We start from the raw sequence: 131,496 nt of genomic DNA on the forward strand, positions 1-131,496 counted from the left end.
CATACACATACGCTCGTGACAATGCTATAATATCTAAGGTATATTCAAACAAATATGTGTTTTTTCTTGTTAATGATATGAAAAGTGTCTTAGCTGAAATGAAACACATGTTCCCAGTAGCACACCATTGAGCAACGCGGCTGAGATCACACTGTAGAATGAGGCAATGGTCTTCAAAACGAATAGACTTGTACAAAACGCAATCATAAGCGTACGCTCTCACATGTGACAGGACTCGTTCAGTGATATCATTGATAAATAAAAGAAACAAAAGTGGACCAAGAACATAGCCCTGAGGGACGCGAGAAGTGACGTCTCTTCTTGACGACTCAGCACCATTCGAAACTACGCACTGTTTGCGCAGTCTTAAGTATTCGGCAACCCATCTAAGAACTTCTGTAATAATGTTGTACGTATGAAGTTTCTGAAGAAACAAAGTATGGGATACAGTGTCGAATGCCTTTCTAAAGAATAAACAAGCAATCCATAGCAAATCATTCTTCCGTAGCACTAGCAGTATCAGGTGTAAATTCAATAACCTGCGTTACGCAAGGAAAATTCTTTCTGAAGCCATGTTGAACGGGATAAAATATGAAATACCGATTCATAACTGCTACAATACTCAAATATGAAACGTGCTCTAAAATCTTGCGTGCAACACACGTTAAAAAATAGGACGATTATTACCTACGTCGCTTCGCGGACCAGATTTATGGACCGGAACTACTGCACCAGTCTTCCAATCATTGGCCAGGGAAGCTTCTGCCAGTGATTATTCAAAGAGTATATTCAAAAAAGGAGCTAAAAGTCGGGCACAAATTTTGAAGAAGTTATTAGCCTCCGCCTTTCGCAGAGTTGAATGTCAAAAGCAACAGTTCTATGCCACGAGAGCTGATAACGATGCCATTCATATCAGCCATAGGGGCTATCAGTTCTCGCGGGGGTACCTCTGTGGTCATCGTTGCTTGACATGAAAGTTGAAAACACGGAAGCAAAACACTGATTAAAGCATTCCACTTTAGCTTTGTCACCAGAAACAACGTCCTTTCCAGAGACTAGTAACTCAATCTTAGCCATCACCGGAATCAATAACAGGAATCAGCGTTAGGTATCACCTATGCCCCAGCTATCGTTATTTCCCGAATCCCGCCTTTGTACCGTTTACTATTCAAACAAAGTTTCTTGTTCTGAATTTTGTGCAGAAATTCTTGTCTCACGGCTTTCGGGGCTGTTTCCGCAAACCGCAACCAAGGCCGCTATCTTGCACACGTTCGAAAAGCCGACGTTCAATTTCGCCTCGCGCGATTGTCCAGGCTGCGCCGATATCGCGGCCTGGACAATCGACAAGGCAAAATCGAAAGTCGGCTTTTCGAACGTGTACAAGATAGCGGCCTTGGCGGCCTTTGACCTTACGACTGTTACACTGCACTGGCTGAGTATGCCACTTGACCCTTGGATGCTACGAACGTCCTCAAAATTGGCACTGCTGCAAGTCTTGTTGATTTAGCTGCACCAGGCGAGATGGAGGTTGGCGAACGTTGCTTCCACTAGAGGTCGAAACGCTAGGTGTCGTCCTTTGAGCTACAGCCCCGACTTCCTCTACCGTCGGCGCGGAGGACGTAGTTCCCGTTGTTGTCGCTGAACAGCGTGGTCCAGTCGAACATTCGCCAGCGGTGTTTCTAGAGGAAGACACGAGTCCACTTTGGGGGTGCCCAATGGCGCGGCATCTGGAAAGTTCCACGACAAAGCTCTCCCGGATCAACCGTGTGCGGAATGCAGCAAAACCGCAGCAGTCTGCAAAGATTTCAGCGTGGTTACGAATTCGTCAACCTTATCTTCGGGCTCGTGGTGCCTGCTGCTGAAACAGGCTTATACATACGCCATGTTCTTTCTTGCCACGAAGTGGGCAGAGTAGTTCTTGTAGAGAGCTTCGTAGATTTTTTTTACTCTTCTTTCGAGAGACCAAACGTTCTGAAGATTTTCCTGGCTTTTCTGCCCATGGTATAGAGCAGTTTCCGGACTTGCAATTTTGACCTCTCGTTCGGGCACGTGGCGTATCGGCAGTCGTTGAACTCCTGAGCCCCTTCGGGCGACTCCGACTTGCGGTCGAAGGTGAAGTTTCGCGGTGGTTGAATTGCCAATACGGCGGCCGGATGGGAGAGTGATGATGACGGAGTGTGAATTGGTCAAACCGGTTTCAGTCAAGTGCCCCGATAAACGCCCCCAAAACACTTGGAAGAAGAACACTAACCCATATCCCATTTTTGATACTATGTCGAGTCTAGGGCATGCCGTACCTAAAAGCAGACTCAGGCGCGTCATTTGACAGATGCAGAGCAAGAGACCTCGTTGTTTATTTCTGCCTTGCTTATATATTGACAGCTCCTGATAGGGCACGCACATGTGAGGCGTTACCACGGTTACGCAGAACTGTATGTGCAACGTGAGTTTAAGACCGCACTTTGCAATGTCTGTAGTTAATTCAATTTAAGGATTGTTGGGTTTTAAGTACCAAAACCACGATCTAATAATGAGGTAATGGGGGGCTCCGAAATAAATTTGATCGGCTGGGTATCTTTAATGTACCCCCAGTGCACGGGACATGTGCGTTTTTCCATTGCATGTCTACTGCAAATGGAGACGGTCAGAGTAATGTGTGCCCTGCCTTATACAGCCGTCTCTCCATTTGGCAACAACCTGCTATTTCGCTCCGAAACACACTTTCTCGGCTGCTTTTTTTCTGAGAATGCAGATCAAACAGCCCCTGCATGTAAAGCAAACGAGAGCACAGCAAAATCAGAACAGCATATCCAAAGGCAATCTTAATAAAGCAGCTAAATTTATTGGTGTGGCAGAGATTCCTGACGATAACACGGCGCTTACATGCACCTGCTTATACACAACCATTCGTACTGAAAGAAAATTACAAAAAGCCAGAGTGCTCTTAGTGCCGTTGCTAATGATAAGCGTTCACGTTAGGCTGACACGCGGTTGCGTGAGCTAGATCAGTAGCATCTTTTCGTCAATGCAGGTCAATGTCGGTAATAAGGGTCTCAGATCCAATCAAGGCAACACCAGGCTGATGCGCACATATATACGTACGCTATTGCGATATATATATATATATATATATATATATATATATATATATATATATATATATATATATATATATATACACACACGCGGAAACACGTCATACGTCGCATTTCCAGCCTGACACTAAAAAGAGCTAATATCCCTACTGTTCTCATAGACTACCACCTTCCACGTGACTTGGGGGGAGAGTTCCTCAGGAACCTACTTTCGCATCACATCCCAAATAAGGAACTACCGATTCCACGTAAAAGTGGGAATCGGTGAAGAGGGCAGCTTATTTAAATGATTAGCGAGACGTCTTTATTACTCATTCTTCACTTCTGTGTAGCTAAATGCCATTCATTAAATGCGTGCTCTGCTTCTATCATGTTCCTTTCGCCTACTGTGATAACGGCTTCTTAACTGTCAGCCCCTTGCGCTAGTAGATAAATTTGGGCACATACCGAGAGGCCCACATTCATTCAGGGGGCTCGTTCAACATTGTTCACATGCGGAGTTGCACGTGTACACATGCCTACCACAGAGCCAGCAATCCAAGTATTCTCTTCAGGCGCATAGCTAGTAAATCAAGTCCTTAGACACCAAGAGAGCAATAGACAGATACCGCAAACCGGGCGAAAAGGTGAAGAAAGATAGGCTTTAAAAATGAGTGCATCCCAGCTCCCGCTCATTTGCGGCAGTTGACACGAGATGATTTTATGAACTAGCTTTTGGTGAAACGCGCTGTGTTTGCCTTTTCTGGAGCAGGATTCCACGTACTGGGCTCCATATTACATGTGACGGCTCCATCCAGGGTACAGAAAGACGACACTAAACAGCGAACAAAGATCCACAGTCGGCAAATTTGTGGCCGCTGAATATTATGATCGGTATGGTAAGCAAAGTTAATGCACTTGCATTATTAAGGTACTATATGGCGCCCAGTCTTCTTAGAGAACCGCCAAAGAGGAGTTCCGCTGCAGTACATGTATGATAAATGAGGTGTCAATTCGTTTCCTCACTATACTGATTCAACAGCTTCTGCAGTGCCGCCGACAGTTACCATGAGCTGGGTTCTCTCTTAGATTGTTTTTTTTTCCGAATGTACACGCCATGAATTTGATAAGTAGTTTTCTGTAACTTTCAGCAACGCCGACGCATGTATCCGTTAGTTTTGAAAAACAAAATGAAGTCGAAGCAAACCACAGACAACACACGAGCAATATTATGTAAATAGGCCTTTATTGAAAATTAGAGGCAGGAGACTTCTTGCTGATGTTGCTCACAATTTCCAGACGCCAGATTTTTTAGGCACTTCACAATCTTCCCATAGCCGCAGCCACCGCGTTCGCACGTGCAGCTGAATTTTCTTACCTCCGAAGTGCAGCCAATTGTTTTACCATAAAAGTCGGCTTTCCAGTCAAACTTGCAGCTGCACTTCCCGCATTTTAGAGAAGTTGTGCTGTTCGCTGAGAATTCTGTAGTACCTGAAATTCCAGGCCCTAAGAAGATGAAGCGCACTAAGTATTCAGGATTGTTAGAGTAGGAGTGTATGCTAGCACAAATCTTTCACGCAATCTACTATTCGGCTGCAACGGCCGTTCAATATTTTTGTAAATAGTTGTTTTTTTCATCCGGGCACTTTGTTAGCGCACCGCTTAGTATTATGTGCACTGAACCCACCAGAATAATATAATATTTTGAAGCAGTCGATCAACACGCGACAGTATTATGCATCGCTTGACCGAGACTCGGAAAGTGTCCTTGTAGTACAATCGATGTGTGCAATTGACTTGGAATCATCACTGAACTCCAAATTTTGCCCCGTAAGCAATACTACGAATTGCGTACAAATTTTCATACCTCTCTATCCTGCGTACATCTCTGAGGTTACAACACAATTTAGTGAAACTAAATTTAAGTTTTATCAATATGCTCCCTTGTATTTTGCGTTTTGTGGTCGCATATTAAAAGCATTCCCAAAAGAACAGTGAAACATTCACCAGGCTTACTTCCCGCTTTGACGCGTAGCGTGCCACAAGATTGCAAGACCGACATATCCACTCCCACATCAAAGTTATGCAAAGGTGCAAACTATTTCTTCTTCGATGTCAGCCTCAGAACTCCACCTTTTACAATACATTTTTGCATTGCAGTGTGCTATGTTGACGTAAGGTTCCGGGCCCTAGTGGCACACGAGCATCTATTGATCTATTGCATTCACTCAATGTGAATGAGCACATGTACCGTAACCAGATTAAGGGAATGCGAAACGAAGCTACAACGCTTTGGTAACTGATAGCAAGGCTGTATGACCATGCAAAAGTTCGCCATGACATCGTTGCCGTCTTATGAATGATCGCGAAACGTGTAGCAGCTGCACTCACCAGTATATCCAGTTATATTATTGTTTGGGTTTGGGAGAAGGTCATGGGGTCCTGGAACTAAATATAAAGGAAGCGAATACGTTAGACATGCTGCGTTAAAAAATATTTGATAGTACAATGATTGTTCGAGAGACTGAATAAACAAGAGTAGTTTGGAGTACAGCTGAAATAGCTGAATATTCGAATTACTTCATCGCATCGTACACCAAAGAAGCTTTTATGTTTTTTTCTCTGACAATAAGACTCAGTGAGACATAGTTTCAAGGCCATACTGTCGGGTCTTTGTTTTATGCGTAACACAGAAAACCGAAGGCATTCATGTAATTCGTACAACATGTACTTCGGCAACAGGTACTTCGTACAACCACAATTTGAAGCTGATTCTCCAATTTGCCTTTCGAGGACTAGTTGCTGAGACACTGTTCATTACCAGCTGAAAAAATATTGAGGTCTTAGCTCCAACTATGTCTAAGTATTATGGCTCGTATTTCGGCTGGTTGCCTGCACATTTTGAATTGAAACGCCTTCCTGAGAGACACTGCATGGTGAGTAATCACTTTGTCAGTTCCAGGTTTGGAGCATTTGATCTGGCTTGAGCCCAGCTAGAGTCCTTTGCGACACTCTGCACACACCCAAATGCCATCATAGCTGGTCCAGTTCATATGAAAGTCAAGTATTGAAGCTAATATAAATGAAATTGCTTATTCCCGTTGAGGAGCCACCATTCTATGTGCTAGTGTTGTCGCGATTCTTTAAAAACTAATTTTAGTTTTTTTCAATATTCACGTTAACGTTCAGCATTAGTGCAGAAAGCGGTGCTGATGCATTTAACAAATGTGCTTATTCATAGAAAGAACACCCTTATCTGCGGTAAGCAGGTACCAGTGCTCATGGAGTGCTTAATCGCAACATCACGGTGGCTGCCATCACACATTTCACCAAGACTTGGGTGCCTTGTTACGTTACCGCTGCACTTACCCGGTCCCATTGCGATTGCATATATGTCTTGCAGATCCTCTTCTTGGAGGTCTTCGGGTTCTCTTTCTACGAAAAAAAAATAAAAATAGAAAGATTACGCATGTACAATGAGACACCTACTATCAAGACAGCGTGTTTCTTGGCCAAACGATATATTCACAGTTAGGTAGACGCGCGAGTGGAGCGCTTTAGGCCTGAGTACAGCCGGAACCACGATAACCTGCATCACAACGCCCGTGTCTACGTCACTTCATGTATGTATCAGAGTGCTGCCATCTTGACCGAGTGACTCGTCTACCGTAAGGCCTCGCCCTGCTACCATACTGGTATGTGTGGATGGCTGTATAGCGGCATTTCGCTGTAGTTGAATAGCCCTTAGTCTCGCTGCACAATCGATTCTTCTGCATGTTTCTTAAAATACGTTTCTACATGCAGCTGTGTATGCAGTAGCAGTGGAGGGAAAATTGATAATCACTCTCGAGCTCTGTCCTCATCGCAAGAGGCATTTCGCAAGCGGTTTCGTTTAGGTGCGCATCTGCAACACTACCGCTGCAAGCTGTCGTTGAAAATTATGACAAGCAGGGAGGCTGCAAAATCGCTCGCCATGAATTAGTCGTCGTCGTCCTTCCCCCTCCCCCCCCCCCGGCTTGGGGTGATATTAACGAAGTTCCTCTAAATCACTGTGCGAGTGCAAAAGATTCAGGGCTGCGACCTTTAGCGATGGCTTCCACTCAATTCTACGTGACTCTTAGCGTCCAGTATTCACGGCCGGCTCATCCTACTGGTAACGCAGGAGGAGCCTCTCTTTGGCCACGTACTGAAGCGCGAAAAAGGATACCATCGGAAAAGGTATCGTTACAAAAACGCGGCCCAGATGCATAAGTTGTGGTGGTGCTTCTTGCTCCCCAAGTACTCTCGCAATTTGTTCCTGAAGCTCTACTCGGGTCGTTGTATAGTAACACTGTCAACGACTATGTGCACTTAAAACCACCGTGGCGCCTCAGAGATCGCCGTCTCTGCGTGGCCTTGCCCTTCCCTGTGGGCTATCAGGAGACGTCAGCGTGACGTCGGTAGTCTACGTGGCTTTTGGTTCGAGGTCTGGCTCACAAACCTCGACCGAGTGAGCAATTTTCACTGAAAAGGGAGAGTTTTCTAAACTGCTGAACGTCCACTTATACGTCTCTGATGTTCGTAAAGTTGGTTTGGAGCCGCGAGCCCCATATGCATGACTGGGCGACATTTACGCAAAAGCTTCGTAAAATTTCGGTACACACCTGCACCTACACCATCTACATTAGGACACAATTGCGATGTGCCAAGTGCGTAAGCTCTGTCTTGTCCCAGAGCATAACCATACGCATTTTTATAGAAGGCGTAAAGGGCTCTTGCTAATCACGGCCAACTTACGGTTCAGGAAGCCGCAACTATTTGCCCATGGCTTCACAGCCATCCATTCGTCTGCACGCCGTACGCAGTTACGCAGGACATTCGTCTACCAACGGCCAAGGATTTATGAACACATAACCGTCACGCTGTTTTTGAACAGTTCCACGACCACAGGAGATGCTCTTCCTTTATTCCCATGGCTTGCATTTCTCCTCATTGGACCGACTTAACAGTAACGTTTAGTCAAGCCCAATTCTGACAGGGCCTATTCAAATACACGTAAAACGCAGAAACGCTTTTCTAAGATAACCTTTATACCGATTTTAATTAAATTTGTTGGATTTGAGAGAGCAAGTTCAATTCTAGTGACTGTTAGGCACGGAATTTCGATTTAGGGCCGGAATTTTGTGAGAAAGGATTTTAGAAAAATCGGAAGTTTCAAATACAATAGAAGCACGAAGTTTACAGCTTTATAACTCCACATCGAAACAGATAGTGCGGTTCTGTAAATGCCACCTATTAGGCCATTCAAAGCGGTCCAATTCAGTATGTCATTTTGCGTCTTACGTTAATTTGTTACGTTGTATACAAGGATTCCATTGCCTACAAAGTATTTACTAAGGTAATCGCAAATAGAATCAGGAACACCTTAGACTTCTGTCAACTCAAGCACCTGGCAGGATTCCGTAAAGGCTTATCAACAACAGACCATCTTCGCACTATCAATCAGGTGATAGAGAAATGTGCGGAATATATACAACCTTTATATACAGTTTTCATGGATTACGAGAAGGCGTTTGATTTAGTCGAAACCTCAGCAGTCATGGAGGAATTATAGAATCAAGTAATGTGAAAATACTGAAAGATGTCTATAGCGGCTCCACAGCCACCGTAGTCCTCCATAAAGAAAGCAACAAAATCCCTATAAAGCAAGGCGTTATGCAGGAAGATACGATCTCTCCAATGCTATTCGCAGCATTTTTACAGGAGGTATTCAGTAACCTGGATTGGGAAGAATTTGGGATAAGAGTTAATGGAGAATACCTTAGTAACTTGCGATTCGCTGATGATATTGCCTTGCTTAGTAACTCAGGGGACCGATTGCAATGCATGCTCACTGACCTGGAGAGGCAAAGTAGAAGGGTGGGTCTAAAAATTAATCTGAAGAAAACTAAAGTAATTTTTAACAGTCTCGGGGAGAGCGCAACTGTTTACGATATGTAGCGAGGCACTGGAAGTAGTAAGGGAATACATCTACGTAGGGCAGGTAGTGACCGCGGATCCGGGTCATGAGAGTAAAATAATCAGAAGAATAAGAATGGGCTGGGGTGCCTTCGGCAGGCATTCTCAGATAATGAACACCAGGTTGTCATTATCCCTCAAAACAAAAGTTTATAACACCTGTGTCTTACCAGTGCTCGAGTATGGGGCAGAAAACTGGAGGCTTACGAAGAGGGTTCTACTTAAATTGAGGACGACGCAACGAGCTATGAAAAAAATAATGATGGCTGTAACGTAAAAGCTTAAGAAAAGAGCAGATTGGGTGAGGGAACAAACGAGAGTTAATGACATCGTAGCTGAAATCAAGAAAAGGAAATGGACATGGGCAGGACATGTAATGAGGAGGGAAGATAATCGATGTTTTTTAAGGGTTACGCACTGAATTCCAAGGGAAGGGAAACGTAGCAGGGGGCGGCAGAAAGTCAGGTGGGCGGATAAGATTAAGAACTTTGCAGCGCCCACATGGCCGCAATTAGTACATGCCCGGTGTAGCTGGAGAAGTATGGGAGAGGCCTTTGCCCTGCAGGGGGCGTAACCACGCTGATGATGATGATCATGACACAAGGATTCTACAAAAGCTGTGTTTTCATATTACAAATTTTTTTTTCAAAATCATGTGTAACATATCAATTTGGTCCGCTTTAGATGTACTATCTTATGCAATTCACGGCATTGTGAGGTCACCTTTCATTACTGAGTTACGGAGTTGTAAACATGAGTTTCGCTGTATGAAAATCTGCGATTTTTCCCAATTTTTAATAAACGATTGACGACCTAAATAAAATATACGAAGGCAACAGTGACTAGATTCGTCGATTTTCTTTTAAATGCAACAAATCTGACCAAGTTTGGTGCACTGGTTGCCGAGAAAGGCGATTTGGTCTGTTACAGGTATTTAGACAGTAGCACCCGAACTAAAGGTTCTGTTGAGCAACATCATTGTGAGGAGACTGCATCGGCTTTGTGTTTCGCGGGTTCAGATGATTACGGTGGTGGTCCTGTTTCTATACACATGCTGACGTTGCCGCACTGTCCACATGCGCTATCACGCCTGCACCTACACCAGCCGGTCACACACCTGTGGCTTCACTATCACCAGCAGAACATCCACAGGAGCGTTACTCCGCGCGGAGTACTACTCGCACTGCTTGTTATTACTGTGGCTATAGAAGGCACATCTCCCGGTACTGTCAACTGCACCAGCAGGGTAAGAGGCGCGGGTACGCTCCTAAATAATGTGCCAACATTGGTCACTCAAAAACTATCAGCGGGCATCGTACCCTGGCCTTTGTATAACGCCAGCGATCTCCACGCGTTCTCTTCGCGAAGATGGGTTGACCTTCGTTTCTTCTATTCAAGCCGAAGGTTTGCTCGCCTCATGCACCGTGCATAAGTTGACAGAACGTTCTCATTGCGCACTCTCTCACTGAATTGGAACGCACATTTGTCCAGGCCTCAAGAACCGTGATGCGACTCTGTCGTTTCTTAGTTTCGCATAGAATACGGTTACAGAACGCAGAACCAGATTTTCTCCTCTTTTTTTTAGTCGTCTTTAAGGCCGCTGACCAAGTTTCGTCCTGGACTTATCTTTCTTCTCGGCTCCCGTACCATTACGAAGCTCTGTTCCCCCGAACACCTTGTTGCTCGCCTCGCTCAATTTAACGCCGGCATCTCGAGGGATGGTCGCAAGTGACGCTGAGAAGTGAATTTCACCCCCTGGAGACAAGGTTTTACTATGGATACCTCTGCGCCGCTCCTCGCCTTTGCAACAAATTCCTTAGGCAGTTCTTTCCGCGTTGAGAAGTTTTCCAGGAATCCACGTTTTGTAAATTACCGCTTCGTTGGTTCCTTCTTTGCCGCGGGGCAAAGTTAATGCGCCTTTCACGCTTGAAACCAAATATGCCCCGTCGCGTAAAATTCCCGCGGGGCCAGGCGCGCGATTATTCCACGAGGGAAAGTTCGTATGATACCAATATGTTACTGCCATGTTACAAATTGATGGGCATCGTGATCAGCATGCCTCGCGTCATCGTTTCTTATATATAATATAATATAATATAATATAATATAATATAATATAATATAATATAATATAATATAATATAATATAATATAATATAATATAATATAATGAAGTGAGGCATTGGCAAACCTCGGAGTTCGCTAAAGTCTGTGGTGTCATTTAAGGTATTATAAGTGGTCGTACTTTACGAGGCATATGTTAGCCTGGTGTTTGTGAAAACACAGTTCCCCTATGTATATTTTTTATTCAATTTTGGGTACATGCCAAAATGAATTGAATTCGAGTACCATTTCGTATAAGTGTTGCGTGATCGCACTTTCACGCCTGACGCTCCTCCCGAGAATTCTAATGACGGAATCGTCGTAGCGAAATCTTACGGATATTACTATAAAAGTACATCATGGAAAGGGCGACTAGTCCGTTTAGGTTAAATCGCTTGATTATTTTTTCAGCAGAAATATTTATTAAACAATCAATAAATTATTTATCTGTTTATTCACGCTGTTTCGCAGACTACAGCATCGGAGCATTGTGTGAGGTAGAGAACATGGATAGTGGTAATCTCAGGAGCATGGGTAACGTCATTATACAATGTTTATCGACTGCTTTTTTACTGATCACTGAAATGTAAAAACTTCATTGCGTACTAGTTAATGATTTTGGTAATTTGAAAAAAATATAGCCGTTACTTGGGCCCTAAAACCAGTTTAATCACTGATGCGCATGATGTGGTCCGGAAGACCATTATAGTGAATTATTTCCTGTATCAAAGCGAATGAATTAAATGGGACAGTTCAACCAGAAATTAGGTTGCATAAACGACATACGGGGAGTTAAGGCTGTACAAGAGACTGAATTGAATGATTGACACCGTGACAATCTTGGGTGTTCGTTCTCCGTCGCTGCGACCTAGAAAGAAAGAGCGTTGATTTGATGCTTGTTGCGTTCGAGTAAGGGCTGTAGTTTCCGAAAATAAAACGTGCGGCGGGACTTTGAACCAGTCCAAGGGAATTAATTAGGTAAGCACAAAGCAGGAACTAAATGGTTGACGCGTATTTTAGTTGGCGACGAACGAATGCTTAAGAAATGTGAAACGTGTTGTCTAAGTTGTTTCACATCCACAAATACAAGTCCCTAAATGCGCACAGTTCTTTATTAATGACAGCTTCGGCCGAAGGGCGAAACGATCACATTGGTAGCAAGCATGCGAGGTAAGTGTTGCTGAGTAGCTCAGACACTAACCCGCAGTTTACTAGGCGTAATAGACATAACGGACGCTACGGTGAGGGCATATGTGGCGAAACTGAACCGTCAGAGCTGCGGCGGCATCAAAGCTCGTCAAAATATAACATCATCAAAAGTTAAATTCATTTATTAACGCCAAGCTTTCCGGTCATTCTATGCCTACATTCCTCGCTATTAGGTATGCACTAAAGGACTAAACGGCGTCATTCGAAAATTCAGGCGATGATTATTGCGTGACGCACTTACATGGTACCGATTTTACCTGTAGAATGGCAAAAAGCACTTTCGTTTCCATATGCTGATCTGTATGAGAGTGGGATACGAGTAAGGTGTGCTCCAGGTATGCTTCGGTTAAAAAAAGGCATTATGGGGTTTTACGTGTCAAAATCACGACCTAATTAGGAGGCACGCCATGCCACCTCACGTCATGCCTGCTTTCAAACAGAACGCGGTGCCTCCGCTATAAACCACACAACTTACTGAGTTCGAGCAATTCTCCACCTAGATGGCCGAACAGGTGTGTGAATTCGCCTGCCAAAAAGGAAAAGAAATGAAAGATCATCCACATGCACATAAGCATACATTTTTTGCTACCAGTGACCTAGAGCACTCTGGTGAAATTTTCCTTATAATTGATTAGTTATGTAGTCAAATATCAATGCGCGAACTTTAGATTCACTCACATACCTGCGAAAACATGCACAAATGTCAAATTGCGGGTCGCATTCGCAAACCTGGAAATCAAGTTTTCAACTTGTTAGGTTACCCCAATTATTATTACCGCGTTACAATGTAGCGGCGCGAAAGAAGCATAAAAAAGTAATGACATAGTGACAGCGAGTACTCGCGTCTTGCGCGCGTGACAGCAGCACGCTGAAAAGGGTTTAAAACAACTAATGCTACTAACTTGCTAACTTGGTGACCACGAAAAAGTGACAAGGCGATGGGTAGGTGTTGGCTACGTCTGCTAAAGGCCCATTCATACTAGGCCAACCGGCATCGATTTCGGTCTGCCTACTGTCGGCGCCAGCTTCCTTTACTTTCTCGTCGGCGCCACTGTCACACTATATCGACGCCGAGCTGTTTGCTGACCATTGGCAGGTTGTCCGCATCGGTACAGTGTGTCAGAGGTGCCAACACGAAGGAAAAAAAACGCTGTTGCCCACATTCTGCCGACCGAAGTCGGTGTCGGGTCGGCCTAGCGTGAGTAATCCTTGAGAGAGCAGCCGCGACATGCGTTCTTTTTCATTTCAGTTGCATTTGTCATCGTAGCCATAAGCCGGTGCACAATGCTCTAGTAAACAGCGTGACGCGGCTGCCTGCTTGTAGCAGCGGGCAAGAGCTACGCTGTAGCCTTCTAACTTTTCAGCGGTCACAAAGGTTGCCTTGAAGAGTATCGATTCTTTATGAAAGTCCTTTTGAGAGCTATGCCGTTGCCCTCGCGATACTAGCCAGTAACCCTTCTCTTCACATTCAGTTCTTGGATTGACAGTTGAACATATAATTTTTGTCGCATTTTCTATAACACAAGTACAAACACCACTGATATTGGTGTTTGTCCTGTTTAAAGTTAAACAGTTGGGACTTTAGTGCCTCCGATATGGTACCTTATGGAGATTTACTTGCTAATTTGGGAAGACTTTGCCTCGTTGGTCTTTAGTATCTTGCTGATAAAGGCACAGTCCTTGTCCTTTGTAATCATAATTCTATTCGCGAAGTCAAGTTTGTTTGGAAGATGACTGTAGTCCAGCCATTGATCTGCAGCGATGCAGTCGAATTGTTATGATGTGTTCACACGAATTATTTTGACACTCTGGTCTGTATTTATGAAGAAAACTTTTTGAAAGCATGACTTGGAGAGGTGGAATTCAGAAGAGGATTGCGTTGTGGCGCTTTAGTGGCCTACACAACAGCGGGCCACTGCATTAGAGGTTGGTAAACTTAAACGACGGCTATAGAGAATCCGCAAACGAAGCAGGCGAGTATGGTGAAAGAAATCGACAACTTTGGCCACTGCTGTTGGACCTGCTGTTTTACAGTGTTGTGTTTCCTCTTTACTGCATTTAGCTTAAGGTGGCTGGTACTGTCTCACCCATTAGATAACTAAGGCCTCTGAATATATAAAATGAAGCATCCATTACGTCTTCATTGCACTGTGCAATTGCTGCTGCATCTACTGTTGCTGCGTTGCTGAACATGTATTTTAGATCAGTCGTACTCCTCTCTAAAGCAAAGTGTTATATACGGAAAACCAACAGCCCAGCCCAGATTAGTGATCGCTTTATATCTTAATAATGCGCAATAAAACAAATTATGTGTGCCAGATAGATGAATATGGTAAAAGAAATTGCAGCTAAATATAGCAAATTAGTCCTGGAGAAGTTCGCAATATGGAGGAAAGTCCACGAAACCAAAAATATTGACATATGCATAATGCGTGCTCCTTGTGGACGATGCACGCTGGCGCCACGGCTAAGACAACAAATGCTATGTGGCTATCGAGCTGTCCGCTGAACTGGGCAGCGCTGCAGTTCTCCTTTGTAAATATTCTTTTTAAAACGTCTCCAGTTCTTCATCCTTCGTTCGCCTAACAGTCTGGTGGAGGGTGCCGTCCGCCATCCTCGACACGGAGCTCCGCAGCAGCCGCACCGTCCTGCTTTCCGCCCTGGCTCCCGGTGACGAAACCTGGTCTGCTTCTACTCCTGCGACCCCGACAAGGATGTACGCTACGGTTACCAATCCCCGCGATCCTGGCAAATTCTCCAACGACGATAATGTAAACGTTGAGGAGTGGCTCAGCCTGTATGAGCCTGTTAGCCGAAAGAACCAGTGGGACCGTACCATTATGCTAGCGAATGTCCTATTCTACTTGGGATGAACTCCTTGTGCCTGGTTCTGTATACACGAGGACGAGATCTGTAGGTTGGATGCTTTCAAGGAGAGGCTCAGCGACCTCTTTGGAAATACCACCGCCCGCAGGTGGCTGCTAGAAAAGAGCTTGCTACCTGAGTTCAGTCTTACTGAATCGTATGTCTCGTACATACAAGACGTGCTCGTTCTTTGAGCGAAAGTCGACGACCAAGTTGCCGAGGTTGACAAATTCGGCTACGTACTACGTACTCAAAGGGATCGCGGACGACGTGTTCAACTTGTTGGTCTTCAACAATGTGTCCACCATCGACGCAATTGTCAAGGAATGCCGCCGCTTTGGGCTTGCCTAAAGCGGCCGCATATTCAGCAGTTCTCCCGGCTTCCTAAGACGGCTGCGACATCGTCTTGCGTGGAGCTTAGCGCTTCACCATCCTTAAATGAGCACACGTATTGTTCGCCGCCAGCTAGAGGCTGCAAGTCCTGTGCCGTTCTATCCACGCCCACTTGGCTCCACGATTGACCATCCAGCCACAGCGATCTATCTCATTCAGGCAGTTGTGCGGCAAGAATTTTCAAACCTAGGTTTTTCTGCTGCCTGCTCCGTCTCCCGACCTGACGCCCAGCCAGTGCCGACAGTTATGCCTCACACGATCTATTTTCCCCTCAAAGATGCCGCAACCCTTCCGAGTGGCGGAAGGGTTGTCCACGTCGCCAATGCCTTCCTATTGGCCAGGTGGCTCGCCACTGCCGCACTTCCTGGACATGGCCGTATTCGAGCTCCTTTTCCCCGTCTCCTCGTCCATATGCCTCCTACCTCTGACGTATCCGTCGATGAATGTCGTCCTGCTCGCTCTCTGTCACTTAAGCGCCATCGGTCCCAGTCGCCCAAGCCAAGTCGCTTTTCATCGATGACCAAATATGGACCTTCCCGAACGAAAAACTAGCCATGCAGCTCCTGGGAGTAGTGGAGCATTATCTTCGTCGTGTGGAAATCCTCCATTGACGCTCCCAACGAACGAAAGCTTACTTGATTGTCACGTCGACGGTGTCCCTTTGACGGCGTTAAAGGGTACTGGAGACCAGGTCTCTACAATAAGCTGTAACCTCCATCGTCGACTGAGGAAGGTTCTCACACCTTTTACTACACGAGCCGTACGCGTGGCCGTTGGCAGCACTTTTGACGTCACTGGAATGTGTGCTTCCCTTATAGGTATCGCCGACCGCCACGTTCTTGTTCTTTTTACAATGCTGACCAATTGTCCCCATGACATAATCTTTGGACTCGACTTTCTTACGGCGCATTGAGCTTTGATCGACTGTTGTGCCGGTACCCTTTGACTCGAACTTTCTCTACACACGCATATTCATGCCGCACTGCCGAGCAACTTTAGTACAATCGCCTTCATCCGCATGCCGCCTAAAGTATTGACTTTCGTCAATTTACTATCATGTTTTCCTGTGCGCGGGGGTGATTACGTCGCCACACTTGTTCCTGATATCCTTTCGATGCGTGATATCACTGTGTCCCACTCCGTCGTCACCGCCACTGATAACCGGACATGCCTCTCCGTCGTCACTTGTCAGTTTTTGGCCTCACAGAGGAATTTGTACCCCAAAGCATATCGGTTGCAACGCTGTGTGCTATAGGACATCACCACGTCACGATGTTTGCAGTAGACGTCTGCTCAGATCCTTCACCATGTCCACAGGATGCTATTTGCCCTGCCGCAACATTTCGTCCCCTGATTGCTGCGGACGTATTGCCTGAACAAGCAGCAGCTCAGTATCACCTTTTGGTTTCCTAATACATCTTCGACTTCAACAATCGCCACTTGGGCCAGACTTCTGTTGTTAAGCATCACACCAATACTAGTGATGCCAGTCCTACTCATTGCCGGCCATCTCGAGTTTCTGCTCCCGAGCATAAGGTTATTCAAGATGAAGCGAACAAGATGCTTGCCAAAGCATTGTTGAATCTCCGTCGAGCCCTTTGGCGTAGCCCGTGCTGCTTGTTAAAAAGAAAGATGGCATATGGCGTTTCTGCGTAGATCATCGTCATCTAAACCGCATTACGAAGAAAGACGTCTATCTCTTGCCTCGCATTGACAACAGCCTCGTTGTCTCCAGGGTGCCAACTACTTTTAATCAATAGGCCTTTGGTCTGGTTGTTGGCAAGTTTCTGTGGGTGAAAAAGACCAAGACAAGACCGCGTTCGTCACCCTTGATGGGCTATATCAATTAAATGTTATGCCATTCGGTCAATGCCACGTCCCAGCAACGTTCGAACATATGATGCACTCTTTGCTTCAAGGGTGCATATAGGCAGCATGCCTTTGCTACCCAGACGACGTTCTCGTAGTTTCGCCTACATTTGAAACACACCTTGAGCGCTTATCAGCTGTTTTTCAAGTCTTCCGTGACGCTAGTCCCCAACTAATTTAATCGAAGTGTCCCTTCTGTCGCAGGCAGATTATACTGCAAGGCCACTTCGCCAACGCTTCCGGTAGTGAACCAGACCAGGCGAAAATTCGTTCTGTCACGTATTTTCCCCTACCTAAGTCTGTCAAAGTTGTCGGAAGTTTTGCATGACTCTGCTCCTACTTCCGACACTTCGTTAAAGACTTCGCAACGATTGCCCGACCATTTACTGCTCTTCTGAAGAAGGACGTGACGGTTACGTAGGGCCCCGCACAGAGTGCCGCGTTTGCCCACCTCACGAACATTCTCACGAAGCCACCTATACTAGCCCACTCTGACCCGTCCTCTCATACAGAGATGCGTACCGACGTCAGTGATCACGGTATCGGATCAGTCTTAACCCAGCACCAATATGGTTAACATCGTGTCATCACCTACGCTAGCTGCCTCCTCACCTCAGTGCAGCGCAGCCATTAGATTACAGACCGTGGATGCCTTCCTCTCGTCTGGGCGGTTTCCAAATTCCGCCCGTGCTTTTATGGCACGCACTTCTCGGTAATCATGGACTACGATGCGCTCTGCTGGCTTTCCTCACTCAAGGATGCTACCGGTGGGCTTGGTCGCTGGACTATGCGGCTGCGATAATATTCTTAAGCAGTTCTGTACAAGTCGGGCCGATTAGGTCAAGACGCCGACTGTTTATCACGCTATCAAGGGGACGAACCACCCGCCGCCCCTGGCCGCGATGCCGGCGCTTGCGTCTTCTCCGTTTCTCAGGTGCTACACGTCGCGTACGAGCAACATCGTGATGCCACCTTGCGCGCCACAATTGATGGCTTGGAATCTTCGCCTTCTGATTCGTCCCTTCACCTGTTTGTTTTCCGAGATAGTGCATTATACGGTCACAATGTACGCCCCGACGATCCTGCTTTACTCCTCGTCATTCCCAAGCACCTCCGGTCAGCTGTTCTCGAAGAACTTCAAGATTTACCAACGACAGGTCACTTTAGGGACTCCCGCACCTACGACCGGATTCGCCGATGCTTCGTTTGGCCAGGGATTGCCCGCTCCATCCGGAAATACGTTGCGGCTTGTGAGAAATGCCAGCGCCGAAAAATACCATCGACGCTCCCTGCCAGTGCGTTCAACTGCTCTACATTCCTTCGGGGCCATTCTTTCGCGTTGGCTTGGACTTATTTGGCCCTTTCCCTCCATCCACGTCTTGCGCAAGCCCGCAAAATTGCCCGCGCTCGCACCTTGACCTCCCGAGAGAAACAACTGCATTTGTTCGATGTCCAACACAGAGACGTCCACTTTTCGCCTGTATCTCTGGTACTTCTGTGGTCCCCGACTCATCGCGTTGGCCTGTCAGACAAACTCCTATCTCGGTACACAGGCCCATATCGAGTGCTGTGTACCGTGACGCCAGTTACGTAGGAAATCGCGCCAGTCGGTGCCAGTACCTCACCTGCCTCGAATTCCACTGACGTTGTGTATGTCGCGTGCCTCAAACCATATTACTCTCCTGTTATCACCAATATTTAAATGTACAGTGACGGGGATTCAGCCGTCGGGGATAATGATACATGCATATTGCGTGCTTCTTGAGGAAGATGCACGAGGCCGCCCCATTGAAGACGACGAACGCTCTCTGGCTCTCGACCTGTCGGCTGAACTGGTTGTAAATATCCTTTGTAAATAGTCTCCTGTTCTTAATCCTTTGTTCGCGTGACAATCGTCATCGTCGGAACTTAGATCATGAAGATACAAACGAAATATTGATGGGTTTCTCATAAAAAACCTTGGCAGTTTAAAGAAATAACCTGGGCTGACTATGAACCCAAGGCCAATACCTTTATATAGAGGTACTCATACCGTTCAACCTAACCAGAAGGCAAGCACACTGCCACGCGAAGAAACAATATTGACAGCACGCAGCACACGCGAAACATTCCTCTACAGCGCGGGCTTGCACAGAACTGGATAATCATAATCATTGTGTGTGTAGCTTGAAATTGGTAAAAAGAAGTTTACCGTCAATACTTGTTAGATCAGTAAAGCATTGCTGCTGATATGACGAAACAGTCAAATTACTCAAGCGGGAGCAGGATAAGGTGGAAGGAATAAAAAAAAGCTAATATGACATCGGCCACGTGATCTCGAAGAACTATCCGACCTAAAAACAAAAAGATGAAGGTAGCATAGTGACAATAAATACGACCGTAAGTAGGCTATTCTTTAAGGCCGGCATTTAAGTCGGAGGTACGACGCCAAGGCACCAAATAAGTTTGCTCTCCCAATAACAATACACATAAAAACAATAAAAATCAGCGAGACAATATAGTGCGCCACTCAACAGCCCTAACTGACGGAAGAATTGCTCTGAACTTATCCAGTCCATTTGATCAACGAATGAGGAGATAATATGCTCGAAATGATTATCTATACGCTTTGTTCGTAATGCCTCAAGAATTCAAACATGCGAGAGGATTGGAAGAATAGCAATAATATACTACTCAATCGGAATGCACAAGTTTCCGATTTGAATAGCTTTAGGACAACTTTGATTTCAGAATTGCACAAAATGCAATCGAAAGTAATTTCTAATAAATCAGGGCAATCATTGACCTAAACCCACACATATAATTGGATGGTTTCTGGCAGGCACGTTCTACTATGCATCATATCCATTCTATACTAACACTATTTAGAAATGTGCGTACTAGAACCTGCCTCTTCTTATGACTTTCATTGATTATGACAAGGCACTCAATACAGTGGAGATACGACCATTCAGGGAGACATGGCGTAGCGAAGGGATGCAGCAACAATAAATGAATATCGTATGAAATATTTATGAATAGTCCAAGGATACCTTGATTTTCCATCAAAAAGGGGCCGGGCATGGTGACACAAGGACTCAGGTCTCAGGTTATTCACAGGATGCTTAAAAGTATGCAACAGATAATACAGGGAAATGTTGGGATTGAGGGTCAATGTCATATACTTCCGCGATTTGCGGTTTGGAGACTGCTTTCTTCTGTTCATAAACTCTGGAAATCAGTTGGAAGAATTTTCGACGACCTCAACCCAAAAAGTCCGGACAGGCCGCCATTGGAATCTGAACCTGGAAACGTTTAACGGTAGAACGTTATCTAGTGAGGCGAGTCTAGCAGTGCTCTTGGAGGAATTAGAGGGCAGCAAATAAGATATCATAGGGCTCAGTGAAGTTAGGAGGACAAAAGATGCATATACAGTGCTAAAAAGCGGGTACGTGCTGTGCTACCGGGGCTTAGCGGAGAGACGAGAACTAGGAGTTGGATTCCTGATTAATAAGAATATAGCTGGTAACATACATACATACAACATAACATATTATAGCATCAACGAGAGGGTGGCAGGTGTTGTTGTGAAACTTGATAAGAGGTGCAAATTGAAGGTCCTACCATGATGACCAGGAAGTCGAAAGCTTCTATGAAGACGTGGAATCGGCGACGGGTAGAGTGAAAACTAAATACACTATACTGATGGGCGACTTCAATGCAAAGGTAGGCAAGAAGCAGGCTGGAGACAAGTCAGTGGGGGAATATGGCATAGGCACTAGGAATAGCAGGGGAGAGCTATTAGTAGACTTTGCAGAACAGAATAGCATGCGGATGATGAATACCTTCTTCCGCAAGCGGGATAGGCGAAAGTGGACGTCGGAGAGCCCGAATGGCGAAACTAGAAATGAAATAGACCTTATACTCTGCGCTAACCCTGGCATCATACAAGATGTGGACGTGCCTGGTAACGTGCGCTGCAGTGACCATAGGATGGTAAGAACTCGAATTAGCCTAGACTTGAGAATGGAACGGAAGAAACTGGTACATAAGAAGCCGATCAATGAGTTAGTGGTAAGGGGCAAAATAGAGGAATTCCGGATAAAGCAACGGAAAAGGTTTTCGGCTTTAACTCAGGAAGAGGACCTTAGTGTTGAAGCAATGAACGACAATCTTACGGGCACCATTAAGGAGTGTGCAAAGAAGTCGTTGGTAACTCCGTAAGACAGGATGCCAGTAAGCTATTGCAGGAGACGACAGGTCTGATCAAGAAACACCAATGTATGAAAGCCTCTCTCCCTCCAGCTAGAAAAAAGTGTAAGACTGTGCTTGGAGATTATTACGTAGAAGACGAAGATAATGTTCAGTAGCCTAGCAAGAGAGCCAGAATAGCTAATTGGCATAAATTTCCCAGAAGCTATACAACAGCACGTTTATGTAGGTCATTTCGTCCTCGCAGGGGACACTAGTCACGAGAACATTTACAGAGGGGTAAAAGGAGTTGGAGCGCATCGTCAGGCATTACAAAATCATCGTGGCAACTTACGACTACGCCTGAAATGAACTGTAGAATGAGCGAGTTTCTAAGCTTGCTATTAATGAGGGAGAAGCTTGGAGGTCGAGAAATGAGCTTGAGAAGTATGTAGGGGCTACAAAACCACCCAGGGAACACAGGATATTACTCGTAACGCTAGGAGACAGGAAGGCAGCATGGTGGAATAAAGTTCAAATGGGGGCAATGGCTATTCAAGTTCACTCTATAAGAGAAAAAAATGGAGCTGGGAGGGCCATGTTTTGCGCAGGGCGCATAAACCGCGGTTTCTATGAGTTGTGGCACGGATGCCGAGAGAATGGAAATGCATTCGAAGACAACAGAAAATTATGCGGTTTAATCATATCAGGGAGTTCCCAAGCATATTTTAAGGCCAGCTATACTGCGAAGATAAGTAGCAACCAAGGGCGGAAGAACGCTTTAGGGTAGGAAAAAGCGTTATTTCTTAAGCTCAGCAAGGGTCCTGCCGTGCACATGAATAGGCAGATGTAGATGATGATGTTGGTTGATGTTGATCACTATTTTTTGGACAATCGCACGAAACGTTAACAGAGTCGTTTCCCTGCACGCCTCACGTGGAGATTGTTTTCTCAAATACAGAAAAAACATGTACTCACCAGCCTTGGACAAGGGCCTCAGCATGGCCGGCATTCTTAACACCAACCTTCCTGGAGTATGTAGAGAAAAAAAATGACATCTGTGCTTAACAGTTCTCTTCAAATAGGTGTGACCCTTTTAATGTAAGAACATAGTGCCCTATTTAATCTTCAGAAGACAGGAGGGCTCAGATAGGTTCCTCAATATCGACAAATATGGATGCTCCGATCGAGCTTATTGCTTATTAGAAATGCTCCCCCAAATAATTTAACCTCAGAGAACTTCAAAATATTTGGTGTAATTATGCAGAAAAATATCTTTCCCCACTATTTGTCTCCTCATGCAGCAAAACAATTCTCTTGTTAGCACATGAGTTGGAAAGTGACTCGACAATACTAAACACATGTATGATTAAGCGCAAATGCGTCTGCTGAGCGAAAATTTATCATTTAGCCGACACACAACACACATATTTCTCGTATTCACATTATTTGACTAGCTCGAGTGAGTGAAGTGCGAGCATGGGAGAGTGCTGCAATTTACCTGTCGGACTATATAGAAGATTCTACGATTACTACAGCAAAAATGCAATTTAGGCAAGGTATCTTCTTAAGCGGCTTTAAGAAGTGGAAACCGCATGCGGCCCGAATTACCTTCACTGCCATATACCGAAGCTGTCGCCAGCCACACTGACAGCACATATGAATTCAAAACCACAGTGCTTCGGACGTTCCACAACGTATGATTGTCAAACAAATATAGATATAGCTGCATAGGCAGTTTAGGTGTACTGCCGAGCAATAGGTGGAAGGGTGATCGTATAGGAGGAAACGTTAAGGCCAAACGCTCCTTTGCAAATGTTTAGGGTAACTTTGAGAGCCTGACTTGTAAAATCCTAATTGTAGAACAGAGCCTGTCAGTTGGCTACTATAGGGAGATAAACAAAAATGAGCCATTCCACACTGTGAAGGTGGATGAGCAGCGAAGCTTTGGAAAACCACAACTACAACTGCTGAGGGTGGTTTGCTGTGTTTTATGGCTTAACAGTAATTGCAGTAGTGTTATGTTACAGTAGTGGTAGTATCGGGAATAATCGTTCGTTTAGCAGAACGCCACAGCCCATAGCGGTGCTGCACGGGCGTTGAAATCTGATGCTAGGCTGGTTATTTTATACACGAAATGCTAGGGACGTCATACCCCACGTCGAAAGCTGGCGTCACCGCCGCCACTTGCTCAACAGTAATCTTTAACGGGGCGCATTTGCGGGGAGCGCTACGTGCTTAGCATTGTTAACATGAGCATCTAATCATGAATTACGTGGCTCGGATGCTTCTTTTGAACTTATTCTTCATAGAGACGTATGCTGTTCTGTATGTAGTATGGGTGTTGCCAATGAATGTCTGCACTGTTCGCAGCTCTTTTATGAGTGCTTGTAGCCTCGGCCTTATGGGGGTATAAGCCATCGATGATCATCGTTTTTGTTGACGAAGAAGAAAAATACGCGGAATACTACCACTATATAGCTTCGCTGTAAACCCATAATAATAAATTTAGATATAGATTTCACAAGTTGGTACTTCCAATCATGCTACGGCTGGGAAGTGCATGGGGCTGTTAATCACACATTAGGCAACTGCCGACCTACCGAAACTGAGCACAGAATGGGTAGTTTAAACAGTCAATTCCCTTACCTTGGTAGTAAGGAGAAAAAGAAACGTATACGTTACAAGTGGGAGAACATATTCGAGGGTTATACTTCTCATAAAGTAACGCAGCTTGGTATTCTGATGTGAAGTAACCTAATGCCTCAGTCATTACAAGTTAGTACCACGGATGTGGCCCTAGATACATCTCCAGAATTGAAAAATAAAGAAAGCCGTGTCCGGGCTTTCGCATTACGAAGCTGTCACGCTCTTTGACTCTTTGCCTCATAAAAGAACGCGTCTTAACTTCGCAACCGTCCCTTATACTAAGCCTGAGCAGTCAAGCACAACGTAAACAATAGCGACGCCGATCCGATCCACCGGTTGCCATACCGCGTATCTTAAGCTTAGCACCACGTCTTTCAAATGGAGGTCAGCAGAATGCTAGGCCAAGAACTAATTGAAGCGGCTACTTTTGAGTGCGTGGAGATCTTCATTCACAGATCAGAGGATCCATTGGCCTTTGTTGTCTTGGGACGCTAATGCATTTCAACCGTAGTTTCGCTCTCCATTCCAAGCCACATTAATTGTAAACAAGGATGAAAGAAAATAGGGGAGCCCCTGATGGCACGTTTTTGAAGCTGGATATGCAGCGATGTTGGTGTGCCATCTCCCTTCGCGTTTCCAATCAGCTGGCCGTGGCACATTGCTGAAACCTTGAACTTGTATCGCTAGGAGGTGAAGGAAGTGTGCGCTCTTGAAGCACGTCAGAACAAATCCAATGACACTTCTGAAGAAATCCTCGTGAAGCAGACTCGCCCCTGCTTTTCCGTCGGACGTTGAAGAATGTGACGAAGACCCTAGCCGAGATTACACGAGTGCTTCTGGTGCTCACCGACACTCACACTCACAGACCCAAAGCACAACCCCTACCTTTCAAGCTTACACTCCATCAATAACAATCTAAGTGCAGCTTGTCTCAAGAACGGAATATTCTTTGAGAAAGACTTTGCCGCAAAATCTTTTCTCACTTTTCGGAGACTGACAGCAGCAGGAAATACATGGAGCGGTTGCTATCACAACGGCACTATTTCGAAAACTAGTATTAGGGTCCTACTTCTACAAAATAAATGCTGCTATACATTCCATTTCATCTCATATCATTTCATTTCTTCCACCTTAACTGCCCGAAGGCATTAGATAAGGGGGGGGGGTGCATCAAAGTTTTACAGCTTCATAAGAAAGTGCATAGGTTTAGGTGCGCGTTAAAGACGCCTAGGTAGTCCAAATCCTACCGGAGTCTCTACAGCGTGCCTTGCAACTACAGCGTGCCACATAATCATACCATGGTTTCAGCAGATAACACCCGAGAATTTAAGCAATTCCTTTTTAATTGTGCCACTCGCCAACTGTTCACTGACCACGGCCACTACTCCTTTTCCAGAGTTATCAATGACCCGTGTCGCTCCAGCACTGCAAAAGACTTGTTTATGTGTGTTAGCAGCCGCAATCTTACAGGGCCTCACTGAACGATTCAGCAAATCGCTAATGAAATTATTTCCCTGTATGTTACCGCAGAGACGACCAGGACTGGCACCTTGCGCAATGAAGGCATTTTAACACTTTATCATCTTAGTAACCATGACCTAACACTGCCTTTTGAAAACAAGTTTTGCGCCGCCTTGGATTCGTCGACCGGCTACCTCCGTGATGCCAGTTCAAGAACTGACGAGGCACACCAGATTATTCACCACTGCCATGATTTAGAGCAAAACCACGGAAGGCACCTTAATATCTTCCATAAACAGGTGAAGTCGGCTCAAGAATAGACTTCTAGCCAATAACGGAGGGCTAATGGGAAAAAAATTTGGTATCGGAAATAATTATTTTACTGCGAAGCTGTACATCGGGAGGATTCAGTGTATTTTTCGTGTGCGCCAAGAAAAAATCCTGAGACGACAGAACACCTGTTGTGCGTCTGCCCGCGAATTTATGTACGGAGAAAATCGCTGACTGACATCTTGTCCAAATTTGTCGTTGGACCACTAACTGAAAATATTCTATTGGGACCGTCCTCTGATCCTCGTCATCACCCTGATATTCTAAAGGGTCTCAACAAATTTTTGTATGAGAGCGGACTGGACAAGGGACTTTGAAGAGTCTTGGAGCGTGCAAGGTTTTCCCCACCATCTTTGTCCTCATAATCAACGTATTCTCTATTCTTTCCTTCTACGCCCTTTTCCCTCCCACCAACGCCGAGTAGCAGGTCTGAACATTGATTCAGGCTGACCTCTGAGCTTTTCTATTGTAATAAATACCTCTCCCTCTCGTGTGCGTCGACAAAATATATCATCAATGGCTCATACCCCCGTAGGCACTCATACCTATATAAGTAATTAAAGAATTGAATGTCTGGTAGCCCCTTAATGCAGAGGCTACAAGCGCGTAGCAAAGTGAAGCGAGAAGTGCCTACATTCTTTCTAATCACGCATACAACATACAGAACACCGCGTCGAAAACTTTCATCATGCTCATACCCCCGTAAGCAATGGCTCATGCACCCGTAAGCAATGTATACCTCTGAGCAGTGTATTTCGGTTATGTTCTGAAGTTGCTATGGGAAGGCCACGCATCCTGGCCCCATCACCAGATAATACTCACTGGCTGTGCCAATGTGTGCGCCATTGGAACAACGGATGGACTTATGGTGTGCACTATGTACATAGCTCAGGGTACACCCATCATCATCATCATCATCATCATCATCATCATCATCATCATCATCATCATCAGCCTAGTTACGCCCACTGCAGGGCAAAGGCCTCTCCCATACTTCTCCAACAACCCCGGTCATGTACTAATTGTGGCCATGCCGTCCCTGCAAACTTCTTAATCTCATCCGCCCACCTAACTTTCTGCCGCCCCCTGCTACGCTTCCCTTCCCTTGGGATCCAGTCCGTAACCCTTAATGACCATCGGTTATCTTCCCTCCTCATTACATGTCCTGCCCATGCCCATTGCTTTTTCTTGATTTCAACTAAGATGTCATCAACTCGCGTTTGCTCCCTCACCCAATCTGCTCTTTTCTTATCCCTTAACGTTACACCTATCATTCTCCTTTCCATAGCTCGTTGTGTCGTCCTCAATTTGAGTAGAACCCTTTTCGTAAGCCTCCAGGTTTCTGCCCCGTAGGTGAGTACTGGTAAGACACAGCTATTATATACTTTTCTCTTGAGGGATAACGGCAACCTGCTGTTCATGATTTGGGAATGCCTGCCAAACGCACTCCAGCCCATTCTTATTCTTCTGATTATTTCCGTCTCATGATCCGGATCCGCCGTCACTACCTGCCCTAAGTAGATGTATTCCCTTACGACTTCCAGTGCCTCGCTGCCTATTGTAAATTGCTGTTCTCTCCCGAGACTGTTAAGCATTACTTTAGTTTTCTGCATATTAATTTTTAGACCCACTCTTCTGCTTTGCCTCTCCAGGTCAGTGAGCATGCATTGCAATTGGTCCCCTGAGTTTCTAAGCAAGGCAATATCATCAGCGAATCGCAAGTTACTAAGGTATTCTCCATTAACTTTTATCCCCAATTCTTCCCAATCCAGCGCCCAAGCGTGATCAAAAATAACGTACAGCGCGAAGGACAAGGACAGCGACAGACGACATACACAGCGCTGTGTATGTCGTCTGTCGCTGTCCTTGTCCTTCGCGCTGTACGTTGTTTTTGATCATAAATTACCAACTAACCCAACAACCGCCCTAGTACACCCAAGCGCCATGTCTAAATACTTTTGTCAACACATCCAGAATGGGCCAGGGGTGATAAGACCACGCTCATGGCCACCGTTGGTGATTTCAAAATTGACATCTCGAGATCGTACAGGAAGTTGTTTACGCATTATGTATTGCAGTGCTTTCTGTTCATGTGCCCAATTGCGCTAAGCGCACCGCTACCCACCGGCCATGTACAGATTTTACTAAAAACATGTCCAAGGTGTACCTGAGCCGATCATGGTGTACCATAGCGACCCCACGGCCATCATCATCACCGTCACGTCCATATAGTAAAGGCCTACCGATCAAGACAAATAATCATCCCTGATTAGGAAAATAAATGTGTATGCGTACCTCACGTCACCATGACAACTGATAAAGACAATAAATGAGTTCGTACCTTTTTCCAAAATTCTGTGTCACCTCTGCGTCGTGTGTGAGGCAACTTCGCTGGTTATCCACAAATACAGAGAGGAATTGCTCAAGAATTTCTTTTCTCAGGCCTATTCAGGCATAACCAGCATGCACACTTTTTCTAAGATGTGTAGTTTTCTCGTTTTTCTTGACGTCGAGTGACAAACCGTAGAAGTGGGGTTGCCCGAACAACGTTTCCCGAATCGCGGTTGACACGCCAGCTCCAAGTGATCTCGTCAGGGTATGGACGACTGTATTGTTTGCATTATCACAGCCCTTCCCGCGACCTCCACTGCCCCCTCCGTGCATTTTTGTCACCAGGCAAGCAAGCACAGCATTTGCAATAAGCGCAAAGCGTGAAACTCCGCCGCGGTGGTGCCGGCGGGAATTCGCAGAGGCGAGCGCCATGTGGTGGTGTTGCTTGAAACCCCGTGGCATGCAGAAGCAAGACCGCAGAAGGAGCAGCGGCAGCGCTCGGAAAAACGGAAGAGGCACAGAAAGCTTCGCTTTAAAATTCGCAGTGCCCATTTATTGACTAAAGATGCTGCTGCATGAAGATTATCGCTGTCCCTAAATGCTTTGTAGTGGGTGATAAAATCGGCGTTTCGGAAACGGTGAGAAATAGAGCAGTGACAGAATTTAGGCGTGGATTTCGATTGATGGAGTCAGTCCTGTGATAGTAGCGACAAAAACGTACCGCTCGATGTGCTTTAAGCTCAAGAAAGTTTGCGAGAACATATTGTTATATATTAGGGCAAAGAGATTTTGCCGTTGGAAATGTTTATCGGGCATGTTAGCTCTAGAATGCTTTTGATCCATTGTGAGTAGCATGGCGATTTGTATTTTCCGATTCGGACACATATACTAAATTTTTGATATTACGATAGCCTTTTGTGACCACCGCTGGCACCAACGCTGGACTGCTCAATTTGTGCAAGAACCGCTGACATTATTGTTAATAAAATTTCTAAAAACTTTTTGTGATCATTAAAAAGGTATTTCCTAATATAGTACTCAAAAAATCAGCTTACGCTAGAAACTTAACGTGATACATGTACTACTGCTGCAGACTGTGTGCCATGAAATAATCGACAAATTCATTCTTGTTTCAGTAAACGTATATCAGTACTGAGTCTGGTACTTGGTAACATTATTCTGATGTTTTCATTGTGACTTCCGAAGCAATCCTTTACCAGCCACTCCCATGGACCTTCATAAAATATTATTCTCATGTCTCTAGGCAGGTAAACGCAGCAAAAGAAGCCACAGTCCCCACCATCCCATACGGCACACTTTGTACGTTGGCGCAGGCAATGCCTTTGAGTTTTTTATGTTTTGCTGAAAGCGGGGAATGCTGCATGCTTCTGTTTGAAAGTTTCATTACGCAACTACAGTGCAAAACCGGAAGTAGCAATACACACCCAAAAATGCACCGAAACCGCTGACTCCTGCAATCGGTGCCACGATGGCAAGTATGACGAGTATGCCTGGCCTCATTATTTTCGGCACTAGCAGAAACGGCGTATCCACGATATCAGCCCCTTTTATGAGTATACATTGAACGCAAGAGACTGCGACTGCAAATTTTTAGCAGTGGCGAACACGAGGTTCATACTATTGTATTACGTTGCCCAGTACAGGTTCTTTTTATGTGTCAAACCTGCACGGGTAAATAGAATGTGGCTGTTTGTCTGATGTTTGAACAGTGAAATATGAACGGGAAACAATAGGGCGATAGCTACAGCTCCGATACAAATGTATTCCACAAATAGAATGTTCTACCCTTGCGCTTGTTAAGTCATCGTGCATGGCGTCTAGTAGCTCCCTGTAGTTCGAGGCTGTTGCAGGAAATGACATCGCTTTCTGCTCTATAGCTTTTGGAATCTCTGATATTTCGTTTTCAATATTTTGAAGTATCCGTTTGCTGTAAGTTCAGGTCGGGAATTTCTAGCTTTCTGATATTGCAAAGTTAGACACGTTGAGCATCGGTGCCGGAGCTGTCTTTTCCTTTATTCATCCATCGTCTTCCATCGACGCAGGCATCGGGCGGTCACCCGCTGGGTTGTTCCGACAGACCAATCAAACGCTCTCCTCGTTCATAGGAGGTCACTTTTGTTTGCTTGAAAAACGAATTACATTGCCTACAGTGAGCGGCTTGTCTTATCGTAATTGGCTCAGAATAGGCGAGGAGCACGCTGAAGTGGAGAGGGATTCGATGGGCCCGAGCCACTGCACTATGAATTGATAACCGGATGAAGAGGGTAATGCCGGCATCTGCGATTGGCCCGCTTTCCCTTACTTAGCTTACGGTGATTCGTCGACAGTCGCGTCGGCATGCAACAGAAGCCTAAGAGCGATGCTAAAACAGATCCTCAGCAAAGGAGAGTTGGCAGAACGAGGCCTTAAACGTGCCGAATGTGGTCGAAAACGTTACGCGGCCATGCAAAAAGTTTTATTGCACGCAAATAAACCCATGCTCTCCGGCATTTGCGAGTAGCCAGTGGCTAAGCGATCGGCGGTGGCCATCTTTTATTCCTTTCAGTACAGAGTAGCCTGTGGGTATTCAGAAGAAAATTCATTTTTGTTCGGCATATTATTGCGTCTTTAACGCTTACACATCACTTGGACGCGGTGAGCTTTTGCGGTTTTGTGGCGTCGCTTCAGAAATAACATTTTTTTTCTTTTTTTTCGGTCAAATCATGCATAATCAGTGTGTACACGTCATATCAGCTGGTGAGCTATCATGGTTTTTGTGAAGTGGCGTGACATGCACAAGAAGTGAGGGAAGGGTTGAAAAAAGTTTTTTGATCAGTCGCGGAGGGCTGATTGCAGAATTGGAATACAAAAGTTTGGAATAGTTCTTTGTTATTGCGCCCTTGACTACTACAAGGTTTTGTTCCTCACACATTTCTTGTCTTAGATAGCCGTTGTAATTGGTACATCAGTCTAGATCCTCTATGATCGCATTTTTACTTCCTGCGAATGAGTTTACAGCGCTAAGCCGACGAGTACGAATTGAGATACCAACAGGCGCCAACCATAACGAATTCGCGGGCGCCAAATGTAACCTTTGTTTTTCAGTCATGAACCAAATAGCCCAGCAACAAGTTTTGCAAAATCGTATTTATGCTAATGTCAATTGGCCCGACTTGATGAGCTCATTATTGTCACTTGTAATTCAGTCCCATCATTCGGTATTTTGCCCCTTGCTATCACTACCCGTTATTAAGTCGGCTACTCCCAGCCACACCCTTCTTTCTTTCTTTGTTTGTTTGTTTATTTATTTATTTATTTATTTCTTCCTTTCTTTCTTTCTTAGCACACGCTTATTCATATCTCCTTCTTACAAGTCTCTTCTATGTTTTACTACTTCGTACCTGGCCTAATGAGCAAGCCTTCGCCTTGTCTTTCCTTGATCAATTGATTATGCTGCACACTTAACGCATAAAAATATTTTATTTATTTATTTATTTAGTTACTTATTTATTTATTTATGCAATAGCCACGCACCTTTAGAGTCATTAAAGTCGGGGCAAATACAGAACATCAAGCGCATTCGTGTAATACGATTACAAATTAATAGTACAATACAAATGGTAAGGATAATGGTTAAAGGATTGTAGACACTACACATGACCGGGGTTGTTGGAGAAGTATGGGAGAGGCCTTTGCCCTGCAGTGGGCGTAACCAGGCTGATGATGATGATGATGAGACACTACTTGCCTGCAGAAAAAAAAGGAACATATTGCTACGGTGAAGTGAAGGAAGAAGTTGATTTTGACTAGAGGAAGACGAAGTCCGGCAGCTGCCTGAACGCCATATAAGCCATTTGTAAATATGCGTTATTTTACACTCGTGGGCCTGCTTTCTTCCCGCAACATTTTGATGAAAGGTGCACGGTACAACCACGGAACTTCGCAGCGGACGTCATCTACCTGCCGCCACAATGGCAAATCAACCGACGCAAGCGACAACGCCTCGGCAGCCCGTGCCAACGGTCATCCTCACTCATCCGCGGAACCCGGGGACATTTTGTGGCACGGACAACGCCGACGTCGAGGATTGGCTTACGATGTATGAGCGAGTGTGCGACAACAACAGGTGGGATCCAACAATGATGCTAGCAAACTTGATATTTTATCTGAGGGGAACTGCGAAGCAATGGTACGACACACATGAAGCTGACCTAACGAGCTGGGATGTCTGCAAAGAAAAAACGCGAGACCTGTTTGGCAGACCTGTCGGTCGTCAGCTGGCAGCAAAAAAAGAACTTGCGTGCCGCCCTCAGACGTCCATAGAATCCTATGTCGTGTGCCTACAGGGTGTGCTGGCCCTCTGTCGCAAGGCTGATGACAACATGACCGAGGCAGACAAGATTGGTCATATATTGAAAGGTATTGCAGACGATGCCTTCAATCTCCTGATGTGTAAGGATTGTGCCACTGTGGATGCAATTATAAAGGAGTGCCGGCACTTCGAACAAGCGAAGGGTCGCCGCGTCGCTCAAACTTTTGACCGATTGCCCAATACCGCCGCGACATCTTCTTGCGAAGACCCACCGCGGTTCGTTTATCCCACAGGACCGGAAGAAATAACGCGCATCGTTCGTCGTGAGCTTAAGGCCGTGGCCCAGGCTCCAGTTCGTTCAGACTGTCGGGAAAGCGTACCCGCTAGCTCCCTCATAAAAGCGGTCGTTCGGGAGGAAATAGCAAGTTTGGGCATTCCATCTCTCTGCTCGGTCCGCCATACAAACACCTACCAAATTTCTTCCACCGCCCGCTCCCAGACGCAAAGCTTTCCGCCACTCCGTCGCAACCCAGCTGACTGCCGCATAGCGGATGATAAACCCATCTGTTTTAAGTGTTCCGCTATTGGACACATCACAGTCATTGCCGCAACCACTGCTCGTCGCCTCCTCGGAGGTCGTCACCGAGTCACTTCCGCCAAGTAACAGACAATCGTACTTTCTCGTCCTATAGGCCGACTAGGAACGTCACCGCCGACGCTGTTCCACCAAGATCCAGCCGTTCCCCATCTCCGCAAGGTCGTAGGTCCCGTTCGCCTCTCGTTCGCCGCTCTTCGTCCCCTTCTGCAATCGGTCGCTTCGCTTCGGGAAACTAGGCGGTGCAACTTTCGCAGATGAAGCTGCAACTCCGACCCGGCCCACAAATCCTCTGTTGACCCTGCCTACATGTGGAAACCTACAAAACATTGAAGTTGATGGCGTTCCTGTTAGATCTCTCGTTGATAGAAGAGCGCAGCTTTCAGTTATGAGCGCTGCTCTCCGCCGAAAGCTCAAAAAGGCTCTGACACCTGCCGTACCGTGCACTGTGCCAGTCCCCGATGGGAGTACGTCAGCTGTCCTTGGAATGTGCACAGCACGTGTGACCATTGGGGGCCAATATACCGTTGTTCTATTTATCGTCCTTGAACGCTGTCCACACGACCTAATTCTCGGCCTCGACTTCCTTTCGAAACACTCTGTCCAAGTTGACTGCTCCGCAGGTTCTGTACAGTTCGTTATGCCGCTTCCTGCCGACGCAACCACTTGTGCTTCACAACACTTATGTTCTGCTGAATTTGCAAGGCTGTCTCCACAGGCGGCTACAATTGTCCTCCTGACGCCCTGTCCTCCCGTACCTGATGGCGATTACGTCCTGTTGCCGCTTACTGACGTGGTTTTGTCGCGTAATATTGCCCTATCGAGCACCTTAATCCGGATCCGCATGAGCTCCGCTCACGTGCCCATCCTTATTTATGGATTTTCGTCGCATGTGCTGCCACACGGTATCGCCGTAGCGCATATCACTCCTTTGGAAGAATATAAGATTTCTTTTTTGACCTCGGAATCCTTCCTCAGTACGAACGGACCTTTGTCACCCATTCCTTCATACTCGACGCCTGCGCACGATGTTTCTATGATCGCCCCTCACCTTGCTTCCGAGCAAACAACAGCTCTTCGTCACCTCCTGTCATCTTATCGGGATATCTTTGATTTGGACGACCGTCCACTTGGCCAGGCATCTGTTGTCACGCATCGCATCAACACCGGTGACGCCAACCCCATTCATAGGCGGCCATATCGTGTGTCCGCAACAGGAAGGGCCATCCTACAGAAAGAGATAGACAGGATGATGGACTAGGACATTATTGAACATTCCAGTAGCCCGTGGGCATCACCGGTTGTCTTAGTAAAGAAAAAAGATAACTCGTGGCCCTTCTGCGTTGATTACCGTCACCTCAACCGGACAACAAAGAAGGATGTTTATCCTCTGCCTCGCACTGATTACGCTATTGACTGCCTTCACGGATCCCAATACTTTTCATTAATTCACCTCCTCTCCGGCTATTGGCGGATTAGCGTCGATGAGATGAACCACGAGAAAACCGCCTTCGTCACACCGGACGGTCTTTACCAACTTAAAGTCATGCCCTTTGGATTATGCAATGCGCCAGCTACATTCGAGCGCATGATGGACTCTCTTGCGCGGCTTGAAGTGGTCTACATGCCTGTGTTACCTCGACGATGTGATTGTGTTTTGGCCGTACTTTGAGCCGATCACCTACGGTGCCTCACAACCATACTCTCCGCGTTTCGCAGGCCTGACCTCCAGCTAAACTCCTCGAAGTGCCATTTCGGTCGCCGTGAAATTAATATGCTTGGCCATCTCGTAAACGCCGCTGGAATCCAACCAGGACCTTTTTGCTTATCACACTGCAATGCAAGACAAAAGACACGAATGTGAACTGAGTTATCATACATTACCAAAAAAATATCCGGTTTATGAACCCAATTCAGTTTTTGAGTGGTAAAAACAAAAGTTGGAGCATTGGTAGTCCCGACTTAGTCAACCTTGGTACTCAAGTCGGGGCTGTGCCGCTAAATTCTGGACTATTGGCCACCCTACCTTTACCGCGTTCTGAGCGAACTGAATCCCCGCCTCCAGCTTGTTAAAGGTGGTGTTAAGCCTTATTATATCAGCTTCAGGTGATTCCTATGTTTGTTTGTTTATTTTTCATTCAAATATTTATCAGTTCCTCAACAGAACACTCAGGGAAGGTGTCTACGTAGGGAAATCGTATAATGCGGAACACACATGTTAACTTTGCAATACTACATACAGACAACACTGCTAAACAAACAATACGTTAACACACAAGGTGGTTATGCAAAATTATTTTTCATCTTGCACAAGTGAAAACAGAAGTAGGTAACTGCGAACCTACATTACTCCAGCATGCCGCAAATTTAGCAGCAAATGCAAACAAGAAACCATGCACCACTATACAATGGATGTCCAGAACAATTTCTGTGTTTATGCAAGATTCTCTGGCATCGTGCCCGGCAATAACATCTCCTGCAAAATTATTTCAGTATTGTATGGCAGGATGCAAGGCGGACGAATGCAAAGTAATTGATCTGCCGAGCAGGGAGTCAAGTCGGCTACATACGCAAGCTTCGCTTGTTTTTCATAAAGTTTCACATATAGAAGTGTCAATTGAGTATCTTTCTTTAGTACAATAGAACATGGCACTTATTGTACGCTTAGAACCTGTTGCAGAGTACTGGCGAAAAACATTGGACATGGCAGTGCAATTCGCGCAGCTATGTAATGAAGGCTTAACACAGCGAAAAAAAAACATTTAACTTGGTTGCTTCCACATCGCCACTAGCTACGGGAGTCGTGCCAGGAAGGACTCAGCTAGTATCCCGTACAACAGTGACTGAGATCCTCTTCCTGAATAGGATTTGAATACAACCTGTTTTTTCACACTATGAGAAGGCCGCTGATTTCAGGAGTGATTTTGTAAAAATTAAAGCTATTCAGTTAACGTTTCGAGATTGCGCACTCAATTTTTAAGGTTCTCTAGTACGGTGTTCCAGGTTTAGTCTCAAAGCGCGGTTTTCTTTAATGCGCGCCAAGGACACGATAGACGAGCATTTTAACTTTGCCTCTTTCTAATGCAGCCGCCATGGCCGAGAGTAAAACCAGCGCCTCCCAGCTGAGCGGTAGAAAGAAATAACCATTGATGTGACAATGCAGGTCAAGTTATTCATTGATGCAAATATATAAGCAATCATGGTAGAAAATTATGCAAGAGTGTGAGCAAAATTTATGCGTACGTCATACATTCTGCGAAATCTATATTTATATATAAGCGCGTGATAGGATCTGAAACAGACGCAGTGAAAAAAAGTGCGTTCTAAAGCCACCTAGAAAAGAAGTCACTGTGTGCTTCTTTCCTTCGAATAAAATACGTTATGAAGTGGTAGTTACGGTAAAAAAGCACGAACACTATGAAAAAATGTTTTTGAAGAATCTAAAGAAATTCTGCGCGAGCTAGGGCACAGAAAGACAGCAAAAATAATGTAGGAATGGTAACCGCGACCACATTAAGCGATCGTCCAATAAGGCGATTGATGGTGCTCGTCCGTCTGCTATACACGAAAAGAAGTTGGGAATGCGCGAGATGGTCTCCGAGTTATTGTTGTCAGGTACCAGTTCAATGTGTTGCACGCTGAGTTCTGAAAAACCGATAATCTCAATTTTAGAGGGCTGGATAGCGCGTCACGCTTCCCCGACGGAAGCCACCGAAGGTAAGCTGCCTTGTGCCGGAAGTGGATGCTCTGCTGCTTTGTAGATACACTTCGCTCGGCATCTATTTCAAAGAAGAGTTAAAGCGAAGCTTTGTCGGCTCTTTCCTTTGACCTTAGCACTGCTGTTACTGCTGCTGCTGTCACTGCCTTGCACGCCGCGTGGAGTGATGGTTGAGGGCGTATATATTGTTACGGATGTAGAATGGCTTATGTAGAATGGTTATGGACTTAGAATGGGACGGTCCGAAACAGCGATCACCCAAGAACCTCGAGTCGCTTCTTCTTTCCTTCCACGCTCCTCCGATGCGGCGTTACATATTCCTCCGTGGCAGACGAAGCTCACCGAGCGAGTCAGAGTGCGCGTTGATGGTACAGTTTCAATCATGCGAGGTAGCTGAGACAAGTACCATTGTTTCAGTATAACGTGTCAAATAATCCACCCACACGATTATCCAGCGGTAGCCAGTGGAATACTTGGGGAAGGGACCGAGGAAATCTATACCCACTTTCTCAAAAGGTGAAGGCGGTGGTCTAACCGGTTGCAGAAGTCCTGCAGGAGGTGTAGTCGGTTGTTTTGGCGTTCGCAGACATCACAGCCGACGACATACTGCTTGATTGTTTTCCATGATTGAGGCCAATAGAAACGCTGCGGGAGTCGGTGGAGCGTTCGAGCAAATTGAAGGTGAGTGGATGAAAGGTCATCGTGCATGATCCGAAGTACATCAAGGCGCAGGCATTTTGGGACGACGAGCAGTGGAGCACCGTTGTTTGAATAATTCGTGTGGCAAAGCAGACTATCACGAATGACCAAGCCCGTTCAGATTTGTGGATCGCATCAATAATCAGCTTTAGTGAAAATCGCGCTGGTGTTCGTTCTTGAAGACAGTGAAGTCAGGAAAGTCAGATGAGATTGTACTTAAGTAGTCGTCGAAATTGTCATCATCAGTGCCCTCGATTTGAGAGGCAAGACAAGATAAGCAGTAGGCATCTGTGTGGCACCTACCGCTCTTATGAGCAACAGAAAAGTCGTATTCTTGAAGACGCAAGGCCCACCGAGCCAACTGTTACAGCTGGGTCGCGCATTCCAACAAGCCAGCAGAGAGAATGATGGTCGGTGACAATCTTGACATGGCGTCGGATTGCAGCGCGAACTTACACGGACAGAGACTAAAAGCATGCAGGACGCTCGTCCTGTCTGCTTCTAGTCACTGTCCGTGTCCCTTCGCGCTACAATCCAAGATAATGTTACCGTACTAACTCGCCCAACTTCCTATCCTTGATACGGCGGCCATACAAATTCGGCCCATTCCGAAAATTCGGAATGGCGTTAATTTTCGGCCCATGCCGAAAATTAACTTAGCCCAACCCCAAAATTTTGGTGCCTCACCCTCAAAATGGACTTCGCCCAATTCGAAAATTGAGCTAGCCATGTTGAAAAGCGACTTGGCCCAATCTCAAAATTGCCTTGGATCCCCCCTAAAATTTGGGTAGCCTATCCCCCAAATTAACTCTGCCTAGTTCGAACACTGAGTTGGCACATGTTCAAAAGCGGCCTGGCCCACTCCCGAAATTCCTTTGGCCTACCTCCAAAATTTGGGTGGCTCCCCCTAAAAATTGACTGTGGCAAATTCGAGCACATGACGAAGTGATCACATGGTGCCATGACCAACTAAGAACCTTAGATTGTAAGATCGCATGAGCATGGCGTAATAGATCAGTGGAAACCCGCAAGGTGGAGAGAATTAATTAAGAGAAAGTGAGACATCCATCCTATCTTAGCGATTTGTAAAAAGGAAACCAATGCGAATTCCTCACAAGAAATGCCTCACAGTTGAAAAAAAATTCGTCCTGGTCGAGGACCCGACCACGGGACCACCGCTTTTCCGGTGCAGCCGCTCTACCATGTGAGCTAACCAAGGGGCTAGTAGATGGCAGGGTGAAATCGAATTTGTCAGCAACTCGAAGCAAAGGCAAGAGTTTGGCGTAATATTTCGGATACCCGCAAGATGGAGAGAAGTAATTAACTGAGGGAAAATGAGACATCGGCCAAGAAAGCGCGGGCACAGCGCTGGTCCCGGGTTCGAGTCCCGGAGCAGGATGAATTTTTCTTCAACTGCGAGGCTTTTCTTTCGATGAAACCGTATGGGTTTCCTTTGTAGCTATTGCTACGATTGCGTGGATGTCTCATTTTCTGGTAATTAATCACATGAGCAAGTGACGAACTGATGTGAAAATGTCACGTGAAATGGTCGTCGAAACAGAACACTCCAAAAAATGTTTACGCCGTTTTTCTCTTGTCCCACAGCAATAATTGCTATCTGCCTTGCGCTACCTTTCTCGAAAACTCTGCGCTCGCTACTATCATGTCAAGAGCTCTATTATCACGCTTATAACGTTTATGCCGTCCGTGACCTGGAAGTACCGGGATCGCCGCGTTAAAGAAAGGAAATGCGAGCAAGAGAGATGGCGGTTATCATTGTAAGACAAGCCCCAAGGGGTGCAAACATGCTTAAGACTGTATTGACGTCGATGCAGTCAACACCCGCAGAATGAATTCGCAGTGCAGGTGAGGGGACTTAAGTGCCTGTGTAATTTTTTTCGTTGCTGTGTGAATGCGTGGGCACATGCAAACATGTATGTGGGCGAACATGCGTTGTATCTCTCTCTGTGTGCGTGTGTGAGCGTGTATGAGCGTGTGTGAGTGTGTGTGTGTATAGCGAGCGGGCACGCATTTCCTTGTTTATACCTACACTCGGGAGCGAGTGGGATATAGTTTATTGAAAACAATATATAAAAACGAGAGACAAGAAATAATGACACTGTATTTACAGCATTACCTCTTTCCGAACGCCAAACCGAGGAAATCTAGCCGTCTGAGACGTCAAGATCACCTCCCCAGATTTTGTCACGCTGGCACCATTACCTTCTGCACGGCTCGGGGAGGAGCAACCTAGCTGTTTGCCTTCGTTATCTTCCTTCCCTCGACTCCAGCTCATTGTCTTGATGCCAGCGACGCGCTGAATCTGCACCATCATTGCGTCACGCATCGCTTCCGCGAGAAAGCAAGCCTTCGGCGGCATACGTTCGCTGCTATACTGACATTAAAATTTTAAACTGCTTGCCTTCGAAACAACACCGTTATTGAAAATCGAAATCCGACTGGAGAATATGCTCACGAAACCATACTATTGATGACGTCACAAAAAGCATGGTGCGGCAGGCTGACTCTACACACGTTCTTTTTCTGCGTCGGTCGCGCTTTTCAAGAGCCTTTATTGGCAAATATTTGTTCGCATAGCTCTTACAGAAGCATGTTCAATCAAAATTTCCTCGCTTAACTAGATAACCTCGAGGACGGGCTCCAAACTACTCATTTTTTAGCCACGTAACATAAGCAATTGAAAATCAAATTAACGTAACCTCGTCAATTACGCACACTCCAACTTACTCCGTTTCTAGAGGTTACCGATCTGAATACTCGAATGATAAAATCATCTTACCGAAATTTACGTTAGTGCGATATTTTCATTTCGTGCAGTTAAAGACGGCAGACTTATTAACGGTGGAGTAGTCTTCTGATGAAGCACGCGTTAAATCGTGGACAGGCTTTATGCGCGCACATCAAGTTCATGAGGTTAAACACATGTGGCGAATCCGTGCACTTCTACCTTCACAATGGATTCTCCTACATTAAGAAGAAGCACCTCAGCAATACGGTACATAACAGAAGGTGTTTTGAGAATATTGCATATGGTCCCGATGAGATTTCTGAGAGTTGGTGGCATCAGGATTGCTTTCCTGGCATTACTAAGAATGATAAATTGGAGAACGCTTAAGCTTCGCCTTTAAGCTGGAACAGGAAAAAGTTGAAAGATCCCTTACTGCTTCTCATGCTTCCAAGCAATTGCAGCTTATGCTACCTTAATGTTTATCGGGAAACGCTTGAGGCGAACGCTATGCGCGAAGGTGAGCGTTCTGGTAGAAACGCAGCCTCTGCCGTAGGCCGATTCCTCGGGTAGTGCACAGCCGCGCCAATAAATTACATCATCTTCAGATTTCTGTTCTTTCGCAATTTTAATATCTCAGCCTGAAATTTAACCTAAAAGGCATGTTGGTGTTTTGTTTCATGACGTTTGTTTGTGGGCTGTCATTCTGAAAATTCCGAGCAATAAATTTGTCACGAACATAAGACAAGGTATGAGCAATTTTAGTGATGGAATGGCGTGGCAACGTAACCCGCATATACCGCATGTCATATAGTAAGGCATGTCATTCACGTATACCTATATATATGCATCCGCCGGGGTTGTGCTCAGTGGCTATGGTGTTGGGCTGCTGAGCATGAGGACGCGGGATCGAATCCCGGCCACGGCGGCCGCATTTCGATGGGGGCGAAACGCGAAAACACCCGTGTACTTAGATTTAGATGCACGCTAAAGAACTCGAAGTGGTCCAAATTTCCAGAGTCCTCCACTACGGCGTGCCTCATAATAACAAAGCGGTTTTGGCGCGTAAAACCCCACAATTTAATTTTTAAATATATATGAGAAGTTTCGTTCACTCACAACGCCGCCGAAGCCGACAGGGGATTTCTTGAGGCACGGGGTCCTTAATGCTTTCGTGTTCAAACAGCTGGGTGGGGAAACGATTTGATATTTTCTTCAGCACTTCGTAACAGATGGAGAAGCGCGGACATGGACGTTAAAATGAAAAGTACGGAAGATGAGGGGATGAGTGCTTGCGGCATATATATCAGCTGTGTAATATTAAGGCCTAAAGTAGAAAATAGCCTGACTTTTTGACAAATAATGCTGACGTATGCAAAGTCAAGTGAAAGAAGAGCTCCGGCAAATAAGGCCCCTTAAACTTCGTAAACGAGCGACACTATCCTCCTCCGCCTTCATTTCTTGTTTCTCCTCTCTTTCACCTTCCCTCCACGACCAGTAGCGCCGCCTACACCACTCGACCGTAGCAGACGACCTTTCGCAGAGTGGATGCACGCATAGCAAGGCGGTGTGCTTTAGTGTGCGCGTTAGCTTTCAAGCTTCGAGTAACTTCGCGTACAGCATAGAATTTCTGTGCGGTTATGCAAATTCCATGACGGCAGCATTTTTTTTTCCTGTTTTGATAACTATTTAAAAAGAAGTATCTGAATCAGCGGTAACGCTACGCCATGACGAGCCCGAATGTGTCGCGTGCGCTACGATTACGTACGAAACATTTGTGAAACGCGTTTCCCAAGATCTTGTTGCGAATGGTTGTAAATGACACCTTTGCCATAGAATGCCAAGATCCTGACCACCAGCAAGCCCTCGGTAGCCTAAATAATCGGAGCCGTCCTCACCCTGTGAATTCGCGGCGCGTATCAGCTATGACGTACAAAGGCTGCCAGAGGGCACGAACGATCACTGCTCTGAAGGTTCCAAAGAGTATTGCAAGCGACAGTGCCGTGAACGTGCGTGCTTCCCAAATTTCTAAGCAGGCGCAAAGGCTCAGAGGTGGGCGCTGGTTCTATTATGTTGGTCGTGCCTCAACGTCGACAGAAGCTCCGTGACCGATGATCAAGTCGGGACTCTGCTTACATACAAAATAAAATCAGTTTTTTAGCATTCGTTTGGGAAGCGCGGGAACGCAATAACCGTGTTTTACTCAATCTCAAGCAAGAGTACCGTGGGCTCGAGTAAATTTTTCAGGTTAGTGACTTATTGCGGCCATTATTGTCGATATATTGCGGCTTATCGCGGCCCTCAGGGTCGCGATATGACGCGGCTAAAGTAGCAGTAAGAGAACTGATATCTTACAGAGGCCCAAGTGATATGAAGCAGCATTGCAGTTGCAAGTTCATAGATTATTTTCAGTATAAATGAATTACAGGTTTGCAAAGGGCGCTTTCTGGGCTTTGATAACTTCCGGTATATGAATATACTTGGTACAGCATTAGGTCGTAACTTGGTAATTCCGAGCTTGCTCAAAAATACAGGCTCGAATTGGTCCTCGGCCAAATGGTTCTACGACAGGTAACTTCAGTTAGACTGCATCGAATAGAATTCGGCTGATACTAGTTATTTGCACAGTACTGCGGAGTGAACAAAACCGCGAGCGCAGCACAGTGTCTCGGCCACCAGATGCGACAGATAGAAATATATGCAGAAATCATTGACAATGATTGCCAATGTAAGCAGTAGCCGAAACCTTCCGCAAACCTGTCTGCTTTATTAAAGAAATGACGCGCTTCAAGGCGTACATTTCTTATGGCCGTTCATATTTAGGCGTCGTTTGTTGTCTCATTACGGAGTTAAACGCACCTAAGCACGCTACAGCAAGAAGTGCATCTCAGAGCCATAGTGGCTGCAGGAAATAATTGTACAACGAACGAGAAAGCGAACGACTATAGGCGCTTGCCAACTATACGAACGCGCAACCCACTAAACGAACGCCGACTAAACCAGCCAGCGAACCAGCGGGTGAACGCACGTTTTCTTTGGGAGTGCTCCACCCCCGTACCTTAATCTTCGCACACTTTAAAGCTCACGCGAATTAGCACGTACGTCTCAATGGCCTATGATGCTATCGCTCGGCGACGAACGCACCGCGTAACAAGGCATTGGGAAAACAAGGACGTTTTTCATCCATGCCTTTGTATCGGTAATGTACCGGGCGACCGCCAACAACGAACACAAATATACGAGGCAGGAAAGCTATCCTATCTAAAGAAGGCCAGCAAGTAATCACAAAAAGCCGAGAGTTGCCTTCCTAAGAGGAACTCTCATGATCTAGACCGAAATTTTGTCAAAAGGACTGCGCTGAATCTTAAAAGTTTCGTAATCAAGTTATCGAACGCAGCCTCGCGTGCCCGCGAATTTAAGCCCGTTGGCGTACAAAACAATTAACTGCACCAAATTCGACTAACCCGACCATGTAGTGCTTATATAACACGTCGCATAGGAATCATGTTAAAGCGTGCAGACAAATGTCAACATGCTCAGAGAACTGTGCGATATCTGCTACATTTTGGCCCGCAACAAATTACGCAAGCCTCACAAATACTATACTAGGAGTGACGCACAAGTAACCTCGCATAGTTGTGTGGAAGGCATTGGTCTGAAGTACTCCATCCCGATTCGGTGAAACCATGTCTTTCTTCATAATCCGTCGCGCTTACCGGATGGTATCAAGAGCTTCTTTGTTAAAACCATTTTGGCATAGGAGGGCGCAACAGGTCATGCCCGTAAAACATGCCGTGAATGGACGTCGCATTTGCCATAAAATTTACTTCAAGGAATTCGCAAATCAAAACAACACGGAAGAGCAACGGCAATATGTGGCGACGTAATGACACACAAAATGGTATATGCCAACCCAAATGAACCAGCGTGGCCATACTTGCATGACATGCCATGGTGGCTTGCCGCCCCGACATCATAGAGTAGCGCGACGGTGGTTAACATTGGGTGCTTGAGAATACATCAAGGGGACATCTCTGCGGTACAGGATTGTAGCCTTAAAGAATATTGCAAATAGACGCATTAGAAGATTTAGCACTACGGCCCTTACTCAAGATGACGTCAGCGCTTTATTCAGCTATTAGTTCGGAGAAAATGAGTTCAACACTATGGCGGGCGTGATAAGGCAAAAAGTGAAAGGGTTACATTTGATTGTGCCTGAGTATTCCGTGTACATTACGTAAGACAATACAATATTGTTAAAAATGGAATTTTAAAACAAATTCACTTTTTAGTACAGTGTAATAAAAACGAAACACCTTTACTGCAAAGGTGCGGAGGATGCAAATAATAAACAGGCTTAAAAAACGCAGTCTAATATGTCTGTAGTAATGTGGATTGGATTGGAGTCTTCGCAGAAGGGTAAGGTTACTCCTGAAGGCAGAACACCTGGTGGAGCAGTCGGCCACTTGTCTCTTGCAGTGATGAAATCCAACAAAGGACGCGATGACGTCACGACAACATGCGACTGCACGCCATCAAATAAAGACAATTTTTAGTCTGCAAATTTATATGCCTAAGAAGCGCGCTCATTAATGCAATAGTTTCATTCGAAATGGGAACGCGCGGTTGTCGTGTCCACGGCAAAGATGATTTAAACAACTTCAATTCCATGGCCATTACATCGTCGCGGGCTTATGTGGGATCGTAGTCGACAAAATGGGCTACAACTGATAGTGAATTCAGGAGGCCGATTAACAGGAAAATAAAATGACTTCTTGAGCTACATGTTCAGGTGGCGAGCTAAGCTTGAGACATACATCAATAGTCACCAAAATATGAACAGAGGCCGACATAAAGCATGCAGTAACACCACTGGAGTGGTCTCAGCTTGCGCATAGAGTAATGTAGTAAGCGTAAAGAGTGGACACTCCCGCAGGCCCCTGCGGCCGACTTTAGTGTTCCTGTATATACTCGCTGTAGCATATACAGGGCCCTTAGGCCACTTTGGCTCTAAGCGCACCAGGCGGAACCGGCGAAACGCACCAGCCTCTAAGATGGCTGCCGCACGCCACCGAATTCCGGAGGCCACGGTTTCATTTTTTGTTTTGTTTCTGTGACCAGTCACGTTGCATGCATCATCAATTGCATGCAGGCACTTGGGTCACCGTTTATACGTCGCGACGACGGGCGCAGAACGCTGTTGTTTCACTTTTTATAGCTTTATTTAAATCCATAGTCATTGTGTTTCAAGCTATAACTTACCGAAACAATCATTTCAACTGTTAATGAAGAAGTAAAACTTTATCGCTTGTGATACTGTAAACAATTGTTCACAGCAAAAGTTGCATCGTTAATAGATGTGCCAGGTTCATTCAATATCAATTAGCTTGCTGCACTGCCAAGAACACGAAAATAGCAGCAAGGTTGTGAGAAAAGTAGCAGACACATGAAAACAGGAAGAAAGTGCGAAATGCAAGTAATGACTAATACTAGAAAATTAATGGTGTGATGGCAGTAAATTTTACTCAGGCATAACAACACGCAAAAGACGTGTTGCAAGTATTCAGATAAGGAAAAAAAAAGCTACACAAGCAAGGCAGCAATTGATTTACTCAAAATGGGAATGCTTTAGATGGAATAAATATGACGCTGTTTCTTGTACTTCCAAGAAGGAGGGTGAAATAAGGGAGTAAAATTATGCCAATGATAATGTGCGGCAAAACAAAATGGCTGCATAAACAAATTGGCACGCACCAGCGTCAACATCATTAATGTGCAACTAAGTGAGTACCTCAATAAACAGCTACAAGATATTGGCATCTCAGCCAACAAAGCACCACGACTGTGCTGGGGGTCTTCATCTGCTGTCGTCGAAGCCTTGCGATTGTCTTCTGATATTTGGAAATTTGCCCTTAAATAGGCATGATTTGCTTTGGCTGTAGAGAATCTTGAGGAAGGAATAGTGGAGATAACTGCAATACGCACCATGACAGAGCCAGAAGGTAAGCAATACTGAAGCCTGCAAAGCTTTTGAATGTAACTGCTTTGTACATTCGTGTAATGCATATTTTTTGATCTAACACAAACTGTCTGGTATTAGTGCACGTCATCAAAAAGAACGACGGTTAAGGAAGCACTGTTTTGAATGCTAATAAACAAATTTTCCATGGCAAAGTCTCCACACGCAATTAGAACGTGAAAACGCGTATCTTCAGCGCAATGCAAAGCAGCTAACAACGCTCGAAGAAACGTAGCATGGCATAGAGGTTGAGAGAATGTGCATTATTGCCAAACTGCAAATATTGCACGTGCACGGGGCTTTAGAAATAGGCATATTGCTTTTGCAAAACTAGCGGACTATACTTTATCAGAAGTCGCTGAGGGCAACCGTCTTGAATATATCAACGTGAAACCTACTGCACCGAACAACATGTGTTGATAGGCTGCATTTCTTAACAAACAATTTCATTCGCCTTTCATTTCGAACTTCGTCATTGTTCCGAATGTGCGTCGCAGCTCGGGCACTGTCGCGTCGCTGTTATCGCTGGCATCAACAATCACTGCTGCGCATGCTAAAATAAAAACAAGAATGTAAAAAGAAATTGAGCAGTAGAAATGGCCAGCAGCTGTTTATGCCTTCAAGGCCATCTTGCCTCCTTCTGTCACACGTTCCTGCGGCTAACAATGGCACAACCAAACACGAAGAGAATAGGTCTTTTATGACGTGCAAAAGAACTTCCTGCGGCGTTACCATGAAACGGCGACGATGCAGTAGTGTGATACGCGGGCAAAATAACAAAACAATGATGCTCGAGTGCATTTTACAGACTAACGACGTCGCGAGCCCGGCGACAGTGACGTGGTCTGATTGGGCTGCACACGTCCTGTGTCGTGTCACCGGTCAAACTGCTAGCCATGGCCGCAGCCGTAGCTATGGCCGCGGCCACCTCATCGGGAAACACGTAGGGCCACCTGCCGGAGTCGGCGAATCTCCATAGCTTGGCTGCGAGACGGCTTGAGTGTCCAGTCTTTTCGTTTGCTGTGTTACTCTATGGTGTGCGTAAGCATACCCCTAAATTTCATTTGGCGCACCCCCCCTGTCCCCCCCCCCAAACTTTAGTTGGCCCACCCCCAAATTTCAAACTTTGCCAACCCCAAATTTTAAGGCGCGCCACCACCAAATTTCAGTTGACCCACCCCTACTATAGGCTTCACCATGCATTTTCTATGGAGCCTTTTGTATCCGTATGGATATGCATAAATTTGACCATATGGGTATTCTGTCTGATCATCTTTTTGTTTACATTGTTCCTTATCGCCTTTAAAGATTCCGATAATTTAAATTTACACAATTTAATTGATTAGATATCTTAACTTCACAAATACGCATTCTTGTGCAGATATCAGGTATTGCACATTTCGCGTGACAGATTTCACTGGTGCACTCGCCAAAGAATGCTCACGCGTTAAAATGCGGGCATCGTGGTAAAGGTCAAACAACTGCGAATCTCAGGAGGGCCCTAAGCTAAACATAAAAGAGCTTCAAGAATAAAAGCATGACGTTAACAGGGTGATTAAATTTTAGTAGAAACAAATTGGCTGTAGAAGTAGTTCAGCTGAATGCCGATGGTGATTTATAAGGCGACAACGTCGGCAAGTGTTGTAGAGGGGTCGAGTAGGTCCTGCGGCCGACGCCAGCGCCCGGCAACTGTCAAGCGACTGCGCATATAAGCGAGATACATGCCGTACGTCAGTCGTCACAGGGCAAGTCGGGTCTGAAATTCGGGACGCGGACTCCATCAATATATACAATGTACCTTTCGGTACTATTCTTTGACACCAGGTAGCAATTATCCTGCAATGAAGAAGCGAACACACCTGCCGACTGTCACCTTCCTCGAACTGCCAACATGCTTTAATGATGTCTTTGGCAGTCGCACAAATCTTGAATACAAGTAAGTGTGGGGATGGATGGATAAACTTTATTAAAAGAATAATTAGAAAAACCGCTAATGGTCGGGGCCCTTAGTCCAGGGCTCCGCTGGCTCTTGCCATCTTCTCCGCTCTCTTAATCAGCTTGAGCTGGTCGTCGAGGGCCGAGCTGGACAGCAGTGCCTCCCATTGCTCCCTCGTTATGTTCGTGTCTGGGTGTTCTATGTTGTGTAGTGTGCACTCCCACGTAATGTGGTATAGGGTTGGTGTGGCCCCACACCATGGGCATTCGTCCCTGTAGGCTGTGGGGTGTATCCGATGTAATATGTGTAGGTTCGTGTAAGTGCCTGTCTGGAGCCTACGCCAGGCAGCGGCATCTTCTGTCTTTAGGTTTCGATGGGGTGGTGGATATCGCAAGCGACGCCCTCTGTGGTAGTTCACGATGGCTGAATACTCGAGGTCGACAGGGTCCAGGTCTTCTGCAGCCGGCGTGATGAGTGCTCGGTTATGTACGAATCCTCGAGCTGCTCTGTCGGCTTGCAGGTTGCCCGTGATGCCAGTGTGACCCGGTATCCAGATGATAGTTTGGGTGGCGAAGTCCTCAGAGTCCTCCTTGAGTATTCCGGCTAGGACTTGTGCAGCAGGTCTTCCAATTCTACCCTGTAGGAAGTTGCGGCAGGCCTGCTGGGAATCCGTGAGGATCGTCAATGGTTGATTTGCGTGTAGGCCCTCGCGGATGGCTAACGCGATGGCCAGCTCTTCGGCTTCCGTAATCGTGCAGGGGCGGGTCGATGCCGCGGAGGTAACGTGGCCTCGGTGGTCGCATGCCACTGCAACTGCGCCCTTGTTGTTCGTCCCATACATGGCGGCGTCCGTAAACCTGGCCGTTGTACTGAACCTGAACGCTTTCTCCACGTACTGGGCCCTTGCTCTCCTCCTGCCGGAGTGTAGGTTAGGGTCCATGTTGCGTGGTATCGGGGCAACGTGAAACCTGTCCTGGACGTGACGAGGTATCAAGCAGGTTTCTTGGGTTCGTGTTGTTATTTCTGGGAACCCCAAGGTTCGTAGGACCTGCCGGCCCGTGCGAGTCCGCGCAAGTCTCTGTTGTTGCGAGACGTAATGGGCTTCTGTCAGTTCGCTGAGGGTGTTGTGCAACCCTAGCGCCAATAATTTTTCAGTCGATGTACTCATCGGAAGGCGGAGAGCGGTCTTCAAAGCCATCCTCAAAAGTGTGTCGGCCTGCTTTGTCTCGGACTGTGTGAGGTGGTAGTAAGGCAGGCTGTATGTGATTCTGCTCACCACCAGGCTACTGACCAGTCGGAGGGTGTCCCTTTCCTTCATGCCTCTGTTCTTGGATGTTACGCGGGAGATCATGCGTGATACCGCCTTGACACTGGTTTTAAGGAGCGCAAGGGTGTGTGTGGCCCGCTGGTTGGACTGCAGCCACATGCCCAGCACCCTCAGCAATGGCTTCTCTGGTATGAGGCCCCCGTTGAGGCGTACCTCGAGTCTTCTTGTTGGGTCTGTGGGGACTGTGTGGTTACCCCGGCCTCGCCAGACTCGTAGAAGCTCAGATTTCTCGGGGGAGCATTGTAGACCCCGTTGGCTGACGTAATCTTGGATGAGATTTGCTGCAGTTTGCAGCCGTTCTTCTTTTTCAACGAGGGACCCTGTTGTGGTCCAGAGCGTTATATCGTCTGCGTAGATGGCGTGCCGAAGACCTGCTACGTCCTGCAGTTTGCTTGCGAGACCGATCATGGCGACGTTGAACAGCGTGGGAGAGATGACAGCACCTTGTGGTGTGCCCTTGTTGGGAGGGTGGTACACTGGAGTCTGGATCTCTCCCATCTTCAGCTCCGCCGTGCGGTGGCTCAGGAAGCTCTGAACATACTTGTACGTTCGCTCGCCGCAGTTGGTGTTGGCCAGCCCTTCTAGGATTCCTTGGTGGCTGACGTTGTCGAAAGCCCCTTTGATGTCGATTGCTAGCATGACGTGCTCGCCGCTGCGGGAAACGTTAGTGAGGACTTCTTCCTTGATTTGAAGTAGCACATCTTGTGTGGACAGGCCTGCGCGGAAACCGAACATGGTGTCCGGTAGGTGTTTGTTATCTTCCAAGTGTCTCTGTAGTCTCGTGTTTATAATTTTTTCGTACACCTTGCCGAGGCAGGACGTGAGCGATATGGGTCTGAGGTTTTCAATTGCCAATTTCTTGCCCGGTTTAGGGATCATGATTATTCGTGCGTGTTTCCACATCGCCGGTACCGTACCTTGTTCCCAGTGTTGGTTGAGAAAGGCCGTGAGCGCGGAGATAGACTTGTCGCTTAGGTTTCTGATCATCGCATTCGTGATTTGGTCCGTGCCCGCCGCTGTGTTACGGGTGGTGGCTGCGATGACTGCTCTCAATTCGTTTTCGGTGATCGATTCGTCCATTAGTGGGTTGGGTTGTCCTGTGTACGGTGTTCTACATGGTTGTGTGGGAGTGGGATCTCCATAGCACTTGGTCTTGATGGCATCGATGAGGTCTTGTTGGCTGCCTGGGTAGGTGTGTAGTAACCGTTCCAGAGCCCTCTGTCCTTCTCCTTTGGTTTTGGTGGGGTCCAGGATGGCTTTGAGGATGTGCCACGTCTTGGCCGTGTCCAGCGTGTCACCGAAGGAGTCACAGAATCTATACCAGTTCGCTGAGGCGAGTTGCATGGCATATTCTTCTGCTTCCGCTGTTATTTGTGCTATGCGCGTCTTCAGTTTCCTGTTATATTTCTGTTTTTTCCAGCGGCGGGTAAGGCCCCTTTTGGCCTCCCACAGGTGTAGTAAGTGGGGATCCACCTCTGGGGTCTCTTCCGTTCTGGCGATTTCCTTCGTGTGGCGTTGTTTATGTCGACGGAGATTGTCGCACCAGTCTTCCAGGTTCGTGATTGTGTCGGCATCCTGTTCTTGGGCTTCCCTGATTTTGCGCCAGTCAGTGAGTTTAGCTGTGCCGATCTGCCTGCGTAGGCGTCCAGTCTGTAGTGTTATGTTTAGTATGTAGTGATCGCTGCCTAGGTTTTCGAGTGTGTTGAGCCATTCGGCTCGCGTGGTTTGAGTGATGAAGGCGAGGTCGGGAGTGGTGTCGCGTGTTACGCTGTTCCCTTCCCTCGTTGGTATGTTCGGGTCTGTGATGAGTGTGAGGTGACACTGCTCAATTAGTGTTTGTAGCTGGAGACCCTTCCAATCCTGCCTCTGGTACCCCCATAGCGTGTTCTGAGCGTTGAAGTCGCCTATGATTACCAGGGGACTGTCTTTAGCAAGGCGGAGGGTGTCCCCAAAGAGTTTTCCTATGTTTGCCCGCCTTTGGCTGGGGGGGCAATATATGTTGAGGATGAAGGCGCTCTGTTTCTGGTTGCCTTTGTATATTATTTCGAGAAGTACATGTAGTATGTCCACGTCGTCTATGGGTTTGTGTTGTATGGTTGTGATGTTTCTGTCTACTAGTGTGGCTACCTTCCACTTGTCGTCTTGACTTGTGTGGTATTCTTCGTAGCCATGTAGTGTTGGTCGGGTACCGGGCTCTTGTAGGGCTATGACCCCCGGTGGCTTTGAGGAATGGGCGATCAAGTGTGTCAGCAGCCCTTTCTTCCTCCGGAACCCTCGGCAGTTCCATTGCCAAATTTCTAAGTTTTCTTTGACTTGCCTGTATGGTCTAGGCATTGTTGGACGTTGTGGTCGGTGACGTTACGATTTGGTTTGGTGTGGCCTTGTAAAGGTTCTGTCGTAGCGTCTTCCGTAGTTTTATGGAGTGAAGCTGGTTCCTAAGCTTGCTATCTACAGTGGATTCCATATGTTTTATTGCTGCATCTGTGCGTTGTATTGCAGTCTGTGTTATTTGTTCCAACTGGGCGCGTGTAGCGTCCATGAAGGCTTGCATCTGGTTGCGGATGGCATCGACATGGGTTTGTAGGTCGATGATGTCCTTGTGCGGAGCCATCTCTTGTGGTATTTGTGTGAGCTGTATCACTTGTTGTTTGAGTTGTCTGTTTTCTTGTGTGAGTGTTTGTATCTGTGCGCGCATGGTGGCGAGTTCCTGTTCCAGTTTAACAGATAGTGGCGTCTGTGGTTTTTTATACGAGGGGGAGGCTACTGCTGCCCAGCTTACCTCGTGTACTTTGGTGGTAGTCCTCTTGGGTGAGGCTTCCTTGGTCTTTCGGTGGTGCTGCTGGGGCCCCTTGTCTTTGAGTGCCGCGGTGGCTGGTGCTGCCTGCTCCCCTTGTTTGGGCGTCGACCGAGATCGCCGTCTGGGCGACCGAAAGTGAGACCGGGGCCGAGAGCAGGAGCGGGACCTGGACCTTGGGTTGGAACCGGACCGGGATCCGTAGATGCTCGGAGACTCCGAGTAGTCGGAGTCTTCCCGCTCGGAGCTGAACCATCGCGGGCGAAGGTCAGCCGCCTTGGTCGACTGAGTGACCGGGCGGGGCTGTCGTTGGGTTTTGGGTGTGGTCGTGGAGGTAGGCTTCCATCTGGGTGGAATGCGCTTGAGCTTGTTGTTGCACTCTGTTGCGGCCGTGAGATGGGCCCCTCCGCACAGCGCGCACTTCGGAACACAAGTGTGTCCGGCGTCTGTGTTAATGTGGTTGCAAACGTTGCACGCACGAACCGTTGGGTTGGGGCAGACGTCTGGTCGGTGTCCGGTGATTCTACAGATGGAGCAGAACTGCCTTGTCGGCTGGTAGTCTCGGCAAGGCATCTCCCCTCCGTAGTAATACACAAATCTGGGCACCTGGGGTCCCTCGAAGTGGAGTAGGGCTGTCTGGGATTGTCCGAGCATACGGGCCCGCACGATGCGGAGTTGTGCCCGAGGCCTTTGAGTAAGTGGGTAACCTTCTTGGCGATCGATGCCTGCTTTTCTACATTGCGCCATATTATAATGGCGGAACGGCAAGATGGTAGAAAATATGGAGAACAGACAAATCTCGCACGTATGACTGCAGAATATTCTTGAATAGCGGTCTTCCTTTACCTTGACAACTAACCGCAAGTACTGCATATGTCATACCCATATGCGTAAATGGCCCGGTGGCCAGTAAACGCGACGTAGTGTTGTGAGCAGCTTCGGCCTCAGTACGCTAACGGAGGACGGAACAGAGACAGTTTGCAGAATTTTAGTGTTATGCCCCTTGCTTCAAGGTGCAAACCCAACTTGTTCATTTGTCCATCTTAATGCATAGGCGCAGCTTTTCTTTATTTGCATCTGCTGTGGTAGCCCACGAGTTCGCATAGAAAAGGTGCTAGGGAAATAATTGGAGCGCCTTAACGAAACCGGTAAGTCAAAATCACAGCCGTCCAAGACGACGTCTTTCATGGACGCTGTGTGACGTTAGGACGCTAAAAAATGTGTTCCGATGGAATAAAACTGCCGCAGAGTGCTTGCGAACATTATGCTGACCCGTGAACTCTGTATCATCGAAGAAAAGGGGCTGCTTTATGGGAACCCTCTGAAAAATTCGGAATCAATGACAGCTGGTTTTGACTCGTGGTGACTAACGCACTGAAGATGATAACTCATTTCCAGCAGACGAGCGGCTACTCTTTATCAACAACACTGATGACTCCGGCGGGACAAGCTTTGTGGTGAAGTTTAGCACGCAGCGATAGCATTTAATTATTTTATTTTTGTTTGATTGCCGTCTTCGCTACGTCACCGCGGGCAGTTTGAAAAGCTTAAGGTGGTGGCACTCCAGCGTTCTAAACCCTGTTGTCCAGAAAAGCTGGATACGTGTTGAATCAAATATCTGACACCACATAGTTGACCGACGTAGCCAACTTGAAATTTACTAAGACTCAACTAGGCTTTTATGGCGACGCTCTTCAAATTTCCAATTTCAATATGCAGCATCAATTTTCCAGTATGAAATTTATATTACTATAATGGAGGAAGTGATTGATTTGTTGTCGTTTTTCTTCAAATGAAGTGCACAATAACAGATAATTCATCTGCAGCGAAGCGATTTCGGTAAACCTGATGTGCGTTTAAAAAAAAAAAAGGTTTCGTGTAAAGAAAGAACCTGCCTGCTATGTAGCCTGCTGTAGGTGACCACCTAATGGACATGACCATTTCGTCTGCTGCTGAAGGGCTGATTGGCTCGGGCCGCATGTATTCTTTCCACGAACACTCCAATTCACCCAATCAGCACAACTTCAGCAGCAAACAAAATAGGCATGTCCACTAGGTGGACGCTTACAGAATACCACCCCTGATCCTTGGGCCATCAGCACCTGTTCTTTCCCGCCGTTGTCTGGAATATTTCTTGTTCTTTTGTGCTGTATGATACAAACTGGTGGACTCTCCAGCGTTAACCTGCTTTGTTTCTTAAATTTTTCCTCCAATGTCTAATCACTTAGACTTTTCGTGTCTAGCGATGGCCTTACTTTGAAATATGTTTCTACAATAGAAAGAATGCGTGGGAGCTTTGGCGCTTTTGAAGCAATATACTAAGGCATGATGACGGTGACAAAATATTTTTAAGTTTAATATGCATAAGAGTATTCCCCACACGCTCCTTCCACAGCAACATGTCTGATACTTTAGAGCAGATATAGCCACCGAAAACAAATTCCAAATGACGCATACACTGCGGAAGTATACAGTCACATAGCAGTAAGATTGAAAAGCAGAATTGTTGGCAGAATAAATGCAGATCGTTTTTTTTCTTAAATATTGCACAGGAACAAAAGCTGAGCTGTTTGGAATCGTGATTTATTTCCAATCTTCTGCAGTCTGTGCAACCCGACAAACGTTGAGAAAAAATGAAACTGGACTGCCAGCTGCACTGAGTCATTTTTATCTGCAAACGAAGAAGTGTATTCGTAGCAAAAGGAGACGCAAAGAAAAATGCTGCAACCAAATAAACGCCTCACAATTGACTTGTCTTTTTTTAATCCAGTGATTTTCTTTCCAGTGATAGTGGTGGTGGTGATGAACTTGATTGAAAGGGGGAATCAAGATGGGGGAGGTGGCTGAGGGATCGGGCTCAAGTAAGGCTCTGGGCCTGCTTGGTTTACTCCGCCCAGTCCACCAGTGCAAACTGTCGATCAACTTCCCCGACCCTGAGCAGGGTGGTCCAGCCAGCCTCGCTGCTGACCGGTGACCGGGAGCTAGGTGCATTCCCACATTACGTCTGCGGGTGTCCCTGTTTGTGAACAGAGCTTACATAGGTCACTTCCCTTGCCCCCTGTGATTTTGTTAATGTACTTTGTAATTAGTATTTTTGCTATGGCTTTCATAACCTCTTCACAACGCCACTAAAACGATCCTCGCAACAAATAGGTCCTGATTGTATGTGATAAAAGTTAAAGTTACCGCTCAACCCCTGCAGCATGCAGGGGTTGAGCACGTAACTTTAAGTTCTTAGTGGATGAAAATAAGCCCCGAGAAAAAAAAAAGAACAGGTCTCAATGCCCCCCTTCGTAAAAGGCATCACTCGAATTGTACACATACGAGAGCAAGAAACTAAAGCACGAGCAACCGCCGTAGACGGACCTCGGATCACGTAGCGCTTTGTTTCCATACAGACGACGCGTGCTACTCTGGCGCCATATCGTTGCCATCGTCGGCGCACAGCCCATCTTGCGAGGAACTACTTTTTTGCGCTTTTGTTCCACCAGAGACGGCAGCGGCCTTTCGTCGCGGGGAAATCGTACCAGCAGTGACTGCAGCGACAACAGCCAGGGGAGCGACACATTTAGCTTTACTAACAGTATCTCGCTGTAGCCCATTGAAGGAGCAGTGACCCCCGTCACACACGCTGGTACCATGGGATAACCTCGGCAGCTGACGCCGAGGATGAGCGTAGCCCTCCCACTTCAAGCCATCCAACCACGCCCACCCCTCAATGAGAAGCGCAGATGGGATCGCTCATGCGGCTGCGGATGCCTTGCCCACTGGCAACTCGGCGCATGTGCAGGAAGTCACCCCCCCTTACTCCTCCGCTTTCCGCCTCATACTTTCTCTGTATCAGCCTTCTGCACTTTCCTCCTCGCGCTCTTTTCTTTCATACCACGATGCGCTCCGCGTTCTCTTGCATCTTTCGCTGGGCTCGTTCGCTATGTTACGAGGTACGACTCCGAGGCATGCCGACGTTCAAAGTTGGAACGGGTGCCCAAAAGCTACCGCGCGCCCATAGATGACGAATGAAAGTCCTTCACTGCTAAATTATGACTGGCTCCAGAATTGAAAAAGAGCATAGAATAATGAGTAATGCTCAGGATAGTTTATTATGGTGCGAACTCAAACAATGCCAATTGCGAAAATAAGGGAAAGGAAACTACTCTTGTCCGACTGAACAAGCTAACGGAAACACAAAGAAAAGCAGTGAAATTGTAGAGTAAATAATAAGTGAATCGAGGCGTCCGCTAGGTCTCCCTGCTGTGATTTACGAACACATACGAAATAGCATCTTGCTTCTTTTGCTTGTGTGTGCGCATGTTTAGCATACCAGTTTGAAAGATCGAATCAACAACTGCACTTTTATGATAATACGCATAATTATTTCGAGCTCATGAAATTGAATTAGAAGCTCCGCAGTTTCCTTGGATTAGGCCCTTATTTCCGCCGCTTTGTTCCGAGATTTGACGATATTGACGAATCTGCTGCTAAAAGATGTACTCTTCGATTGGACGCCAGAGTGCAAGTCATCGTTCTGTCAACTCACATTCCAACTTACGTCGGATCGTATAATGCGTCACTTCGAGCATCCTTCACCCGCCGAAATCCATACTAACGCCAGTGGGATAGACGTCCGAGCAGTGCTCACACAACGATGAAATGATGAAGAACGCGTTGTTACTGATGCCACTCGTTGTCCCAGCAATTCTGAGCGATAGATAGATAGATAGATAGATAGATAGATAGATAGATAGATAGATAGATAGATAGATAGATAGATAGATAGATAGATAGATAGATAGAAAGATAGATAGATAGATAGATAGATAGATAGATAGATAGATAGATAGATAGATAAACTTTAATAAAAGAATAATCAGTAAAACCGCTAATGGTTGAGGTCCTTAGTCCAGGGCTCCGCTGGCTCTTGCCATCTTCTCAGCGCTCTTTATCAGCTTGAGCTGGTCGTCGAGGGCCGAGCTGGACAGCAGTGCCTCCCATTGCTCTCTCGTGGTCTTCGTGTCTGGGTGTTCTATGTTGTGTAATGTGCACTCCCACGTAATATGGTAGGGTTGGTGTGGCCCCACACCATGGGCATTCGTCTCTGTAGGCTGCGGGGTGTATCCTATCTAATATGTGTAAGTTCGTGTAAGTGCCTGTCTGGAGCCTACGCCAGGCAGCGGCATCTTCTGTCTTTATATTTCGATGGGGTGGTGGATATCGCAAGCGACGCCCTCTGTGGTAGTTCACGATGGCTGAATACTCGAGGTCGACAGGGTCCAGGTCTTCTGCAGTCGGCGTGATGAGTTCTCGGTTATGTACGAATCCTCGAGCTGCTCTGTCGGCCTGCAGGTTACCCGTGATGCCAGTGTGGCCCGGTATCCAGATGATGGTTTGGGTGGTGAAGTCCTCAGGGTCCTCCTTGAGTATTCCGGCTAGGACTTGTGCAGCAGGTCTTCCAATTCTTCCCTGTAGGAAGTTGCGGCAGGCCTGCTGGGAATCCGTGAGGATCGTCAGTGCTTGGTTTGCGTGTAGGCCCTAGCGGATGGCTAACGCAATAGCCAGCTCTTCGGCTTCCGTAATCGTGCAGGTGCGGGTCGATGCAGCGGAGGTAACGTGGCCTCGGTGGTCGCATGCCACTGCAACTGCGCCCTTGTTGTTCGTCCCACACATGACGGCGTCCGTAAAACGGGCTGTGCTATTGAACCTGAACGCGTTCTCCCTGTACTGGGACCTTGCTCTCCTCATGCCGGAGTGTAGGTTAGGGTCCATGTTGCGTGGTATCGGGGCAACGTGAAACCTGTCCTGGACGTGACGAGGTATCAAGCAGGTTTCTTGAGTTCGTGTTGTTATTGCTGGGAACCCCAAGGTTTGTAGGACCTGCCAGCCCGTGCGAGTCCGCGCAGGTCTATGTTTTTGCGGGACGTAATGGGCTTCTGTCAGTTCGCTGAGGGTGGTGTGCAACCCTAGCACCAATAATTTTTCAGTCGATGTACTCATTGGCAGGCGGAGAGTGGTCTTCAAAGCCATCCTTAAAAGTGTGTCGGCCTGCGTCGTCTCGGACTGTGTGAGGTAGTAGTAAGGCAGGCTGTATGTGATTCTGCTCACCACCAGGCTACTGACCAGTCGGAGGGTGTCGCTTTCCTTCATGCCTCTGTTCTTGGATGTTACGCGGGAGATCATGCGTGATGTCGACTTGACACTGGTTTTGAGGAGTGTAAGGGTGTGTGTGGCCGGCTGGTTGGACTGCAGCCACATGACGAGCACCCTCAGCAATGGGTTCTCTTGTATGAGGCCCCCGTTGAGGCGTACGTCGAGTCTTCTTGTTGGGTCTGTGGGCACTGTGTGGTTACCCCTGCCTCGCCAGACTTGTAGGAGCTCAGATTTCTCGGGGGAGCATTGTAGCCCCCGTTGGCTGACGTATTCTTGGATGATATTTGCTGCAGTTTGCAGCCTTTCTTCTTTTTCAACGAGGGATCCTGTTGTGGTCCAGAGTGTTATATCATCTGCGTAGATTGCGTGGCGAAGACCTGCTACGTCCTGCAGTTTGCTTGCGAGACCGATCATGGCGACGTTGAACAGCGTGGGAGAGAGGAAAGTACCTTGTGGTGTGCCATTGTTGGGAGGGTGGTACACTGGAGTCTAGATCTCTCCCGTCTTCAGGTCCGTCGTGCGGTGGCTCAGGAAACTCTGCACATACTTGTACGTTCGCTCGCCGCAGTTGGTGTTGGTGAGCCCTTCTAGGATTCCTTGGTGGCTGACGTTGTCGAAAGCCCCTTTGATGTCGATTGCTAGGAGGACTTGTTCGCCGCTGCGGGAAACGTTATTCAGGACTTCTTCCTTGATTTGGAGTAGCACATCTTGTGTGGACAGGCCTGCGCGGAAACCGAACATGGTGTCTGGCAGGTGTTTGTTATCTTCCAAGTGTCTCTGTAGTCTCGTGTTTATAATTTTTTCGTACACCTTGCCAAGGCAGGATGTGAACGATATGGGCCTGAGGTTTTCAATTGCCAATTTCTTGCCCAGTTTGGGGATCATGATTATTCGTGCTCGTTTCTACATCGCCGGCACCGTTCCTTGTTCCCAGTGTTGGTTGAGAAAGGCCGTGAGCGCGGAGATAGACTTGTCACTCAGGTTTCTGATCATCGAATTCGTGGTCTGGTCCGTGCCCGCCGCTGTGTTACGGGTGCTGGCTGCGATGACCGCTTGATAGGTTCGTCCATTAGCGGGTTGGGTTGCCCTGTGTAGGGTGTTCTGCATGGTTGTGTGGGAGATGGATCTCCATAGCACTTGGTCTTGATGGCATCGATGAGGTCTTGTTGGTTGCCTGGGTATGTGTGTAGTAACCGTTCCAGAGCCATGTGTCCTTCTCCTTTGGTATTGGTGGGGTCCAGGATGACTTTGAGGATGTGCCACGTCTTGGCCGTGTCCAGCGTGCCACCGAAGGAGTCACAGAATCTCTACCAGTTCGCGGAGGCGAGTTGCATGGCATATTCTTCTGCTTCCACTGTTATTTGTGCTATGCGCGTCTTTGTTTTCCTGTTATATTTCTGTTTTTTCCAGCGACGGGTAAGGCCCCGTTTGGCATCCCACAGGTGTAGTCAGTGGGGATCCACCTCTGGGGTCTCTTCCGTTCTGGTGATTTTCTTTGTGTGGCGTTGTTTAATGTCGACGTAGGTTGTCGCACAAGTCTTCCAGGTGCGTGATTGTGTCGGCGTCCTGTTCTTGGGCTTCCCTGATTTTTCGCCAGTCCGTTAGTTTAGCTGTGCCCATCTGCCTGCGTTGGCGTCCAGTCTGTAGTGTTATGTTTAATATGAAGTGATCTGCGGATCCCGGTCCGGTTCCAACCCGAGGTCCAGGTCCCGCTCCTGCTCTCGCCTCCGGTCTCACTTTCGGTCGCCCAGACGGCGATCTCGGTCGACGTCCAAAGAAGGACAGCAGGCAGCACCAGCCACCGCGGCACTCAAAGACAAGGGGCCCCAGCAACACCACCGAAAGACCAAGGAGGCCTAACTCAAGAGGACTACCACCAAAGAACACGAGGTAAGCAGGGCAGCAGTAGCCTCCCCTTCGTATAAAAAGCACAGACGCCACCATCTGTAAAATGGGAACAGGAACTCGCGGCCATGCGCGCACAGATACGAACACTCACACAAGAAAACAGACAACTCAAACAACAAGTGTTACAGCTCACACAAATAACACAAGAGATGGCTCCACACAAGGACATCAATGACCTACAAACCCATGTCGATGCCATCCGCACCCAGATGCAAGCCTTCACGGACGCTACACGCGCCCAATTGGAACAAATCACACAGACTGCAATACAATGCACAGATGCAGCAATAGAACGCATGGAAGCCACTGTAGACAGCGAGCTTAAGAACCAGCTTCACTAAATAAAACTACGCAAGAGGCTACGACAGAACCTTTACAAGGCTACACCTGTATCAGTGCCGAACCAAAATCGTAACATCACCGACCACAGCGTCCAACAATGCCTAGACCACACAGGCAAGTGAAACAAAACTTAGAAATTTGGCAATGGAACTGCCGTGGGTACCGGAGGAAGAAAGGGCTGCTGACACAATTTATCGCTCATTCCTCAAAGCCACCTGGGGTCATAGCCCTACAAGAGCCCGGTACCCGACCAACACCACATGGCTACGAAGAATACCACACAAATCAAGACAATTGGAAGGTAGCCACGCTACTAGACAGAAACATCACAACCATACAACACAAACCCATAGGCGACGCAGACGTACTACATGCACTTCTCGAAATAATATACAAAGGCAACCAGAAACAGAGCGCCTTCGTTCTCAACATTTATTGCCCCCCCAGCCAAAGGCGGGCCGACATAGGTAAACACTTTGAGGACACCCTCCGCCTCGCTAAAGACAGTCCCCTGGTAATCATAGGTGACTTCAACGCTCAGAACACGCTGTGGGGGTACCAGAGGGAGGATTGCAAAGGTCTCCAGCTACAAACACTAATTGAACAGTGTCACCTCAAACTCATCACAGACGCGAACATAACGACGAGGGAAGGGAACAGCGTAACACGCGTCACCGCTCCCGACCTCGCCTTCATCACTCAAACCACGCGAGCCGAGTGGCTCAACACACTAGAATTTTGGGCGAAATTACAGTGTCCGCAACAAGAATCCTTCCGGCTATCTTGTAGTTCAGAAATTTATATTTTTACATTTACCGTCAACCATTCAAGATTATCAATGACCACCATTCTTCATCGTGGCATGTAAGTCTTCGACACCCGCCTGGTCGTCTGGCACGATGGGCTTTGCGGCTTTAAGGATATGACTTTGCGGAAACTTAAAGGATTGGCCGCTGTCATGATGATGTCAGTTGCCGTTCTCGGCTACCATTGGCAACGACGCACTCTGATGAATACAGCTTTGATGATTGGCTAGCTACTGTTGCTCCTAATTTTCCTATGTTACCGCTTTCCAACAGAAACAGCTTAACGACGCAAGCTTGGAACATCTTGTTGTCGCGGCCCAAACTTCCCATGCCAGTGTTCGGCTTTCCATAAGTGACGGCCTGCTGTATAAACCAACTGCGTAGCGAGTTGAGCTCGCTTCCTCCGTGCTTTCCAGTAAGTCTTCGAAATCACGTGCTACATGCCATGCATGATGGCGCAACATCCTGTCATCTGAGAGTCACCTGGACACTGCTGGATGTCCAGGAACACTTTTACTGGCCCCAGATGCACCACAAAACAAAGCAATACGAGGTCAGCTGTGATCAATGCCAAAACCCCAAGCGACCTTCAAGCGCCCCACCAGGCCTTCTCCATCCACTGATTCCTCCAGATACACCCTTTGGACAAGCTGGTATCGACCTCTTGGGCCCCATTCCACAGTCACCGTGGAGAGGGGCCCTGCGGCGAAGAGCAGCATTTGAACGGTTATCATCCCGATCGATGACCTGTCCCAGCCTTTATCTGTAATCAAACACGTAATTGACAATATTGACGTCAACTTGTCTCCGAAGGAGGAATTTGAGCCAGATGGGATGACTTCGTTTATGGTAAACAATATTCCAATTCTTGACCTTATTGCATACTGTATCTTCAAGGCCCACTGGAAGAATACCAGCTAAAGCTAAAGAACAAGTTTCATGTCTATTGTTAATAAAACTACATTCGAAAGAAGTATCGCAAATTGGACAGACAAATTTTGAACGAATATAAAATCATTTTTCCTCAGGAGCATGGTTTCTGTGCATGACTCAACAACACCATCAGTGATACCATCACCGCATAAAGTAATCCAAGGCTAGGCCAAACGTTTTGGTAGCCGTGATATTGCTCTATCTGAGGTATTCACTGGACACCGCAGATCATCCTATTTTCTCTTTGAAATTGCAGCATTCTGGATCCGTGAGAATGGTAGCGACTACTGCTCTTCTTACTTTTTTAAGACGTCAACAGAAAGCGCTCATAAATGACATCTCGCCTTCAATCTCAATGCACACATGCACCTCAAGGTTAAGTCAATATTCAGTATTCGCTGAACGTTATTGGCCTTCCGAGTGTTTCGCAGTCACGTGAGGTACTGATGTGTGTAGCTGGCACACCAATTGTAGGAATGGTTGAACACCCCATCGAACACAAAAAATAAGGCTAATTCAGAAATATGACGCTAATGAGTATCTTGCGCAGCTAATAGATTACCTTAATAAACAAATTTCGCCATATTTCATTTCAGCACGCGAAATGCATGTCACGATTTTTCTTTTCAACATAATTGCTGTTCTCCTATCTGCAGATATGTTGGAGTAATCTTGTACTGCTAATTTCATTAGCGGGTTCAGAATACCCGTGCATGCGCGAACCTGTTAGTGGGTGTTTTATCCTTTTGAGAGGGTCGGAATCACTATGATGTCTATGTATTTCTTACCTTCTTTTCTGCGTTCATTCACAATGTTTCCTCGCAATGCTTCGATTACTGTGTCCATCCGGTTCCGTAAACCAAGGACGAATCAGCCATCAGAATAATTACAAGATCTCGACATGAATGTCCATGTAAGCCGTTATTTAATAACTTTAGCGTACTGGCATTTCACTCGTTACACCCATTCAAAAGTTTCGGTTGCAGACTTTATTGGATATTCTAGACACACATTTCGTATGTCTATATTAAAGTCCTCAGACCGCATCACAGGATGTATAGCATCTCGATCCCTTAAGATACCCATATGAAATAATGCCTACATAGACAACGCCTAATCAGTTTCTTGGATCCACACTTTCGAATAAGTTTAGGCTTCATTTTGCCACGGGGCAGAATTAGTGAGACCTAAGTGTATTTACAAGTAGATACAAGTTACACCAACACTACTTGCACAAGATGGCTGCCCGAACCAGCCGCACGTTCTTCTCGACAAATCGTCGTCTTTATTCATAGGCAGGCCATATGGTCAGCCTACGACTATACGCCACTGCTCGATAACGTCACGCCCCGGTGGGAAAGCCGCCCTAAAGGCGGTAGTGTTTATGGGGGTGAACTCGCGGTGAAGTAGGGTTTCAGCCAATAAACATAAACAACATCAGTGAGAACAGGGGCAAACGATGAACGACAGTACAGCGGGGGTACTTAGTGTGTTACATCCCCGAGATGGCGCAGGATACTATGGGGCACTGTGTAGCGTGGGAGAAGTTTTTCGAACAATCCAATGCGGCGCCATAGTGTGCATAGAAGAACTAGGAACCCAGAGGAGAAATTAACATCCCGATGGCGGGTGTCGTACCTCGTCTTCTGTGCAACCTGTGGGGCAGTGAGCCCTGATCCGACAATCTGGCAAGCAGAGAGAGCCCTTGCGAAGATATCACGGGCATACTCTGTTGGAATTTTGTGCGCGTGTGGAAAAAGTGGGCCTAAGGGCAAAGTTGGGTGACGGCCGAACAGCAGAAAAAAGGCAGAAAAACCTGCAGTCTCAAGACGGGACGAATTAAATGGAAATGCTATGTACGGTAACGTGTCCTTCTAGTCGCTGTGGTCCAGAGAAACGTATATGAACAGCACCTCCATCAACGTCCGGTTGAGCCGGTCAGTTAGTTCATTGGTCTTCGGATGATACGCGGTGGACAGTTTGTGCACAGCAGAACGGAAGCGCAGATCTTAGACAGTGCGGGACAACACGGTGCGGCCACGAAAAGTGAGCACCTGCCTCGGTGCACCGTGACGCAATATGACGTTACACAGAAAGAAATTCGCAACGCCCGCAGCGCAGCTTTTTGTGAAATGCTCGTGCGATGTGTAACGCGTCCTGGAGTCAGTCCTGACAGCGACCTACTTGTTGCCGGTTTTAGACGTAGGAAAAAAGGCCTACATGATTCACGCCGACGCGAAAGAAGGGTTTGGAAGGGACATCGATGGCGTGTAGGCGTCCAGAGGGCAATACAGCAAGTCGTTTGCGGCACTGACAGTGGGCATAGGCAGCAACGTAGCGGCGCACTGGACGATACAGGCCGGATCAGTAAAAGTGACGTCGTACATGGTCGTAGGTACGGGAGACACCGATGTAGCCGGCGCTAGGTGCCTCATGTAGCTGCTCCAGAACTTCTGCCCAAAGATGTTGAAGTAGGATGAGCAAAAGTTTCGGACCGTCAGGGCGAAAATCGCGTCGGTACAAAACGCCATCACGGAGTAGGAAAGCGCAGACAGTGTATTCAGGGCGTTCAGAAGCTGCGCGATCGATGAGGAGACGTAAAGATTCGCCACTGCATTGTTCGTTATGAATGTCACGCAAGTCTGAAATGGCTGGGACGCAATCATAGGTGTCGTGAGCATCATGATCCGGACTATTGACCATGTGAAGGGAGAGACAGTCGGCGCCCTTGTGTAAACGGCGAGATTGGCACAGAACAGTAAAAGTGTATGGTTGTAGCCGCAGCGCCCACCGACCCAGTCGTCCAGTCGGGTCATTCAGTGATGACAGCCAGTACAGGGCATGGCGATCACTGATAACGAAAAATGGGCAGCCAAACACGTAAGGGCGGAACATGGCTACTGCCAAAAATAACACCAGGCACTCGCGTTCTGTGATTGAAAACTTCCGTCCTGTAGGCGAGAGAAGGTAGCTACCGTATGCTATTAGGCGCTCTGTGCGCAATTTCGATGCAATTATCCTGCCGTTGAATACGCAACTGTCCTGCCGTTGAACGAGAACAGCTCCTATTCCATAGCCGCTGGCATCTGTGTGAACTTCAGTTGCAGCACATGGGCCGTAGTGAGCCAGCAAAGGGAAGCCGTTAGCAGGCGAATGAGGGCGGCGAAGGCGCGAAGGCGAAGGCTTGCGCATGAAAAAGAAACAGTTCATGAGGGGGGGGGGGCGGTGTCAGCAAAGTTCTTGATGAAGCGACGTAAATAGGAGCGTAGTTTAATAAAGCTTCTGACATTTGCTGTAGATTAAGGTACGGGAATGTTTCGAACGGAGCGAATTTTGTCAGGGCCGGGTTGAACTCCTGCGGCACTGACAACGTGGCCGAAACAGTATTCTGGTGATGTCGAAAGTGGCATTCGGACGAGTTGAGTGCAGACCAGAACGTTGGAAAATGGCAAGAGTACCCAACAGACGCGTAAGGTGACTGACAAATGTGGCGGAAAAAACTATCACGTCGTCTAAATAGCACAGACAAGACCGTTCATATCCGCGATCATCATTCCATTATCATCATCATATCCGCATTCATCATTCACTCGAAGATTGCCGGGGCATTACAAAGGTCGGACGGTATAAACATGAATTGAGAAAGCCCGTCCAGTGTTACGATGGCGGTCTTTTCGCGGTCCATATCATCTACAGAAATCTGCCAAAGCCAAGAGCGAAGGTGAATGGACGAGAAGTACTTGGCTCCATGCAGACAGATCAAGGCGTCAACAATACGGGGCAGCGAGTAGACGATTTTTGTTCGTGATCTTATGGAGATGTCGGAAATCAACGCAAAAGCGCCAACTACCATCGTTATTCTTAACAAGGACAACAGGGGACGTCCACGGACTACACGAGCGTTCAATGACGCCTTTAATCAGAATTTTGTCCACCTCATGTGTATAGCTTGAAGCTCGGTATATGAAACGTGGTATGGACGTCGGTGGATGGGTCTGGCGTCTCCAATATATATATATATATATATATATATATATATATATATATATATATATATATAGTGACCGCTGAAATCTCACCTAAGGGACGGCCATCAAAATAAAAAAAAATGTTGCAAAAGCCTCCAAGACGCGGCGTATGTCCGCAGCTTGCGTAAGAAGGTCAGGTGGTATCATCTTGCTTAGTTCGTCTGGTGCAAGATTAGACTAATCGAAATTGCCTGCTGGTGATGGCGGAACTTCCGCGTCGAATACGACGATCTTGCAATCATCTATACGCGAGATATCAGCTAGCGACATGCCTCTAGGGGTAAGCGGCGCGGAGTAGTTAAAGTTGAGGAGATGTAGACGTAGTTCGTATGTGTGCATTAGCGAGTAGGGTGTGCGACACTGTACGACAGTACTCGGACACGCCACATAGACGCAGTGAGGAACAGGCGGAAATGAGGTCACAGTAACTACCTCATGGCTTGGGCTGGTAGGCGGATGTCATTGAAGGAGCATGATCGCGGTTTTGTTGGCGGTGGAATATCGCAGCTCCGGGGCAGTTTTCATTGAATGACACCGGGCGCGCAGTCAAACAGGGCGAAGTGAGACGATAAGAAGTCTTATCCTACTATAATGTCATGAGTGCGTTGTTTCAAAACCACTATCAAAACGGTGGTAAGGTGCCCTGCGATGCTGACGCGAGAAATGCACATTCCGAGCACGGTGTACGTTCCTGAATCGGTGACCCGGATGGTTCGTGAGGCGGCAGATGTAAAGACTTTGTCCAGGCCAACGTTACTAGGCTAGCTTCAGTAGTAAAACTCTCAGCCCCTGTGCTTACAGCCGCTGTCGCCACTTCTGTGACAGCTGCCAGATGGCAGCGCCGTTCCATCGAGCTCCAGTGCAGACGCCTCGCCTCAGCCTTGAGCTCGTCCGGACAGGCAGTTTGCGCGTGTTTCACGCTCGCTGGCGTCCTCCCTTGTCCGAATTAGTGATACCGTGGGAAAGCGGTATACACCTACAGCAATAAGATTTATCGGGCCAGTTGCTTCATACAGAAATAAGGGTAAACTGCAAAAAAGGAAGAAACGCATACAGCGAAGCGCGGAAGCTGCGTTTCTAAATGTCGTGTTTCTTTCTGTCGTCTTAACGTTCCGCGCAGTTTCTTATTGTTTCGCGCAGTTTAGGCTCAGGAACCTGAAGATATGTCCAAAGTGCGTGATTGCAGTATGATCTTCATCCCCACCGAAGCTTCTCACCATGCCAAAGAAGCACTACACAAAGAAATATGTCAGTCTTTCAACACACAAGCCACACAAAAAAAGAAAAAAAGATATCGTCGGCTCTTCCACTCCGTGAAGATGGTTAACCCGCGAAGCTGAAACGTGCGGCCACTGTGCTTATCACTGGGTCAATCGTGAGGGTTCATTAAAGTATTTCTAAATTATAAGGTTACACACAAAATTGTTAGGAGGTTACACACAGAGAACGACGTCACTGACGGTATGCCCGCAGTGCGCCGTTGTCGCTTGCGTTCGATGTCTCCAGTTTGCTCGGCGGCGTGGTTAGCGGCCTTCGCCAGCCATGTGCCGCTTGTGATTCTTCCAAATTAAAGTTCTTCAAAATTGAATCTGTCCGTTACGCAAGCCAATGAGTGGCTCGTACTCCCTTAAGCAATGGCTCATACACCAGTAAACGCGGCCTCCACATTACGACTTTAGAAGACAAGTGAAATTCTACGCTGGAATGATGAATGGCAACGCAGCCAGCTATGGAAGACGACGGCGACGACAATAAATGCGGGAGCAGTGGGAGGAGAGCGTGCCGTGGATTTCGCAGAGAGGTTCCGCTCGGCACGAGGAATCGCTCTGTCCCACGCCAAGCGAAACGACGCATTGCTGGGAGCACAAAAAAAAAAAAAACTGGCGCGCCGAACTGTCGACATCGTTCCGATAGCCGCCTTTGCAACCAAGTACGCAGCACGTCCGCACTGTCTGCTGATATTCTTAAGAAACTCGGCGAAGGCTACAGTGGTGGTTCCGCACAGCGATGACGAGTTTGAAAATTGAAGCTAGTCTAGTAACGCTGGTCCAGGCGGTGGTGCAGTTGGGGATTCATCGCAGATAGTGGCGCACCAGTGTCGATCAACGCCGGAATGTTTATGCCATCGACTGTAACGTCAATCAAGTTTTGTCTGGCCGGTAAAGTGTGCAGAGGATTGTTAAGTTTGATAGCCAGTGCAGCATCAACTTCGAGAGCTGAGTCAGTTAGCTTTCCGCAGAGCGTTGGAGGTACTTTGGGGACGGTGGGTGAGAAGTCTGGGCGATAGGGGCAACAGAACGCGAGCTGGTGGCAAACGGGACTGGTAACGGAGTACAGACAGTGAGAAACTGTTGCAAGTAGCACTCGCGATGACATTGGGCGGGTGTTGGTCCAGTGGAGGCTGAAAACGGCGTAGGCTTAATTCGGAACGGTAATCACCATAACCCGGTCATTGCAGGGAAAAAGGGATATGGCTGGGGCAATGGCGGGTAATGTGACCGATTCGATGGCAGGCAAAGGATATTGGTCGATCATCTGCAGCTCGCCATTCGGCCGGGTTTTGATAGCCTGGAAGATACCGCTGGCTAGGCCAAGGATAAGGTTTATCAGAGCGTCATGAAGTTGCAACAGAGCACACGGACGGAACTTGGAGATATTGTACTGCCTGAACAAGTCGCACGGTGAGCAAGCTGTTTGCATCACCGACGGGTGGGTCAAGGGTGGCAGACGACATTGCTTCAATTTCGTCCAGAACAATGTGTGCCGCGTCTTCTGAATTCTATGAACGCGGCATTCTGCTGCCCTCGCATGAGGAAGTCGTAGCTGCGCTCGGAAAGCAGGCGAACGACGTTGCAATGCCGCGACTCTTCGTTTGCACTCTATGATAATATTGCTGACTGTCGCACAATATTTAAACATTACCAAGTTGAAAGCATCGTCAGCGATGCCCATTAATACATGGCCGACCTTGTCCGACTCGCGCATGTCACTGCCAGCCTTGCGGCACAGAGCAAGCACATCCTTGATATAAGCGACGTATGATTCCATGGATGTTCGCATACGAATCGCTAGGTCTTTCTTAGTGGCGTTCATCCGCCCGAATGGACAGCCATATAAGTGTTTCAGCTTCTGTTTGCAAGTTTACCCGTCCGTAAGCTCCTCTTCCGGGTTGTAAAATCACACCCTCGCCGTGTCTTGCTAGCAGAACATCAGGTTGGCCAATATTACGGTTGCATCACATCTGTTGTGGATATTCACACGCTCATACACGGCGATCCAATCACCCACCTCGACGTGGTCGGTACCGTGGAACGTTCCAGGATCTTTCGGATACGCCAGGACAATGGTTGAGATTGTCGCCGCTTACGCAGGTTCCGCCTCCTCCGTTATGATGTTAATACCGAGGCAACGACTGCTGCGGAACTCTGTGGTCTCTGGGACTACCCAGCACCTCCTCCAAAATGGCACGCGGTACAATGAGTGAAGCGTAGGTGTACCTACAAGTGCAATCGCAATAAAAAATACGCGGCCCATGGCTTCAGGCGCCAGATGGACTGCGGGGCCACACCGCGGCGCTGCTATTTCAACCGGGCACCTGCTTTGAGGGTGCACCGAATGATGCCAATCTTCGCCCTCACTCTCGTGCGGCCAAGCCACGTCCCTGATAAATTTCAAGTGCGGCGATCGGCTGTTTCGCAGCTGATGGTCAGTGCACAGCAGGGCGCTTCCATTTTGCTTCATTTGCCGTGATGCCGTAGTTCTTGGAACGGCGGCGGCTGTTGGCTTCCGGTCATGGCTGGCAGGTTTGGAGAGTTTCTGCAATGTGAGCCTAGTAACACTTTCGCCTGAAATGGAACATTAGTCAGGACGGGCGCGGACACCAACAAAGTGGTGGCACTTTGCTTGCTACTCGTAAGCACCAATGCCTTGTTATGGCGTCTTCCGTTGAGAACCGGCATGCACGGGCGCCCTCCTTTCAAAACACTAGGCATGGAAGCGGGGTTCACACTGGCGCGAAGCGGGCGTGAACGTAAAGCGTGAAACAAAATCGGCCACTGCCAGGCATACGTTCCGTGCGCTGAGCCGAACGGCCGAACGCGAGCTGGCGTGGCGAGGAAGGCAAGCGCACGCTGACGAACCCTCTTTCCAACTGGCCGTCAGGTGTGAAAGAGCCGAATGACGCACTTGAAATTTATAAAGCGCGCGACTCGGCCGCGCGAGAGTGAGGGCCAACATTGGCATCACTCGGTGCACCCTCAAAGCAGGCACCCGATGGAGATAGCAACGCCGCGGCATTTAATGAAATTAAATGCCTTTGTGGGAAACTCTGGCCACGGAGCGCGCGGTGACTTCTAGCTCCATGTGTGCCATGGTGCTAACTCTTTACACGGACTAACAGGTCGGTGCCCTTTTGAGCAGTTCACGCTTCATAGATCCTGAAAGAAATTGAGATTGCAGCAGTTCACGCAGCAACGGCAACTATACAGTATTCAGTCTAATCATGGACTCCAAGAGTTTCAGCTAGCTTCAGCGCGTTTTGAGGATCAAATCTTGGGTGTTGGCTAACTGACATTGGTTATCTGACAGATATTGGCTAACTGACAGTAACAGAAGTACTACGTGCCGAGCACTATTGGCTTAACGACATCCACGATCCCGACTCTTGACAGAACCCAACTGGATAAAACGATGGCAACCAGAGGAATCTGTGACCCCTATCGCCTGTCTCCACTCATTCATAGACACCGATGGCATTCTATGAGTCGTTTGATGTTTGCCATTCATGGACTTACCGCGTCGACTGAATCACTCAATAATACACTCAGAAAATTACTATTGCTCAACGCTGGCAGTCTTGATAACTTTTCACCAGCTCCCGCATGGAGGGGTACGCGACCAGCTTACGCAACTCAGAAAGTGGTTCTCTATTAACTGAGCGCGTATCCTATGGAAGGTTATACGTGGCAGCTAAGTGTGTCAATATTTCGCGGTACGGTTGAGGAATTGCTCCCACCGTACCGTTACCAAGTAACCGGATGAGGCCAGCACCTCCTTTCGAGCTTGCCGGCTGCGACGTGACCGTCAGCTCTTAGCTGGGATACAAGCCGGAGAGGCAAAGTGATCCGCGGCGCTTTTCACGTGTGCTCTATCGCGAGCAATAGACCTCGCGCTTATTTCAAGTATGTCGCCTTAGACCTTCATAGTATGCTTACGACGTCTTGTCTGCCGAAGGCGACGATCTACTAGCACTTCGTGCGGACCTGTCGAAATATTCAGCTGTTCGTAGAAATAGACTGCGGCCAGAAGACTTCATAGAAGCTTATTGTGCCGAATATCTGTCGGTAGGTGTGAGTGGCGGGAGCGGCAGTTCCCTTCATTGAAGGCTCCACCGCGTCAAATTTTCGGCAGAGCCTGCCTGAACTTTGAATAAGACATGCGGCACTGACAGAGATCGAAGTAGTGACCACATTCAGGGGCCATATTCTGTAATGGTTCACTTTGGAACCGGTTCACTCTCACGAACGCCATTGGTCGGCCCTTGGTTGTCGTCATCCCTAGTGGCCGTGACAACAAATTTTGCTGCCGTCACAAATGCTATCAATCATCTGGAAGGGAACCCGTCGTGTGCTACGAGAGCAACCGTGAAGTGGCATGCTTGAGGGTTGGGAGCGGTGGCGAGCATGATCTTGATGGTTGCTCGGGAAACCGTGGCAGTCTGCCAGTCAGTCTCGCGCTGGCTGGCGCGACGAGAGTGATGCCGATAGTGACTTTGGTTGTGTTGCTGGCGAGCGTTGGCCTCAGACAGCGACGTGACGAGAGGTAACAGTGCGACGCCTACGACATGAGCGAAGGCGATTTGCGAAGGCAGTTTAGGCGCCTCAAAAACAGAATGCGGTGGATTTGTGATGAGCCAGCATATCGCGGAGCAAACCATTTTGTAGCGTTGACACCATAGAGAAAGAAATTTCCACAAGAGCGGACAGTCCCATAGAGCCCAGCGGCCGAATTGACTGTAGCACACCAAACGGATGGTATTAACTCCTTTCGGTTTTGGGCGCGCGCGTTTTGAAAACCAGTTGGTACACGCCGCGCCAGTTCCGCTGCTCGGCGCGGCCTTCATTTTTTTCCCACTTCTACTGAACCCCGCGTGGCCTTGGCGTGGAATCGTTTCATTATTTAGTAGAAATGATTGCGAACGACCGTTACAAGAGTGCGCCGAATCTGTCAGGTGCGATTTCATAAATGAAACGAAAGACGTCTTCTGAAATGATGAAAAGCTTATTTTGCTCTATATAAATTCTCGTTCTGGGCTTCTTCTGCATTCATGCAAAGTTGTGGCACCAGGTAAGCAGCAGTCGTTGCCGTACGAAGCTCCACCGGATGCCATGAGCTGAAAGAAAGTAAATTACAAGCAGGTATCTTTTTCGTATGTTGCCCTAACAGGAGTATTGCATGTAGAAGCGAAACGTGCGTAAGTGGTGAATCAGCGGCACTACAGATAAATTCACTTTTACGTACATTTCGCAGCAATGACTCTTCTCAAACAATGCCATAAAATGTGAAGAAAACATCCGATTTTCAAGCATCCCTCCCTTCCCGGGCATTATTTCCTGCACTTTAAGAGAACAAAAACGCGGGTGACTGCGCTTGTCCGAAACAACTTGGCCTCAGTCGACGCGATGGTACGCCAAGTACACAGAGGTGGCTACAACACAGGCTCAGCCAGACCATGTTACAGGCTCGCAGAATGCCTTCTAGTCGTGCTCAAGACGGATTCGTGGGTGTAAAGCCTGTTTTCAGTCGCTTAGAATGCATAAATGTCAAGTTCTTGAACTCCTCCGTGTTACCTTTTACGCGTCCTGCCGGCGCAAGCTACACTGCCGTGTTATCACTCTAGGCAATCGCTCGTCGCGTTTTCGACAAGCGTGAGTACCGAAATAAGGTATATGTTGTTGCAGGGCAATAAAATGCGCCACAAACTTGTCCAACTAAAATTCAGTACACGCAAAGCTAACTCATTATGGCTGGCTGGCTTTTTCGCTAACAGCTTCACAACCCCAGGCGTGGCGAGCACGCCTCAACATATCCTAAAGAGTTACCAAATGGATTACAATACATTTACGGGTCAGAGAATGCGTCACGAACTTCTACCACTAAGATTCAGTACGCGCGAAACGAACTGCGGCACACAGCCGAGGTGCTTTTCGCTAACTGCGCCACTACGCCGAGCGCGGCCACTGTGCTTGAAAAGTACCCCATAAAGTAGCGAAACTAGTTACAATAATGTCTGGGGTCAGAGAAAGCGCCATAACTTATCCCGGTAAGATTAAGCACACGCGAAACTGCGTCACACGGCCAAAGTGCTTTTCGTCACAAAGCCTGGTGCGGTGAGCGTGCCCAAAAACTACCGAAATAAGTGTTAACTATGCTTGGGCTCATAGAAAGCGTTGCGAACATCTCCCAGTACGAATAATTAACTCAGATTAACTAGGCTTGGACGGCGGAGCTGTTTTCGACAACTGCGTCACTATATAGGTTCAGTTTCGTGCAGTAAGCCTGAATGCGCTTGAAGTGCGTCGCAAACTGTCAAACAAGATTCCTCACCTTGTTGTAGTCCAGTAGTGCAGCTGTACCGTGCCGAAATGCAGACGGAACACAAAAGAACGCCGGGAGCCCAAAAAAACGAGCCACATCCAAAAAAGACGGGTCGCCGAGCACGCGAGCTTCACATGCGCCGCCGTCCTCGCTCACTCCTGCGGCTTGTCTGGCGCATGACGTATGCACGCGCGTCTGGCGTGCCGCTAGCTTATTGCGAGGCAATGCAACAAAACAAAATAACAAAAAACACGCAGAACGTTTTCACGTTTAGTGGGAAAGAATAAAAAAATAAAACGTTGTCTGTAAGTTTATTTCACATTCTTTTTTTTCTGATGCTCGCGTCCACTAACGGATGGAGTTGAAACTAGGCGTGACGTGTTTCCTCTTGCCAGTTTTTGAAGAGTGTCTCCTCTTGTTGAGTTTCTTTCTCTATGTTGACACTGCTACGCGAGTGTTGAACGCGCTACGTTTCTTCCTTTTTTTTTTTTTTTGCTACGGGTTCTTTTCAGCAGTGCGTCTGGAATGTAGAAGCTATCGGGTTGTCACAACCGTCGGACAGTCGCATCATTACCGTCGTTGCTAGGTTCGTTACGGTTGTGGGAAAAGAAAAAGGGGTGTGAGATTTCTCTCCATGCTGCAGGAGAACGCCGCAGTCTCGAAGGTTTCCTTGACCGCGGCATGTTTCTCGAAGTTGAGGGATGCGTGGACGGAACTCTCATCGCAATCGTCCACCCGAAGAAGCTCAGCCACGGCTAAACGAAATCCTATTAGAGCTGCGGTCTACATACACAGGACCGTTTGATTGCTTAGATTGTGGCGCACAACCTAGCGAAAAAAAATAAATAAAGCAACGAAGATAAAATAAGGCACTAGCTCTCTGCTTCGGAAGCTCAGTTATTACTGGAAATTAAATAAGCAAATGTTGTATACAAACCGATATTTTTTTAACGAACCAGCAAAATCCTTCAGTTATTATATCGTCCCAAAAGTGCAAACAAAAATTATGACGTGACCTTACGAGAGAACGCCGCACGTTCATTGGTCTAGCTCGCGCCGCGACATTCCACTCTTTCTCCGAGCGACATCACCTTGACGTAACAGCCAGACCGAACCGTTACAGAATACAGCCCCCGGCATCTAATTATTGCCGAGAAACACGAAACTTGTTCTTTTTATTGCAGCCAACGTATTTCACGGATGTCGGCACACTAGCGTGCCATACCGCGTAGTTCGAGTGATACGTAATTCGAGATGAGCAGGTGACACCCGTCGAAACACCTAGCGAATGCTTCGAAAAGGCAACTTCTTGAAGCGACGAAGAAAAGAATAACTTCTGCAACTACAATTTCCTCAGTTGTCGCAACAAAGTTAGACCTAAGCGATGATGTGTTCGTACATTCTGGGACGTTACCCCGACAACTACATAGAAGGGCATGGAGGTTCTTAGGAGTCGAGATGATCACGTCCACTTCTTGCAATGAACTATTTTTTCATAGCCAGGCCTATATAAAATATGCAGCCCCTTGAACTGTATGACAAAATGCGCGTCCCAGCACGCAATATTGTTTTTCCTGTCAGACCTCACCTCTCAAGGAAAAAAAACCACAAGCGTGTGCTCAATCAAAATGAAAAAAAAACAAACAAGAGCTCTCGTACTAGCAGGGCACTCGATAGAAAAGTCACTTCGTTAAAAATCTATTGTATGACATATTGGCCGGTATGCGGCTACTACTACGCGATCAACTGGTATGATATTCGTAGAGTCCAATGAAAAGTATTGTGGACATAAAATATTACAGTTGTTTCTGAAACCTTACAATTTCCATAGTTCTGTTATCCCCGCTTATAATTGAGCCCCTGAAGGTTCAAAAGCCTAACGGGAACATCAGGATTGCAGGCCAGGGCGATGATTTTCGTACGCATTTCAGCGAAAGTGTTTTTTTGACCCCGCGAATCGAAAAAACTGCTGTTCAATCACGCCAGATCTATCTATTCGTTGAGGGGCGCATATTATGTGGGATGAAACTGGTTTAACATCACATACAAAACAAAAAAATACTGCGCATTTCAGCAATTCCTCAAGTTCATTTATTGCTGAAAGAGACACGGCCCGGACAACTGAAAGTGGAGGTTCTTACGAATGCTTTGCGTATGCCAAAGCGCAAAACTTTCTCTGCTGTAGTACTGCTTGTTGTGTTCTCCGAAGTATACGCGCTGACGTCTCCGATGACAAAAACCGCAAGTCCTCACTGCGCAATAAGCCAATGTGTAACGATGCAGGGGCGCTAATGACATGCTAAATATTCTTTATCGAACTGAAACGTCCTTGGCAGGAATATATTTCTGCCTCTAACGTGCGGCGATGGCTTCATACCTGCGTGATATTGCTAGAAAAATTCGGCATGGAAGCACCGAAGAAATGCACCTCAAGGGCAGAGCTTGATAACGAGGCCTTTATTTCGACATTAGGGGCAAGTGAAAAATAATGCTTCCTTCTTGCATTTTCCGGCGGCCCAAGTTTTGAGACACGTCGAAATCTTGTCCATAGAGCAAATATTGGGCGGGCAAGAACAACTTAATTTGTTCACCTCTTGAGTGCAGCCCATCCGAGGTTCATATCGTTGTATGGTCAAAGTAAGTCCGCATATGCAAATACCGCACTTTATTTTTAAGTTCATGCCGTCTATGCTACTTGCGAGACCCGAGATGCCAGTTCCTAAAAACGATAAAAAGCATATATTTTGCAGGCTGAGTGAAACATACATTTCAAAACTACGTTCAGGGAGGAGCATCATCGCGCAGTGCATTCAAACTAGATGAGCGCGCCTGCGGATGGTGATGACTGGACGGTGTGCCATTATGCCTTCACTTATGCGCTCCGCTATTCACGTTTCATTTGGCGTCGATACTACATTGTCCCGTTCCTCCAACCTTTTTTTTTCATCTTTATTACCGCCAAAAACACACACACGTATGTGTGTGTGTGATAATTGATCACAAATGATAATTTATCACAACTGACAACAAATTTCTTGAAACAACTAATCACAAGCTTCACAACATAGGCACATGAATATTCCCATAAAATTGCATTTTATCTCCATTTCTTAAAGGCATCCTTACCTGATATCTGCGCATGAGTTTTAATAACAAGCACTAGGCCCTAGGCCCGGACAGGCCGCCATTGGCCCGGACAGGCCCGGACAGGCCCGGACAGGCAGCCATTGGAATCTGAACCTGGCAACGTTTAACGTTAGAACGCTATCTAGCGAGGCGAGTCTAGCAGTGTTATTGGAGGAATTAGAGGGTAGTAAATGGGATATAATAGGGCTCAGTGAGGTTAGGAGGACAAGAGAAGCATATACAGTGCTAAAAAGCGGGCATGTACTGTGTTACCGGGGCTTAGCAGAGAGACGAGAACTAGGAGTCGGATTCCTGATTAATAAGGAAATAGCTGGTAACATACAGGAATTCTATAGCATTAACGAGAGGGTGGCAGGTCTTGTTGTGAAGCTTAATAAGAGGTACAAATTGAAGGTGGTACAAGTCTATGCCCCTACATGCAGTCATCATGACCAGGAAGTCGAAAGCTTTTATGAAGACGTGGAATCGGCGATGGGTAAAGTCAAAACAAAATGCACTATACTGATGGGCGACTTCAATGCCAGGGTAGGCAAGAAGCAGTCCGCATCAAGCAGTACACAACAAGCAGTACTACAGCAGAGAAAGTTTTACGCTTTGGCATACGCAAAGCATTCGTAAGAACCTCCACTTTCAGTTGTCCGGGCCGTGTCTCTTTCAGCAATAAATGAACTTGAGGAATTGGACAAGTCAGTGGGGGAATATGGCATAGGCTCTAGGAATAGCAGAGGAGAATTATTAGTAGAGTTTGCAGAACAGAATAATATGCGGATAATGAACACCTTTTTCCGCAAGTGGGTTAGTCGAAAGTGGACGTGGAGGAGCCCGAATGGTGAGACTAGAAATGAAATCGGCTTCATACTCTGCGCGAACCCTGGCATCATACAAGATGTAGACGAGCTCGGCAAGGTACGCTGCAGTGACCATAGAATGGTAAGAACTCGAATTTGCCTAGACTTGAGGAGGGAACGGAAGAAATTGGTACGCAAGAAGCCAATCAATGAGTTAGCGGTAAGAGGGAAACTAGAGGAATTCCGGATCAAGCTACAGAACAGGTACTCGGCTTTAACTCAGGAAGAGGACCTTAGTGTTGCAGCAATGAACGACAATCTCATGGGCATCATTAAGGAGTGCGCAATAGAAGTCGGTGGTAACGCCGTTATACAGGAAACCAGTAAGCTATCGCAGGAGACGAAAGATCTGATCAAGAAACGCCAACGTATGAAAGCCTCTAACCCTACAGCTAGAATAGAACTGGCAGAACTTTCTAAGTTAATCAACAAGCGTAAGACAGCGGACATCAGAAACTATAATATGGATAGAATTGAACAGGCTCTCAGGAACGGAGGAAGCCTAAAAACAGAGAAGAAGAAACTAGGAATAGGCAAGAATCGGACGTGTGCGTTAAGAGACAAAGCCGGAAATATCGTTACTAATATGGATGACATAGTTCAAGTGGCTGAGGAGTTGTATAGAGATTTATACAGTACCAGTGGTACCCACGACGATAGTGGAAGAGAGAATAGCCTAGAGGAATTCGAAATCCCACAGGTAACGCCGGAAGAAGTAAAGAAAGCCTTAGGAGCTATGCAAAGGGGGAAGGCAGCTGGGGAGGATCAGGTAACAGCAGATTTGTTGAAGGATGGTGGTCAGATTGTTCTAGAGAAACTGGCCACCCTGTATACGCAATGCCTCATAACCTCGAGCGTACCGGAATCTTGGAAGAACGCTAACATAATCCTAATCCATAAGAAAGGGGACGCCAAAGACTTGAAAAATTATAGACCGATCAGCTTACTGTCCGTTGCCTACAAAGTATTTACTAAGGTAATCGCAAATAGAATCAGGAACACCTTAGACTTCTGTCAACCAAAGGACCAGGCAGGATTCCGTAAAGGCTACTCAACAATAGACCATATTCACACTGTCAATCAAGTGATAGAGAAATGTGCAGAATATAACCAACCCTTATATATAGCTTTCATTGATTACGAGAAAGCGTTTGATTCAGTCGAAACCTCAGCAGTCATGGAGGCATTACGGAATCAGGGTGTAGATGAGCCATATGTAAAAATACTGGAAGATATCTATAGCGGCTCCACAGCCACCGTAGTCCTCCACAAAGAAAGTAACAAAATCCCTATAAAGAAAGGCGTCAGACAGGGAGATACGATATCTCCAATGCTATTCACAGCATGTTTACAGGAGGTATTCAGAGGCCTGGAGTGGGAAGAATTGGGAATAAAAGTTGATGGAGAATACCTTAGCAACTTGCGATTCGCTGATGATATTGCCTTGCTTAGTAACTCAGGAGACCAATTGCAATGCATGCTCACTGACCTGGAGAGGCAAAGCAGAAGGGTGGGTCTGAAAATTAATTTGCAGAAAACTAAAGTATTGTTTAACAGTCTCGGAAGAGAACAGCAGTTTACGATAGGTAGCGAAGCACTGGAAGTGGTAAGGGAATACATCTACTTAGGGCAGGTAGTGACCACGGATCCGGATCATGAGACTGAAATAACCAGAAGAATAAGAATGGGCTGGGGTGCGTTTGGCAGGCATTCTCAAATCATGAACAGCAGGTTACCACTATCCCTCCAAAGGAAAGTGTATAACAGCTGTGTGTTACCAGTACTCACATATGGGGCAGAAACCTGGAGGCTTACGAAAAGGGTTCTGCTGAAATTGAAGACGACGCAACGAGCTATTGAAAGAAGAATGATGGGTGTAACGTTAAGGGATAAGAAAAGAGCAGATTGGGTGAGGCAACAAACGCGGGTAAACGACATCTTAGTTGAAATCAAGAAAAAGAAATGGGCATGGGCAGGACATGTAATGAGGAGGGAAGATAACCGTTGGTCATTAAGGGTTACGGACTGGATTCCAAGGGAAGGGAAGCGTAGCAGGGGGCGGCAGAAAGTTAGGTGGGCGGATGAAATTAAGACGTTTGCAGGGACAACATGGCCACAATTAGTACATGGCCGGGGTAGTTGGAGAAGTATGGGAGAGGCCTTTGCCCTGCAGTGGGCGTAACTAGGCTGATGATGATGATGACTAGGCCCTGGCACCCCCCACTGTTGCTATTATATGCCATGAAATTCTGAGATAAAAAATATATTTGCACTCGTAGATATACCAGAATGCAACCGATGATCACAAAATATTTCTTCTTGGAGATCAGCCGTAGTGTTTTACGTTTTATAGTCTACTTCCGACTTGAACTGATTTTGCAACATTAAGCTTGCAAAAAAAAAGAAAGAAAATCTCAGGAAAGAGGGGAGCTTGTGCGTTTCCTAAATGTGAAAGAAGTAAATATGCCAAAATCGCACTGAAGGCGAACGCACCGCAGCTCCGAAGCACTGGAAGCTCTACAATTACACGATCTGAAGAACATTGTTTTTGCCATTTAAGTGGTACACTTGGATGAATGCTGCCGTGAAAACGGGGTAGTAGGCTATACTCACCGTTATATCCAGTATCTGGGCCTGCTTCATCGGGGCTGGGAGCTAAATATAGATAAAACATATACTTTACGTGTGCTGCGTTGAAAAATTCAATATTTTGGGACTTAAACAAAGTCGAACAATCACTAGAATGGGAAAAGTAAATGCATAGCGGAAACAGATTAATATCACATAATATTATTGCGTGCAAAAGACTCATCCTGTTCAGAGACAGAGATCTGTAGGCACTGCTTGTTAAAAGGGAGTGTAGTTACAGAAGCTTTGGAATCAGTGACGCCGAGCCTGTTTCTTACATAACACAATAAAGGCAAGGCACTTTATTGCCGGGACATGTACAGTGCAACGGATATTTGATGCAAATTTTCCGGATCGCCATTTAAAGAAAATATGGAAAGACACTGGCCGCTCGGTAACAGTAAAAATGTGGTGAGTGAATATGCTACTTCCATCAAACCAAGGAAATAACATTCAGTCTAGTTGTCTCTAAAGAAACGTGGTGCTGGGCAATACTAGTAAAGAAAGAGCCCACACGACGCGTATTTCCTTACCTACGAGACCGCGCTATCTTGACTCACACAGAGTTAAAATACGCATTGAAACAAATTTTATGCACGGCACTTGCAAAGCGACTTCCGTGGTTCACCACAATTCGTCGAATCTACCTAGCGCCCTTTTTTTGGCATCCGCTGTTTGTTGGACCAGATTCAGACTATATCTGACCAACCTTCCCGTCTTCAAAACATTCTTCTAGAATACTCTCGACCGATCTCCTCATCCTTATTCAACACACGTCGTTCCACCTAAATGAAGATTAAGTGCACTCGTTCGCTTCAATTTCAGGCCGGGAAGAGCACTGTATGACATAAACGAACTGCTCTTTAACACCCAACTTAATTGTTATAGAACGTAAACAGCTAATATTTAGTTCATTGAACTATTTACAACTGAAGCTTTCCTCTATCATATCAAAAAGACAACTGTGAATCTTGATTTCAGTTTCCAATGCTTTGATGGACAGCTTCAGGCATCAAGCTAAGCGTACGATGTATGACACTTTGAACACAACATAGATAATTGAGGATTAACATCAGATTTACACCGTCTTGTTTCTTCCTTTAAATAAAGTTTGTGGACGCTAAAATGCCAGAAAAAAGATGGCGCCTACACCCAAAGGATAATAAATAACTTACATTATTGCGTTTCTGCAAGTAGTTTCGATTACGTTTCTGCGGAGCTTGTTTCGTGATGTGATGAAAAAGAAGGTAAATATGTGAAAGCAAAATTAACAAATCTATAAGTGTTCTGCAAAAGCGGGAAACGAAAGTTACCGTGGCTTTAATAATATTACATATATTCTTTGATCTGCCATACCACCCCCAAGAAACCGCCGGTTTCCACTAGTTAGAAATCCCGCTTTATCCGCGAAACTGTGTTTTTGTATTTTCTCACTTTTACCAGCACACAGTTGTGCTGGTAAAACTCATAGTAGGGTTTTCACAACGCAAAATTATGTTACCCCTCACCTGTGCCGCAGCGATGCCAACCAGTTTATCCATCAACAGCGTCTAGGTTGAACCTATATCAGTTCTTCAAATGTCTACAATGAAGACATATTGAAAAGACCCACCAGACTTATAAAAATAATGCCACTTTCGTGTCTTCTACGAAAGCATGAATTCTGAGCTTAACTCGCCTTACCTAGAAGAGACCCCTCAGTAAACGGCTTTGGAATGCGTATGCGGGCCACCATAAAGCGTCACGTACATTTTCAAATATGTTTCATTGAGTGCGCGCACTCTGTAGCTTATCTTGTTACTAGCACGTACGTTATGCAATATTACGGTACGTTATTTGACGAGCTGCCCATAGGGAGTGTTTCACTGGCGCTAATAAATAGCTTCCCCAAGCATGGTAGTGCACTCGGCTCCTGGTTCAGTGGAGATTTTCCTGGTAGCCAGTCTCCTGCTGTCGTTGACCGCCAGCAAGTTAGCCGTGAGTTTTCTCGAACGCTGAATTCCCTTAATTCATAAGGAATAAGCAGCGAACCAGGCTAATATGTGACCTTTTTCAGCAGTTACGGCCTATTCAGGAGAGCCGAAACTCACTAGCACAGAATTCCATGGTTCGTGTGCTGGTCTAACAAGCCTTTGACAAGGAACTAGCACCAACTATCACAAAGCACGTTCATGCTTAAGTTGCGCGCCTGTACCTGTACGGTATGAACCAAACATCTCGAAATCAAGCAACCATATTGTTGCAGAGACCACTGCTTTGATCGACCTGTCAGGTGTGAGAAATGTTCAGGTGTGCGTCCTTATGACGAGATAATTGCCCTCTTCCCAGAAAAAGCGTTACTTTACGCTCTGAGCAGACACAAAGAGAACGACGAAGAGAAGACCCTAAGGGCAGCAGCTCGCCGACTGCAGAACCTGAAGAAGGCACTGGTACCTCCAAAGGTTCCTCAAGTTTTCCAAGAAGACGTCGACTAGCACAAGGCCCCAAGGGATTACTGAAGGCTCTCTTGGCGCCGTATTACGCAAGATAGCATCGACCTGTCAAGTGGGAGAAGCGTTCAAGTGGGCGTTCCCATGTAGACATAATTGCCGTCTTTCCCGAAAACGCATCCCCCATTTGTGCCCTGAGCAGACAAAAAGGCAAGGACGAATAGAAGACCCGAAGGGCAGGAGCTCGTCGAGTGTAGAACCTGACGAAGGCACTGATACTTCCACAAGTTCACCAAATTTTCCAAGAAAACATCGACGCCCACAAAACCACGAAGGATTAGTTTAGGCCGTTCTGGCTGCCGTGTTGTGCAGATCGTGATCGACCTGTCAAGTGTGAGAAACATTCACGCAGGCTTTCCCATGTCAACATAATTGCCCTCTTCCCAGAAAAAGCGTTGCTCATTTGTGCCCTGAGAAGACACAAAGGGAAGGACGAGTGAAGAAGACCCGAAGGGCAGGCGCTCGTTGACTGCAGAACCGAAGTTACTGATACTTCCTCAAGTTCCCCAGATTTCCCAGAAGACATCGACGGCCACAAGATCATGAGGGGTTAGTTAAGAGCGTCCTGGCCCCGTGTTAAGCGGAACCGCTCGAGACTCGGTTAGAGCCACAACTATGAGCCAATGAAGTGAATATAGTCTTTTCAACTGTTTTGATGATCACGATACCTCCCTCCTTCGTCGTTTGGTGATTCTCGTGGTCGAGATCCACCTCACCCAGTCGAGATTGTATCACCACCTGCATGAAACGTGTGCAAGTGCCCACTGTAAGAGTTGGGGTCGGGCATAAAATAAGTGGTAGCTGGCCCATGCCGTCGTCCGACTCAGCCACGCTAAGGTCGTTATTGAAGGGAGGGACTTGACCTTATCGAGAACGAGGAATATGGGATTTATTTAGAAAATCTGCATGAAGGGTGGAGAATGTTACATTTCATCAGTCTAGCATAACTAAAAAAGAAAGCACACCAACCAGCCGGAAACGGCTGCTTAAAACCCTCTGTTTTCCCTAGATCCCTAAGTGAGGGAAAACTGCCGTTCAACCTTCGTCAAATGGGAGCGTCCAAAGTCATCGTAGTCGACCCGCCTTTGAGGAGGAGGATTCACATTCTCCCTTCCGCACTTTGGTTTCACTGAACACATCGAAGGGAGAGGGTTCTCGTAGACAGGGGTTGATACGCTTGAGCCAAGCAGGCGCCTCTTGATTTCAGAGCTGACCCCGCAGTTATACGCCGCGTCTCTCCATTGATTGTGACGATTGCTGGGGTACCGTCAGAAAGCACCGCAAGGCACCCTTTTCGAGGGGCTTTCTTGCTCCAAGTAGACCGTGAAGGCGACAGCGAACCAACTAGCAATACTCGGTCCGCCAAACGTGGCTAGACTTGCCGGCGCCGTTGGACTGCCCGAAGAGGTGCATTGTTGGCTGTACAAAGGGACTCGTCGCTGCGAGCCGAGAGGGGTTGAAAGGTGACGTCTCCGAAGATCACCACCCCTGCAGGACGATCGAAACAACTGAAGCGGGCTTGGAAGGGTTTGCAGTTCAGTACCCCTGCAGGCCGATCGCAACACCATACGCTCTTTTATGGCTGTCTGGTAACTGTAGCCAAGTGAATTGCAGTCTTCGAACGAAAATGAGAAATTGCCACTCTGTGTTTGCCTGGAGATATTATCCTTTTGTGTAGCCGCGGAGCAGTGATATCTTTTGATATGTCGTACGCTGCGGTGCAAAGTTTCCTATCCTCAGATTAACGATTAGCTCTACTGCCGCGGGAAAGAACTACACCTCAACGGTTTAAACAGCCAGGTACCACCTCTGACAGGAGATGGCGCCTGAAACACCGATATCTTGTCATGCTACGGCAGGATTTGCTGTTAGCCATTCATTGCATTCTTACCTCTTAAGTCACACGAATACATTTAAGCAACGTTTCGATCACATTCATCACTACTTGTCAGAAAGTCTTTCACGGCGGTAGTACGCCTGCAACGGAACTCCAGCTTACAAGAGCGGCAAACTTTGGGCTCGTGGTAAAGCGTGCAGTGCATGTTAAACGCCACAATATCACTCTTGATGCTCTTCAAAAATTCCAACACCAAAGTTTGAAAACAAAAGTAAAACTGTGTGGGCCTAACTGTGTGTGCGTGTGTGTCAGCGCAGGCGTTCGCAAGCGCCTTTCTGTGCTTATAATTGGATATCATGTGGTTGCAAGTTAACCAAACATCGTTGGGCCGGTTGGCTTTGGGAGCCCAGATTGAAAGCACGAGTGAGGCAGCGCCGGGATACATGGCTCGGTCCTTTTTTGAAGTAACGGAAACGCAGAACGAACTTGCTTTTGAAGAAAGACCCAGGTACGTGGTTAGAAATAAGGGGGTGGCTAAAGTCCACGAGCAGCACCTGAGCAGTGTGCAGATGGAATGCAGGAGGAGGCCAAGAAAGTTGGCGACCAGGTGGAGGGTAAGTGAAAGTGAAATATGCGACCAGTGGGCGCAAAAAGAAAGTACGATGGGCAAAAACAGTGAGCTGGATGCAAAGAACGGAAAGAAATCATCATCATCAGCCTGGTTACGCCCACTGCAGGGCAAAAGCCTCTCCCATGCTTCTCCAACAAACCCGGTCATGCACTAATTGTGGCCATGCCGTCCCTGCAAACTTCTTAATCTCATCCGCCCACTTAACTTTCTGCCGCCCCCTGCTACGCTTCCCTTCCCTTGGGATACACTCCGTAATTCTTAATGACCATCGGTTATCTTCCCTCCTCATTACATGTCCTGCCCATGCCCATTTCTTTTTCTTGATTTCAACTAAGATGTCATTAACTCGCGTTTGTTCCCTCACCCAATCTGCTCTTTTCTTATCCCTTAACGTTACACCTATCATTCTTCATTCCATAGCTCGTTGCGTCGTCGTCAATTTGAGTAGAACCCTTTTCGTAAGCCTCCAGGTTTCTGCCCCGTAGGTGAGTACTGGTAAGACACAGCTAATATAAACTTTTCTCTTGAGGGATAATGGCAACCTGCTGTTCATGATCTGAGAATGCCTGCCAAACGCCCCCCAGCCCATTCTTATTCTTCTGATTATTTCCGTCTCATGATCCGGATCCGCCGTCACTACCTGCCCTAAGTAGATGTATTCCCTTACGACTTCCAGTGCCTTGCTGCCTATTGTAAATTGCTGCTCTCTTCCGAGACTGCTAAACATTACTTTAGTTTTCTGCAGATTCATTTTTAGACCCACTTTTCTGCTTTGCCTCTCCAGGTCAGTGAGCATGCATTGCAATTGGTCCCCTGAGTTAGTAAGCAAGGCAATATCATCAGCGAATCGCAAGTTACTAAGGTATTCTCCATTAACTTTTATCCCCAATTCTTCCCAATCCAGGTCTCTGAATACCTCCTGTAAACACGCTGTGAATAGCATTGGAGAGATCGTATATCCCTGCCTGACGCCTTTCTTTATTGGGATTTTGTTGCTTTCTTTATGGAGGACTACGGTGGCTGTGGAGCCGCTATAGATATCTTTCAGTATTTTTACATACGGCTCGTCTACACCCTGATTCCGTTATGCCTCCATGACTGCTGAGGTTTCGACAGAATCAAACGCTTTCTCGTAATCAATGAAAGCTATATATAAGGGTTGGTTATATTCCACACATTTCTCTATCACCTGATTGATAGTGTGAATATGATCTATTGTTGAGTAGCCTTTACGGAATCCTGCCTGGTGCTTTGCTTGACAGAAGTCTAAGGTGTTCCTGATTCTATTTGCGTTTACATTAGTAAATAGTTTTTAGGCAACGGACAGTAAGCTGACCGGTCTATAATTTTTCAAGTCTTTGGCGTCCCCTTTCTTATGGATTAGGATTATGTTAGCGTTCTTCCAAGATTCCGGTACGCTTGAGGTCATGAGGCATTTGCGTATACAGGGTGGCCAGTTTCTCTGGAACAATCTGCCCACCATCCTTCAACAAATCTACTGTTACCTGATCCTCCCCAGCTGCCTTCCCCCTTTGCATATCTCCCAAGGCTTTCTTTACTTCTTCCGGCGTTACCTTTGGGATTTGGAATTGCTCTAGACTATTTTCTCTTCCATTAACGTCGTGGGTGCCACTGGTACTGTATAAATCTCTATAGAACTCCTCAGCCACTTGAAATATCTCATCCATATTAGTAATGATATTGCCGGCTTTGTCTCTTAACGCATACATCTGATTCTTGCCAATTCCTAGTTTCTTCTTCACTGTTTTTAGGCTTCCTCCGTTCCTGAGAGCATGTTCAACTCTATCCATATTATACTTCCTTATGTCAGCTGTCTTACGCTTGTTGATTAACTTCGAAAGTTCTGCCAGTTCTATTCTAGCTGTAGGGTTAGAGGCTTTCATACATTGGCGTTTCTTGATCAGATCTTTCGTCTCCTGCGATAGTTTGCTGGTATCCTTCCTAACGGAGTTACCACCGACTTCCATTGCACATTCCTAATGATGCCCACAAGATTGTCGTTCATTGCTTCAACACTAAGGTCCTCTTCCTGTGTTAAAGCCGAATACCTGTTCTGTAGCTTTATCTGGAATTCCTCTATTTTCCCTCTTACGGCTAACTCATTGATCGGCTTCTTATGTACCAGTTTCTTCCGTTCCCTTCTCAGGTCTAGGCTAATTCGAGTTCTTACCATCCTGTGGTCACTGCAGCGCACCTTGCCGAGCACATCCACATCTTGTATGATGCCAGGGTTAGCGCAGAGTATGAAGTCTATTTCATTTCTAGTCTCGCCGTTCGGGCTCCTCCACGTCCACTTTCTGCTATCCCTCTTGCGGAAGAAGGTATTCATTATCCGCATATTATTCTGTTCCGCAAACTCTGCTAATAACTCTCCCCTGCTATTCCTAGTGCCTATGCCATATTCCCCCACTGCCTTGTCTCCAGCCTGCTTCTTGCCTACCTTGGCATTAAAGTCGCCCATTAGTATAGTGTATTTAGTTTTCACTCTACCCATCACCGATTCCACGTCTTCATAGAAGCGTTCGACTTCCTGGTCGTCATGACTGGATGTAGGGGCGTAGACCTGTACAATCTTCATTTTGTACCTCTTATTAAGTTTCACAACAAGAACTGCCACCCTCTCGTTAATGCTATAGAATTCCTGTATGTTACCAGCTATATTCTTATTAATCAGGAATCCGACTCCTAGTTCTCGGCTCTCCGCTAAGCCCCGGTAGCACAGGACGTGCCCGCTTTTTAGCACTTTATATGCTTCTTTTGGCCTCCTAACTTCACTGAGCCCTATTATATCCCATTTACTGCCCTCTAATTCCTCCAATAGCACTGCTAGACTCGCCTCACTAGATAACGTTGTAGCGTTAAACGTTGCCAGGTTCATATTGAACCTGGCAACGTTTAACCTGGATTTGACCTGTTTTAACCTGGATTTGTCCAACGTTTAGCCTGGATTGGATATTGAACCTGGATGTCTTTCCAGGTTGATAATATGAACCTGGAAAGAAATCAGGCCATGGATATTTACAAGAATAAGAAAAAAGAAACTTGAAGCAAATGTTGTACAATAACATGAAAGAAAGGGCCTTGCTATGAGAGGCTCAGGCTGTTTGCCTAAGGAAAGCAGCATACAGGAGAAAATATTAGCAACCAGACGAGTATGTTTATGCTGCAGCGAAAATTCGAAGACCACTCAGCACAGCCAAATGGCATACAAAGGGATTCAATCAGTGAAACCCATTGGTGACGTACACCTTCAAGAAGCTCTTGGATTTTGTAATCTCTCTGCCAGTGAGTGATCAGGCATGGGTTCCAACAGGAAACGGTGTTTATTGCCCGAAGCTTACGGGCTCCTGGATACATCAGGAGTCAGCGGTTAGCGCACATAGCACGACATTATAAGCACTTGTGCCCACATGCGCACTAACAGCAGTCTGCTTATCAGGCAGCGCTATCGCCGACACAACACTTCCTCCGGTTTTATTATGGAACCACCAAAGTTCACGTTCCTGCTTGGAACCTATCAGGTGGTCGATGATTTCTAATTGGGTAGCGTCGATTCTCGTCGCCCCGTGAAGTGTCAGCCTGCGACCTCGATGGTGAATGAGAAACACTAGCTGGTTGTACTGAAAGTGCCGGTCCAGATACGGGGTCGCTATGTGGCCCCAAGGAGAACCCATCGTCTTGAACGACGTTTTCCCCAGACACTGTCGTGCTTTGAAGTAACTGGTTCTTGTGACGCCGCCACTGCAAGCATACTGAAGGGGTCGATACAGGAAGCTTGAAAGACACTAGTCCAGTCTGAGCTATCACAACTGCTGGCATCCATTTTGGCTATCCCCTGTAATAGCGTGCGAGAACGTGATCACCAAGAGTCACTTCGTGCACTCGACATGGTCGGTTCACAGTCTGTTTGAACTGTTCGCAAGCCACACTCTCCCCCACCACGGGTTTCAGCACGTCAAAACGCGTACGAAAACGTCGACACAACAAGTTGGCCGGCACCTCGTGAGTTGTAGCGTGAGGAGTGTTCCGATAGGCGAGCAGACACTAGTTAAGCTTTGCCTTGAGTGTTTGGTGCGTGTCATCCTTTTGTAGCACATTCTTCAGAGTTTGCACGAATGGTTCCCCGAGCCCATTTGCGGTAGGATTGTAAGGTGGTGTATGCACGTGTCGGCAGCCCATCTGTCGGGCGAACTGTTTGAAGTCCTGTGACGTGAATTGTGGGCCGTTAACCGACACAATTGTCTCGGGTAACAGAAACGTGAAAAAATATCTCTTAAACACTGAATTGTGGCCTTTGTAGTAGTCGATTACATGACGAAAACTTCTGGCCATTTGGAGTGGGCATCGACCTGTATGAGCAACACGGATTGTTGAACTGGTCCTGCAAAATCAATGTGTATGCGTTGCCGCGGCGATGTGAGCCAGGACCACGGGTTCAATGGTGCTTTGCAAGGGGCGCTGCGTTCTTCTTGGCAATTTGCACACGATTGCACCATATGCTGGAGGTCCCCTTCGATTCACGGCCACCAGACATAACTTCAAGCGAGCGCCTTGCTGCGAACTATACCTGGGTAACCCTCATGTAACTCGTTCAAAACTGCACTCTGCAGCTTTGCGGGGATGACTACTCATGACTACTCGTGTTGCCAGCAAAAGGCATCCTTGATGCAAGGTTAATTTATTGCGCCTGGTGATGTAATGTTTCAGCCTGTCTTCACCGACAGATGTTGGCCAACCTGTACTTACTCTTACTCTTACTGAACTCTTACTTGTGCCAGCTCGTTGTCGCGTTGCGTAGCACGAGCGATTTCTTTACTGGAAACTGGCAGGAAGGCCAGTCGCAATGTATAAAAAGTTTCTTCGCTTTCTTGCGTCTCATCTTGACATATGAAAGTGGCAACCGGGAGCAAAAATCCGCTTCGGCGTTATCGGCTGACTTCTCAAAGGTAAGGTCGTAGCTGTACGCCGATAACGTCACTGCCCAACGCTGTAATCAGGCAGCTGCAATAGGCGGGATCCCAGTTGTTGGTCCCAAAATTTGCTGTAACGGCTTATGATCCGTGATTAGAGTGAATGCTCGACCATAAATGTAGTAGTGAAACATCTTTATGCCAAAAATTATGACCAATGCCTCTTTTTCAAGCTGCCTGTGTTTCTTCTTCGACTCGGACAATGTGCGCGATGGAAAATCAACCGGTCTAGACCTGCGGTCCTCGAAAACATGGAAAAGTACGGCACCTACTCCGCACTGCGATGCGTCACAGGCCAGCTTCAAAGATCTATCCGGGTGGTAATGGGTCAGCAGCTGTGGTGATGATAGCATTGTTTTCACTTGCTCGAACACTGCGCGGCAGCAGTCTTCCCAGCTCCACGAAGCATCCTTCCGCAAAAGCCGGTAAAAGGCGTTAGCAACAGTTGAGAGATTAGGCACGAAATTGCCGTAATAGTTGACGTCACCTAGGAAGGACTGCAATTGTTGCTTTGTTGTCGGTGCAGCAGCCTTGATAACTGCCCCAAGTTTGTCCGGTGACGCAGCGCTTCCTTCCGCACTTATTCTGTGCCCCAGGTAGCATAGCTAGTTTTGAAAAAAACGCACATTTTTCCTTTCTTCACCTTGACACCTCGCTCTGACAGACGTTTCAGGAGAGCCTCTAGATTTATCAAATGTTCTTCAGTGATTTTTCCCGTGACTAAAATGTCATCGAGATAACAACACACTCCGCTCAGGCCCTTCAGCATCGTGTCCCTTATTTTCTCAAAAATATCTGGCGCTGACGTAATTGCGAAAGGGAGCCTGTTAAATGTAAACAGACCTTTCTCTGTGTTTAACGTCAAGTACTTCTGCGACTCTTTCGCCATGAATACTTGCTGGTATGCCCTGTTCAGATCGATCTTCGTAAAATGCAGCCCCCCAGCCAGCGCTGCCAGTAGATCATCTATCTTAGGCAGCGGGTAATGCGTGATGTCAAGTGAGGGGTTTATCGTCGCTTTATAATCCCCACATAGGCGTATGCTGCCATCTTTCTTTATCACAGGCACTGTGGGCGTGGCATACTACGCTGTATTCGCTGGCGTGAAATTCCTAGTTCAACCAATTTTGCTATCTAGGCTTCTACAGCTGAGTGCAATACGAACAGCACATTCCTTGCTTGTAGGAACTTCGGCGGGTGGTCCGGTTTGAAAAAGAGCTCCGCCCGTTCGTGTGTGATAGCACAGAACTCATCCTTGAACGGAGTTTCGTACTTGGCTAGCAAGGAATTAAGCCTTTCCTTCGTTCGCGAAGACGAGTCAAGCACAGACCTTGAGATGTGGTTCAGACCCCAAATCCTGTCCCAGTCTAGACGTAGTGTGTGCAGCCACTCTCGACCAAACAGTGGTGGTCCTGTTTGGTCGACGAGGTAGAGCGGCAGTTTCGCCGTCCTTCCACTACGCTGCACGTTGACAACCGCGACGCCACCAGGTCAGACGAGTGCTCCGGTATAGGTGCGTAGCATGATGTCATTTGATCGGCAGCTGGTAGACGGAAACTGCTCTTTGAAGGCATGATTGGTACTGCAGCTCCTGTGTCGAGTTCCATTTCTACCAGTGCATCATTTATATATAGTTCAACAAAAATGTGAGCGCGGCTGGCAGCCCCTGGTTTCGAAATGTTGATAGTCGGCTCCTGTGTCCCAACTTTTAGCGTTTTCAGGCTCCGTCTTTTCTTATACCCGTCATGAGATTGCCTGTTGCTGCTCCGACAGACTCGTTGAATCTGTCCTTTCTTTAACACTTAAAACAGGTGTCGAGTTCCATTTCTACCAGTGCATCATTTATATATAGTTCAACAAAAATGTGAGCGCGGCTGGCAGCCCCTGGTTTCTAAATGCTGATAGTCGGCTCCTGTGTCACAACTTTTATGGTTTTCAGGCTTCGTCTTTTCTTATACCCGTCATGAGATTGCCTGTTGCTGCTCCGACAGGCTCTTTGAATCTGTCCTTTCTTTGAACACTCAAAGCAGGTATCGTTAATTTGAGGGCATACTGCATGAGTGTGGCTCGGGGAACCGCAGTGCTAGCAAACCAGTAGCGGCTTACCAGCTCTCGCTTGCACTTCACACAGATCAGCACGTGCCTCTATACTGTCTTCTTCAACTTTGTGCAGCTGTCTGGCCAGTGACTCCACGACTCGAGTCTCTGTGGCATTCTCCCGAGCTGCTTCCATGGCCAGGGCGCGGTCCACTGCTCTCGAGAACGTCAATGTGTCGCCCTCGGTAAAAGTATCTCGCTGCACGTCCTCACGGAGCAGTCCACAAACGAAACGATCCCGCAGCGCTTCCTCTAAACTGGCTCCAAACTGGCAGGTCTGAGAGAAGTGAAGTTCCGCAACATATTCAGGCAGGGGCTCGCCTTGATGCTGTGTTCTGCGCTAAAACTTGGCCCGTTCGCCCATTATGGGCGGCACTGGGGCCAGTCTGGCGTCCAAGATGCTCTTCAGCTGTTCGAAACTTTTGGCCGACGGCAGTTCAGGCGCCGTCAAAGACTTGAGCAACCCATACGTTCGTGGGCCGATGATGCTGAGGAATGCATGCACCTTGTCGCTTCAAGAACCTTGTTGAAAAACAGAAAAGATATCAACCTCTCCTTGTATGCCGTACAGACACTTGCGGCAACATCAAACGACTCTATCTGACCAAGCTGTCCAGTCGACTGCATTAGTGCTTCTTTGTTCTCCATGCACAGACAGCAGCACAATCAGTATTCTTCGAAATCCAACTTGAACAGAGGCTGATTTCGGAAAGACTTGCCTTCTTCACCAAACCGACCGCTGCCTTCATCCCGCCCTCGCCGCCAGTGTAGTCTCTCTGCCAGTGAGTGATCAGGCATGGGTTCCAACGGGAAACGGTGTTTGTTGCCGGAAGCTTACGGGCTCATGGTTACATCAGGAATCAGGGGTTAGCGCACATAGCACGACATTATAGGCAATTGTGTGCAAATGCGCACTAACAGCAGTCTGCTTATCAGGCGCGCTATCACCGACACAAGAGATTTAAAGTGAGCGGAAGAATCAACCGACTAGCAGTTGAGATAAGCTGCGGCGTATTTGTAACTGCATTAGAACAGGGCCATGATTGTTTAGTGACGCCTTTTCCCGGTGCCAATGCCTTTCGCGCTTTTCGTGTTTGTTCGTTCCTGGGGGGAGCGTCGAATAAAGTGACTGACGAACGCGAAAAGCGCCGAATGGTATTAGCATCGGGAAAAGTTGTCGCAACAAATTCGCGGTCCAGCTATTCTATGACGCCCCCTTCGGCGATACTATCGCACTCGTGTGGCATGTTGCTCGGCCAGCCAATCAGCACATCCTATTTGCTCAACCATCAAATGAGCGCGTGCCTTTGGCGATGCTATCGCCTAAAGCTATCGTCGCAGAATACGTCCCCTGGAGACCGTCTTCGTCGTGACACTATAGACAGTTACAGATTACTGAATGCAGTAGAGCCATATCACTTGCGACGGGGACGTGCTTGCCTTGTCCTTCAGCTTTTTCCCTCAGGTTGCCGAGGCAAAGTATAGAGCTCTTAACTCTGTTTGGTGCGGCAAACACATTAAAATTGAGTCTACCATGAGCAGCAGCAATTTTGCACAGACGAATGCCCTTCATCATCATCATCATCATCATCATCATCATCAGCCTGGTTACGCCCACTGCAGGGCAAAGGCCTCTCCCATACTTCTCCATCAACCCCGCTCATGTACTAATTGTGGCCATGCCGTCCCTGCAAACTTCTTAATCTCATCCGCCCACCTGACTTTCTGACGCCCCCTGCTACGCTTCCCTTCTCTTGGGATCCAGTCCGTAACCCTTAATGACCACCGGTTATCTTCCCTCCTCATTACATGCCCTTCATAAGCTCTTCCAAAGGGAGAGCTTGAGCTGAATATTTTTTTAAATCAGTATGTAGGTGCTCTATGCGAACGCAACTCACGCAGGGTGTAATCTTATACCAGGAATACAATCGTATAAATATTTATATTCGCATAAGTAAACTCCATGGCTCTCCTTCTTTGCCCGTATGGCTGCTGGTATAAACGAGATATACGGAAATTGGCGTCGAGCAATACAAGTTTGCAAAATACATGAACAACCTAGGCCCTATAACATAAAACTATTCCAATCTCCTGACGTCGAATTGAGGTAACCACCGACCCAAGCATCGCGCGGTATCCCGCAGCATTCTATGCAAAGCCCAATGAAACGCGCTCGTCCTTTTTAGGACGGCACTCTTTTTTTGCTTTCAAAGAGAACAGCATTGCCTACATTCTGCAGATTTCTTCACCGAATTGGCGGACAAGAGACGAGGATCATGCTCAAGTGGAGAGTGATTCGGTGGCGCCGAGCCAGAACAGTGGAAGTGGATAACCAGCTAAAGAAGCTGATGCCGGCGTTTGTGATTGATCCGCTTCCGCTGACTTGGTTTGCGGTGGATTGTCGAAAATCATGGGGGCGTGCAAAGGAACGTTAAAGTGAAGCCAGAGCCTATCCTCAGAAAAGAATGGTTGGCAAAGTGATGTTTCATACTTGCAGAAAGGGCTCGATAACGGTATAGTGCCACGCAAGAATATTTATCATACACAAATAAGTCCATGTTCCCCGGCTGCTCTCAGTACCTAGCGCCAGAGAAATCGGTGGGCAGCTATCTTCCATTCCATTCGGAATCGGGCAGCCTCCGGCTATTCAGAGAAAAGTTAGTTTTGTTCGGCATATTAACGCGTCTTTAATACTAACACGTCGCTTTGACGCTATGAGTTTGCGCGGTTTTGTGACACCGCTTGACAGATAGGCGAAGTGGCAGCAGTGCGGAAACGATTGATCAGTGGCAGTGTATTATGGCGAAAAAGGCATCGAATGATAACTAATTATTTTTCTTTCGTTCTGGCTAATCATCCATAAACAATGTGCACGCAGGATATCAGATTGGGCGTTTGCGCGGCATTCGTGACTTAGCGTACGGCACGAACGAAGTGGGGGTGGCCCGAAAATTTTCACACCAATCATAGAGCGCTAATTGCAGAATTGGAACGGAGACGTTTGGAACAGGTTGACACTATAGCGCCTCTATTTTCCTAAATGCAATGAATCTTGTTTGTGAAAAATAAATTTCGTACTGTTTTCGATTATCTATGATTCACTGTATGATATATGATGACATTAGCAGCTTGTAGCAAGCAAAATATTAGTTTGGGATCTTCACGGTCATATTTGTAAATTGAATGTAATAGAGTAATTCGCACGCGTAATCCAGCAACGCCAAGCTTTTACAGCCTTAAATGAAACACACCACTGTATCCCAGCGCTCAGAGTGCATTTAGCGCTGCGTAAGCTGCTTTTTGTTTTCTGGAGTACGCTCAGAAGCCATGTTCTTGCTCTTCTCAAAGAACAGCAGGACAGACGTTGATGAGCTTGATGCTATTATTCCTAAATTCATGCTTGTGTTGCTCGCAGGTTAACACTTCAGAAGTCTTGAGCTGGAAAACGGAATAAAAATCTGCCACCTGGAATTCATGTGGGCGTCGCTGCACATGAAAGTGTAATTTAATCTTGTCTGTTGTTTTCACATTTGTTATCGTACTCGCCAAAACGGTTTCAACAGTCTCAGGGAAAATTATTTCGTCGACCGTCCTTCAACAGGTGCAGTTCTTCACTTGAGTACAAATACTCATTCTTCACTTGTTGAACACGCGTCATTTTTATTCTCATTCTATTTTCTTGAATCGTGCGCAAGTTTAGCTCACTGCTTATTCAGAATTGTTTAAGCGACCGCCATACCATCGAAGTCCTGCTTGCTCATTCTGCGGGAGCTTTCTTCACCTGGATCGTCGGTTAACATCGAAGGGATAGCGTCCCTCATCAACCACCATGCACACTCATCAACCATCATGCACACCCATCAACCATGCACACTCGAAATCTGCACAATGCGCTCAAAGAAATGCTCCTCGAAGGGGCGTTCTCACACGACTAATGCGGTTGAAAGAATTTCTGAACACGGCGAAGTGCAAGCTCACGTCTCTGGGAAAGTTCTAGGTCTCGTGCCGTCAAAATCAGTGAAATTTTAGCCAGTCACTTGCGTGTTTGGCCCCGCACCTACGATACGACGCAAAGCAAGTAGTCCTCCTCCGGCTACTTTTCTTCTGTGCAGAAACACTTTCACTCTGTCTGGAAGCCTAAGAAGCTTCGTATTCACGAACATCACCACACTATTGACTTTACTCCTCAAAACTTCTAATGAAATTACAAGAACTCGAAGAACTATCGTGACAGCGACCGCACCGCGCCGTGCAGTGAGCATGTCATCCACCTATATAAATGACTGCTTTTGAAACTTACTCAATGCTATAAAAAACATCAAAGTTCTGTGCACTCTCTCAATATAATGCAATCAATTTCTTTCAGGTGTTACTCAGAAAACCAATTATTTTAAATATAACAATGGTGATAACAGCAGTCTCAGTAGCAGACGACGCGCATTCGTGACAGGCGTCTAACAGCAGCTCCACTCCTGCGGTCATGACACGTAGAAGCAGCCAAATACGCCGGTTGTCACACGTACCCACTAGCCACCGTAGCCATGGCTATGCCTACAATTCCACCTGCTACTAATCTGAGAGGCCCTAGGCCACGATCGCCGGCCCTTCCAGGAGACCTGGCAGAATGCCGTTGTTACTTCTGTCCCGGACTTCACGAGGGAGCACAGTTTTAGATACGAGTAATATAAAAATTTCCTGATATAGCATCGCGAGCTCCTCCAGTTGGCAACCATCTGCCAGCGTCATGTTATAATCTGGTACACATAGAGCTAAGTCATTGTTTGCCATCATAGTGCGGGGACTAAATCTCAGGGCTAGACAGCGATAAAGATATTTTTCGTCCGGCATTCCCTTCAACAAAGAGATATTGCTTTCGAAATTACATTAATTTTTGAAAAGACCGCATTGGCAATGCTATTGGTGGAAATGACATTGAACAGGAAATACGACTTAACATTTAGCAGCTCTCTCCAATAAAAAAACCCTTTTTAATTTAAGATAAAAGCAGCCTTCAGCTCGCTGCTCCGTGTGGCATGATTTCTACAACCTAAACGTTAGACGTGCCCTGCGAACGCTGAAGGCGCAGAGTTGTTATCAAATCGTGCTGTAATAACAGCAACATGAATAAATGACGGTATGAGTAAATGAGATGCCACGCTATTGGTATTATTCAAAAACTGAAGATTCTAAATGGAATAAATTGCAGGCATTAGAAAAATTTTGGCTCCTGTTACCAAATTTAAGGCCTAAAAGGATTTTAGAGGGAATAATTGAGTATTGAATAAGGAGGCAAAAAAAAAGTTCGATGATTAAGATGCCTTGTTTCACATACACAAGTAACTGGGGAAAAACCGAATTGCTGCTTAGCTCTCTAACGCCAGGCACGCAAAAATATCATCTGTATCTTTACAAATCAACCGAGATCCAAAACTCCAAGTGAGGCTTTATTGAAATGAAATTGTGGTATTTCAGCTAAGCTTACTTCCTAAAGAAAGAAGAAAGCAAGAATAAGAAACAACGCTTAAGTAGGCAAGATTATGCACCATTTAGTAATGAAACCTTTCTGCCTTGGTTGCGACCGATACGTTGAAGCTTAAACTTCAATTAAAACGCAGCAAATACTCTACAGGATCGGTTTTACATGTTTGTGGGTGCACTTTTGCGGAAGTTGTTCTGCTAGACAGCTGATATTCATATAACTTAGTTTCCGCAACTTGAGCAATACTTGGAGCGCAGTTCGTTCAGAAGAAAACAGTGGACACAAACCGTATTTTCGCGATTCTAAGCACCCTCCGAGTCTAAGACCTTCCCCCCTCCCCTCTATTTTCGGGAAACTTGCTCGTGACGCCTGCGCACCTCTGCGTTTCAATCAACAAGCCATTAAAAGCCAATCTCCTACAGGAGTACGAAGAGTGGGTGCGAAATCCTGACCGGAAGTAGGCGCCGACGGGAAAGCTGCAGAAAGCGTCCCCATCAAGCATCGCAAAGTGGATTCGGACGCGTGGAAGCGGGCGCAAGTGGACGTTCTGGTCAAATCATTTAACACGTGCTCGATCACAAACCACTTCGACGGAACGGAAGACGACCTGCTGTGGGATACCGAGAGCGGCGGTTCAAGCGGTGCAACGAACTCGAGGGGCAGTGTTAGCGACTGAGCATCCGACACAAGCGGTAAGTTCACTGTCTGCACCAATTTTTCTTTTGAATATATACAAAATAAAATGTTATTTCTCGCACCCGTCTCGCCGTGATGTCGCAGCGAAAAGAGGTGGGGGGGGGGGACGGTAAAAGGGGTGCTTAGAATCCAGTAAATGCGGTAGACGTTGGAGCAAGCTGGCAATCGCATCTCTGGTTTCCACGAGCTGCCTCCATAATTGTAATGCAGCCCACATTACGTGGGACGATATATTCTAAAAAAGTTCACATGTAGTTGTCCAATGTTTCGCGAGTTGAAGCGCAGAAGTATATTATTGATGTTTTGTCTTCACGCACTTTTTGCATTTGAAGAATTTAGGTTTTCCCTGGCCTTTCGTTTCTTGCCAGTCTACGTGGAATTAAAATAGGCATTAAACAAACATACCTTCGCGAAAAAAGCAAGAAATCACTAAGGATAGCGCAAGCACCGGCAGAATATGTGCCTGATTCACCTCATTTGAACAGACTCCTATTCAAAAGTAGCTTCGTCGCCGTTTTTATGCGTGCCAGTACTTCCAAATAATCCGATTGCCGTGCCATTCCTCACAACATTTATAAAACTTGCCAAAGCAAGCGTTTATTGCACGTAAAAGAAATATGGTCATTGCATTAGAGACATAAATAGCTCTACGACAGGAATGTGCACTACAGAAAGGTTTTAGCACCACGTTGTAGCGAAGTGACGCAGCCGTTCGATATCAGACGCATCAGCTGACCAGGGAGACGAAGATGAATGGGGATGACCTCTGGCAGCGGCAAGTCCAAATCCGCAGGTACGACGGCGAGAGGTAGCATTCCAACAACTAGGTTTATTCACTTCGAATTTTACCTTAAGTTTACACTGTACAAAAATATCTACAAACAGAACGATGTCTTACCCGTCGTCGTCGGCCTGCCTGACCGGCCTGGTCTCCCGTGGCGAAGTTGCACCGTCCGCTGCTGTCTGCTTGCTCACACACCTCAAAACTACCCAAATTATTCCTTAAATAAGTTTCCCCAGCATCCAAGGGACCCGCGGACCGGCGGGACGCGCACGCTTCTCCATCAATGGGTTATTTCGTTACTCCGACCAATCAGGCAGGCCGACATCATCCAATAAGCGTCAGAGTTTAAGGGGCCACAAAATGATCGCTTCAACACTCCGTATACAAAAGCACTTTGACCATAACTAATCAGCTTTTGACAGCCGGACGTGGGAAGAGGACGCGTCATGTGGGCGTAGTGACGTCTAAGGTGCGGCGGCGGGGGCCGGTACAAAGGCTTCCCCCCCACGTCGAGGAGCCCACAAAATTTGCGGAAAGAAAGCGAAGAGGTCCGCGCTGTACTCTTTTCGGGACACCTCACCCCTACTAAAAAGAGTGTCCGACTCGTTAGAAAGCATTACTACAAAATAAAGGGTGGCTCAAGAAATTAAACACGTAGATTTAGGGATTCATATAAGAAAACTGAAGTATCCGTAAGCAAAAGGATCACATAAAAACAAAACAACAAACATGTTTTATCAATATCGGAACAAAATCGGAAGTAAGGAGACAGCAGCGGACGGTGCAACTTCACCACGGGAGACCAGGCCGGTCAGGCAGGCCGACGACGACGGGTATGACATCGTTCTGTTTGTAGATATCTTTGTAAACTTAAGGTAAAATAACATCATAAAATAACTTAAGGAAAAGTAACATCAAAGTTCATTCGTGCGATTTACACAAGAAAATTAACACTGAAGCTTATTCGCTTGTACTCTGTAGTACATATCAGTGTCCGTGTCGAACGGAACGATGGTTCCAGGCTCAGCCTCGCTATGGAATGTCCTCCAGTTGGAGGAAAGCTCAGTCCCGTCTGGGTTCTTTGCTTGTCGTCCTCGATCACGAGTCGACGTCTCACAAACACGATTACACGGGCCATGCCTCCAGTCACCACGCTAACTACATTGGTCCACAACGCGAGAAACCCAACAGTTTTTCTTTTGCTTGCGGCATTCGGTAACAGACTCGCCGTCTAGGTCGTCATCATCGGAGCACTGTTTGACGTGGCACTGTTTTAGCCACGCAACATTAAAAACGTCGCGTTTTTTGCCGGTTTGGTCGACCAGATTCTGAGGAGGCTCCGTTCGGTGGGCCACTTTCTTGGCGTCCTGGGTTCCGCGTTGCGTTCCTTGGCCTACCTGAAGTATCGGCTCATTTTTGGAGGTCACGAAGGGGGCGACACTGGCTGGCTTTTTGTGGGCGAGCTGCTATTTCTGACAGCCAGAGCAGGAGAGGGCATACTTGTTAACGTGGCAAAACATCTTGGGCCAGAAGTAACGGCGGCAAACTTTCCCCCAGGTGCGCCTGACGTCTAGGTGGCCCGCCGAGCTATCGACATCACTGTGCCATAACACCTCCGACCTTAAACACCCTGGGACAACGAGTGTCGTGCGACCTTCTTGAAAGCCTTTCGCTCTTCTATACAACACACCATCGATCAACAGAAAGCCCCGTGCCGTTCTTTTCGTTTTTCTGACAACGGGCGCTATCGGCCGCTCTAGGTGCTGTATTACTGCTTGCATCCGTGAATCCTCCCTCTGCTTTTCCCCGATGTCCACATGATCCAGCACGAGCAACGGTAAGGGATTTTCTTCGCTTGCTGGTGCGGAATCATGCAGAAGTCGTGAAAGCGTGTCGAAGTTGGTTTGCTCAAAGTTAGAGCACTGCTCCTTCCTCTGGGGTCCGTTTTCTTGGAACCGTTGCCGGCCCTGGGGCGCAAAGTGGCCGATGCGGTCGCATAGCTGGCAGCGTGGTCGCTCCTCGTCGGCACGGGAATTTCTCGCTGACCCAGACATTGGAGGACGACGTACATCTTCTCCAATAGCCTTCAGACGGTCAAATAATGAGGCTATAGAGTCCGCGATTGCCCTCAAGTCCCTGTCGCGGTCGGTGGCTTCTCGCGGGCAATGACGCTCTGCCGCGGCGCAGGTAGCGAGACATGTCGGAGGCGGCTGCATTGTTGCTACAGCGGGTGTCATTCCAGCGGGACGTACCGAGAGGTATGGGTAGCACGACTGCTGGCCGGCAGAGAAATAGGTTCCGATCGCTTCTGGCTGCGACGCATGCACCATTGAAAAAGCTGCCCGATCAATTCGCTGTAAAATTTCGAGGAAAGCAGAGCAGTTGTCCGGGTTTGCAATCAGAATTTTTTTTCCAGCACGTCAGGACGCAAGCCGCGCATGAGATGCCGCAACCGCTCCTCTTTTGTCATAGACGGATTGGCTCTGGCATACAGCAGCGCAACATCATAGTAATAATCTTGGGGAGACTCTGACGGTAACCCGCCGTGGTTGCTCAGTGGCTATGGTGTTGGGCTGCTGAGCACGAGGTCGCGGGATCGAATCCCGGCCACGGCGGCCGCATTTCGATGGGGGCGAAATGCGAAAACACCCGTCTGCTTAGATTTAGGTGCACGTTAAAGAACCCCAGGTGGTCAAAATTTCCGGAGTCCTCCACTACGGCGTGCCTCATAATCAGAAAGTGGTTTTGGCACGTAAAACCCCAAATATTATTATTAGACTCTGACGGTAGCTGGGTCCGGTTTTGCAGCCGCAAATATGAGATTTCGACTGAGTGGCGACTTGTGAAAGACGTTTTTAAAAGCGTCGTCCACTCTTCCCATCTATTAAGGGCACGCGTTACAATTTGTGTGGTGTGCCACTTTCTTGCATTGCCATCTAATGCCAAATATAAAAATTTTACTTTCGTCCCTTCATCCCAGTTGTTGAGGGAGGCTACGTGTCTGTAGCAAAGCAGCCACTCGGATATTGATTCTTCTGGCGTGCCTCTAAAGACTGGCGTTCCGATGAAAGGTTCCGCTTGAAGGATAGACATGGCACCGAGAACAGCAGGGGCTTCATCATAGTCGAGCTGTTAGAGCTAGGTTCCTGAGGTTTGTTGCCACGGCCCATGATATTGGAGCGTGGACTTCGGTACCCAGCACACTCCACCACTTTGTAGCGAAGTGACGCACCCATTCGATATCAGACGCATCAGCTCACCAGGTAGACGAAGATGAATGGGGATGAGCTCTGGCAGGGGCAAGTCCACATCCGCAGGTACAACGACGAGAGGTAGTATTCCAACAACTAGGTTTATTCACTTGGTATTTTACCTTAAGTTTACACTGTACAAAAATATCTACAAACAGAACGATGTCATACCCGTCGTCGTCGGCCTGCCTGACCGGCCTGGTCTCCCGTGGTGAAGTTGCGCCGTCCGCTGCTGTCTCCTTACTCACACATCTCAAAACTACCCAAATTATTCCTTAAATAAGTTTCCCCAGCATCCAAGGGACCCACGGACCGGCTGGAGGCGCAGGCTTCTCCACCAATGGGTTATTTCGTTACTCCGACCAGTCCGGCAGGCCGACATCATCCAATAAGCGTCAGAGTTTAAGGGGCCAAAAAATGGTCGCGTCAACATTCCGTATACAAAAGCACTTTGACCATAACTAATCAGCTTTTGACAGCCGAGCGTAGGAAGAGGACGCGTCATGTGTGCGTAGTGACGTCTCAGGTGCGGCGGTGGGGGCCGGTACAAAGGCTTCCGCCCCGTCGAGAAGCCCACAGAGTTCCCGGAAAGAAAGCAAAGAGGCCCGCGCTATACTCTTTTCACGACAACGTGATGGCTACTATCATCAAGCATTATCACTCTGATCAAGCTTAATAACTCATTAAGCTTCACTTACCCAAATCCAACATCAAATCAATCTTGTGCTCAATGTTTGGGTCGATCCTTTGTTCTTTGAGCGCTCCACCTAGTGAAACATAAGCGAAAAGATAGCACACATCCCAGCGATTAGTCTGGAACATCCGACGATTGATAAATAACAGCAGACGCGCTTGACCCGCTGAGCAGAGTTTCGGCTATCGCCGACTGTGTTCGCCGCTATCGTTGTGCTTTAAATGTAGCCTGTCTTTGTGGGCACAGGTTCGCCCAATAAAAACTAGTTTCGTCTATATACATGTATATACATATATATAAATATATACACACAGCCTGCAAAATATCTAACAAAGTCGCCTTTGCAACTTTGCCGTTATTCATCTACGTACCCAATTGTGTAAGCGAACCTTAACTGAACCCAATCTATTGATTGCCAATTGCAGCGCTTATATCTGTAATTTCAGTGGATTGTAGGTTAACGGGCTTTGTCAGAATCACCATGTCGATTATATTGCTTCAGTTTTATAGAATTTCAACATATGATATACAGAAGGCATCATATAAGTCACAGGATGCGATATTGTGACATGCTATAAACAAATGATATACGCCAAATATTGCCAGGCTGCATATCAGTAGTTTTATTCCAAGTGAAGAAAATCCGCCATTAGAGAATGATTCATTATTTCTCACCCGCCGTGGTTGCTCAGTGGCTATGGTGTTGGGCTGCTGAGCACGAGGTCGCGGGATCGAATCCCGGCCACGGCGGCCGCATTTCGATGGCCGCGAAATGCGAAAACACCCGTGTGCTTAGATTTAGGCGCACGTTAAAGAACCCCAGGTGGTCAAAATTTCCGGAGTCCTCCGCTACGGCGTGCCTCATAATCAGAAAGTGTTTTAGGCACGTAAAACCCCAAATATTAAAAAAATTATCATTATTTCTCGGCATCAACTCAACATCGACAGCATAACCATAAAAGGAAATATATATATATATATATATATATATATATATATATATATATGTAAAGTAATTGATCAGAATTAGTTAATTACCTAAAGCATCACTCTGCAATGGTACAGAAGAAATGCATTTTTATTCAAGTAACCAAGTTAACGAATGTGTCAGAATAAAGAATAAAGTGTCAGAATATGTTTTCTTCTTAAATTGCAAGCGTCGTCGTTGGAGTGATGCGTTGAGCCATGCAGCTTGTAGCAGGCGACGTGGTGTACTGCGGGTGCAAGCGTCAGGTTCTGAAGGCCCGCTGAGGACACTGGCACCTTAATGAGGGTGGTGGGTCCCGACGCAGCCAGGATAGGAGGTCACGTTGTCTGCCTCATTATGGAGTGGCGGCCAAATCGTTCAAGGGAGGGGTAACATGGAAACTTTTCATTTGCGACACAAATTCACGCTTCCCGCTGCCGGCTCTCACCTTAAACCTCACTTTATGATGGCGAGTGGTCATGATTCGCGAGGTAAATGTATTCATGTGCTGTATTTATCGAATTTAAACGCAGCTTTGTTCAGAAGAAATAGAACCAAAAAATTTGCCTGCGCGTTACAGTCGGGTATGAAACCAAAACCTCCTTCGCGGCTTTGGGAACCACCTGCTGTCGGAACCGTCAGATCTTCTGCTACAGCTATTCATTCGTTATGCAAGAGAATGGTATGCGATCTTAGCAAATTATGTAAACTATATAATTTATTCTGAGGCTAGCAGCGTCTCCAACGACTGCGTCTGCGTCTTCGACCAGAAGCAGCGACAGGAGTGGCATACCACCGCAACACCAAAGGTACGTGAAGCTGCCCCTACGCATCTCGATACCACTTTCGGACCAATACCAGTCACGGACAACCCATTTACGGGCCATTCTACACCTGCAGCGACGAGACCCAGACTACACCTAACGCCGTGGCACTAGGCAGGAGCCCTCAGTCCGTCACGCTTGAAATAGAATACGCCGCAGTAGGCCACCGGCGGGCCACCGGCTGGTAGGCCACCGGCGGGCCAGCTCAGTGACTAAAATTGGAAACTGGTAACTAAGTTTCACGACCGCTACCAGCCATACACCTCCGCCATACCTGGTAACCATAACGCCCCAGCCGTGCCTTAAAAAGGCAAGAGCCGCGGCCCTATAGCCAAGGCACCACCCAAGCAGGCACAGCCCGTGCCACAGCGGCGCCGTAAAAAGCCGCCTCTCCCCCTCCTCCCCGTTTATGATTCTAATGTCGTCACACCACTAGGCGTGGCTTCATCGCAAGGCTAACCCAAAATCACTAAATTATCACTCACCGCCCAGAATCTCGGCCTTACCATACTAAGCAACCCACACACCACCACCCGCATAGGCAACTATGTTATCATGAATGAGCCCCCCGGCCTAACCCTTGGAAACATATATGGAACGCTCAGTGGTGCAACTCCAGCCACACTATCGACAGTGATTACTACATTCTCCACACAACCTTCCACACCACTCCTCCCAAATATCTTCCTCTCCGTACCGAAATCACAGATTGGGACAAGTAAAGACGCCTACGCCACCAAACCGCACTCACACATAATAATGACATTGACCATTGGGCGCACACATTCAAAGAAGACATTTCAGCCACCACAAAAGACACGGTAGCTCCTTATTCCAACCCCGCATGTCGGAAACGGCGCCAGCTTTCTTAGACGCTGGAACGGTCAGCGCCACAACCGCCTGCTGCGTCGCCAGATCGCAAAAACGGCGCGCCGGATCGAGGTTTATACATTCGGTATGGCGTGACAGCTGCATCAACAGACAACTAGGCCCTAAAAAGTCGGGGTATTTTTGCGACATTTCTATAATCCTACGCATCAAAGACCTGCCAAAATGACGTTTTAGTACGTCTCCTTCACCAATTTCCAGATAGTGATAAATATCTGCTCGCGGATTTACGTCACCGCTATCTAAACACGGCACACGCCGACCTTATCCCCAACTGCAAAGGCCTCCCTAACAGCACCCTCGGCGCGGACCTCTCCGATGCTTAAGTGCGCTACTCGCTAAACGAACTCCGCCCCACTTTGGCCTAGGGCCCACGGGGTCTCCAAGAAAGCCCTCTCAAACATCGATATCACCTCCGTCTCGGCGTTAACCGACGTTATGGACTCTTACTGGCGGGAAGGCGAACTCCCCCATGCATGACGACAAGCTCGAGTCACATTTATTCCAAATCCAGGCAAACGCCTGTCGAGCAAGAACCTCCGTCATATATCCCTCACCTTCTTTACAGACAACTTGATGGAGCGCCTTGTCTTCAACAACCTCCAAAATCACGTTAAAAACCGTGACCTGCCTCCACCGCCCAACCATTCTGCACTCAGCTGTCCACGCAAAACATCATGCGTCAACTCTCGCGAGACGCTCTCGACCTCGCTGAGAAAACGTGCACGAATGCCGTTCTCGGGTTCAACGTAACAAAGCCTTCAACAACGTCACGCATGGTGCCATCCTCACTAACGACTCCCTCATCAAACCCGGCGAGCACTCGTTTAACTAAATAAGCTCGTTCGTATCTGATCAGACTACCGCGATAACGCTAGACAGTCTATAGTCGGGTGCAATACCCCTACGTAGGCGCGGCATACCGCAAGACTCGGTTCTCTCACTATTCCTATTTGACGCGGCCTTTATTTCACTTCCCTCTAAACTCGCCGCCATTCCAGGACTACCACACTCCTTCTTTGCTGACGACATCACCCGGTGCGTAACCGCGGGGCATGACGGCCAAGTAGAGCAGACCGTGTAAAAGGCGGTCGTAGCGATCGAGCTTCACACCTCGGCGCAGGACTTGGGTGCTCCCACAATGAGCCCAAACTCCCTGGTCCTCATGGGCTCATGACCAAGCCTCCGGGGCCCCTCCCCTGCAAATAACTGCAGGCCGCGTCCCTATAAGGTAGTTCACCACAATCTGCGTTCTCGAGAAGCTCCTTAAAGCAACTGTGGGAATGCTGAGATTCTCGCTAAGCTCACCGTAACGATCACTAAAACCACCCGCCTCTTCCGGCCAATTGCACAAAACCCTCAGAGCATGAAGAAAGCTGACCTCTGCCGACTGGTACAAGCAATGATACTGAGCCGCTTTGTTTACACCGTGCCTTATCCTTATTTCACCCCGGCTCATCCGCCAAGCAGGCGTTACACTAGGCGTAGGCGTACAGTAGACCAGTAGGCGCTACATCTCCCACAGAGAAACTCCACCGTGCGACTATTGGCTTTAGGAATCTGAGACTGTCCCCAAACTGTACGAGGCCCCCCTCACCTCCTGTATCACGTCCCGCGCACTCGTTCAGGCACGGCTATGCTCCTCCGCCTCATCATAGGCTTCCAGTTATAAGACCCGGGCCTTGCTCAACTCCCACCACACATTGACAACCAGTTAGAAATAAAACCTCTCCAGAGAATATGCACCCAATCCACCGTAAGGGTCACTGTACGTCCCGAGCACGTGCCCTCCACGCCAAATACCACCAGCACTGCAACTCCATCTGCATCAATGCAGAAGAATATGCTACCGACGACGCATCCACGCAGGACGTGCAAATTGGAATAGGCACCTTGCTAGTGGATACAATCATATGCTCGACTTCCCGGAAACAATTCCTTCCAAATAGTGATAACTTCCTACGCCAGCGCCACAAACTCACTCCGAATAGCGCTGCGGCGACGGTCGCATGTTACAATTTATGCTAAACGCTATGATGCATGTGCTTCTGCGGTACTTTGTAATTGTTCTGGCATTGCAACTGCGTATGAACAGACACTTCAACTACTCTCGTCTAAGTGCTCCTTTGGAATAAAAACGCAGATGCCGAATCGCCTCACTTGATCAAAACATCACGAGTGCTAGTTTTCCTAAGCATATTGTTATCATTGATAGCAACGTTGGTAAAGAAAGTGCGCAGTGCTGCGCGCAATTAAAGTACTAAAACGCGCAATATGTTTAGAAGTGAAAAGAAACCGGAATAAAATATCACTGCTTTTGAGGCAATGCCCTGCACAGCAATGATTCCTTCCTCGTAGAGTTGGGAGAACATGAATTTTTTCACGACAAATCTAACACGAATCGTAAGTATTGAATATTGAATACTGAGTGTGAGTGGTGTAAAAAAATAGGTTAATAACAAAAATGAAGGAACAGTTTTAAACACAGGGTAACTAATTGTATTTTCAAAAGCTGGAGGAATAGCAAGTCAACTTTTTTCAGAGCCTGGTTCGAAACAAACTTGTCCATAATGAATATTGCTCTGTGGCTAGATTTCCATAAATGCCAAATATATGATTGCTAGCAATAAAATAGCAGTTCAGAAAAAAGAGCGGAATTGTTCAACGACATGCGTGCGATTGACGCATGTAACAGGGTCCATTTCAAAGAACACATTACTGGTTGCAGCGGAAGACACATACCCGCTACGAGACTAGACTGCCAAATCACTTATATACAGACTACAAGCAAGCACCCCTGATTGTTATGCAAGCTTGCCAAGCGAAAGTGCAAACAACGTTTGCATTACTTATTAGCAGCTCGAGCATCGAGTGACACTCTTGTTTCTTGCGCAGCACTTCCCGTTGATCTCCTAAGACGACGGGGGAATGAAACTAAAGATAAATCAGAAAAAAGTAGAAAAAATATTACAGTGAAAAATGTATCTGTTTTGTTACATATATGATATCAGAGCACAATTTAGTTACGATTTGTGTTACTGAAGTGTCTGGGAAAAATAGAAATAATTAGAAATCACTGAGTGTAGCGGGGACGAAATTCAGAATAATTCAGAAAAGATTTGAGAATCTGGTTCTCATTGTAAAGAATGGATTTCATTGAAAAATGTGTTTCATTGTAGACACAATATTAGAGCATAAGCTTAGTTACAAGTTGAGTTTCTGAAGTGTCAGGAATAATTATAATTAATTAGAAATCACTGAGACGACCAATGAACGAAACTAAAAATAGCCGAGATAAAATAGAAAAGGGCAGCACAGTAAAGAATTCGTGAGTTTCGCTGTACATATAATATGAGAGCATCATCATCATCATCATCAGCCTGGTTACGCCCACTGCACGGCAAAGGCCTCTCCCATACTTCTCCAACAACCCCGGTCATGTACTAATTGTGGCCATGCCGTCCCTGCAAACTTCTTAATCTCATCCGCCCACCTAACTTTCTGCCGCCCCCTGCTACGCTTCCCTTCCCTTGGGATCCAGTCCGTAACCCTTAATGACCATCGGTTATCTTCCCTCCTCATTACATGTCCTGCCCATGCCCATTTCTTTTTCTTGATTTCAACTAAGATGTCATTAACTCGCGTTTGTTCCCTCACCCAATCAGCTCTTTTCTTATCCCTTAACGTTACACCTATCATTCTTCTTTCCATAGCTCGTTGTGTCGTCCTCAATTTGAGCAGAACCCTTTTCGTAAGCCTCCAGGTTTCTGCCCCGTAGGTGAGTACTGGTAAGACACAGCTATTATATACTTTTCTCTTGAGGGATAACGGCAACCTGCTGTTCATGATTTGGGAATGCCTGCCAAACGCACTCCAGCCCATTCTTATTCTTCTGATTATTTCCGTCTCATGATCCGGATCCGCCGTCACTACCTGCCCTAAGTAAATGTATTCCCTTACGACTTCCAGTGCCTCGCTGCCTATTGTAAATTGCTGTTCTCTCCCGAGACTGTTAAGCATCACTTTAGTTTTCTGCATATTAATTTTTAGACCCACTCTTCTGCTTTGCCTCTTCAGGTCAGTGAGCATGCATTGCAATTGGTCCCCTGAGTTACTAAGCAAGGCAATATCATCAGCGAATCGCAAGTTACTAAGGTATTCTCCATTAAATTTTATCCCCAATTCTTCCCAATCCAGGTCTCTGAATACCTCCTGTAAACACGCTGTGAATAGCATTGGAGATATCGTATCTCCCTGCCTGACGCCTTTCTTTATTGGGATTTTGTTGCTTGCTTTATGGAGGACTACGGTGGCTGTGGAGCCGCTATAGATATCTTCCAGTATCTTGACATATGTCTCATCTACACCCTGATTCCGTAATGCCTCCATGACTGCTGAGGTTTCGACTGAATCAAACGCTTTCTCGTAATCAATGAAAGCTATATATAACGGTTGCTTATATTCTGCACATTTCTCTATCACTTGATTGATAGTGTGAATATGGTCTATTGTTGAGTAGCCTTTACGGAATCCTGCCTGGTCCTTTGGTTGACAGAAGTCTAAGGTGTTCCTGATTCTATTTGCAATTACCTTAGTAAATACTTTGTAGGCAACAGACAGTAAGCTGATCGGTCTATAATTTTTCAAGTCTTTGGCGTCCCCTTTCTTATGGATTAGGATTATGTTAGCGTTCTTCCAAGATTCCGGTACGCTCGAGGTCATGAGGCATTGCGTATACAGGGTGGCCAGTTTCTCTAGAACAATCTGTCCCCCATCCTTCAACAAATCTGCTGTTACCTGATCCTCCCCAGCTGCCTTCCCCCTTTGCATATCTCCTAAGGCTTTCTTTACTTCTTCCGGCGTTACTTTCGGGATTTCGAATTCCTCTAGACTATTTTCTCTTCCATTATCGTCGTGGGTGCCACTGGTACTGTATAAATCTCTATAGAATTCCTCAGCCACTTGAACTATCTCATCCATATTAGTAATGATATTGCCGGCTTTGTCTCTTAACGCATACATCTGATTCTTGCCAATTCCTAGTTTCTTCTTCACTGTTTTTAGGCTTCCTCCGTTCCTGAGAGCCTGTTCAATTCTATCCATATTATACTTCCTTATGTCAGCTGTCTTACGCTTGTTGATTAACTTCGAAAGTTCTGCCAGTTCTATTCTAGCTGTAGGGTTAGATGCTTTCATACATTGGCGTTTCTTGATCAGATCTTTCGTCTCCTGCGATAGTTTGCTGGTATCCTGCCTAACGGAGTTACCACCGACTTCCATTGCACACTTCTTAATGATGCCCACATGATTGTCGTTCATTGCTTCAACACTAAGGTCCTCTTCCTGAGTTAAAGCTGAATACCTGTTCTGTAGCTTGATCTGGAATTCCTCTATTTTCCCTCTTACCGCTAACTCATTGATCGGCTTCTTATGTACCAGTTTCTTCCGTTCCCTCCTCAGGTCTAGGCTAATTCGAGTTCTTACCATCCTGTGGTCACTGCAGCGCACCTTGCCGAGCACGTCCACATCTTGTATGATGCCAGGGTTAGCGCAGAGTATGAAGTCTATTTCATTTCTAGTCTCGCCGTTCGGGCTCCTCCACGTCCACTTTCGGCTTTCCCGCTTGCGGAAGAAGGTATTCATTATCCTCATATTATTCTGTTCCGCAAACTCTACTAATAACTCTCCCCTGCTGTTCCTGGTGCCTATGCCATATTCCCCCACTGCCTTGTCTCCAGCCTGCTTCTTGCCTACCTTGGCATTAAAGTCGCCCATTAGTATAGTGTATTTAGTTTTTACTCTACCCATCGCCGATTCCACGTCTTCATAGAAGCTTTCGACTTCCTGGTCATCATGACTGGATGTAGGGGCGTAGACCTGTACAATCTTCATTTTGTACCTCTTATTAAGTTTCACAACAAGACCTGCCACCCTCTCGTTAATGCTATAGAATTCCTGTATGTTACCAGCTATATTCTTATTAACCAGGAATCCGACTCCTAGTTCTCTTCTATCCGCTAAGCCCCGGTAGCACAGGACGTGCCCGCTATTTAGCACTGTATATGCTTCTTTTGGCCTCCTAACTTCACTGAGCCCTATTATATCCCATTTACTGCCCTCTAATTCCTGCAATAGCACTGCTAGACTCGCCTCACTAGATAACGTTCTAGCGTTAAACGTTGCCAGGTTCATATTCCAATGGCGGCCTGTCCGGAGCCAGTGATTCTTAGCACCCTCTGCTGCGTCGCAGGTCTGACCGCCGCCGTGGTCAGTTGCTTCGCAGCTGCTGGGGACTGAGGGCCGGGGTTTGATTGTTGTGTTCATAGGAGGTTGTGGCCAAGTACTGCACCAGGGTGGCCAATCCTGCTCTGGTGAGGGAGTGCGTTACCGGTTCTGGTCACCGGGATCAGGCCACACTCCAGGCCTGTTTGTGCAATTTTATCAACACGCGGATTTTTTTTTTTTTTAATCCGGTGGAAAATTGCCGGCACCGGGATTCGAACCACGGACCTCTTGCACGCGAGGCGGGTGTTCTACCTCTACGCCACCGCTGCACTTACATGAGAGCATACATTTACTTAAAGGGAAGCTGAAGAGTCTGTCGAATTCAATGAGACGCTCATATATGGATGCGGGAACCTTATAAACCATGTAGGTAAAATTTTGGGGTTTTTTTTTCAATTAGGAGCGACGTAATCGCCGGTTGAAATTGCGCTGTAGCTCCGCCCCCCTTTGAGTGAGCGAGCGGAGCGGAGACCGGAAACCGCGGTGTTGTGACGTCAACTCTGCTTCGTTCCTTCGCAGCGTCCGCGACCGTGCCTGACCGCGCTTGTTTCTGCGTGCGTGGCATCGTAATCTGCTTCGATCAACCCTGCATTCCTTTGTTGGTGCGTCTGTGTGTATGTAGAGTGGTAGTCAACGTGCGTGGTAGTCAACAGATGAAGGTCACTACACGTACTGCATGAACCGGGAAGCTTTTCACGCGTTTAAACCGTCTTTGTAGATTGCCGACAGCTTTGGACAGCGCACAAATGCCGACGATCGCATCCCCGCTTACGTTCCACGAGGAGGCATGCAGGAACACAACACTACAGTTGTTTGACCGGAAACGAGCTCACTAGATCGGCGAAAGATCGGCGAGATCACTAGATCGCTTTGCAAAAAACATACTCACCAAAGAGCATTTCCAACACGAGGAGATCCCAAGACTTTGCTTTCGTTCGCGTCGAAAGCACTGCTCGCACCAGCATCGTTTGCTTCTTCGAGAGGCCGGCTCTTCGCAATCGGCTCGTACATGTAGGGAGTAACGCCGAACTCCTCAGAAAAACGCAGTCTCTCTAAATTTGCCATTACCGTCTCAGAAAAACAGCACCAAACTACGTGGCACCGCGCTTCATGTGTAGCGGCAGCGGTCGGCAGCGGCAGAGTTGACGTCACGAAGCGCATCGACCAATCACAGGCGGAAACGAGACGCGCGAGCTGGGCGTGTCCGCTGCTGCACTTTTCGTCGAAATAAAATATATTTGCGCTTTCTTTCGCTCAATTTCGATACGATATTCGAATTCGGAGGGTTTAAAACCATTATTTACAGATGTTCACTCATTTCTTCTGGAAAACCTTTCAGCTTCCCTTTAAAACTTGAGTTACTGAAGTGTCTGGAATAAGAATTATTTAGAAATCACTCAATACCACACGCCTAAGCTCCGAATTCTAGATTTTCGAGCTGCGCCACGTAAGCACGACTTTGGCGAAATTCCTGGAAACCCCGAAATAAAAAGCGCAATTAATAACGTCCCTAATGACGTCACATATAAGCAGGTGTCATGTAATTTACCGGGCTAATAACGGAAAAGAGTTGCATCCCAACTCGATTCATGCGTTGCGTTCGCCTAAAGTTAACCTAAAGAACACCAACGCCAAGGTGCGGGTGTCACTAAGAGACATCGAACTGAAAGACTTGGGTCGCCTATCATTTTTTTGCTTCTGCATTGCATCGAAAAATTATGTCGTTGTTACACTACTGATAACTTCCGTTACTTTGTTTAGCAGACAGAGAACAGTAACCAGAACTTATCAGTAGATTGTTCCAAAACATTTGGTTACTCTTGTATATTTTCAATTTCCAATTATATTTTTCCGAGTGCGATGATTCAGTGCGCAATATTCGATTTGTATTCCAAACTTTAAATATTTGACTAGTCCTACTTCCTTGCTATTCTTAAATGCCAATGCTTTGATCTTTTAAACAGACAGCCGTATACTCACCAACATCACGCATCGACTTCGGAAGTTTCGGAAGTCTCCGCAATGCTGCTGTTCCCGCCACTAGAATAAATGAAAAGTGAATAAATGAGAAAGCTTTATTACGTACCATTGCTTTCAATTTAACATGTTTATTCAGCCGAAAGCATCGTACAGTGAATCCAGGCCACTTATTAGTGCTATTAGAGGCTTTCGCACAAAGAATGGAAACGTAATTCAAATACAGCTCAGGAAGGCCTACAAAAACATTGAGTGAATGAATGTGTGTGGTTTAGTGGCGCAAGGGCCAGATATGGCCAAAGAGCGCCAAGACAGTGTTAGTGATTTCGCGGTGGAATGATGAGTTCTGTGAAGAAGATGTGACTTGGCTTTAAGGTGGCCTAAAAATAGTCGTTGTAAATTGCGTAAAATCTACGTGCTATAAGATTATGGCGATGACTAATGACGAATACTATAAACATTAAAATCCATGGTAGAAGAATGATGCAAAATAGAAAATACATAAGATGGTAAAATTACTTGGAGCACTGCTGCCTCGCCAGAGCCCTTGAAACACAAGGGCCTAGAGGCATGTGCTATACGAAAGAGCTATCACAGCGGCATCCTCTGAAGAGAGGACCCGCTACGTACATGTGGGGCTAACAACGTGCAAGGCAACATCTTTCAGAAAACTTAGGACTGCGTTGGTGTCAAATAAAGGTTCTGCGCCAAGTAGCATTACGGGATGTAGGGGGATGTGCTGCCGGTATGCTAGAGAAAAATGTTTCCTTCTCTCAGTTTCGGCTGCCCCACACTCCAGGAGGACGTGGAGGACGGTCAGCCTCTTCCCGCATCTACCAAAGGTTGGAGGATCATTTTCAGTGAGTAAAAATTTATGCGTGCTAAATGTGTGCCCTATTCTGAGGCGACAGAATAGGACATCTGTTCGCCGTGATTTTGTTACGGAGGGCCACGAACCTAACTGTGGCTTTATCACGTGCAATTTGTTATTTACTTCTGCGTCCCATACACGTTGCCAGTGGTTTCGCGGTTTCCTTATTAAGAAAGGCTTCAGGTCTGTGACAGGGACCGAAGCAGTAGGATTAACTGCATGCTGTGAAATTGATGTGGCCATCTGGTCTACTGGAACGTTACCCTGGATGATCCTATGGCCAGGCACCCAGCATATAATCACATGCTGGTTAGATACATATGCTTTACATAAGACGGAATAGAGTTCAATTATAACAGGATTTTTGTGCTTACAGAACGATATGAAAGACTTCACAACACTTAGGGAGTCCGTATATATAACTGATTTTTTTAGTTTTGATTTCTGTATATGCTTCACGGTCGACAATATTGCGTAGGCCTCAGCCGTAAAGATACTAGTTTCCGGATGCAGTACGTCGGATTCCGAGAAGGATGGACCGACGGCTGCATAGGACACCCCGTCGTGTGACTTCGATGCGTCTGTGTAGAACTCCGTGCAGGAGTGTTTGTGCTGGAGTTTCCGGAAATGCATTTGGATTTCAATCTCTGGAGCGTGTTTTGTAACTTGCATGAAAGATATATCGCATTGTATCAGCTGGCACTCCCAAGGAGGTAGCAGCTTGGCTGGATGCATTAGGCGAAGCTCGAGGAGTGGGACATGAATTTCATGACTAAGCTCCCTCACACGCAGCGAGAAAGGTTGTCTTACGGAGGGACGATTACGAAAGAGTGTAGCATATGTCATATCGTTAACAGAATTAAAACACGGATGGTGAGGATTAGAGTGGACTTTCAGAAAATATGTTTGGCTGATGTATCTTCTCTGCAGGTGAAGTTACCACTCATTTCATTCTGCATATAAACATTGTGTGGGACTTGTTCTGAAAGCGCCAGTGGCCAGTCGGATTCTTAGATGGTGGACTGGGTCTAGCATATTTAGCGCGCTCGGTGCGGCAGAGTGATAAATCACGGTACCATAGTCTAATCGTGGTCGAATGAGGCTTTCATAGAGTTTCAGTAAACACTTCCTGTCACTACCTCATTTAATCTGGGATAAAAGTTTCATTATGTTCATTGTTTTGACACATTTCTTTTAAGATGTTTAAGGTGGGGGACGAAAGTGAGTCTGCAGTCAAGTATCAAGTACTGGTGGCAGCGACGGCGCAGCAAGCACTGCCTCACGTATTTTTCTTTGAATGTGCAGTTATCTTGGCGAGCTATCTATCAGCCTTCGAACCGCACGTGGAAATCAAGCACTCGGATCCGTGGACGACAGCTTCCTGCAAGCCCAACAGGCGTCATCGGCTTCATTGAGCACTGCTCATAAGAAGCAGGACCATCACCGAGGCTTCACTGGTGGCAGCGACGGCACAGCAAGCACTGCCTCACGTATTTTTCTCTGAATGTGCAGTTATCTTGGCCAGCTTCCTATCAACTTTCGCACCGCACGTGGAAATCAAGCACTCGGATCCGTGGACGACAGCTTCCTGCAAGCCCAACAGGTGTCGTCGGCTTCGTTGAGCACCGCTCATATGAAGCAGGAGCATCACCGAGGCTTCACTGGTGGCAGCGACGGCGCAGCAAGCACTGCCTCACGTATTTTTCTCTGAATGTGCTGGTTACTTGCCTGATTTTTGTGTGTGACCTGTTCGCTGTCGCTGCTGCCACAGTTACTTTTTTTCCTTTTGTGCTCTTGTGTGTCAAGCTGTTTGGTTAGTGCTTTGTTGCGAAAACAAAATGCTGACAAATTCAGAGCTTGCCAAGAGGATTGAAGCAATTGAGACTAAACTGGAAACTGAATGCAGCCAATTCGCTGACGACATTCTCGGTAAATCTCTGTTAAAGTTGCAGTCCACTGGGCTTGATGCTATTGAACTAAAAAAGCAGGTTGAAAGCCTGGAAGCAAGTATCGGTGTCTTAAATAACATCGTTGAAAAAATGCGGGACGAAAAACTCAAGCTTACAGATGACAACAAAAAGCTCATCTCAGAGAACAAAGCACTGTCTGAAAGGGTGGCTGAGATGGAACAATACTCTAGAATGAGCAATGTTGAGGCAAGGGGCGTCCCCTGCACCCAAGGGGAGGACTGCATCGCAGTCATGCGAACCACTAGCACTAAAATTGGGTGCCCAGTAATGGCTGCTGACATCGATGTCGCTCATCGGGTCCCTACAAAAGTGCAAGACAAGAAAAACATCGTGGCTAGATTCTGTTCCCGAACAAAGAAGGACGAATTTGTCAGCAAGGCACATAAGGCTAAGCTTCACCTAAGTGGCATCGGAGTGAAAGCTTCTGTTGACAGTGCGGTCTACGTCAATGAGCACTTGACAGCACGAAATAAAGCGCTCTTTTCGAAGGTGCTGGCTTTAAAAAAACAATACAAATGGCAATTTCTCTGGATCAGCAACTGCCAAATCGAGGCTAGAAAAGCCGAGAAAACCAGAGTGTACCGCATTACTGATGATTCAGACCTAATGGCCAATAAATAATCGGCATAAAGTTTGTGCCTCCCTTAACCCCTTATCTTCCATCATGGCGTCATATTACACAACGAGCGAGTTAAATTACTTCCTTCAGAATAGTAATCGATCTTTTATTCATTTCAATGCGCGCAGCCTCCGTAAACGTCTCGGTGACTTCCAGAATCTGCTTTCAACACTTTCTTTCACGTTTTCAATCATTGCAGAATCACGGACCTGGCTTAGCGAAGATGATAAAAACTTGTACTGCCTCCCTTATAAATATGAGTATACACACAGACAGTCCAGCAACTACGGTGGTGCGGCTGTCTATATCTCCTCCGGAATACTGTACAAAAGAAGACTCGACCTCACGTTAAATATTCAAAACTGCGAATCAGTATGGTTGGAATTCGATCCTAACTTTCTTAACACCGATGATCGAAACTTCACCTTTGGTTGCGTTTACCGTTCATCTTCCTCTTCAGTTCCAGACTTTTGTATTCCTCTCGAAAAAATAATGGCAAAGTTATCCGCTGAGACAAAAATGTCATAATTATGGGTGATATGAACATAAATTTAATGGAGTCATCCCCGAGCTCTGTCAATTATTCGTCTTGTTTCCAAAGTTTTGGTTACGAATGTCTTATTAATATCCCTACTCGTTTAGTTCTTGGGGGTTCTAACACTCTAATCGATCATGCATTGTCTAATCTTTTGAATCCACATGATGCAGGAGTACTTGAAAGTGACATTACTGACCATTTTCCTCTTTTTGTGCGCACTACATCTGCACATTGCTCCTATTCAAATTCTTACACCAAACTTGTTTTTGATATAAACTTGTTCTCAGCAGCAGTATCTCACACTGACTGGTCTTTCGCTCTTGACTCAAATGATCCACCGGTAGCCTTCGCGCAATTTATAACAAAGTTGATACCATACTATCATACCAACTCTCATATAAGTAAATGCAGAAAGAAAGTGGCTTCACCTCAAAATCTCTGGGTCACCGATAGTTTGCTGAAGGCCATGCGCACACGAGAAAACCTATATAAAAAACTAAAACGCAACCATTCAATTTAAACCTACATGCGCGGTACAAGAAATATTGCAACACGCTTTATTCATGACTTAAAAAAGCTAAAACCAAATATTACAAAGAAAAAATACTTAGATATGGTTAGCACGTAAAGAAAATATGGCAAATAGTGAACTCCTTTTTGAATAGGAAACAAGGAGCGGATAGCATAACTAAAATATCCCACGATAGTAATACTTATTTCAAACCTCTTAAGATTTCGGATGCTTTCAGTAATTTCTTTTTTGCTAATAACTCCACTCAAACTCCACACAACTTATACCCATCAAAGCGCCTTCCACATTCATTTTATATGTTTCCAACCACTCCTGATGAGGTGGTATCAGTAATCAACAATTTAAAGATAACTAGGGCCGGACTGGACAACATTCATCCTGGTCATGTCAAAATAATTTCTAAATCAATATCATTTGTACAGTCTGAAATTACTAACCTCATGTTTAAAACAGGCACATTTCCTCGCGAGCTCCAACGTGGTAGGGTTATTCCAGTTTTTAAGAAAGGCGATCGCTCATCACTATCTAACTACAGGCCAATCTGTGTTTTACCCTTTTTTATCAAGGTCACCGAGAAAATAATTGAAAAACGATTGATCAAATACATAACCAAATTTATTACTCTTTCACCTGACCAATTTTGATTTATATACGGCTACTCTACTGACCTAGCACTTGCATCTCTTACTGATCAGTTAAAGAAAGCCATTCACAACGGTAAATTCGCAGCATCCTTATTCGTAGACTTTTCAAAGGCATTTGACAGCATTGACCACGAAATTCTATATCTTAAACTAGATTCAATTGGTATCACAGGTCCTCCTTTACTACTATTACGCAGCTACTTACGAGCCAGATACCAGGTTGGTAGTGTTTCCGATGCTCATTCTAAACCTAAAATGACTAATTTAGCTGTACCACAAGGATCCATGTTGGGCCCGTGACTCTTCTTACTTTATATTAATGATCTACCTAACTGCCTCACATCTTCTAAATGTATACTATATGCCAATGATACCATAATTACTAATTCTGGCGAATGTCTGTCAACGGTAATAACCAAGCTTAATAGTGATCTTTATAACTTGTTAGAATGGTGCAAAATGAATAAACTTACCATTAATCCTACTAAAACTAAATTTATTTTATTGTCATCGCAGAATAAATCATTGCTATGCATTCCGCCCATTTCCCTTGGTGACCATTTATTAAAAGCAAGTGAAGAATGCACGTACTTAGGTGTTATTATTGACTGTAACCTAAACTTTCATCGCCATATAACGCATAATAAAAAGAAGTTATCACATGGAATACGCATTCTCATCAGGGCGCGTCCATTTTTTTCACGACCTGTGTTGCTCTCACTCTATTTCGCGTTTGTACACTCTCACATTAACTACTGCATAACCTCCTGGGTTAAAACCGATACAAGCTATCCAAAACCAGGCAATTAGAAAAATCACGTCGACTCCACACACCGCCAATGCTAAACAGTTACTACAAGCAAATAACATTCTAGACGTTGCAGCCCTTGTCAAGTACAGCCTTGCCACTGTTCTTTTCAAAATAATAAATGAGAAAATATCATTATCGCTAATTCCTATATCATCTCTAACAAACATTAACTCAGCTCGTTTTGCACTGTATAATAACTTCACTCTGTCCAAAGTGCGCACTAATTATGGGAAACAGACAATTCACTTTGCAGCCATATCATCATGGAATACATTACCATTGATAATAAAACTCCTGAAAACCCATCGATTTTATGATGAACTGAAAAATTTTCTGTTATGTGATATGTAAGTGACACTATGCATTGAATAATCCGATTTTGGTTTTAGACCTGCCATTGTTATGTACTCCAGAAAGTAATTAATTTCTTCTTTTTAATATTTTTCTCTTTCTTCCTCTTTTACTTTCGTTTTATCTAGTTTCGATATATTGCTTACTGCCGTTATATCGTCTATTGATTACTTCATCTACTTAGATTTGTATGTCATTATTTATTATTACTGGCATTGTACCAATTGAGCTGTTGTTGCTTGCTAAATGAACTTTTATGTTAACCATGAACAGGAGGTCCCAATTCAGTTTTAACTATGGGACCTCCTTCTGTATACTTCTATCTGTATATTATTTTTAAGTAATAATAAAATTGATTGATTGATTGATAACACCTAGAAATTCGTGCTCTTTGTTTACAGGTATTTGTTGTCCACCCAGTTCTAAGCAAGGATCTGGGATCCATCCTCTCTTTCTTATAGAAAGAACACAAGAGCTTTTGTTAGGATTGATCTTTAATCCATTCTTGTCTGCCCCCACTGAGACTTTGTTGAGGCCATGCTGTACCTGTCTCTCGCACACTGCGAGGTTAAAGGATTTGAAAGCTATTTATATGTCGTCCACGTAGACAGAATAAAAGATTGCCGGTGGTAATGAAGCGCGAAGCGTGTTCATCTTCACGAAGAAGAGTGTGCAGCTGAGCACACCTCCTTGGGGTACACCCGTTTCTTGCGTAAAAGGACGCGAAAGTACATTACCGACTTTTACCCGGAAGGTACGACTGGACGGATAGCTTTCTATTAGGTTTAGCATATTACCATGGATGCCCATTTCTGACAAGTCTCTTAAGATTCCGTAACGCCACGTTGTATCGTACGCCTTCTCCATATCGAGGAATATGAATAAAAAAACTGTTTGTGTACAAATGCGTCCCGTATATTTACTTATACACGTACAAGGTGGTCAGTTGTGGAGCGCCTTTCTCTGCAGCCGCACTGATAGGGATCAAGCAATCTATTCAGTTCAAGGAAATGAATGAGTCGCCGATTAATCATTTTTTCAGATACCTTACAAAGGCAACTTGTCAGGGCTATCGGGCGGTAAATTGCCACTGAGGAAGGATCTTTGCCTTGTTTCAAAACTGGGATCACAATGGCTTCTTTCCATGCAGTCGGAAGGTATCCTGCAGCCCAAATGGTGTTGAAAATTGTGACTAGTGTAACTTGCATGTCTTTGTGTAAGTTTTTGATCATTTCATAGATGATTCTGTCAGATACCGGTGCAGAGCTCTTGCATGCGCTCAAGGCAACTCTCAACTCAGCAATACTAAAAGGACAGTTGTATGGTTCGTTCTGTCGACATTTTCTTATGAGTGGCTTACATTCTTCTATTTGTTTATATTTCACAAAGGATTGCGAGTAATGGTTGGAAATTGACACCCTCTCAAAGTGCTCCCCAAGTGAGTCCGCCTGATCGTGTAGGGTATCGCCTTGTATGTTTACCAAAGGGAGTGAATATGCTTGTCGCACTCTTATCCTATTAACCCTGTTCCAGGCTTTAGCCTCATCGGTAAACGAGTTGATACGCGATAGAAACTTCTGCCAACTTTCTCGTCTAGCCTGTCGGTGGGTTCGCCTCCCTTGAGATTTTACTTTTTTAAGGTTGCTAAGATTCTCCGCAATGGGAGAAGCGCGTAGGAACCCTCACGCCATGTTCTGTTTTTTACGAGCGATCCTACAATCGTCGATCCACCACGGGACGCGCCGTTCGCACGCCAAGCGATTTACTTCTGATATGCATTTAGATGCGACATCTATTAGGAAGGCTGTAAAGAACTCCACTGCAGCATCAATTTCTAACGAAGACATGTCAGCCCGTGAAATACTAGTAAGAGATCGAAATTTCTCCCAATCAGCTGTTTCAATCTTCCACCTAGGAGCGCGTGGTGGATATTCGTTTTTTTAGGTGATCTTAGTAGTATAGGGAAGTGGTCGCTGCCGTAAGGGTTGTCGGTAACTTCCCATTCAAGTTCAGGCAGTACAGACGGGGAGAATATGGTAAGATCTATTGAAGAATAGGTTCTGTTTGCAAGAGAGTAATATGTGTGTTTCTTCTTATTCAACAGGCACACACCAGAAGAAAAAAAGGAACTGTTCAACAAGACGTCCTCGCGCATATATACGAGGGTCGCCCCACAGGTAGTTATGTGCATTGAAATCGCCACGAACAACATAGGGTTCTGGCAATTCATCTATAAAGGACTGAAATTCATGTTTGCTTAGTTTGTAATGTGGGGGTATATAAAGCGAGCAAATAGTGATCAGTTTGGTTAGCAGAACAACTCGAACCGCCACTGCCTCAAGGGCCGTTCGTAGCTGTAAACGTTGACATGCTATGCTTTTTTGAATTTCAATTGCAACACCGCCCGATGATGCGACAGCATCATCGCGATCTTTGCGAAAAGTAACAAACTGTCGAAGAAAGTTTGTGTATTTTAATTTTAAGTGTGTTTGCTGTAAACACAGCACTTTCGGATTGTGTTTATGGATGGGTTCTTGCACATCATCAAGATTCCTAAGAAGACCTCTGACATTCCATTGAATGATTTGTGTTATCATATTTTTTTAAAAAATATTGGTGCTGTGTTTACAGAAACGGAAGGGATGCCTTAGATTACAGAGCCCTTTCGAGGCGCTGTAATAGGGGTTTTGCCCTTTCTGAAGCGTTCGAGCGAGTCTCGGCGCTCCTTAGGCGGTTGGCGCGCCTTGAGGACAGGTCTAGTGTCCATTGCCTCCTGTGAGATGCCGGACAAGCGTTCTTGCGAGCGAGAGGTTTTCCGAGAGAATCCTGCCCCGGAAGGCAAGACCCCTGCGCCCACCAGCCTGGAGGTCGATGGGGCTCCCTGAAAGATTTGGCTGCGCTGGCCGTTGCCAGCGCTAGAAGGGGCCTCGGAGGTTGGGGCAGCCTCGGCTGCGCCCAGCTTCGGGGTCGATGATCCCGTCTGCTGGGTTGGCGGAGCAGCGCTAGCTGCAGCCGCCGCAGGGGCAGATGGCGTAGCTGCCGACTCACTGCTTGTGGGTCGGACAGCCGCCGGAGGCCGTTGTGATGCTGCCCCCTGACGCGCCACATCGGCAAAGGTTTTCTTGGGCAGGTACGATAGCCGCCTGCGTGCCTTCTTGAAACTTATATTGTCCTTTACTTTGACTCTTACAATTTCCTTTCCTTTTTTCTAGAATGGGCACGACCGCGAGTACGCGGCGTGCTCCCCATCACAGTTTACACAGTGGAGAGCATTCTCAGAAGCTTCAGATGTGTGCTCGTGGGCACTGCATTTCGCACGTTTGGCGGCCTCGCCAGCTCTGCGAACTGTGGCCGAAGCGCTGGCATTTGAAACATCGGAGTGGATTGGGCACGTAGGGCCTGACACGGAGCTTGATGTACACAGCCTCGATTGACTCGGGCAGGACACTTGAACCAAAGGTGATTATTAGGTGCTTTGTTTCGATCTGTTTACCATCTCGCCTCATCTTTATCCTTCTCACATTGATAACATTTTGCTCACTGAAGCCCTCCTTGAGTTCCGCTTCAGTCAGCTCAAGCAAATTATCATCCGACACAACACCACGGTTAGTGTTCATTGTACGGTGCGACGTTACTGTTATGTGGGTCTCCCCAAATGACACTAGTTTCTGTAGATTCTCATATTGTTTCAGATCGCGGAGCTCCAAGAGGAGGTCTCCGCTTGCCATCCTCGACACCTTGTAACCTGGACCAAAAACATCAGTCAAGCACATTGAGACAAGGAATGGTGAAATGGTTCGGACGGCCTTGTTTGGCTTTTCAGAGTGAATTACGTGGAAGCGGGGGAAATTCTGGATTTGGTGTCCAAAAAACTTGAAGACATCTTCGGTGCGCCCTCGTTTCTGACGGCGATCAACAAGGGAGGGGAAAGAAGTTTCCACGAGAATATGTATACATTCGGCAACAGCGCCGACCGCCAACCACGGAGCCCAACGTGGGGACGGCCATCACTATAACAGAATATGGTGTACCCAAGCTTGGATAGCCACACAGGGTTAACCCTTGCCGCCAAGGAGAAAGGAAGTAAATAGAAGAGAGAAGAAGACAGGAAAGGACTAAAAGTGGAAGGGAAAGACGAAGGTTTCAGGAGAGAGAGACAGGAAAAACCGACTGCCGATTTTCCCCAGGTGGGTCAGTCCGGGGGTGCCGTCTATGTAAAGCAGGGGCCAAAGGGGTGTGTTGCCTTCGCCGGGGGGCCTTAAAGGTCCAAACGCCCAGCATCGGCTCAACCCCCAGGATCCCCCTTTCCCCAGACACGGCTAAGCCACGCGCGCTACACGCGGGAGGGTCCAACCCTCATGTGCTCGGGTACGTGGTGTCGCAACACACCAAGCGCCTGCTGACGCACACGCCCCTGCGGGGTACAAAAACATTGACGCGGCAATTAATCTCGTATAGCCTGGAAAGCATATCCGCGATAATCTCTAATATACTTTACGCACATAGCACCGACAGAAAAGTGTTTTATTATAGAGTCATGCAACATTAAGCACCATAAAAAATAGTATGGAACTTATTTACGATATTACTGCACATAGTGTGCTTGCACACCTTGCTGTAACAGAAGAACACTAAGCGTTAACTCGAAAATCCAGAGCCTGGTTACATAAGTACAGTTGGCATTAAGTGCGTTAGTGCAATATTTCTAATTTCTCGCTTTCTTGAACAATAAAATATTGGTGGGTAATAAATAATGGCGGTATTTGTTGTATACATGCTGGATTTGTACGTTTTATTTTGTGCGTGGTGTTGTTTCCAAACATAGAATAAATGCGCTGTTTGGTTTTTTGAAGATTTCCATTCATTATACGTGCGCGGTCTGTACTCTCCTTATTTTATTGGCACGAGTTTTTTTCTGTGTTTTAAGGATTAAGATGGGCTGTGTGGACTGGTTCGTAGCTTAAAAGAAATTCCCATTTCGGCTTTGGCTTATTCTCTTGTTATTCTATCAACTTGAGGGAGCAGAAATGTTTTGAGAGGGACGAGAATTTATTGCGACATCGATTTGATGCCGTCACATCTCGAAACTAACGCAACGCCAGTAGCTTAGAGAAAAAGGTGACGCTTTAGTGCTGCCTGATTTATTTTGCCCATTTCCAAGCTGCGTATACTTTTATTACAATATTAATTACTAATCGTTTAATAATCGCTGCCGAATTTCACCAAAAATATATTTTTCTGAAACAGTTGCATATACTAATGACAGAAGCTGTTGATACCCGCAGCATTTTTTATCCCACCGGAGCACGCTGTCCTTTCTATGCAGTGTACATAATAAAATGACTTCTAACAGAACGTACCTACGTTTCACGTTTTCAATGTGTAAAGAACGTGCGAGCCACGGAATAGCTGAGAAAAATGTACTCACACACATTTGTAAGAAAACCGGCATCTACAGCAACGTGTGTGAGAGTGACGAGTACGGCAGTCACTGCGCAGCCAGTCATGATGGTTTGTTTTAACAGAAATGGCATCCAAAATAGCCTCCCCTCCTTCTCTGCACTTTCCTTGCAGGCTCAGGCACAGAAGCAGCAGGCTGCGAAGAGAGCTTGTAAGCAGTGGGAAACACGATATCTGAAAGGTTTTTGCAATGTCGAGCTCCAGATTTACATTTATCTATGGCCTACATGCTCGATAGATGGGTTGTTTACATTAGCCTGCAACGTGTCAGAATGTAGCAAAAGAATAGGGCGATGCGTCATGCTAAATAAAGTGTTGAGAATTGTGTATGTCACATTGTGTGCAATTCTTGCACGTCGATCTTGGGTTCAAGTGCGTCGTTGATGCACGCACTTCCGGTTTAATTTTTTTCAGTATGTCTTGGCAAAGAATAGAACAAGAAATAGAAATTTTGTAGCCGCTTGAGCAGTAGCACTAGACATCCTTAGAATACACAAATTTATTCAGCAAACGGTGGCCACACGGACAGTAGAAGCAGAGTGACTTTGTGTATCACATATTATGATCTTGTAGAAAATTACCTGAAGACTGCAAGGAACGAACCAGTGGGCATGTCTTTTTGTAACGTTTTCACCACTGAGTATTTCGTCGTGTCAAAGTTAGCGATATAGTGATTTCCTTCGGCTGCCGCTTCTTGAAACAGTGCGCGCAGAAAAATGTCCTCAATTTCATTTTCATTTTCAACACAAATGTGTTTTTCTCTGATCATCTCCCGCAGGTTTTCATTTCATGGAAACTACGCCATCTCTCGGTATGACTTAACACCAGAAAGCACACATAAACCTACATGGTCTTTACGCGTAGCCATCTGCATTTTATTATGCAGATGGCTATGCATATGGTGTGTATGGCTTTCGTATTATGACGAAGTCCTTTGGAAGCGGAATCAACCAAAATGGCAGTTCTCGGCGTTCGTGAAAGGAGAAGAAAATTCTTGAACACGCGCTTTGTTGTATGTTGGTAACATGGAGATGACAATTACGTTCGCTTTGTACAGTTACATGGCCTGTATAGGGCACGTCTGCTATGTACCAGACGCCAGAGCCGTGCTCCAGACTTCCCGTGAGTGAAGTACTGCGCTTCTCCAAGTCGGTCCACCAGAAAGCTGCATGCCGTATTGGTTTTTTTTTTTTGAAGTCGTCAAAACGGAAGCATTACGTTCAGATTCGCTTGAACTAGTGCAGTGGTTGCGATATGGTCGCCTTTGCGCAGCTCATTTGTCATTACTCACTTGCTGCGTTCTATACGTCTTCATACACGCTATTGCAATTACTATTAGTAAAATACATTTACCAATATGGTTGCGAAACTTCACCAGACGGGTGTTTCTGTTGAAACTTCGGAATCAGTAGTGTAAAACCCATTCAACACGCATTTTGTAAGAATAACAAGAAGCCTGTTAGACCGCCGTGCTCTTAAGCACAAGCACGATGTAAACACCGTGAAGTGGGGACAATCGTTGCTTCATAATGGACAAAGAGCACACGCACCCGCCAGACAATTCACTTCACTTAGTTGTTGTTTTTGAATAACTAGATCGCTCTTAGGAAGCAATTTTCGAAGCAACATTTCTAACTTCGAAGGCACTAAAGTTTCTGGTGCTTGTATAGTGTATTCTGTTTTTCATGTCTCTTTTAGCAAAACGTGCAGTCTTTATATTATCAATTATCGGTATCGCGATCCTGTCGCCAAAAGCCACGTCGTCTTCGTCGTTCTCCTTAGACTGCTGCTCTTAGGCGCCCGTTCCTCAGGCAATCGTCGGCTTCAGTGTAACGGAGCGTCCCAGCAGAGGATGGAAGAGCGAACGCTGAGCGCAGCGGGAAATCGAAGACACAAACAGGATAGCGGAGGAGTAGGGTATAGCGAAAGTGTGAGAAAAAAATCGTAGCGCGGCGACAGTGGCTACAAGATGGCGCCAGGGTAGCGTGCGTCGTCTGGGCGGTCTGTCTGCTGCGGCTGCAGTGAATAGCGCTCACGCGTCCCCGATGCGCTGCCTCTTGCCATCTCCAGGTTCCCGAGACAGTTGTGCCACACTTCGCTCCGTTTTCAACGCGCCGCACGAGACAGATTGCTCGCGCGAGCCAATTATATCGCGAAATGAATACGTGTATAGCGCTGCGCTCAAACGGTGCAATTAGGAGTATGGTAATTTTCGTTGAGTTTTTTTATACGGTGTATATATGGTTTCATATTCAGCTCGTGTATGCTGAGACAACACTCTGTAGCTCGCACTAGCACAACATCATATTATTGGGGACCTACTATGTGAAGTGCGCCTTTGTGAATGACCTAGGGCTGTATCAAAATGCCATTTTCACCCTTGATTGCTTGCTTGGCTGCACCTATTATCTTAAGCAAAAAAAATTTATTTTCAGGATATAGAGGCTATTTTAAATTCCTGGAATGATTCTTGGTCGCTCAAATACCAGCGTTGCAAGAAAAAGTATTCTCTAGGCCAAATATCCCAAAACCTAACCAATAATAGTTTTTGTAGCATTAGCTAGCAACGCGAGTTAAATAGTGTTTATATGATGTTTCATCATCAGCCTGGTTACGTCCGCTACAGGGCAAAGGCCTCTCCCACAGTTCTCCAACTACCCCCTCATATACTAAGTGTGGCCATGTTGTCCCTGTAACTTCTTAATCTCATCCGCACACCTAACTTTCTGCCGCCCCCTGCTGCGCTTCCCTTCCCTTGGAATCCATTCCGTAACCCTTCATTACCATCGCTTAGCTTCCCTCCTCATTACATGTCCTGCCCATACCCATTTCTTTATTCTTATATTTCAACTAAGATGTCATTAACTCCTGTCTGTTCCCTCACCCATTCTGCTCTTTTCTTATCCCTTAACGTTACACTCATCATTCTTCTTTCCATTGCTCGTTGCGTCGTCCTTAATTTAAGTAGAACCCTTTTCGTAAGCTACCAGGTCTCTGCCCCGTACGTGAGTACTGGTAAGACACAGCTGTTATACACTTTTCTCTTGAGGGACAATGACAACCAGCGGTTCATGATCTGAGAATGCCCGGCAAACGCACCCCAGCCCACTCTTCTGATTATTTCAGTCTCATGATCCGCATCCACGGTCACTACCTGTCCTAAGTAGATGTATTCCCTTACCACTCCCAGTGCATCGCTACCTATCGTAAACTGGTGTTCTCTTCCGAGACTGTTAAACATTGCTTTAGTTTTCTGCAGATTAGTTTTTAGAGCCAGCCTTCTGCTTCCTCTCCTGGTCAGTGAGCATACATTGCAGTTGATCCCCTGAGTTACTAAGCAAGGCAATATCATCAGCGAATCGCACGTTGCTAAGCTATTCTCCATTAACTCTTATCCCCAATTCTTCCCAATCCAGGTCTCTGAATACCTCCTGAAAACGCGCTGTGAATAGCATTGGAGAGATCGTATCTCCCTGCCTGACGCCTTTCTGTATTGGGATTTTGTTGCTTTCTTTATGGAGGACTATGGTGGCTGTAGAGCCGCAATAGATATCTTTCATTATATTTACATATGGCTCGTCTACACCCTGATTCCGTAATGCCTCCATGACTGCTGAGGTTTCGACTGAATCAAACGCTTTCTCGTAATCAATGAAAGCTATATATAAGGGTGGCGGACAAGGCGCCATTGGAATCTGAACCTGGGAACATTTAACGCAACAACGTTATCTCGTGAGGCGAGTCTAGCAGTGCTATTGGACGAATTAGAGGGCAGTAAATGGGATATAATAGGGCTCAGTGAAGGTAGGAGCACGAAAGAAGCATATACAGTGCTAAGAAGGGGGCACGTCTTCTGCTACCGGGGCTTAGCGTAGAGACGAGAACTAGGAGTCGGATTCCTGATTAACAAGGATATGGAGAACAAGGATCGTGGGCAGATTGTTCTAGAAGAACTGGCCAAGCTGTACGCGCAATTCCTCACGAATTCAAACGTACCGGAAACTTGGAAGAACGCTAACGTAATCCTAATCCATAAGAAAGGGGACGCCAAAGACTTGAAAAATTATAGACCGATCAGCTTGCTGTCCGTTGCCTACAAAGTATTTACTAACGTAATTGCAAATAGAACCAGGAACACCTTAGACTTCCGTCAACCATAGGAGCAGGCTGGATTCCGTAAAGAATACTCAACTATAGACCATATTCACACTATCAATCAGGTGATAGAGAAATGTGCGGAATATAACCAACCCTTATATATAGCTTTCATTGATTAAGAGAAAGCGTTTGATTCAGTCGGAACCTCAGCAGTCATGGAGGCATTACGGAATCAGCGTGTAGACGAGCCGTATGTAAAAATACTGAAAGATATCTATAGCGGCTCCACAGCCACCGTAGTCCTCCATAAAGAAAGCAACAAAATCCCAATATAGAAAGGCGTCAGGCAGGTAGATACAATCTCTCCAATGTTACTCACAGCGTGTTTACAGGAGGCATTGAGATACCTGGATTAGGTGGAATTGGGGATAAGAGTTAATGGAGAATACCTTACTAACTTGCGATTCCCTGATGATATTGCCTTGCTTAGTAACCCAGGGGACCAATTGCAATGCATGGTCACTGACCTGGAGGGGCAATGAAGATGGGTGCGTCTCAAAATTAATCTGCATAAAACTAAATAATGTTTAACAGTCTAGGAAGAGAACAGCAGTTTACGATAAGTAGCGAGGCACTGGAAGTGGTAACGGAACACATCTACTTAGGACAGGTAGTGACCGCGGATCCGGATCATGAGACTGGAATAATCAGAAGAATAAGAATGGGCTGGGCTGC

General features: G+C 46.6%; 1 protein-coding gene across 1 annotated transcript; it reads right to left on the minus strand.

The window, feature by feature from the left end:
- Nucleotides 1-4,320: 4,320 nt before the first annotated feature.
- On the minus strand, nucleotides 4,321-74,516 carry LOC142577943 (uncharacterized). Its single transcript, XM_075687380.1, has 6 exons — nucleotides 74,364-74,516; nucleotides 22,659-22,709; nucleotides 12,859-12,909; nucleotides 6,444-6,509; nucleotides 5,466-5,522; nucleotides 4,321-4,580 (listed from the first exon to the last, which is right to left on the minus strand). Exons 2-6 carry the CDS (start codon nucleotides 22,690-22,692, stop codon nucleotides 4,330-4,332), a joined length of 459 nt encoding a protein of 152 aa, XP_075543495.1. The 5' UTR covers nucleotides 22,693-22,709; nucleotides 74,364-74,516; the 3' UTR covers nucleotides 4,321-4,329.
- Nucleotides 74,517-131,496: the final 56,980 nt, after the last annotated feature.

Source organism: Dermacentor variabilis, chromosome 4 (genome assembly GCF_050947875.1).
Source record: "Dermacentor variabilis isolate Ectoservices chromosome 4, ASM5094787v1, whole genome shotgun sequence".
Classification (NCBI taxonomy): domain Eukaryota; kingdom Metazoa; phylum Arthropoda; class Arachnida; order Ixodida; family Ixodidae; genus Dermacentor; species Dermacentor variabilis.

Excerpts from the sequence above, each read along its gene's own strand:
- LOC142577943 (XM_075687380.1), bottom strand. The coding sequence starts at position 22,692 with ATGCCGGCCATGCTGAGGCCCTTGTCCAAGGCTG. Across the intron at positions 12,910-22,658 it reads GAGGCCCTTGTCCAAGGCTG|GCGAATTCACACACCTGTTC; the intron begins GTGAGTACATGT and ends CCTTTTTGGCAG. Across the intron at positions 4,581-5,465 it reads TAATATAACTGGATATACTG|GGCCTGGAATTTCAGGTACT; the intron begins GTGAGTGCAGCT and ends TCATCTTCTTAG.